The sequence below is a fragment of the Pholis gunnellus genome, assembly GCF_910591455.1.
Source record: "Pholis gunnellus genome assembly, chromosome: 3".
In the NCBI taxonomy this organism is placed as follows: Eukaryota; Metazoa; Chordata; class Actinopteri; order Perciformes; family Pholidae; genus Pholis; species Pholis gunnellus.
Window position 1 is genome coordinate 11,984,112 of NC_136529.1, and position 110,445 is coordinate 12,094,556.

Consider the following 110,445-nt stretch of genomic DNA (forward strand, 5'->3'; position numbering starts at 1 on the left):
TCTCCTGAAGTCTTATTGGTCCACAAATCAAACGTGACTCGATTCAGTTTCCCAGAGCAGGGAGGCCGTGTTCACCAGCTTCGCCACCACCCTGAACCGTTGGTTAAGTCCCACACCCAAGTTTCAGGGTTCAGGTGTGTTAGGTCCGTGGTCCAGTCAAGTCTGGTCTGCACTAATAATCAGTCTGTGAGATCAGGCGGTTAAAAACACCCTCAAAATGCTCTGACACGTGTTTCATCCAGCCACCTTTCAAATATACAGCGGTCCTGTGGTCCAGGGAATCTATCTGTGTTACCAAGCTTTCATTTTCCATTGAGTTCAGTTGGATCCTCTTTTAGACAATTTTTTTTTATGGAATTTATGTTTTACTAATTTATACAAATGTATTCATACCTGGGCCAAAAAACAGGAACAAAACTTTTGGTCAAAACAGGTAAACCAATTAAATACAATCGAAACAAAACCAACAGAGAACAAGCCAGTTAAGGAAACTCAAATCAAACATTTACTTCCACAGATCCCTTGCTTACCTACCACTCAACGTAGTTTTGTTTTAGTATAAAACATACTCTTTATAAACAAACAATACACAATCTGCTCCAGCTACTGTACAGTTTTCAGTTTTTAAAAGGCGACTGAGGACCAAATCCCGTCTTAAGATAAAGTGAACTGTCCATCATCGTCACACTGATGCCAAAGAAATAGTCACATACATCTCAAGGGAGCGGCTGGTCCTGGATCGTGTCAAAAGTCAACTATTAGTGCTACACAAATGTCTCATAACCACTATTCTTTAAATTGTTTTCTTATTTTTGTACATTTCAGTGAAAACGTCAAAGCGGAGGATTATGGGGGGAGGGGGCGCTCCGGTCCGAACCAGAGAGGGGGGGCCAATCAGTGGTGTTACCTGTGCCCGTTCACGACTGACTGGATTATATGATTTTCCAGAGTGCGTGTGAATGGCACAGCTTGTGTACATTTTAATCTCGTAACAGAGAGCGTTGGAATGCTTGTAGTTTATTCGTAGATGGAGAAGGAGGAATGTTTTGAAGGAATGCTTGTTTAGTCTGAGAGTGGAAACCAACTGAAGGAGAATTTACAAAATTAGCTAATTACTCTATAAAACAGAAATACTGGCTAGTAATGGGAAGGGTCACTGTGAATTAGCGTTGACATTATTTTGTGTGATTTAATCTGCTGTTAAAGTCACACAGGGTTCCCTGGCAGATGGGATTTGGGAGGAGTGGAGGGGGGGGGGGGGAAATTGAGCTAGCCCTCCTTGGCAAGGTCCATATTTCTAAACAAAATACATTAATTTCCCCAATCCTGTTTTTGCAAACAATGCCCCCCTCCCCATGGACCACGGCTAAGGATGGGATGGAGGTTAGAAGGGGAAAGCTATTGGCCGCCAAAACGCTGCTTTAATTCCCTGCAGAATCCATCCAGCCAGACTTCCCACAGAGTGGCCAAGTTCTTTAGGAATGTCAAGATGAATATGAAAGTGGGAAGGTCAAATCGCTCACGAACATTAGAGCTCAGGGAACAGGCAGAGGAACAGCAGCTTGGAAAACAATCATCTTCTCTTTGTGTGACTGTGCCGACTCGCAAAACATGCACAAGCAACAGACACTCACTCCCAAATCGTCTCAGTCATCCACACTGTGTTTTACACACCAACATCTAACAGAGAAAAGAGATACGAATGGAATCAAAGAACAACATAAATCACATTAACCATAATCATATAACAGCAACAATAATCTTAACAATATCAAAATGGAACAAGAATAAGAGTCGTTCAAATGATATTGGCTTTGTTAACTACTATGAACAGCAAGGTCAAAGTACATGTTGTTGATGGCTGTAAATGTTTGCTGGACTGCAGTCATGACAAACAGGAACAAGAGCCAAGGCGGCCGACCATCCTCTGGCGTTCTTGGGTGCTGTCTGGCCTTCTGAGCAAAACAAAACAGGGTTTGGGGCTGAGGAAGGTGTTTGAGGAGCAGCCAGAGACCCACAGAGATTTAGAAGAGAGGGTGCAGAGCCGCCTGGTGGTTGACAATGGCGTGAAAAGTTTAGTTCAATTCCCCAAAGTGTCTTCTCACACCCGCAAGCGTCACTTTCTCTGACACACTGCGAGGCTAAGTGTCTGTGCGCCGATGTCATGGTTGGGCTGCAGAGCAAGCAGCAGAGAGGCGAGCTGGAGTTGGAGTCCAGACTTGATGGAGCATGGAGAAGGGTGGCAGAGGGCGAAGGAGGGTGGTGCAGGGCGCAGGGGGGGGGCTTTAATAGGCCTGTCCCGTCTCCACCTGTAGCAGTCCCAGCACGGCCGAGTGGTCTCCAAGTTTCATCCTCCTCTGGGTGGACAAGCTCACGTTCTTAGCCAGGTAGTCGACAGCAGCTGCACGGAGACAAACAGGCAAAAACAAAAACCTCATGTCAGACAGGTGGTAGATTCCTGAGACATATGTCCCATTCACTCTCATTTCAATCCTCCGATTAAGGCTGAAATAAGTTGTGGCAGAAGCGAGTGAGTCAAAGGAAAAACAATTCGCAGAGTGAGAGTGAAAGATAAAAAACCCTTCCCCTGTCCCTTGTCTGAGGTTGGCACGCTGCTGGCACGGAGCATGTGCATCCTGGTAAAAGTCTCCATGCTGTCACTCAGGCGGGTCCCTGTGTGTGTTCTGTGTGCCAGTCTTCATTACACTTGGCATCTCTGATTTCATGCCCTCCACACTCCACATGGCCGATCATTTTCATCCTCAGACAGCAGCTCTCTCCTCTCTCCTCCATTCATTACCCATCTACTGTGCTCAATCACCATCTTAATTAACCTCACATCAGCTCACATCCGCACTGCCATCAGTTTCTTGCTCGCTGACAGAACACTGGTACGCACACACACACAGCATTGGTACGCGCTCACGTGCGCACACAACAACACGAACAACATAAAAAACAAAAAAAGATGCACAATGCAGCAGATCACTACTTGAAGCTGCATATAAATACAAACAAATGTCGGCTAGCTGGCGCTGGCTGGCTTGTTGGGGAAGTGTGCTTCATTTTACCTCTTATGAATGGCTGTGACAGCATCAGTCAATTATGCTAATCTAATAAAGCAAACTCTTTCCTGCCCTGAGGGTGTGTGTGCATGTGTGTGTGTGTGATGGAGAAGAGAGAAAGAGGGAGAGAGGTGGGCAAGAGGACACTGTGGCCCCTGAGGGTGTGCCGTTCTTTGAAGTAGCCCTCTCCTCTTTCCCATCCAAGTGGAGTGGGGTGTGACTAAGGCAGCTCTCTAGGAGGATGGTGGTGGTGGTGGTGTTGGTGGTGGGTTGAGGGGGGGTCTTTATCAAGAGCACGTGTCTGCCTCCACCAACCAAGGTGCAAAGGTCATGAGGCTCTCTTGCCTGGGAGTTGGGCATCACTTCATAGGCTTTCTGAATTCAGTTAACTCAAGAGGAGGATGTAAAGGAACGACTCGTTCGGACATAACAAGACAAAAGCGCAACAACTCAAGCTAAACACAAACATACAGTATATAAATGCAGGGTTTACTCACTCTGGCCATACTGGCTGTACTGGTAGCCTGCAGTGACGGGGTCCACGCTGTAGCCGGTGGTGCTGTAAGTGGGGGGGCAGTATGACTGAGAGGAAGCCAGACTGTCCTTGATGGTGTCAGAGCGCTGGCTGCAGCTGGCTGAGATGGGGTTGGAGCTCTCCAGGCTGCCGTGCAGGGGGGAAATGGAAAAGTCGTGCTGGGGCTGGGAGGATACGGCACCGGGGTTACTCAGGATACTCATCACCTGGAGGGGAAGGGGGAACGGAGGATGTTAAAATTTGGAAAATTGAGGATCAAAGCATTGACGGAGTTGAGGGAAAGTACTTTTTTCTGCAAATATAGTGCCATCCTAGCACTTCACGGTAAAGATGCCAATAGAAATACACCATTTCAACTTTGAAATGGGGAAAGGAAAAAACTTCCCCATTTTTTTTTAAAGAGCAGGGGGAAGGATACAAGGAGAGTGATGAGGTTAAAAAAAGGAGAAAGGGAACAAGAGAGACTGTTTCCATTAGCTGGCACTGCCAGTAAGTGTTCTGCTGTGGGACAGAAGGGTCCCAGGGTGATAATAGACCCACCATCCGTGCCAGACAGCCCCTGTCCCGGAGCCTGAGGCCTGAGCCCGAGCCTACAGCACAACAAGCACCAAGGGAGTCCCTAATCCCTCGCCCCTAGCCTACCCATCTCATGAATAGTAATGGAGTTGGAACTGGTAAATGATCCCCTCAGATCCCCACACAAAGTAGCCTCCACAAACCTTACTGAGGGGCCCGCTGATACTGCAGGTTGAGGCTCGCTTGAATATCACAGTGTGTATATTATTCATAGTGTATAAAAGCTTCCAATTCAATATTCTAGATTAATGTAATAGCATGTGACATTCGTCAGAAGAAGGTCTCAAAATATGTTAAAATGGAAGAGATTACTTCTAGTGCTCCCTCAGTCTGAAGCACAGCGGCCCAGAACACTGTGAAGAATTTAGTTTTCTTATGCTGCGAGTTTCTTTAAGTGAAAAAGGAAAGTGGAGTATGTGTGTGGGAGGGGGTGGTAAAAAAGGGAATTGTCCCACACATGCTTCCCTCCTATAGCATGGAAGCCTTCCCTTCAACATCAGGTTCATGTTGAGTTTTGCTATGCTGCACTGGCCTTTGGCCCCTCGGCTGCTAAACCAATTAGCCCATCATGGAGGTGGTTACACAGGGGTGATACACACACAGACATATGTTTGCATGCATGCACACATGAATGGACACATGCGTGCATGCACACATACGCTGCAAACATATAGAGACAATGCAGGGCCAAGGCGCAAATGTCCACAAAGTCCACAAATGATGCACTAAGTCAGGAATATCCCACAGAGGGAAAATTAACAATATTCTGCAAATGAATCATATCTTCAGGAAAGGCCTCCCAGGAAATACGAAGCACTCGAAGCACATCAGAAACATAAAAGCTGGTTAGTCATTTCCACATGTTAATTCTATCAGTATGGAAACCCCCACCCTTTGTCCCCTCCACATCTGTGGTCCGCGGACAAAGCATGTGACATGTATCCATAAGAGGGAGATTCATGGCTCTCTTCATGCTGGACACATGTGATGCTTCCTCCCATATGGAGCCGAGCTGAAGAGAGGAGTATGTGTCCTGATGCGTTGTGATGGCTGAGAGTGAAGAGGGGGGGGAGAGCTTGTGAGGGTCCTGAGAGAGACAGCTGGAGGGCATGAGTCCATTTTAGTCATTGGTTAATTGAAGCTTGATTACATCGCTTCTTCGTGAAATAGAATAGCCAACAATTGGGCCGAATATTATTCATGCTCATGAAAGTTCTTCAAAAGAAAATGACTTCTTATCACTGACATTGTAGCAGCTCTGCTATTTTAGCGAATTAGGAAGGGTCGACCACTTTAGAGTCTAACAAGTGTTGTCATCTGTGAGGACGCCGCTATCCTTCAGTCGTCCTTCGGCCAAAGACGATTCTGTCTAAATTATTTGAGTTTTGCAAGTGGGGAGAAGGTAAGCTCTTCTGGAGTCATCAGGTTCTCATTAGCTGTGTGTCAGTTACATTTTGTGTTCACACCACTGTAACAAAAATGAATGCTGTTTAAACATTGTCATCTCAATCTGATGGAGGCACTGATAGAGATGAATTTAGTGCCATGCTTGAATGTGTTGTGTCTTTTTCACATCTTCAGTATTTTATGTTTTTCATAGCTCAATTTAAATAACATGGCTTTGCTACTTTGGTGTCCCCATAAAGTTCTCTCATTTCACGTTCAGGGGTTGAATGATGCTTAGTCAAATAACTCGTAAAAAAACATTTGCAGCCAGATACCTGCACATTTTTCTTTCACTCCATGCTATGTAAAACAAGACTTTATAGATATTAAATTGTGGCACAAAGTGTAGGATTCCTGCTGGCAAACTCATAGCCAGTGAATTTATTCACAGAGAGGAATAAAAAGCTTTTTGTAAGATGTGTATATATATAACTTGCACACAGCTTGGTAGATATGAATGGAATGTGGTTTTTGGATTGACATGGTTATTGTCAATGCAATATTTGATGGAGTTTCACTGAGTGGGGTCTGGTGCACCAGGATGTCACTCAAGTGTTAAATTACACCTCTCAGTATATACACAGGTGCATTAAACAAGACTTGTGGAGTTTGAATTAATGCAAACTATTTTTACAGCCCTATTATTTTCCTAACATAGTCTTTACACTCTTTTAGAGAAGACTTTCTCACTGCTTCTCTCTCCCTTCCACCCTCCCACCGTCCCTCCCTCTCCTCTTCACTCCTCTTCTCTCCCCCCACCTCCCTCTCTTTTTCTTGCATACAGCGTCCTCAGCAGCCCAGAGTTCGTTTGTTGTTTGACGTTGTGTGAGTGCTGGTTTGGGAGATAATGTGAGCCAGGACCTAGTTTAAAGGACAATGCTCCAGGGCCTTCCCTGCCTCTCTCACCCCCCTCCCCTCACCCTCTCCTTTTTCCGCTCCCTCTCTACAGATAGATTACTTTATAAATAATAATAAAAAAGTAATTAATTCTCTCAACTTCTGAGCCCTCCAGCCTGTGGCGAAGTGAATGGGGGAGTGTAAATTGATACAATGTGCATCCTTTCAGATAAATAAATAGCGCACTTGAAACACAAAAAGAGGCCCTTTCATACCTCCCTAATTTCTTCAACAGTAAAATTACATTTTTTTTTGTCTGTGTGAATGTTTGACGAGATGTTCTTTGTTGGATTTCTTTCCAGAATAAAACAATATGACAGAGACAGAGCTGAGAGAATGTTACAAGGACAAAAAAGTAAAAACAAAAAGAAGGGGGAAAAGTCTGCAAAGAAATAGAGTGCAGATGTGCTGCAACACATTTCTTTCATTAAAAGTTGTTGTTGTAATTGCATTTTGACAATTTAGTTCTAATATCTCTAACAATATTTAAATAAGGAGCATTTATGTTGTTTTGTAGTTGGGGAGTATGAACTTAAATAGCTTCAAAATTGTGAGTCAGAAAAAATATATTTTAACTCTTAGTTCTCGTTCAAGCACCTGACGATAATAAGTGGGCACATGAACTCTTGTGTTGGACTAAAACAACAAAAATTCACAAATGTGAAAAAGGAAACGGAGCAGTGAAAATATGATAGCCTATAGAAAGAGGGCGAGAGGGGCAGAAGAAGGGAGAGAAAGTGATACAGAGTGAGTGAGAGGAAAGTGGAGGCTTTGGGAAGTACAAAGACTCCTGTAGGACTGCGCTGGCCTGAGGGCTAGCCTGCCTGGAGAGCTGATAGGAGCCCCTTCTGTTCCATTCCAGGCGCCAGCTCCAACACACCCCACTCCACAAATACTCTTAATCTGCGCAAGACTGGATTAGTTCCTCTGTCACCGATAGCACCCTGTTCTGCCCGAATCGAAATGCCCCCAAGATGTACCTTTAAGTTAGGCAGAGGTCACCGGGGCAGACAGAGAAAAATGAGCACTCCAAATGTCTGTAAGTTATCTGGGCGGTGCAGAATAGCATCTTGCACCTTAGCAGATCTGCCTGGCTGATACTCGCTTCAGCAGAGAGTGATTAAAGACAGTGATGACACTGAATTTCAGATCAATATTTGAAGGCCAGTCCTGAGGGTGTGATTACAGGACGAGAATATACTGTTTAATTCTGACATAAAGATCCAGTGTCTGACTTTGAGAACTGCCAAAATGTTGAACATAGACATAATAAAAAAGAAAAAGAAAAGAAAAAATATGTATACATATAAATATGGTATATGCAGAAAAAAAAATCCAGATATTTTCTTTAATAACATTGCAAAATAAAACTTAAATTATCATTGGATCAAATCCTCTTCTAAAAAAAATCGGAATCAAACATCTAATAACCTGAAACAAAACAGAGATGAAAGAATAAATAACAGATGAAAATATCAGGGACCCCAAAGTCATTCGACTCCTGCTCCCACAGCGTCCCACCCTTCCCCCATCCCTCACATGAGAGGGCCGGCCCAGCGGGCAGTAAGGCCCCTCATCTGAGCAGACAAAATGACTATTTAAAAATAACAGTGATTGCATAAATTGAATTAAAGCGTTTTGGTCACGGTGGAGGTGGCGCGAGGGGTGGCGTGGGGCCGCAGCAGACAGCCGGGATGGTGGCAGGCAGCAGATGACGAGCTCTGGCCTGCATGCCACTGCGTTAATTGGCCGCGGCACATTAATAAAAACTGAAAAGTGTCTTCCACCAGCGCCATAGGATGAAGAGACAGAATGAGAGGTAGAATGGGAGGAAGGGTGAAGGGTGCTGGAGGGAGAGAAATGAGCCTTTGAAGAATGTGGTCTGTATGGGGGAGGAGGTGGGGGGTTGCTAATTGTGTTCAATTAATTGGCTGATTGGCACTGACAGAATCTGGGCACTGACAAGTCAGGCACAGATGAGGACGATTAGTGGGCACTGTAACAAGCTGTCACTCCTCACAACATGTTAGCCATCCTGCGCCTGTGTCCCTTCTCCCCGTGAAGCTGTTCATGCATACAAAGGCAGCTAAAACAAGTGGAAAAGGGATATTTATTTTAAGGGTTGTCCATACCTCCTCTTTCTCTCTCCTTGCAAATTTTCATTAAGCTAAATCCTCTCCAGCCCACTTTAGCGCATGTTAGTTTTAGTGTTGAAGAAAGCACAGCTGCTAAAGCTGAAGGAAGGTCCCCCTCCCTCTTAAACATCCCACAGTTTAAGCCATAAACTTGGCCCCCGCGCTAACCAGAGGTTAATATGCCGTCTATTGGACTGCAATTGGAGAACGTGTGGGGAGCAATCCTCTATTCTCTGCTAGTGATATGCTTGAGTAACTATGGGATGGATTCAGCCACTGGGAACAAGAGAGGCCCCTTCAAAGCGCGCACACACACACACACACACACACACACACACACACACACACACACACAGGCAGACTTCAACTCTCCGCACCTTGCACCAACGCCTCTTTTAAATTAAACGGCAGATTTTCTGATTCCAGGAGAGTGGTTTCAGCGAGGCAGGGTCTGTGTGTGTGTGTGTGTGTGTGTGTGTGTGTGTGAGGGAGCAGCTCCAGAAGGAAAGCGAGGCGGATCGAGGGAGAGAAGGAGAAAAAAAGGGGAGGAAGATGAGGAGGAGGGTGGGGGTTGTTTGCTAAAAACCGCAGGGGCCAGGTCTAGCGAAAAATGTCAGGTCAAATTGTTCTTGACAGTGTTAATATCTGCACCTCATAGCCATAATTACATGTAAATAAATAGTGAAATAGCTCTCAGCTGGAGACTGAGTGTGGAGAGCTGCTGCATGAGACAACCAGCTGAGGACCCAACCTCCTCCCACATTCTCATCATATTGTGAGGAGGAAAATAGGAGGAGAGAGAAAGAGACACGAGCAATGAACCATGCTGGCAATAGATACTTGTATTTCAAGCCGTTTTTTTAAAAGGCTAAGCAAACTGTGAGTGTTAGATCAACTTTGCAAAAGGATCACAAGCAACGCAAAGTCCGCAGCGGAGCAGGGACAAGGAAAACCAATGAGGGACATGCAGGAGGAGACAGGGGGGAAGGAAGGACAGAATGAGAAAACGTGAGAGAGAGAGAAGAAGTCAGAGAGAGTATTAATCACAGCTCACGCACCTGTCAGAGTGGCATCTGGAACTAAGAGGAACCACATGCAGATAGACAACAACCCGAGACCTCCGGCTAGCAGGACAGGTTCACAGTGAACCAGCCCTCCATCTTCCCCAGCCGTCCCATAACCCCCTGCACCCTGACCCCTGACCCCAGAGATATGGTCTCACCCAGCCTATGCCCCACAGACACTTCACCTGCCCAGCAGCCTGCTGTCACAGCTCTTTATTATTAATAATATTCGTATTATTTCAGTACAAGTCACCTTCAAATTGTGTATGTATGAGACTGGGAATTGCCGCAGATGAGCATGTGACACAGTGCATGTCCGTGTATAATAGGGATTTTAGATAGGATCGATGTCTGCGCCTATACTTTAATAAAGGCAGTATCACTCTCCACCTTATAGGCATTTCAACTGCGTAGGACACACAGCATGTGAATCAGTCTCAGTCAATTTCCTCCTTAAATCCCCATCTTCTAGGATTTACTGAAATTCATATTGGCTGCCTCTGCAAGATAAATGTAAATCACATTCCCTTATATTTACTATTTATCAGGATGCAGCAGCTCACTTTCAGCAGGAAATATCTCTCACCCGCACACAAACACCCTTGCATTTAAATAGCATTTTTATTGTCCGCCATAGCCTTTCATCTGGGCGTAGGGAGAAGAGCTGCCTCTCCAGGGGAGAGAGTTGGAGCAAGAGAGGAAGGTGGGGAGAGAGAGAGAAAGAGCAAAGCACTATTGGCAAGGCATCATGGGATGACAAAAAGCCAAATGGAGGGAAGGAAGGTTGGTAGGTGAAAAATAGATTATGAATACATAAAGCTCCAACTGAAAATATTTTGGAATGGAAAAGAAAATGGCTTCACTTGGTGCTCGGGAGCCGTTAGAGATGTGGGGAGCAACAAATGGCTCAGGTATACCGACGGCTGGAAGCCTGCAGTATTGTCAGCTGCTAGCAAATGAGACCTGCGTGTAAAGCCGCAGCTATGCGCTGCTCATGGTTCTTTGGTTCTGTAAAGTGTCATGAAGCGTTGAGTTTAGAATGAGAACCTCATTCCAATGGTTCAGTCATACTTCTTAAAAACTATACAGTCCGTGCAGATATAAGTCTCTTCAAGCTGCAGAAACAAACCAAGACACAGAAGACGAAGAGCCAACGCAACACGACGACGACTGCGATGTGTGCAGAGGTGCATTTCTGGTGTCACAGACACAGAATCTTTCCTCAGAGTTCAAAAGTGTTGCAAAACAACAGCAAACACTAATAATCTGTGCAGAAACAGTATAGCCAGTGGATATGATTTACAGTCCCTGGATTTTCTTGGCAGCTGCCAACAGCAGGTCTCTTTTTTCTGAAAGCCTCTTACATCTTTTTTTATACTTGCCAAATTGAAACAGTATTTGTTTTAATGGGAGTTCTAATTAACCAGTATGTATTCCCCCTCTTGCTCTGCGAGTGGCTGAGCTATGAATGCAGGCTATGTGCTCATCCCCTTTGATTTGTTGTCAGTGGAGCCTGCCAGCTGACACAGTGCCCGGTGAGAGGCTTAATGCCCAAGTTTTAATAATGTGGGGGACTACATGAATCTCCCCCTCTCATTGGTATTCAGGTGCAGAATGTCTTGTTAGAAGTCAGGGAGGGAGGCGGAATGAAGCCAGAGCTCCAGATTGTTCCGTATATTTTCCCCTCTCGTTTTTTTTTTTTTTTTTGGCAACGGCGGAGCTTGCTTCTTAAAAATAATTCATCCCGTTTTTAAAAGAAGCGTCTGCGCTAGCTAATGGAAGAGCAGCAGCACAGTTTGGAGTCTCCCCTGGCTTATCTCTCTCAGACAGTTGTGGGGAGTCGCTGGTGAGCATGGTGTCAGCGTGCGTGGTACGGTGCAGCGCCGCGCGGGCAGGCAGGCCTGGGGACACAGATCAAAGGGAGGCAGGGGTGAGAGCCGCTCTGCCTCTGATCCCGTGTGAGTGTGTGTGTGTGTGTGTGGAGGCCCGGCCCACTCACACAGCCCAAAGGCCCTCCTCAGATACACACATACATCCTTGTCATTCCAAAACACACAACACTTTCATAAAACTGCTAAACAGAAAAAAAAAAGTTTCTCACAAAACTTTGCAAACTTGCTTGATTAAAACAGAAATAAAATCTCTATCTATCTTACCTTTGACTTCCCACTCTCCTGATCACTTCTCCCTAGCATTTTGAATATCATCACACAACATTCAGTAGTGCATTTCCTGCTTTTACTCTGCAATAGAAATGCTTTTAGCTCTTATTATTCCCTGATGTCATTACTTCTAGAAATGTCTCTGAGGAGTGAAACCCAAGCTCTGCCACTGAGCTCCTCTTGCATCGCTTCAGCTCTCCAGTCCGTGCAGTTGTTTCCTTTCCTCTCCCAGCAGGTGTCCCTGTCATGCAATAATGAGGAATTCAGCACAAACGTCTCCCCACATATAAAATGCCCATGAACCACTGCTTCAAAGAAGCATTTCAGAAGTATCTAAAAGGCTCTTTAGAGTTTCACATTACCAGGGTTTGTCGAACGTATACAATATTCTTAATAGATGACTGTGTGTTGGCTGTCAAAGCATGCCCTCTTCAATTATAGGAAGACTGCCTGTCCTGTTGTTTTTCAGTCAACAAATGCAAAATTCAAATTTGAAGCATCATGGTGGCCATTTGAGGTCGAGACAAAGGCCTATTTCAAGTGGAATATTAAAAATGAAAAATACCACACAGAAAAAGCAGACGTGAGCTTAAATCTGTAGGTAACAACAGATAGAAAAATACTGGCATGCCTGTCCCCTGTGCCCTTGCCTTTTCCTTCTAGCCAACCCCTGCTGTGCCGCTAAACGAAACAAGACCAACAACAAAACACACTTCTGGTTTCATACCTTTTGCCCAGCCATGCACAGCTTCACTCTCACCCCTAATATATTGCTCCCTCAACCAGCCAAACACGTTGTATATCCCACAATGACAGCAACCAGTTTGAGTGCGGACGGCTTTTCCACCGCCTGTAATGGGAAAATGTGTGCTGTCGGGATAGGTTATGGGATTGGGATGGACGCGAGCTCCTGTCGGGATCGCTGAACGTTGCAGGATTCCATTACAGACTTGGCACCACGCCACCGCAGCCCATTTACTGGGAATCAGAGAATTTTTGTCAATCTTTACAGCAACCGCTAGGCCATCAATGCCAGACACTTGAAGAAATAGCTTGCACATACCATTGCACAAGCATATCTCATGCAAACAGATGCTCTCTCTAACTTACAATATCAAATTCTCAATTCCATCTCGATAGAGACTTTCTTTGTGTTGCTTTTTTCCATTAGAGGAAAGTGAAAACAGGAAACTCGCTGTAAGTTACAGAAAATCAACTGTGAAGTGTCGCACGTGTGTCAATAATTTTCCAAAGTTGAAACTGATTTTTTCATTGATTGAAATTTGTTTAAATGCAAAGACAAAACAAGGTCCGACATGGACAAGGTAAACTTTGTGTTGATTTTGTGATTTTCTTTTTAATGTGCTGTGGACAGCTGCATGTTTGTGAAGAGAGAGAGGGAAAGAGAGGGAAAGAGAGAGAGAGAGAGAGAGAGAGAGAGAGAGAGAGAGAGAGATGGGGGCTTCCCAGCCCAGCAGGACACTGCACCACAAAGTGAACTCTGATTCTGCTGTCAGTGGGAACATTCGTCTCCATGCTGAGAGACTGATAGGAATGCCACACAGCATTCCGCATGCATTCAATACATTTCAATTTTGCGCCGTGCAAACATCCCATCAAAACATCTACACCACATGCATTTGAAAAAAAGAAAATAAAATCCACAATTTAAGTTCTAAATAAATACCTGAATTAAAAAACAGGTAAAATGCATTTCAGGTGTTTTTTTTAAACACACTTGATAGAGTAATTGAATAGTGAAAATCCATGCTGTACAGCTGCCCAAAGGCTGCTGTCCTAATCCTCACTATGACAGGAAATGTTTAATATCCCAACACATTCTTGAATGCCTGGGAAGAGAGTGAGAGAAAGCAACACTGCACCCCATGCCAGTATTAGAGAGAGCCATTAATGAAAAAAAAAAAAACGACTCCATGTTCCTGGTGTTTTTCTGCAGGTTTGCAGTGAGAGCATTAGCAGTTAAAGCCCCTGTGCCACGATTAACAATCAAACACGCTGTGAGCCTCCATGTTATCCTCCGTTGCTCTAGCAGGAGAGAAAATCTCTTTTTTGTCACAAAATCCTTAATTCTTTCTTCTCTGAAGAAAGAGGGTAATACCAAGAATGTTTCCAATCTGCTTTGAGAAATATTTGAAGAAGAAAAAAAAAAACTCCCAATAAAACACGTGTGAACGACGGGGTAATTGTGGACAAATGCGGCATTGAAATTCATTTTCAACTCCTTACACACCATTTCAATCTTATTTTCTGCCTGTTAACCACATCTTGTTGGTGAGAGTGGGCAAGACTGGCCGGTATTGATGGGTAATTGTGTATAATTCAATCCGTACACACGATTTGCATCAATACAAATCATTTTTCATTCTGTGCTACTTAAAGCTCAACCCTCACCATGGAGTCGGATTTAAACGCTCATTAATTGAGGTGTCCAAAGAGGTTAACATGTTAAATCCAGCGCTTTTCAGAAGAGAGGAAGGAAACAAACCTGCACATACTGTGTCACACATTAAGATGGCACAGAGGAGATTGTGTAAAGAAGATATTTGGGGGGGTTAAACTGCAATTAGGAAACCCAGAAACCTTGGTAGCCTGGGTAATATTCTTTATCATTACAGGAAAAGCACAAGAGCATGCATGTGAAGTACTACTAGAAAACCTCACAAGAAGAAAGCGCATCGCTTCTGACACTCTGAACATAGAGCTGCCATGGAAATCATGCAGTAAAGAGATGAAGAAAATCGGGAGTCTTCCAGCTGCAGACAATTACGTGAAGAAGATTATGGGTCTACATTTATAAGCTTTAGCTAATTATTTCATCTGCATGTGTTCTCACTGCGCTGCACAAGGATTTAGATGTCCCAGGAAAGTCGAAATCACTGTTTGGAGCAGCTTGAGTACTTGCGGTACTATCAAGATGAATTTTAATTTGTTGATGTTAATCCAATTGTTTTACAAATGTAGCAATTTAGAGTAGCTAAAATAAATCCAGGGCTTTGGAAGGCGAACATAAAAGCCCACACTGGCAGTTATTTTGCTGAACATGCTGTTTCTGAATTTTAATTTCAGTCAAATACAATTAAATATTGTGATTAGCGAGAGGAGGAGGAGGGTGGTAGACTGATGGATGTGAATTCTACCGATTTGTGGGAACATTATATAAACTGGTAACCTCTGTGGAGGTGAAACTTGTTGGACTGACCTGTGGGGAGAGCCCGTTGCCGACAGCGTTCATGTGGTTGCTGGATGCTGAGGGGCTCATGAAAGTATCGGAGTAGCTGGAAAAGCCGTGGCGATTGGACGAGAGACCATATGCAGAGCTTCCGTCACTCAGGCCTCCCTGGTGCATGGAGGATGGAGGCAGGGGTTGGGGTCTGTGCAATGTGCTGCCCTCTGACATCAAGAAGAACAACACAAACGGGTAAGAGAGAATCGAGGGAAACACACATTTAAACTGAAGCTAAGCAAGAATCCTCAAATAGCAGCCTCAAAGTGGAAGGTCACTAAGTCATAAGGCACACATTAAGTGTCCTTCTTCAAAATTGATTGCCAATGAGAAATGTCTCTTTATGCAAAGGCTTTATTAGGTGAGGGCTCATTTCTGTTTCACTGTGACAAAGATGTGATTGTAAACATAACTACTTGCTGCATGGTTGTTATAAGCTGCACATGGTTCAGATATAATTTATAATGTTATTCACATGAACATAAAATATAGATGGCATACCACTAATACATAGGACTAATGTAATCTTTACCAAAATTAGATTAAACTCAAAGTACAGAACATACTGTTTCTTTCCGGTCGGACATATTCTGTGCTCTTACCCTGCGATAGCGTGGTGCCGGGGTAGCTGGACTCTTGTAGCTGGTATGTTGGTAAACTTGGCATCCCTGTGGGCGGGAATCCTCCAGGAAGCAGGTGGTTGAAGGCCGCTAGCTGATTGGCCCCGGCCTGTTTACGCCACCGAGCGCGCCTGTTGCTAAACCACACCTGAGAAGAGGAACACACACACAACTTTAAATGAAAGCACAGCAAAAATGAATGTTGAGCTCCTGCAGGTTACAAGTTGTTTTTGTTTCATTTTCCATTCACTCAAACTCTGTTTATGTGTGTGCTGTGAGCATTTGATTGCGGTAGACTCTCAGTAGAGTCTGCTGGCTCCTGCCACCTGTGATTAATCTGCCAGTTAGTGTGAGTGCTGGTGCTGGTGGTAGTTGAGAGAGTCCCTGTGGGAGCTGCCATTGAGGCTCGGTGGTCCATCCCTGTTGTTCTTAAGTGGCTGAAGCTGTGATCTGTGTAAACAGGCTGCCCTAAGCCCCCTTCAGAGGGGAGAAGTCATTTAAAGGTCAGAGGTAGGCTACTAGCCTCCAAATCACACACCTCAAGTACGTCTGTGAAGCAAGTGATGTTTTGAGAGAGGCCATTACTTATCTGGAGACACAGCGAAACAATAACTGCTTTGCTGTTTTAATGTGGTTGTTTTTAAAGCTTTAAAAGTCAGTTTAAAGAGAAAGAAACTGTTTTAAACTTTAGAGTCAAGACACAGTGTTCTAAGGCTGCAAATAGCAAAACGCTCACAAAACGAGCAGGACCAAAGCGCAGACACACAATGTCAATTCCCTGAATGAAAAGGGGGAAAAATAGGACTCTTTTGAACCGCAAAGATTTACACATTTTAAAAAGGCTTCTGCTTCAACAAAACATGAATATAATCAGGCCCTTTTGAAAAGAGCCAGCAACCTGTTCCATTTAACCAAGACAAGGCCCGGGCTTCACTGTGTGCTAAGGGTTGAAGGACATTGATCTATGCCTCGCACAGGCAATTCATCAGAGTTTAATACACTGTCAGCGCAGTTCATCGACTGTTGTGTTTCAAACGGCCCGGGCTATTGTGAGAGCACATGAAAGAGGGGGACAAAAGCCCCTCCATACGCCACGGAGAACAGTGGACACAAAGAGGGGGCGTCCCTTTTAAACAGGTCTTAAAGAGGGCCACTTTCAAGGGGACTTACACAGCGACATACTCACTGCTTTTTGGGGACTGCCTCTTTTTGTACACACAAACATACATATAAACTCGTATAGGCCTACAAGGGATCTCAGCCCAACGGAGATCTTAATTTGAATGTGGTTCTTTTCTCACACAGTCACTGCCTCTACAAAGACCAGATGTTTGGGGTTTTTTGCCTTTACTTCGGTTTTGTCTTGAGCGCTCACTAGAAAGAAAATGCAACAGGCGATGACTGAGTACCAACCCCAAACACGCAACGGGAAAACCAACAGGAAATCTTTATCTCGGGCCTGATAGCTTGTAAAGATCCCGTTTGAATCCCTCAATCAGCTATTCCAAAACAATTGTGGTGAGTGGCTCCACTGAAATGTGTGCTATTGGGATGTAGTGGAGCGTAGTCCAAGGTCTGAACTAAGCTCCTACTGGGCCAGACAAACAGCTGCCTGGCCTAGCGGAGGGGGGCACGGGGGGCACACCCCTTTCTTCCACACACTCCCCATCACCCCACCCCGCAGTGCCACTTCACCTCCGACCTCATCCACTCACCCCACCCCTCTTTTATGTTCATTTTAACTTCCTTCCCCCGTTGTCATCCAAGCTTAGGAAGGAGGTGTTCCATCACGGCAGACACAAAACACTTAAACGTTGAATTCCGCTCTTTGCTTTTGCCACTTTCCTTTTGTCAGTGTTGCATTTTCAGTTCTTTCTCCAACTCCGAACTCTATTGTTTCCAGTGCATACGTGGAATTATCTGCAGTCGCTCCGCCGCAATGTGAGACGTTTCTTTTAAAAAAAACTATTTCTCTAACATATATCATCCCATGGTTTTTAACACTGTAGTTTATATGTAAAAAAAAAAAAATCAATTGTAATTACAAAGCTGCAATTATCTTTCTAACACACAAAGATTTTGGTTTTAGTTACACTCTATGTCTTGTACTTCAAGTCACTGTGGATTTGTCAATACGTATCAAACCAATAACCTGATCTTACCTAAACCCTGACCAAGTGCTGTGAGTGGCTAAGCATAACCATAAAGAAGTTCTTTCAAGCAGATACTGTGGGGACGATAAATTAAATAAGTTGTCCGTAAACATTTGGCTCAACATTTGGTGTTTGCTGTTTGAAATTAGTAAACTATAAATATCACTTCAAGAGGACATGGTTGACGATCACAATCCCTACAGCTGCCAGAAAAAGTAACGTAGAGGAAAGTCAATGAACGGTGCCCTCGTAATGTATTGTTATTTACAGTATTCTTAGGCAATGAATAGGCTTGCTTCAACGTTGACACATAAAATGTACTTAAACAATCTATTCTATCTAACTATCTATCGTTAGGGAGCACAAAAGCCGGGTGCAGTGCGTCCACTTTAACATATGGGCATGCCCCGCTGACTGGGTGGACGCTTGTCGAGCTCTCAGCACAGACTTGGATAAACATGTACACAACTGGCGATCCACAGTGTCCATACGCTATCACACACATGCATACATTACGTACACACATTCGCGCGCGCATAGACTAACCCACAGCCTGAAGCTAAGGATTTGAGGCTGTGCTCTGGAACCTGATCACAAAGTCACCTTGGACCACAGATTCTCCTCTGCTCTCCCCAATCCGGTTTAATTCTCTGCAGTACAGAGAGCTGCAGCCCTCCTCCATGTCTCCCCTATCTACCTACAAGTGTGCCGCCGAATTCATGTGGCTCACTTCTGTTTCCTTTTCACGGACTAAAAGGTTTCCCCGCATCCAGTGCACTTGGATACGTCTGCACTGTATCTCTGAATGGTTATGGGAAAGTTTTCGGAGGCAGGGAGGATGGAGGAACAGTAACCCATCTTACAGAAGTCAAGCTTAGCCCTGCTTTGTGAGACAAAAGAGGAAGGCTTGGAGGAAGGACATAGTTGGAGGAGGGTGAAGGTTGCTGTAGAGCACAACTAGAAGAGAGTCTAGTTCCAAACCTCAAACAAAACACATTCAGTTTTTGTCCCTAGCTTGGTGGCATGCATCGCTTCATGTGCCTTTAATCTCTCATTCACTCTCCGCCGACAGAATCGAAGCGATAAAGTGGCATTTTGCATATTCTTATCGCCGATCAGCGATAATGTGCACTCACAAACACTGTAAACGTGTGACACTGCACTGCAGTAAAAATCTCTCTCTGTTGTTTCTCTTAAATAGGATCACTCATATTTCAGAATTCCCCGTTCAGACAATCCTCCATGAATTATTTTGTCAAAGACGAGCACTGAATGTGTGACGCCTTTCAGGAGCCAATTTGTAACATTCGGTAGATGAATACCAAGAGCCGAGATAATGACAAAACAAAATGTGCTGCTGACTTCATATCCACAAAAACACAGAGGGGTGATGCAACCAGCCTCAACATACAAATCCTCTTCTGTCTCATACCACGCAATACCCCCCTCCTCCTCCTCCTCTCTGCTTCCCCTCTTCTTTCCCCTCTCTCTCTCTTTCTCTCTCTCTCGCTCTCTGATTCCCTCCCTGCTTGCCTTCCAGACTGGCACTATGCTAATTAAAGTAGCTAGGAGTGTGAATTTGAGAGGAGAGTGGGATTAGCTTGATAAGTATCAGGAGTACAGAAGCACTGTACCAAAGTCATTTAAATTCTAATAATAAGAAACTGTTAGAACATTCACACTGATGCATTGCAACAATTTCTGCCCTACAATCTACACAAATCCTATTTATTCCTTTATGAAACATAAACCCATACTGGCGGGAATACAGTTGCCTGTTGGGTTTGGTTGTCACCACTCAGCTCCATTGTAATTTTCTCTCTTGCCGCTGGTACTCTACTGGTATTATAACAATCAAGAAACTGTGTAGTACCTCCTGATACCTCCCGATGGGATTATCTTCACACTAGCTGTTTTGAAAACTTGAGTTGGAATTTGCCTATACTGGTCTTTCACATAAAGCTATGAAGACCGGTGCGCAGTCTTCATATCGGTCTTTTCCCTCTGCTCATTCCATTGCATCAACAGGCCGGCACCAGCCATAGATAAAGGGAGAAACTTTTTACCAAATTGATTTGCATGCTTCGTAAAATGCAATGCTTATACCTTATTAGATTCCACTAAGTATAATAGCTACATGCAGAATGTTTATTGGTAATGAAAGAGGATCTATGTGACAGATTCGGTAAAGCGAGCCGGGGGCGGCATGCTGAGATGATGAGCCTCGGCCGAGTCTCAGGAGTCATTCTCTTAAAAACTTCAGTCTAAATAGAGAAGAATGTAATTTGCTTCATCTGAGAGCGCTGATTTACAGCGGCCTGCAGCCTATTGCCTGCTTCCCCTCCCCTCAGTGATACCCTCACCTGGTCCACCCTGCAGAGGAAACAGACACAAATGATGCCCTCTTCTCTAATAGCTCGTGGAATGAGCTTTGCCGCTTGCTCCGGTTAAAACTGAGAGGTTATCAGATGGAAAGTGGCAGCTCACACTGCATCAGCGGAGCACATACTGAAGGTGGACTTGGCAGTATCCCCTCTCACTGAGACAGCCTGGAACTAATTGCTGAAAGATACGGATCATATCCCACAATTTGTCCGTTGGGGTGATAAAACCATTGCAGGGCTCATGGTGGTGAAGGAGGGCTGGTAGCTCTGCTGAAAGGGGCAGCGGGGCTGATAAAGATGGATGGTGAAAGGGTCTTAAAATGGCAGGCGAGGGCAGACACGAGGGAGTTAGCTCTGTTTATGAGTTTAGGTTGTGAGTCAGCGCTAAGCCAAACACTCATCACTTCCAGAAGAATCTAGCAGGTTAATTTGGAACACAGCTTGGCGTTTTAGTGCCAGTGCAGCCGTGTTTGACTCACAAGTACAGTTTACCTCCGAATCCAACCTGAAAACAATTGCTCCGCACATTATCACCATGTTTAATGACAAATGGGTAACAGTAAACCATGACCGCGGACACTGATTCAAGTTAAAATATGAGACTGTGGGAGCACTGACACCCCCCCCCCCCCGCCTATTCTTTCTCTCTCAGCCCCAAACACCAGTTTGTCTGCGAACAACATCTGGAAGATGCGTCACTGCAGCTGTGCTGGAGAAGCTTTGCTCTCAGGCCAAAGGGTCTCCTCTCTCCTGCCGTATGATGGGCCTTTTGGGTACCTATGTAAAAGACCAGCTGGTGGACATTTTCAGAACGCTGTGATGCAAACAACACCAATAATAAATCTTTCCAGATCTAGATAAACTTTATTATCTAATTCTCCATGAAACATTTTAGCTGTTAATGTTTGTCATTGAAAATCTGTTAAAAAACTTAAACAACAGTTATTCCTTTGAGATATATTTGGGAAAATGCTACGAGAAAACTATATAGGCATTATTTATTTTGGCTATTTCTTCGTAACCTTCTCAGAAAATTAAGTTTGATTTGACCTTTTGAGACGTTCAAAGCCTTTAAAAATTAGATTATGAGGAAAACAGCATTAACAAATTATAGCCATGACTCAAATTCCTTAGATTTTCACATGACATCATTTAAGTCTATTATCTAACAGCAAACACACAGCAGTCACTCTGTCTTCTTTCTTTCTCTTACTTTCATGTTTAGATATTTTAGTTAGGCTCCAGAAATACACAGGTGCTAATACAAGAATGGATTTTGTTTTGAAACCTGAGGTGTTACTGTCCTCCATGCTGACTTTGAATAACACCAGATTGATGCATTTGTACATGGCTTTTACTATGAGCTTTAAAAATTATGAATTAATGTAACAAATCAAAGGATTGTTGGTATTTTCTAGATACATGTTATCAGAATATACAGCATTAGAGTAGATTTTTTAAATGGAAATTATTGATGCTTTCACTTCTTCCACCTCTTGTCCACATATACTCTAACACTCCAAAATAAAAACTAATATATTGCCATATAACAGCCATGAGATAAATTTCTCCTCCCTTGAGTGAGGCATTAAACACTCAGACATTTTGGACATCCTTGCGTGTTGGGTTTTTAAGACGGACAAAGACATGTGTGGAATTAGTTACCCCAACTGCATGTTTGTAGTGGGATGAACAGTTAGCATGCGGTGAGGAGTTTGGGGGGTTCAGAGGGAGTGTGAACGACTGTGGTAAGAGGAGAGGGTGCCCCAGACCTTTTTTTTTTACTAGCGGCTGATTGATTAATGTTGTTGTCGGGGCATTGGGTCCCTGGAGAGGATGAGGAACCCTCTGTGATATGTGGAGGGTTTTACAAGCAGCGGCAAGCTTGAAAGTGATGGGATGAGATCCTGGCCAAAGGCCGAAATGAGAAATCCATCAGGAATGCATTCCCTTTCTCTCCTCTCCTCTTTTTTTCCTCCCTCTCTCCGTCTTTGGAAGAACAGCTGCTGCTATAACTCTACTGTACATATCTTCCTTCAATCATACATGCAACTGCAGGGCACTCAGGCTGCCAGACAGGTTCATGTATCTGAGGTGGGAAGATTGGGAGTATTTATCTGAAACATCTTGAACATGAAGGCTAATGATAAGTAGCAAACTCCCTTACAAGTACAGCACTATGTGGTAAGAAGGACAACTTCTTCCTGACAAATGAGTAATCCAGTGCTGAAAGAAGGGCAATATTCCTACGTTTTCAGAACATAAGACATTATGCTTTTGGCCGTACGTTTAGGGAAATTATGGTATTTACTGTTCAGGCGGCACAGATCTTTGTGAGGCCCGCACAAGGTGAAACATAATGTGAGCTACATTTTCTTCAGGAGTCTCTGAGCGACTACAGCTCATTGATGTTGGCAGGTGGAGTTTTTAAAGTAAGCATATGTGTTTAAGCACTGGATCACCCGAAAAACGAAAAAAAAAAACACATTTCCTCAATTACCTTTAGGCATGCAGAGATCTTCGGTTTTATTTGCCCAGGTTGTGAGATTTACGTCTCTGAAATTTCAGTCTCCGCCCAATGATACAATGATGATGAATCAAATTACGTCTAAGGTAAGTTGTTAGCAGTCTAACGTCTTTGTTATTTAGGATGATTAGCATGGTTTTCAATGGGATTTTCTAACAAAGAAATAGTCCCCATAAAAAGGGTTTACAGTTTGTTCTTTGGTTATCCAGAGTAAAAGGGACATTTATTATGTTGCTGTTAATATCTTGACAGGCAAATTCATGCATTTGCATTGGTTGAAAGCAGAAATCTCAGAGACAAATTAAACTCAACCCTTCTGCATAGGTACAACCATATGTATGTATATATTTAAATAATCTGGGTGAAACGAAATGCAGGCAAACTGCAGCACAATGCTTGGTCTCACTGGTTCTGTCACTCGTACCTGTACTCTGGCCTCTGTGAGTTTTGTCCTCTGGGCCAGCTCCTCTCTGGTGTAGATATCGGGGTAATGTGTCCTTTCAAAAGCCTTCTCCAGCTCCTCCAGCTGCTCAGCGGTGAAGGTGGTGCGACTGCGTCTCTGCTTCCTCTTCAGAGGCAAGTCGGGCTCTGAATCTACATCCGAACCTTCGTCTGTGCGGTTACCTGAGTTGAAAAGAAAAAGACAATGGACCATCTGTGTGATCATGTAATGAAGTCAAGTAAAGGAGTGTTTTGTGTTAATCAACTGAGGGGTTGTTTGTAGAAAATAGCATCAAATCTGAGCTGCAACTGATCAAGAAAGGACTCTAACAGCATTATCTGCATTTTGGAGCCTCTTTTGTTGCTCCAGAGAGCGAGACTGGCAACACAGAGGATTCAAGTGACAGCAACTCCTCTCTGAATATACAACTAGGAGAATATTATCTTAATCTGTGGATATTTATTTAATATAGAAGAGGCCCTGATACACAATCCTGCCTCTGTGAGAGGCCCCAGAGGCGGTGAAGGCAGAGGGCTGAGGGGGAGCGGGGGTGTCGGTGGGTAGAGGGGTTAATCTGCACAGGCCACCTTGCTGCTCCTCACCCTGCTTTTCTCTCTCATTGGCCCAGGGCACACTACTCATACACAGCTCAGCCAAAGTGTATAAAATAGAACACAATATCACACCAAAACCATTCAGTCCCATGTGTTTCCATCTGCTGTCATTAAATGAATTAGAACATATTTTACATTACTTTTTAGGCATTCAACTAAGCTGAATTTTTGCTCGAGGAATATAGATACAGCACAAAGCTGTACAATCCGGGCCGACAGGGAAATTTCTGACAGCAAATACGCATTACCATTGCACATTACCATTATAACTGAATTTAGAAAATTGCATCATTTTCACCTCCTCTGCATGTCTATTCAAACTACATGGCCCTTTTCATTTCATGTCATAAAATTCATATTTTCATAATTTCCTCATTGAGACATTGACAAGGCGGCGTGATGTGCCAGTGTTGCTCCAGGCCTAGTTGGATTGCATCATGCACAGTCCAGAAAGTGTGGGAGAGGGAAAATAAAGGCAGATATTGAAGAAGAGGGTGTATGAAGAGATTTCTGCTTCTGACAGAGGCCCTTCACTATTCAACTCGAATGAAAACTATAATGCTCACCTGAATGTCTTGCCCGAGTGAGTCCCTACCACCTAACTCATTGTTTTACAGCTTCGATCTCTGTTTATAGCTCACTCCATTCAAATCTTTCAACATAAGTGGACAAAAGAATACTCAAACCTAGCCTCCAAATAACAACTGTGAGAACAAAAGAGCAACAGAGCTGGCGGAGTCTCAAGGCCAGCTCCAGAGTTTAATTAAACAAGGAATTATGGGATTATATGGAGACTATCATTACAGGCCACTCTATGAGTCGTCTACGAACATTTTTGTCCCCCTGAGCTCATGCTCAATGATTCTCTGCGGATTACATGTGGCTGCAGGACATGAGGCCGCATTCATTAAATCAATTCTTCAGTCTTATCCTTTTTAATAAAGATTGATTCTTGAAGCACAGGCTCACTCCGCTGCAGAACACCCTTGAACATACAAAGTTGAATATGTACATACACCACATATCCCTTTGTTGGTTTTCATGAGGATGCGTATATCCATTTGCCCGGTAACTTGGCATGACGACACTTGAGACCAGCCCAGCAGTCTGCAGATCACTTTCCAAAGTCACCTCTGTGTCCTACGGGAAGACGTGGGGGCCAGAGTAGACACATACTCAAGGGGCTCTGAGGAAGACACGAAAGTCCTCTCCTCCTCAAATTATTTTCTTTTCCTCCCCTTTGTTTGAGGCGCTTTCACAGACTTTATTTTGCAAGTAAACTGCTGCGGCAATCTGTGTCACATTTAGCATGCTATCAGGCTAATGACTGATAAACCTCAGCAGACAATAGGTTGTACTGCTGCTCTCCATTAAGCCCTATGAGCCAACACATCTGCTCTTGTACATGATCCAGAAGCACAAGGTCAACAGCCCTGTTGGTAATGAGCAAGGGAAAATGGAAAATGGCACACGCTGCACGGGGCCAACTGGGATTGGGGTTGGATGTAAAACTCATCTATATGCCGACTACATTTGGCGAACAGACAACAGAAAATACGTTAAGACACATGGCTGCTTTCCATGTTGGTGTAAGAAAGAGCCTGACACTGATTTCTAGTTTACAATCAGTGGTGTTTCTGTAGTCCGACCAAAGCGAAGATGACTTACAAACTGGCTGGAATACATGTCCGAAATAAAGAGAGAAAACAACCTTTTTTTTTCACCAACAAAAGCACTTTAAAATCTTAATCTTTTTCTCCTCACAGATGTGCTAATGTTAACAATCACAGACAAAATAGGACTCAGGGAACAAAATCCCTGCAGGGCTGTCGAGGTCAATTCATTAATGGTCTGCTCGGCACAAAAAGGTACATTCTGATTAGACCTTCCTATAATACGACGGTGGTAATTCCATTCACAGGTTCATGGGATATTGATAAACCACTCATGCCTTGTCTCATTACTTATCATCCAATTACAATCTAATTATGTGCCATCCAGTGGGCATGATTACCGCCGTGTACTCTCCTCCAGGGGCCCTCTGAGATGTTTCCCTAATATTGATTTAAAACTGTGCCTATTATAAATAGGAATTAATCAGGTTTACACATTGCTTTCGCTAGGTAAGTGCTCGATTAAGATTTTAAATAACACTGGGTATGGTTTGAGTAAAAGCTACCTTAACTTAAATTGTAATGAATGTCATGACATGTGGTAGCGGTGGTTTCAATACAGGAAATTGTTTAAAAGATTAAATTGAAGACGATCAATCTCTGAACTATAATAAGACTGTTTTGCATGTGATTGACAAAACATTAAAAAGGCGTTGTTAGCCACATGCAGCATTAAAGGCATGTTGTGATCGAGGCAATATTGTACCGGAAAACAAATAATGGATGCACATTGGATGAAAACTAACAATCAATGTAATTGCAGTGAGATTCTCAATTCAAAATTCAGAGCAGCAGAGGGATTGCCTCCAACGGCTCTCAACATGGCGACAGCTGAGCCGGCGGCTATCAGATAACAGTGCTAACAGTGCAAATAGAGCCAACAGTGCTGGCGGAGCTAACGGTGTTTATCTGAGGGGGGACCGGAGGATGAGTGTTACGCTTCCGTGACGGTTGACGCCATTATCAGCGGTAACTGCCGTATATGCGCAGTGCAGAGTGGTGGCCATTAGCTAGCCAGTGGGGCACAACAGAGAGACTCACATGCACTAAAAGGCATCCGGCAAAGCACAAAACACACACAAAGAGGGAGAGTGATTTCATTCACTGCTCAGTTATTCCACAAAACCTTTACATGGCAAATAGTGATGCTATATCAATGCTCTGAATTTCGAACTGAGAACCTTTAACTGTTTCAATTAATGTGTTTGATTCCACACTAGAAATAATCTCTAAAGACAACCACCAACTTTTGTGACTTTGCTCTAATAATGCTTTAATTCTGACCAGACCTTTGGAAGGACTTGTGGTGCTAGCTATTAGTTTTAAAGTAACTATGAGGTTTAAAGACTGCTCTCTCCCCTGATGCTCCTCTGCTGACCCCACAGACAGACTCCTTAGACTACCGGCAGATGGGATCCTCATCATCACCCTGTTTCCTCAAAACCCCTCCCCTCCTCTTATCGACCCCCTTCCCAGCTCCTTCTCTTCTTCTCCCTCCAACCCCTCGGACTCCTTAAGCCCTCCACCTTTACCCCCGCAGCGCTGAGGTAATGCTGATTAAACACACAGCTGTCCTTTCAATAGCGGCAATTAGCCAAGTGATCTGTAAGGTTACAGATTTATGATACATAACAAGAGCAATAAACGTCTCTACCAGGCTGTTGAACAATGTTGACGAAATAGTTGCATCTGATTCTTAGAGAAAGATAAATGATTCTTGAGTAAATGTTCATCATGAAGCATTACGGTCAGTGGGAGCAAAAATCTATGATTTTCTAAAATTGTGTCAGTATGAATTATACCAAGAAAAAAAGTTTAAAAGGTAAATAAGCTTTATTCTGAAAATGAGTAAACTAAAAACTAAAACGAGAAAATGGAGAAATATCTACAGGCTACTTCGACTCAGATGTGAAGGGCTTTTAATGACGGGAAAAAACAGCAAAGTCCATCATGAAAACAAACAAAAATCCAAAATGATGACATACTTTTTGCAAATGTAGACGATGAAATAAAAATAAATGACTCCTTTTATATGCAACTAAAATGTAGTAATAATCAAACATCGTAGGTTTCTCTGTTAGAAACATGTTGAAGAACATGTCTTTGAAAGGAGTCCGGTGTTTTTATCCCTCATCTCTGACTCACCTGTGAGCAGTATTAGCCTACAGTTAAGTAGTGCTCATCCTAGTCAGACTGTCTCTGATATCATAACCCATGGCCTCAATATCAGCCATACCTTTGCAAACTATCCAAGACAGAGGGACAAAAACAGACAGGGCTTTGGCAGTGCAGCATTAGCTCATAATGGCTCATTTTGAAAAGCATATTAGTTCCAGCATAATTACAATCAGGCCTCACGCTCTGTGTTTTGCAGGCATTCACAGGACCAGCCTCTGAGCACCGAGTCACACCAGTTGACTGTGACTGACAGCAGATTTAGTATAAAATGGTGTTTTTCCTCCCTCTTTTTTTCCCACAGGACAAAAATAACACCGCGTCTTTTCTCCCTATTTATGTTGACTTGTTTATTTTGTGCCTACCTTTTGTCGTAGTTGATACTGCAATTATACTTTTTGTCAGTCAGAGGGGGTGAATATCAAAAGGCCTAATTATGCAAACAGGCCTGTGATAAGAGGCATCTGCCTGAGATGGGATCTGCTATCTCTGACATGCATCTGTCTCTGTGCTGTCTTTGCTGCTCGAGGCCTGCATATAAACAGCCCTGCCTGTCCCCAGGACTGCATGCGATTCAACCACCAACACTGGAGTGGAGGGATGTTTCGGGGGCGGGGGGGATCACGCAGCAACATCAAATAACTAACAACTTCCCAATTTGCATTTTTCCGAGAATGGTGCGGCATCTCCGCTTAATGCACTTCCCTGTTCATCCCAAAGGGCTTGCCAAGTTAAAGGAGGCATGTGATTCAAGGCATTTACCGAAGGATGTATCTGAGATAGGAACCTTATGTGAATACAAGATAGACGACGGCGATAACCAGAATGGTTTAAAGACAAATTCTCTATGAATAATCTTCTCCTGTAGTTATCTCCTTGCGAGTGAAAAACAAAAACAAAACTCTAAAAGTGAGCGTAGCCTCTGCATAATCAGAATTTATTCATATATTAGATTAAAATATTCAGATCAACATACCGAACAATTTGTAAAAAGACTGCATACGTTGCAAAATCACGTTAACTGTTTACTTAGTAACATGCCAAAATGCACCATCAATTTCCTCTGGTTGTCAGTGACCTTCTCTGGGCCGTAATTTGACATTTAGCTGAAATTGAATTTGGATGAGATGTGTAACTTTACATGAGGATATTAAAAATCCACCGTCTATCGGAAATAAAATCATTCTCAGCTCACCTTTATGGACAGATGTCATTGGATTCAGCTTTGTCTCATGCCTATCATGTCAATTACCAGTTCATAGCTGGTGGCCGAGGGCCAAGGGCACCCAAAATCTATTTCAAGTGTTAAGAGAAGGACACGTGAGAAAGGAAAGCAGAAGTGAACAAGAGCTCTAAAGTTTAGTGCAACTTCAAGTCTGTAGCTACAAAAAGAAAACAGACTAAAAAACTACCTGATGAAAATAGAAACGGCCGCCTTGTTTTTGCCACCAAATGCACAGCCTCTCATTGCCGATGTCAGTTTTGGACTCTTTTACGTCGACATTCCTCAGGAATTCCTCTGTCTCTCGGACAAAATCTCATTCTTTAGAAAAGGAATAGGGCGCCGTTGAAAAAGAGGAGAAAAAGGCAAGGGAGGAAGAAAGATGGGAGGCTCTATAATCTTTGGCTCTCACAACAAACAATTAGCCCCCTTTTCTCTGTTTGAGGTGGGGAGAAAGTGGGAGAGAGGAGGGAGGGTGGGGGAGACGCAAGAGAAAGCAGAGGAGACAGAGAGGGAGAAGCAGCGAGAGCGATGCTCTTTTATGGCTCTTGTCATATGGATGAAGGCGCGGCGCGTCCATGAGAGCGCACGCTCACCTTCAACAACAGGGCGTCCACTGGGCCTCCCGGCCTTTTCAGCCCAGAGAGACAAGCTCCTCGGGGGGCCATTAGAGCATGAATAGGGGCCTGACAGCCCTGTGCAGCTCCGCAGGGCATCCATAAACGCTGACATATTGACTCCCCATGCCTCTGTGCTGCCTGAGTGTGAAAGCGTGAAGGGCGGGATTTTTTATTTTATTTAATATACAACTGACTAAAACTAGAATACTAAACAATATAATTGCTTGTTTTTAACTCTAAGATATACTTTAAGGCAAATACTGTTGCTTCTAGAGTGCTGTCTAGGTTCTTTTTTATTTCTAATACATAAATTATTGTTTTGAAAGACTTGCACACAAAAAAAATGCACTTCTAATGTTGCAAATATGTTTATTTTCATCATTCACATAATGCAAAATCCAAAATTTTTCAATTTACTTGCTAACTTATCATATCATTTCGTACTAGGACATAACAAAGCAGAATTAGAAAGGATCTAACAGAGCCACACGACCCATAAAGACTCCAGAGGACACAACACATGAACCTTGTTAGGAAGACTGTGCCACCCCTCACTTCCCTCTCACTAAGACTGAGCTTTGCACCAGGTTTCCTCTTCTGTCAAGCAGAATGTCACCACTTGAGCAAGAGTCTTCGCTAATTGAGGTCACAGCGAAAGTAATGAAATTAACAGAGAGCACAAGAAAGTAAAGAAGGAGCCCGTGGGGGTCTCTGCCAAATGGCACTGGAGCCAGAGCCTCGGTCCCCCAGCAAAAAGCTCTAAAAACCTACGCAGGAAATCAAACAGTAACGTCTCAGGGCTATGAGCCGAGGTCTCCTGCAGGAACAAATCATTTTCTCAACAAAGCCAAAGACAGATTACTGGGCACAGTATAGGAATGCACAGCGGACATTTTTATGTGCCCAAGGGAAGTTTCCTAATTTTCTGGATAAGGCTGGGTAGCAAATATTGTGGAAAAGTTTGTGCGACACCAAGGACACTAGTAGGGGGAAAAAGAGTTGTGCAGAATGATGGAAACTTTAATAAAAAAGCGATACTTTACTTGATTGTTTTTAGCACTATTATGGCTATTACTATATACAGATTTATACGTCTGAGTATTAATTTATTCCTGTGCAAAATAAAAACAGCATAGCAGGTTTTGAAACCTCAGAAAGAAATGGCTTCATAATCTTTTATACGAGCTGAAATTATTTAACATATCTTGAAAAATACTATTTTACTCCACAGTGGACTGCCATTCAGTGAATTACAAGTGAACAAAGTGTTTCCTTTATATTCAACAATTTAATGAATATTTCCTCTAAAGAGCTTTTTTTCCTGGGCACAGTGAAGCATTACAGTGCTTGGCATTAATTTCTGAGATCCCTCCATATTGAGGGGTTGTAATGTGGCACAGTAGCAAAGCTTTTTATACTGAGACTACATGTTCCCCAAGGAGAGAATGACTGACGATGCAGAAATAAGCCCATTAGTTGAAAATAGCGGACAACATTTGAAGTTGTTATTTTGTCGGCAAGGACAGGAGCTCCACCCCACTGTTTGGACAACCCCTTACACATTTAACTTGGTGGGAAAAAACACATTTCTGATTTGCAACACTTAGGGAACATGTTTATTGTCTTTGTGGTTGTGAAAAAAACCATGCACAATTAAAACAAATGAATATTTCAGTGGTGAAGCTGATCAAGAGCATAAAATGTGAAATGTTCTGGCCCTAAGTAGCATAGGCTAATGGCGATTTTTAAACTAGCAGACCATGGTCAATGTTTCTCATTCATCACTGAGGGAGCGCACGGGCGCAGTGTGCTAAACGTAATTACTGTTGCACATTATGTGGGCTATTCCTGTATTGTAATAAAATTAGCCAGAAATGCCTTTTGTCTTTTCTAATGCAGCTCCATGGTAACCAGTGGATGGTCATAATGCAACACACTGTCCCCGATCTGTGCCAGCTGTCAGAGTTTGACAACCTTAGGTGGCAAGGCGAATTGGAGGAAACTACATTTCTTTCAATAAATGATGTGGCTCTGACCTGCTCATCCATTGCACAATTTAGCATGGACATAATAAAGCTTGAGATGTACTGTATACTCATTTGTGTGATCCTTCAGCTTTATTGTTTGGCAGAGTAACAATGGTTTAATCACCAAGACAAAGATCTATTCCTGCCAAAGGTCCCGCTTATTATTACCATGTTCATCTTAACATTTTTACTAAGATTACCCGAGACAGGCAGGAAATTCAATTACACTATGTAGTTTATTCTATATTATTCAAGCTAAAGAGAAAAAATCTTAAGAGTGGGATTTAACATAAAATTTGAATGTTACATTTAACCAAAATAGATTTTTGTAATGAAAGGGCTGCAACACTACAGGGCTGCAACACTACGTTTTTAGTGCAATGATCGATCATCATAATTTATATTTTAAAACTACAAAAGGGAAACAAAACTATCTTAAATGTGAACCTATATTGTAGGATATGTTGGGAAAAATTACAGTTCAAAAACCTCTCACAGGGTTTAAAAAGCATGCTATCAAACTTAACACAGAATAAAGACTGTTAAATCCAATTGAGTCAAATACAAGATGGTACAGATTTATCAGCAGAGAGATTATATTTGGATGAAACCAAAGAGGCAACTGCACATCAATACTTGTCTCCTCACCGATATGGCCTACATAAATATACTGACGAATTACTGGTGGATCTTTCACAAATTAACAGGCCTTTGTCATTGTTTGGCATTATCTGACAGCCGGCAACAACATTTTGTTGTTTGGTAGATAACTTATTAGACAAAATGAGGATGATTTATGGAATTACATGGTTAATTAGATACTGCTTGAAGCTGAAATTACTCTGTAAACTGTCTGTCCCCTTCGGCAATTCACCTAGTCGAGACAAAAACAACATTGCATTTAAAAGTCTGATCAGTCTATGTTTGGGGCTTCTTCTCTGCCATGAATGCTCAAAATCATTTTATTGCTCGTTGACATTGTTATTGGTGCTATCTGACAACATGCCCCATTGTCTGTAGAGGTCATGAGGTCAGTTAATTACGTTTGTTTATTGCAGCAAAATGATGGCAGCTCGTCTAATGATGCGAGTAGAACAACTGCACCAGGAGGTTTGTTTTAGTGGATGTTACTTGAACTGAACTGGGTTTTTTTTTCTTCTTCTAGCAGAAGGAAGGACGCTAAGAGCACATCTCAAAGCAATTAAATGAGATTTCTGTCCGATATTATAGGTTTTTCCATTAAAACCTTTGAAAATAATCTCCCCTGCGGAGAACACTTGTCTCTCCTCGTGGCATGGCTGGGAATCAGCAGTGAGAGATAAATAAATGGCCTTTAAAAAAACATTGGCCCTCTTGTCAAGACACATATCCACTCGAGAGCAGCGACAGTCCACATGTCAACTCGTTCTCTTCCCATTTCCTCTGGTCCCTTTGCTAAGACACTCCTGTCTAATGAAGTAGAGGGACTGCAATCCCACAGGGCTAAGCAGAGCTCTGTCAGCCCTGAGTGTTGTTTTCCCACCGGGCAGCCCAGTCATCGTCCACTGTCGAAGGTAATACTCACCAATCAGGATTCATTACAACACCAAATCTATGAATGAACTGCCCACTGCAAGCGAAATCCGCAACTAACACACGACTGCCCGGGAGAAGAAATAGGCCTCCCAGGGACCCCCCTGCAGACTAAATTGGATTGCCAATACGGCCCACAGACGTTTGAGAAGTCGAGAAAAACAATGGAGCAGAAAATAAATACTCCAAAGCCACAATGATGACTCCACTTGGTAAACTAACACAGTATTGATCGTCTTCTTTTTTTTTTCTTTTTTTTTTGTTTAGAAAAGCCTCATCCCTGCTAATAGCTGTCTGAGAGTGTAATCTCTCCCTTGTCCTCCCCCTCCTCTCCTCGCCCTCCACATTCCCTATTATGTGGCTCCTTTCAGCGCGCCTCAAATAGTTTAGGTTCAGTGTCGCACTGGGGTACGGGGCATGGGACTGGGGACCAATTGTTTGCTAATGTTGACACCTGCCAGAGCAGGCTTGGTCTATTTGGGGCCCGCCAAGCTGCAAACTGGATGCTCCCCCTCTTTAGCAAGATTAAGTGTGGGTTGCTGGGGTCACAAATCACTGGACTCCCTCTGATGTTGTGAGGCACAGAGCCAGAGACTGAGAGGACTAAAAGAGAAAGCTGGAGAGGGAGGGACAAAGGAGGGAAGAGGGATAAAGAGTGACAGTCTATTGTTTACTGAAAAGGAGGGGAATAATGTATCTCCTTGAGTGCGCGTAACCAGCGCGCCCCATTAAAAAAAAACATATCAACAGTGAATCCACGTCGCCAAAGCACACAACCGCTTTCTGCCTTGCTTTCTGATTCCTTACGGGCGAATAAATGATCAGGAATAGTTGAAAGTGTCTTGTTTGAAATTCAGCACAGCAACAGGGAAGACCAATTGTCACACTCTGCTCTTGGTCTCAACATAACAGCCAGCGTGATTTCCACACCCAAAATATAATGTTAGTAGTAGGGGAAAATAGGATGCAAGGTATTAAAACATCTGCTTTTATGTTGATTCACAGACTTTCTTTGGCTTGCGTTTCACCAAATATGACGCTGATAAAAAGGACCTCGGTTCTTCAAGAATAAATAAACATGAGGACATATACTCTGTTTCTATATACTATAGTTTCCTCAGAGAAAAGAATAAGAAAGTGCTTGTTTACCCAAACATATACACATGTCTTCTTTTAACTTTTTTAAGCACACATAAAGTCTAAAGCCCAAGGGAGAACCAGCGTGGCCATGACAGACAGCGCCCAGCTCCTCCTCCTCCCCCTTCCTTTGCAGATGTACATTAATGCAAAAAGAAGCAGAGATCTGAGCTGCAGCAGAAGCACCCTCTCTCCATTTGAAACTGCTGCTGTCCAGCCGGATCGTGTCAGTTTGAAGGCCCCTATTGAAAAGTATTCATGCATCTGCCTTTGAGGCACAATAGCAGCTAGTTTATAAACTGTCTGCCCAGGCACCCAAAGGCTTTAGTTCTTATTGTTTTCAGCCCTTAATAAACTTTTTGGAGGAGTTCATCAACTTGCCTGAATAGCCTATGCAGCAAGTCTCAAGACAGAAAATAACAGAAGGGCCTTTTCTCCTCCCTCTTCTTTCTCTCGTCCTTTTCTAGTGGCTGTTCATCCAACAATGGTGAGAGTAGGCTGTCAGACATCACAGGACTTTTTTTGTACCAATACAAGAAAAAAAGGTTTCAATAAAAAGAGAATGCGGCCTCTTAAAATGGGAATCTAAGACAATTCTATTTTCGCATTTGCACAGGAGGTGTATCTAAGTCAAGCAGTTAAAGTTAAAACGTTGTTTCCGAAATTTAAATGTGTATAGAACATAAATATCTAGCAGAAATTGAAAATTAAGCATATTTAGATTTGGATTTCAAATGCCCGCGTTTTCATTTATTTATCAAGATTCTGTTGAAGGGGGAAAAACAGAGCAAATGAATGATATTATTTTTCTCTTCTGTGTCTATAAATTCAAAGATTGCCTGACACCTGTTTGACAGGCAGAAATGATGGAATGCAATAAAATGTAATTTTGGGTGTAAGCCATTAATCCACTGTTATACCTTTAAACTCTGTGGAAAAAAAATTAGCCAAACTTAAAAGTCTTTAATAGATGTCTGCTATAATTAATTTCATACCTAATTAAAGCAGGCTACAGTCCATGCAGGCTGGCCTGTTTAGCCTGCTGGATGGCCATAATTGAAGTAATAGCGGAAAAGAAGGCCTGCTTAGAAAATAAGACCCCGCAGCGGTCCAATTCAACAACATCACCATCCAACCACGCTGTTCACCCCCCCTCCACCTCCACCATCTGACCCAAAAAGGCCTTATTGGCTGCCCCGGACCAACCACCTACTGTTTCCCACCGATGCACTCGGTGCGTTTTAACACCCTAATTAGATGTGACAAGTTCAACGAGCTGGTTTCAGAGGAGGAAAAGCCGGTCAGGTTATGATTTCCGAGTCAGACTCACAGGGGAATCTGTGGACAGCTGATTCCTGTCAGCCTCATTCATCTTCTTCCAGCCAATTAAACATCACTGCTAACAAAGCGGTGGCAATTTGGGGAATACATTTAACGCCTCAAGTGGAAATGTAAATGTTTTAGGCGATGTCAGTAGGCTGGTAACACTAACATGATGATAATAACAATAAAATGGTAACATAAAAAAGTAATAATAATGATCATAATAACAACAGGCTGTTATATTTACATTGTAATTGAGTCTGTATGAGTGTAAAGTGTAAAATATCTGATGTTAGAGTAGTTGATATTTGTCACAAATATAATAGGGCAATATATAACATAATAGGGTGATATATAAAACAATAGGGTCAAATATAGAATTATAGGATAATGTATGAAATAATTTGTTAATATACAAAATAATGGGGTAATATATAGACAACTTTTCCCAAATAATCAACTGTCAACAATAAAATACTTCCTAAAATGTATGCATTTTATGTTTATAAAATATTTCAACATAATCTCCCCTTATATTACCACACAAGGAATGTACCTCTCGAAACACTATGAATTCAGAATAAACTTATAATAAACTTATTTTTTAATGAAATTATCCATTTAAGATCCCCCATATTTCTAAGATGACTTATCCCAAGAACAAATCATATATATGGCAAAATTGAAGACACAATTATGCTACCTAAGAGTACAAGGTTCTGTTACTAATACCTCCACCTGTTGACATGAATGTGTGATGCATGTGAGGAGGCTGTGTGTGCCTGTGTGTGTGTGTGTCAGTGAGAAGGAGAGAGAGAGAGAGAGAGAGAGAGAGAGAGAGAGAGTAAAACTTAGGCAAAGGAAAAAAAAGCCAAGATATGTTGGACTACAGCTCTGCAGGCAGGATCCCGGAGCCCCGTAGTGAAAATTGGCGGAATAAAACACAGACAGAAATGAGAGTCGCGCCCTACTGTTGTGACAGGATACCTGGAGGGCAACGCTTCCCCTTTAATTTGTCTCGTATGGTTTGAGACCCCCAACCAGACATTCAATCCTCAGAGTGTTCGTAAGCCTACTGAGTTTAATTCTCGATGGTGAAATTATATGCTATAATTAAATATTGTATCATTAAAAAAATGCTCATTGGCATAGAGGCATCTTATCAACTTGGTCTTCCTCGTCTTCGTCCTTGTTATCACATTAACAGTAACAACATCTAAAATGGGCCTATCAGCATTTGTAGGGGGAAATTGCAGGCTAAACAAAGGGCACCTATGGGTTTACAGCTTATATGCTGATATTTTAGAGCAGGAAATGTTAACCTTGAAATGCTACTATCTGCGCTTAACAATGTGTGATCATAACCCCATAAATGAGGGGAGAAATTGAATCCTTTTAAGTTATTAAGCAGGAAAGGATTATAAACTCCTCTTTATAAATGAGCTAGAAATCCCCATGTCTTCCTCTGTACACTTTTAAATTTCCCACAAGAAGCTGGAGAGGAAAGATTGCCCCTTTTCAAGAGCCCCACAAGAGATGGAAAAACCATTTTTGTGCCCAGATAGGGAGTCGTCCCACATGGTAAGCGCCACTTTAATTAATAGACAGCCTTGAGAGGTATCACTGTCAGCCTGGATAATGGTGGCAGATCCTGTGTTTGTGCTTCCATGAATATTTCTGATGTGATCAAAGTCAAATGCCAGCACAGAATGAATTTAAGCCTACTCCATTTTTTTTTATTTAGCCTAATGCAGCCGACACTTAAAGCTCCTGACACTGAAACGTCTCTGCAGTGTGGTGGTAGGCCTACAAGCTTAAACTGCACTCTTTCAAATTGATGCATTACTCATTACTCATAAGCAATGGGTTTCGTGTTATTATGTTGCACGCTTTGCTCATGTTACCTTGCTGGAACCAATAGCCTAATTTGTTACACTGGTAGTAGCTCTTCACCACAAAATATAGTGATATGTCATTAACAACAAATTATACCACCGTTTGTGAAAGAAAAAAAGAAATATGCTGAATAAAAAAATGTCACCATTTCTCGTGGAATTGTTGATATTTTTGTGTTAAACCTTCTCAAACCTTAATGGATGGAGAAAAAAATATATAACATATTGTAAAAACTACGATTTTAGCCCAATTTGTTACACTAATTTCTACTGACTGCAGTTAGCTCACAAACAAATAACTAACTTCAAATCAAAATAGCTAATGTGCCCACTACTTATCCAATTTTGTTATTATTTCAAGTATTATTGAGCAGCATATGGTCCAAGAGACATGCCATCCTGTCACTGTTTACAATCATAAGAGAAAGACTACAAATAGCCTAACTGTCATCTATGCCAACTAAACATCACCTGAACCACGGAAAACATACAGAAACTTCTCCTTTGAATGCAGAGATGCAACGAAAATCTTGAGAAATAAAATATTTAGGCAATTTGTGTCTGGAAACAAATATGTTTTGTAGAGAACAAACAGCACTTAGATTATTAATATTATTAATATTATTATTATCATCCGTAATGTCGCGTCTTTCCACTGCTGCCCCCTCTATAAGAAGAAATGTAGGCCTACCGATGTAAATTCCAGTGAAATGTGGCTTGAGTGGCTGCGGGGACAGGGGAGGTTAATCCGAGTTTAATGCAGTGAAGCACAGCGCAGGGTCTGGGCTATGATGGGTATGTTATCTCTGCCCAACATTTGGGTCTCCCTCAATTTCCACCCAGCCAAATAGCTGCGAGAAAGTGCAGATGGAGTCACTCTCAATGCCTGAGGAAAAAACGTTATTAATAGCTAAATAACTTCCCCATACTTTCACTGAATCTCTCTCACACACTGTTCCAGATGGATTTGTTTGAAGTGGTCTCTCGCTTCATTCCCCTGTCCTTCTCATTCAGCACGGCTTTAGACCCGAAATATAGCTACATTATATTACCATACACTTAGAGACTGCGTGTGCGTGCGCGAACGTGTGTGTGCGTGTGTTGGTGCGTGCGTGGTGGTGACGTGAGAGCGTGGAGGCGGCAGCTTTTGACACTTTTTAATCACTATAGGCCGTGTTTATCGTTAATAACAGCAAGACATATTAATGTTGAGTTTCTTTGTAGTGTTGTTCTGTAGTTAGTTGCAGTTACCTGTGTGTGGAGGATAAACCGATTTTTTTTTTTTTTTTTTTTTTGCGTAATTGTTTGACGAATCACGTAAATTAACACATATTTATCTTACAGGTATCACACTGAAAGATAAATTGATTTTTTTTGTTCACCATTTTATTTGAAACAAAATGTAAGTCGTGATTTACGCTTCAGATGCATTCAATTACATTTCGTCACCTCCTTTTAGCCAGTCCTAACCTGGATCTTTGGTCTGTCTGACTTCCTCGCACCTCTCTGCTGCTCTGTCACTTTCCTTCCCTGATGCTCGGAAATAATCCCACCTGACATCTGTTTAATTAGATTGAGGACCCCAGGTAATCCTGCGATTTGCTGAAGTGTCCATCGCCTGTCTGCGCCTCATCTGACGGTCAGGTTGGTTGCGTTAGTGTGGCAGATGGACGCCGGACAGCTGATTCACCGTTTTTTTCTGATCGGTGTGGCGCTAAACAAAAGGATGTCCAAGTTTGCACAGATGTAGCGCAACCTTTCCACGATATCTGGCGCGTGATTTAACTTTGGCACCGAATTTAATAGTCGTACATGACAATTAACGTGAGCACTAACTTATTTCGGCACAAAAGGAACGGTGAGTGGACCGAGATCTCCGCTCGGTGATGACAAACGATCAACAATTATCATAACAAAAAGGTCCAATATAGCAGTGTGACAAGGTCGAACTATTTTCGGAGCATATACGCTGAGCTTTGGTTGGTTTAACTTCCGTTACATGTTTCTGAGGAATAACAGCTGACTCCAAGCAACAAAATAAAATGTACAATATTGTAAAATGCTTAGCAGTTTGAATACACGTTAAATAAAGCTAGATTAGAGCTGGGATAAATCCGTGATGTAACCCCTGAGAAAATCAAATACACAGGCCTAATAAACAAATAGATAAATAAATAAAGTCTTAAAATCTGGATAAGTAAACGAAAAAAAAAAATCTCATGAATTTTGTGCCCTGGGCGAGCCACTGTGAGCTCCGCTCAGAGATGAAAGTGAAAAGAAATAAAAGGCTCTGTTTAATCTGCTTTAAAACCCCTCTCCACATAAGGGCTGTGCTTCAAACTCGGAGAGTGAGGGGCTGATTGGGGATAAATACATTTCTTACCATGCCTGCGAGCTATTACACCCGGCACGAACACAGCCACCTATTCAGCAACCATCGTTTCCAGTGCTTACTCTAATAAGTATTAACATTATTAAATGCCATCCGGATGCCGGTAGTCTAAACTGCTTTACGCAGAGGATGCGTCTCTTTTTATAGCAACGTAATTGAGTCCCAATTTAAAACATAAGAAGCGCTAAGAAAAAAAAAATAGACGCTGGGACATTATGTGGATATTTTTGCACCAACAGTAGACAGTCAATAACAATGCAATGATAAAGTAGTTAACACTTTGCAAGTCAAATCACATCACTCAGAAAACATGTGTTCATTGTTACGCGACAGAGTTGTGCGTAACGAGCAGACTCTCCAAAAAAAATGTGGTAATTTATAGCCAAAAGGTTTTACAAACCATCTATATGGACACTTGAAACATTTGCAATAAAATTGTGTCATTCTTCTCGTAACATTAATGCGTGGTGTGACAGAAAAAAAGAGACCGTTTTCACGCTATCAACTGATTCTTCTCCAAAGGGCCATTATATAAAATTACAAAACTATCTACCAGCGGGGCGTACTGAATAATTCATCTCCTTTTATGTCTCTCCTTGCCCTTTGTCCAAAGTTTTCTCTATTTTTTTACCCGATTTTTGAATGAGAATGGACGGGTCCAAACTCTCCTTTTCGCTGCCCTGCTTTCCAGGATTTGCTTTTGTACCTCGGACTCTTCACTTTAGAAACGCGTCAATAGAGGGGAGGTTTTGGTCGTGAAGTTCATCTTCAAGTTTGAAAATGTTTTGGCAGTGTCTTTTTGAGGGAAAATTAGGCTTTTGTGGACTCTTATCTAAACCCCATTCAGCCAACATTTATAACGTTTGGAAGCTGTGCATTTTTCACTCCATAACAATAAAACAAACAGTGAAACACTGAACATAATGTGACAATAAAATATGACGTTCATCTTTCAAAATTTCAAACAACTCTACTCTTATTTAAAAACTTAGAATACGAAACATGTCACATTATCTAATTTAAATTATAATTCCTTCTAATGTCCCCCGGGTGTTATTTCTCACGTGTAATACTTTATTTAATCTTAAAAAATATATAAAACATGCTACAAATACATTGTATGCCACAGGAGATACCAATACATTTAAGGTTAATATAAACTTGTAAATATTAATATACATAAATATTAAACACTCACAGCCAATACCTGCGTCAAAGCTTTATTTTCCCCTCCTTGCATCATTACTAATAGATCAAATAATAATATGAACATTGATTTCCACTTTAACTGACAAGTGGTGAAATGTCAGTGAACTGACATCGATTGTGATTGGGTCAACTGTCAGCTGTCATTTAGAGGTCGTTAAATGACTGAATGAATGAGGAGGAATTCGCTACACAAATTAATTTTCAGTAGTTAAATACCTTCTGCCAAGACTCTCATAAATAATTGAGTGAATGAACAACTGCTGGCTCGGAGTTAAAAGCAGGAATAAATTCTGCGTTTAGCTGCAGCTCGGATGTGGGGCAATTTCCCAAGAGGACGTAAAGTAGGAAGTCTAGTTAGAACATTTGCTCCCTGCTTACAAGGCTGCAATTTATCCTAAATAATAATAATAATAATAATAATAATAACAATAATTTGTTATTTCAGACATATACAAAAGGGCCATATAATTTAACTTACATTTATCACCGAGGATGCCATCGATGCTATGCTTTGTTTTCTTTTCTCCATCTTCATCCTTCTTATCACAGTCATCCTCGTCATCTTTTTTGCCAAATCGGGCCCTCAATACGCGGCTGATGGAGCTCACTAATGGCAACACAAAGGTAAATGGGTGATTAGCTCTAAAACCCCTAAAAGAACCATTGTAATCCTATCATACATTTTTTTAGGATACCATACAAAAAAAGCACAGAAAAAAAGTTTTACATGAAGAAGCTGCGTTGAAAAAAAGGTCTATATTAAAGGAAAAATTACACTATAAATACAATAATGAAAATTATCTGTTGAGCACCAAAGCAGGGAGATTTTTTTTCTGGGTCACGTAGCTGTATGTGTGCTTCCTGCTACACTGAAACATGTTATTATCAGTAACTGGGGCTTAAAACATGTTGGATTCAAAGTGATGTTCAGAAGTGATGCTGCAGTGCTCGCTCGTAATAAGAAAAAAAAAGTGCAGCTTACCAGATGAAGCCTCACCTGAAGGAACTGTGCTTCTGTCGCACACCCCGTCCTTCAGCAGCTTATCCCGGATCTCCCAGCTGAACATACCGGGGTTTTCTCTCTTGTACTCCTCGATACGCTTCTCCACGTCAGGAGTTGCCACCTGCTTTAGGTTTGAAATTATGTAAAGGGAGGAAATGGGCAAACAAAGGAAGACATTTCACTTTTAATTGAGAGGCATTTTTAAAGATAAAGAAAACTGTGATCCCAAAATTTAGGCTGCTGAAAATAAAAGTAAAAACTATAAAATATGTATCCTTTTTTTAGTGGGAATATTATGAAGCCAAATGATAATATGCAACCATTAAAAGGTCTGAACGGCACTATAAACAAAATAAAATATAAAAAAATACTGTAATGGAAATAATATTAGCATTATTTAGTATTGAATAAATACAGTATTGTATAATCAAGCAATACTGAGCACCTTAGACAACAATTAGTATCATGGGAATTAGCTTCTCGGTGCTTTTTAATTCATTAAAATATGTAGCAAGAACAAAATATCAGCTACAACGTTTGTTATGACCAGTACTGAAGAAAGTATGTTACAGGTGGGCTGAAATGTAAAAGTAATTTATTATCATTATCATTATCATTAATATACAGCCAAAGAAAATCCCAAAAGAGGAGATTTACTCTTTTTTTCTCGTGTTGTGCCCTCTATCATAATCATTGTAATAAACACAAGATCACTCAGGTGTCGTGCACCTCGCGACCCACAGACCCGTTCATGGATCCCACTCACCCTGGGCTTGCTGCCTCCTATGGCTCCCGGACGGATCGAGCCGGTCTCTTGGTATCGGCAGAGGATCTTGGAGACACAACCGTGAGAAACTCGCAGTTGTCGCGAGATTACGCAGGGTCGGATGCCGTGGTGGGCCATCTCCACTATCTTGTGTCGGATGTGATTTGGCAGGGGCCTCCCGTTGATGAACACACCGCCAAGCTGGTTCACCCTACCCTGGCCCAGAGGGGTGGATACTGCGCCACAATAAACAATAAAAGTCTCAGAAACAACATAAACAACAGCAACACATCCTGTCCTCTGACTAAATGTTCACTTCAATATTGGCTGTGTGAAGCGAAATGTGCTTGAGTTATAGTCAAATAGTGGCGTGTTTGCTATGTTGCTGACTTTTAATGGGACGCAGTTTACGCACATTATCATATTATATATTTTCAAGAGAGCCTCGTGCCAAATTCATCCAGCGTCAGTCTGGCTGACAGCATGTATCCGAGGCCACTTCAGGATCCAATTTCACATTCAAGAGACACTAAAGAGGGTGACACTTCCCACCTTGATTATTCCTAGTCATGCTGTACAAATATTGATGTGATCCTTTGAGTCATCTCTTTGCTGTGTGTATTATTGCCATTTCCAGCAGCAGGACACTTGAACAAATCCCGCAGCTCGAGTAACTTGCGAGCTACGTGGTTTTTGTACATTTCAGTCCAGAGCACTTGAGCACGAACTGGGTGTAATGGGGAAACTGTTTCCATAAATGCATGCAAATACGAAGTGATCTTTTTTCCGCCCATATGTTCAGACGACTTGAGTGTGGGCATCGAAGTTAAAAAAAATTACCAATTAGATTGCTTTTGTGTGTGTGTGTGTGTGTGTGTGTGTGTGTGTGTGTGTGTGTGTGTGTGTGTGTGTGTCTGTAACAATTGAAGCTGGACTAAAATAAATGTCGCTTTAATGTCCCCCAAAAAAACAAATCAAAAAAGGCTGCTTATCCTGTCATCTAAAGTATTATGAAGATACATTTCTGTCAGGTAGGCTTCAATTATTTTGGTCCAAAGAATAATTTTAAATAAAACATTTTCTGGACTTATTATTTGTAATACAATCAACCCATCATTTAAAAGTCAAAGCATTAAAAACATGAAACAAATACACAAATAAAAAAATTTAAAACCGTAATTAATACCAGCATTTTGGGCAGATTATGTATAATAAGAAGGAATTACTGAGAGTATATATCTGTCTAAATACAAATAAATTAAAATGTAGTTACAAACAAATAAAGACGGAACACATAAATTCCTAGAAAATATCATCTGGCTGAATCAAAACACACGAGTATGAGGCATTTTAAAATGCTGTGGGTTATTTTCAAAGCACGAGTTGATGCTTTCCCTGCAAATATAATTCCCTTTTGATTCAGGTTGTTAACTTTAATCATCACTGACTGGAGGTCGGATTTGTTCACCCACCTTTTTATTTCCCAGCATGTCGCCAGTTACGCACTGCGCCGTGTGTGACTATCAGAGTGAAGTGCTGATGAGTTTTGTCACACAGCACAAATTCAAACATCAGACACACGTTGACATTTATCTTACCTTCCAGGGGGAAGCCGGTTCGAGGGTAGTTCTGGCCTGGCGCAGGGCGCATCATCCGAGGCATCGTTCCTGGTAGTGTAGCCATCATGCTACCTTCACAACAAAACGGACTCCAGTCCAAGTTATAAAGCGGAATGTCTTCAAAATTATCAATATGATGCCTGGTCTGCTGTCAAATCCCAATCCCAGGCAAACAATCTGGACAAGCCCTTCTTCCACCGGGGAAAAATGATGCTCTCCTCTGGTGCGATGAACGTGCCAAATATATATTAAAAAAGATAACAGCTGCTGCAAATAAATTAACAACCTCTTCAAACTGGGAAGTCTGCAAAATGGAGCTCTTAAAGTTGTGTATGTGAGTTGGAGAAAATGCACTGTTATTCTTTTCCCTTGGTGTAGTTTGGGTTCAGTGTAATGCCTGCTGGCTGGTGGGAAGTAGTTTAAGTGGCCAACTTTCGTGCATGTCGTAGGAGGAGACAGCCGAGCGCTCCCATAGGCTCCCTGGCCTTTCTTTTATGGATGAAAGCGAGTGGGTTTAGCCAGGAGCCGACCGACCAATCAGAGCAACACATTCCACTTTTAATTCACTGCTGCCTCCTTGACTCCATACACCAAAAGGCAGTTCAAAATGTTATTATGTCTAAATGTTATTCTAAAGCCTGTCTTTTCAAAATGTGTCTGCTTCCCTGACATTCAGCTGTTCGAAGCTGTGGAATATTAATGCTTTTAAATGGTGATATTTCGATTCCCTTTCTCTTTCTTTCTTTCTTTTCTTGTTATAGACGAAACTCGAGCAATTGAACAATATATTGCATAAAAACGACTTCTATAGCATTACATTTAAACTGTATTATTTTGTTCGAACACAATTGCAATTTCTGTATTGCCTGCTGATTAAGAATTACATTTCGAATAAAATACCATAATCAGATAAATATATTATTAATTGAATCAATTGACCAAAATCATTGTATTATTGATACAACTTGACAAGTTATCCCTCCATACATGCACCGGTAAATATACGCAGAGCTTCATGAGAATAAAAATCCCGGCCCAAGATACTTGAGTCAGGAGTTGATGTGCTTCCTGAACGGACAAAGGCTGCGCACAAGCAGCGCTGGCGAAGGTTAGACTAAAAGATGCTTTTGGCTTGTTAACCTTTCAATTAAGTAAATGTGCGCAGCATGAACGTGTAAATCGCTCCTATAGCCGTTGTGGTAATTACAACATTTGGATCGACCCGCTATTGATGACAACAGGTTGACTTGCCCTCAAGTACGAACAAGAGTAATTGCTTAAAGGTAATTGTTAAAAACAAATAATACGCCACCATTAAACACGAATAAAAAGAGCACATATGGCAAAAAAAGAAAAGGTGCATGTGTCAACTCTGTGGGCCCACCGTGCATATACAATTGTGTGACAATTGCCGTGGAAAACACTCCTGGTGGAAGGCAATTTCACAAATAATTTTAGCAACAATTAGGGAGTGTGGAGGGGTGAAATGGCGATTTCACATGCAGATGTGCCGGTGGGAAGGATCTGGTACCCTGCCGAATAGCTATGACCCTCACTCTCCCGCTTTGGTTTGCTTCACATGGGACAGAGAAGCACAAAGAGAGCGCCTCACCCTCCTGGGAAGGCGCAAAGAGCACTGGATTAAGTCAAGCATCAATCAAGCGAAATCCAGACAATAGCACATTTCTCTTATGGAAAACACGTTATTTTACAAATATGTCTCTGTTTCTCTGAGGCTACAACAGGTATTTTCTTTTAAATCACACAGACACGCAAATAAAGCTAATAACCCGAGCTAATATCAGGTCTGGCCTCTGTTATCCTAATCATTATTACCCTGTTATTCATTTGTTATGCAGCTGTTGATGATTACACCCAAAAGAAAAGAGTGTGCAGTGTGCAGAGAAACGTTGGATCATTTACATGATTATGAAATTAAATATGAAAGAATATGATGTATTTTAGTTTGTATAATACTTTCACAAACATAAAGACAGCTGTAAGACTGAAATATGTAAACAACAGTTAATCTTGCAATCTAATGTTTTTGTTTGTTTTTAGGTATTTTAAGAATTTTGGTCCACAGTATACTGTGCTGTTTCAATTACAGGAACACCTCTACAACAACCCTAAAAATGAAAACAACTTTAGAGCTGAAAAAGACATACAAGCTCACCAAATGCAACATTTATTGCAACGCTTGAATTGCACTTCATTGTCAATTGTTCTTGATGTAACACCATGTTCAAGGTAATTTTCAATGAGGCCAGATGATGTAAAATGATGACGCCTCCTCAAATTCATAATAACTTCAGCTTGCAGTAAACTCAATCCAGAAGTGTTAAATAGAACAATTACAGCCACGTCGTCAAACGTTTTGAGCCAGTTTTACTTTCATTAGAACTCCAGGAAGAAAAAACTGAGAGCTAAAAAATGCAGCATTAACAGTTGATTTTAATCTTTCAAAGGCCAGTTGGTTTATATTTTCAGAGTTATTTTAGTATGTTGGTTTGTTTATTAACATTGTTGTGGCACCATGTCCACTAGTGGGCGACTACTGTTCCACTTTTTAAATCAGTTGATTTATTTGGAGAAAATCCACATTGGGCACCTTTATGTGATCTGTGTACTGCTCCAGTTTCGGAATTCCTAATGTTTGTGCGAATAAATTAATGTTTTTATATTATTTGACCAGAAGTGGCATCTGCATCCCACTCGTCCTCGTCACACCCTAAACTCCATTTATCCTGGTTGTTTCTGCAGGGTTCGGCTCAGCGTCTGGCTCATATAAGTAACTGTCATTTAAGTTTGCTTTCAGCTGCAGCAGACAGAAAAACACTTCCTCTCTCTCATGATACTGTCTCCAATCTTATCTTGATCAGCACCGCTCTTCAAACACTTTCCTACATAGCCTCTCATTATTTGTGTTATGGCAATTACCAAAGTTTCTTTTTTGCTTGTAGGTGAACACTTTCCCCCCATCTCCTATCTACATTTATTTTCTCTATACACAACGTTTAGCTATTCACATTGAGGAGCACAAAGAGAAAACACCTTTGATGAGAGGCATCGCCAATTTAGGCTTTATCTTTGTCTGAGCCGAACAAAGGCGAGAAGCACAAGCATTAAGTGTATACAAACATTATTTTGCACTGTATTTAAATTGTGCTTTAATCTTCCAGTAAGTGAGAGGGGAGTGTTGAATGCAACCAAACAACACTTTTTGTCTTTAGTGAATGCTGTGCAGAATATCTTTAGATTATGTGTTGTTTTATTTCTGCAGTACAACAGATATTATGACAGCAAATTCACCTTCTGAAAGATGTCGGTCAGAGAAGATATTCCTCTGTTCATGCATTGTCTGCGTACTGTTAATAAAATGAAAAAAAGAATAACCTTTTTTATTTTCAAATTTGGGCCCCATTTAAATGGGAGAAAATAGACCGTGAAAACACAATGTTTAACATCCTGTTTTTATTATACACAACTTAGTTCTTAAAAAAAAAGAAAACAGTAAACATTCAGACAAATAGTCTCCTGCTGTCTTATGATCCCTGCTGGCCTGAAGTATAAACAAATAAAAGAAATTTATGAATTTAATTCAATAGTTTCCTGAAGCATTTTCCATTTTGTGGGCATATTAATGCTTAAGGCAAGTTCTGTTTTTAAAAATAGTCTTATATCTGTACTCGACACATGATTCATTAGCAACTTTTCCTATGATGGCAGGCCTTGACTGACTGTGTCGACTTTGAAATTGTTGCATGTGAGATCTGCCTGCGTGTAACAACACCCTGGTCCATGTGATAAACTGCCACCCAAAGATTTCAAGGAGGAAGTTTCTGAGTGCATTAAGCCCAAAAAAATAGTGAACAATCGTTTTTCCATCATCTTCCATCCATTCATAGTTTACCTCCACTGACATTTCAGAGAGTTTCTTTCTTCTTCAACAGCGACAAGATCTGCACTTCCACCACAGCCTTGTTAACTTGTTGAAACTTTTTCACATCTGCTCAGAATGATCTAAATGTGTAATCACTTCCTTATGGGAAATATTTTATCACGATAGAGAGAGAGAGAGAGCGTATAAAATGCTCTCTGAGGAGGAGACTGGCTAAAAGCTTACTTTGGGTTGTAACTTTAACTAAAGAAAGCTGATTTGAGATAATCATCTCATTATGTGTGGCACAGGGAGGAGTGCTGAACAGGCATGTAGGGTCTGACAAGGTGTTGTTTGGTTAATAAGGAGAGCAAGGAGCATTCCTCACACTCATTTGGAACAAGTTAGCCAACGTGTGAACCTTGCTTGAACTCCCACAGTCTCCTCCTTGCTGGCTTTATACAGAACATATATAAAAAACACAAAATAAAGACAGCAAGGCGAGGCAGTTAGGAAAATGTAATACTTTTTCCAAAAGAACAACAGACAACCCCGTTTCTTACAACAATCCAGCACTACAGTCCCTTTTTGAATCCTGATGCTCTGAGGACCGAATGGATAGTAACCGAAAAAAAAGATCTGTTATACAAAATTATCTGTTTCTTTCTTCTCTTTTTCCTTTGCTAAACAATGAAAATGTCTACCTCTTCAGGCCTCAAAAGTCCTTAAAATGAAAGAGAAGCTCCAGTTGTTTGGTTGATCTTTGGTTGGTCACAAGTAGACATTGTTGAATTTAGAGTCAAAAAGCCTGAGAGCTTCTTCTGTACAAGACATCCCACGAAGACCTTACTCTTTCCTACATCACCGCATACTCTATTCACACACAGCGTGCGGTAGAGGAGTGGGAAAACAACATATGTTATGTTGTCTCTGTGAGTCTGGCGTCTGAGTTATGACTCACAGAGACATCCATAACTCAACCAGTGATCAAACACAGCCAAAGGCCACTTAGAGAGGGCAGCTTTCTCTGGATTTCCAAGGAGATCAGAGGTATCAGAGCGAGGACAAACGGGACATGGAAAATACCAAATGATGTGGTAAAAATTAGAAGAAAAAACACTCATATCAGACAAATCTGAGAGAAAAAAAGAAAATGAATGTTGCCTCCTTGTTGCAACACCATCAGATTGGCTCTGCAGAGAGAAACAACTCTGTGGAAAGAAGCGAGGTGTGCGGGTGACATCACACAAACAGGCAGACTCAGCTGGAAGGGTGCAGGTGGGTGCAGGGGTGGCAGCAGCGGGCTGGGGGTTGACATCCTGTCACTGTTCATTATAGTGTGAATTCAGTGTACCCTCAACAGCACCCTCACTTGGCACAAGCAGAACAAACTGGGGATGCAACACTGGAGATAGAGGTCCGGAGGAAAGAATGAAGACAATGGAGACGGTGGACAATTCACTGCACAAAGACAGGCAATCTGAGGTCTTCGAAGAAGAGCTATCTCCCTATTTGAAGCCAGGAAGTAACAGGGAAACAAATCAGTACAAAATACAAGGCACATGACAAAGCCACGATGATGGCTGTTGTCTCCTCAGCGTCTCAGGAGGTGCAAAAGCGCCCCTTTATCCTCCTTAAACAATGCGTTAAGAGACATGTTGTCTGCATATCCCGAGGCTCTTATCACCACACAGCAGAGCTCACCTGTCCTCTTCTGTTCAACACAACAGAAAACCATTAAAGCACCTATTTCTGTTTCACTGTCACAAGATATCACACTTTCACTTCAACACCAGTTTGTTAAACGTTTGTGTGTGTGAGGACGGCACTGGTCGTGAGAGTTTAACGCGATGCCTGCTTCTCTGAGTTGTGCGTAAACAAGGTGCCATGTCAAAGCCAACCGCTGATCTCGTGGCTTTGATGATTCGCCTCCGACCGGCACAAACGCATTCAGATAATGCAACATTTTAAATGGTGTATAACTTGTCATGGCCGCCTACGATGTCCCTAAGATAAGACACCTTTTGGTTTAGTGTCAGTTTCATAAGAGAGGGGCATCATTACAGCTACACAAGGAGTAATCTCTGCATTGCTACTGGGTCTTCAATAAACAGGTTACACTTACACCTAAATGTGAAAGATCACAGATGAACAGATTTCCCTGAAGCATGTATGAACATGACTGAGACTAAATCAGCGAACGAGTATTTTGGAAGAATTTGTCCCCGTTGATATTTGTCACTTTGCTCAAAATCCCTTCAAAGGTTTGACTATACAACCACAAGCGTTTTTCTATTAATTGGTAGGTTTTTTTAAATTGGTCAAAGGAAAACAAAATCTTCTTTTAAGTTTGTCAAACCTGTTTGTGTTCTGTCCAGTAAACTGAACATAAGGAAAATGAAGTACGGCTGCTTTACCGTTCTGCCTGCAGTAACAGGAAACACAGATTATTTACAATGTAAAAATATACATTTTCTAAAACTCCTTTTAATGCTGTAACAACACTGAACACAGAGTACAAAACCTTTAGAGAGTTTGCCTGTAAAGGAATACTGTGGGTTGCTGGCATCATTTCATTACAGTGGCCAGTGTTACAATCCATTTTACAGGACCAAGAATGCTCTGTGTGCATGTTGGACTTGTGTGAGTGTGTGTCTGTGTGTGAGTGTGTGTCTGTGTGTGTGTGTGTGTGTGTGTGTGTGTGTGTGGCATGTGATAGGACCAAAATTCTTGGATATCACGCTCTGATGTGCATGCCAAATCCACTTGTCCTCTCACACAACCTACCAGTGTGGCTCTGCCGTTTCAGCTCTGCCAGCTGAGGCCTGGGGAGAGCAGCAGCACAGGAAGCAGGTCACGAACCCTTATAGCAGAAGTCACAAAATGATGTGCTTACTGAATTTGACCAAAATATGACTTTTAACAGGCTATAGTTACCCAGTATGTAAACTCTTACTGTTTGTTTGTTGTCTTAGAAGGAGATTTGTATTGCTTCTTATATGTGTGTTGTCATATTTATTGGATTATATCTTGTTATTTTCTTTTATGGAGCCTCCCAGCGAAAGCATTTCACACGATTGTACTTGTATAATCGGAGTGACAATAAAGATCTGGAATCCTGAATCTCACCGGGTGTTAATCGTTTCATAATGTCAATTGTGATTCTAGTGGCTTTTCAAAAGAATCTATTATCAAATTGTATTATCATTTCTAAACAGAGGTTCACAGTGTTTTGTTTTTTTTAAAACCCAGATCGTATTATATATAACTAAATGACTTTTGCAAACTGATGAATGCATAGCTGAGATGTCAGTGCATTTTACTCCGCTGAGCAGAAATTGATTAACTAAAGAGACATTGACAGTGATGGAAGAAGTATTCAGATCCTTTACTTAAGTCAAAATAGTAGTACCACAATGTAAAAGTCCTGCAGTCAAAATGTAGTCCAGAAGTATGATCAGCAAAATAAAAAAGCAAATTTACAAATTTCGTAGATGCATAGACATGTAAGAAGCATTTTACTGCTGCTCGAGATGAAGGTAATTGTTAGTACTTTGTAGACTGGTAGTTTAATCTGTAACAATTTTTCATATTTGATATACTGATCGCATGATATGTATGTGAATCTGCATCCGCAATGTAGCTGTCAAATAAATGTAGAGATGTAAAAAGCTTTCCCTCAGAAAAGTAGTGCAGTCGAAATAGTAGGAAATGGAAATCCTTGAGGTATAAGCACCTCTAAACTACACACATTCCACCATTTTACTGTGGCATTAATTACACTTGCCTCAGCTCTCTCTTTGTCTTTGATTGAGTGCAATATGCAACTGTTAAATGGGCAATTGTTTGGAGCTTTAAAATGTAATTTTCTAAAGGGGGAGCTCACATTATAATCAGACCGACATGTTTGTTCTTCAAGTACAAACATGGAGACAAATATTTGCTTTTTATTAGGCCACATTTTTTTGTGCACATTTTCCTGTTTCTGGTGCTGAAGAAGATATAAAGTCATTAAAACATAATTGAAAGTGCAGTTTACAACCCAATTTCAATGAGTTGATCACGATTATCCTGTGAACTTCCTGTTTCTGAAATGTTATCCTGGTCTTTGAAGACTTACATGATATCCCATCAGACCGTGTTTAAGCCCTACAAGAGTTGGTTCATTTCTCAAAGCTAAAGCTGTTGAAGAGGTTGTGTTGTACAAGATGGAAATAATGGAAAACAGCATTTTACACCTATTCTTCTCAAATGTTTGAAAATGGAACATTTGGTAAATTAATGCAGTTACTACATAATTAGTGACAAATAAAAGCTGGTCAAAGTAACAGTATTACTTAGTGTGTGTTAGTATTTAACACATTTGTCTCATGAAATAGGTTGTGTATCACCCACAACACTCCCTACTTTGTTGACCGAGGCAACCAACCACATGCCTCTCAATTCCAAAGAACACAGAACATTTCTGCTTTAATCAGTGGCTGCAATAGTAGAGACATCTTCGATAAAAAAAAGGAACAGAAAAAGAAAAAGTCTCTTTGTTAATGAAGATAAAAGTAATGCCTCCATTTTGCATGCTATCACAATTAGTCTCACCACAACCCTCTGAAAGATCCTTCCAGAGAAGGAAGATCACTTGACCACCCATCTGTGACCAAATCCTGTCTTTCCATTAGGTGCTCTCCGTAACCATAACGTCTATCTCTGCTCACGCTGGACACAGATGCTTAAAAAAGCACGGGGCATCACAAAGAGCTCACAGACAAGAAGTCACACGGCTCCTGTGATTGAAAAGATCCATTATTATGACAAACTGAGCTGAAGAATCTTATGCATATGCTATTCCTTTCAAAAACTAAACGTAAAACAACAAACGTTGATTTTCCTTCGATGTAAATGAGCAGTTTGGCCAGCTGTTTTACTGATAATCTACCACATAAAATGTATTATTTGGTGCAGAAATGGTGGTCAAGTAGCATGAAATGGTTTTGGGCGTTCAGTTGGGGTGATTCAGTGGTTAACACAGGGATTTAGGTTTGATCCCTATTGGTTTTTGGTGGTATTTCAATGTTCCAAAGGCAAGAAATAAAAATTTACTTTTGCTGTGACTTTCACCTCTTGCCCAGGTCAGAGACATTTCTCATGGCCTCTTGTGTTGTGATCTGGCTCCTGATCAATTATTGAACCTAGTGTTTGCATGTACTCCCTAGTGTTCATGTGAGTTTCTTTGGGGTACTCCAATAGTTTCATTGAACCTTTCAAAGGCATGCAAGGGAATGAGATAGTCAACATTGCTTAAACTGTACAAATGCATGTCTTCACAACATCCGGATGCATGTTCTGTCCGATGAGTCTTTTATGGAAATCTTCTATTTTCTTAATTTCATCTCTCGATAACGATATCACAATATAATATGTTTTATGGCAATTCGACAAATAAAGTCTTTATGAAATACACACATGACAAAGCCTATTTTGTATACTCCTGTTTCAATTAAATATTTGGCAAATGAAAAGTATACTGACTAACAACAGTTTCATGGTAAATTATAGAGGGAAAAATGTAATTTATCGACATAATTGTGTATCACGGTACCTCAATATATGATTTAATCACGATTTAATTGAAAAACAATAAATTATGATATTGAATTATCATCCGGTCATGTCTTTTTCTTATTCTTCTTTCAAAACACAACAAAAGATAGACGGACATCTTTCCAGACGCTACCCACGCCAACATACATACAGGCATGTAAAAAGTTACTGCTCACCGCCAAGAAATAGTCCATCACTGTCAATTGTTTTCAACTTTGGTTTATGTTGGGATTGTACAAACTAAATATCATTTTCATTAGTGAGCTGTAGAGGTGCTGGTAGGCGGATTCTGTTGCCTTCGTAGAGCGCAAGCTAGCTAGCTAGCTAGCTAGCTCTTTCCCCCTGTTTTCAATCTGTGTGCAAAGCTAGCAGCTGATGGCTGTAGCTTAATATATAATGGACAGATATGAGTACAAAAAATGATCATCTGACTCCCCACCAAAAAATGAATAAATGTCTTTCCCAAAATGTCAAAGTATTCCTTTAATTCCTGTGTGTGAAGTGTGAACTTCAATCTGAAACACAATTCAGATTTATGCAGCTTCTGGGGTGTGAGGCGCAGTTCTGAATATAAAAATATGTACCTTGAACTAACCATAGCTGACACAAGTCTGACCAAAGTTCTGCACCAACATTTACACTTCGCTCTTATTATTTGAACACATTTCTCAAAAGGCACCCTTTCAAGCAGATCATATAATTCTTTGCAGTTTTGGAAATAACTGCCGAAAGTGATTCAAAGCGATTTTCTGATTCTAAACTTGACCTGGTATATATGTAATATACAGTATGTGGAGGTTTGGGACCATATAACAAACCCATGGCCTCACATCAATTTAAAATGTTACTTTAATTCAGCTTACAAGAAGTAGTAAGAGTTAAATGCATGATGTAAGATCAAGCGTAGTGTTCAGAAGACATTAGTAGTATTGTCTTCTTCTTCCACATAATCAAATTAAACTAAGACATCTTTAACTACAATGTCTGGGGGAGCCTCAACCTTTAAAGAAGACTCATCCTGCTTTTTCCAAGTAAAATATCTGGTCATCTGAGCGTCTCTAACTGAACTGTCACAGATGATTAGAGGAGGAACAACTCGTCTTGGTATCCCAAAGAGCATGGGGTCCTCACGAGAGACTGAGCCACAACTAGAATCAATGTCACCGTTCAGATAATCACGCATTGCCGATTCACCATGTAAGATGAATTTTGTTTGCTTCCTAACTGTGTAAAGCCTCTATTCATTTTCAGATTGTTCCACAGAAAAAACGTGGTCAACTCAATAATGACGCTTTCCTCTTAAAATCTCAGCCCTGGTTGTTGAGAACCAAGTGTTTCATGTTATGTTGTTCATCTTGTTGCTGAAATTATTTCTGTGTGAAACCAAACTGACAACATTTTCAAATCTTTTCAAACTCGCATCCTTGTTTTTCTTTATAGTTAGACAAGTGTGTGAGAGTTTGGGTAGTGTGAGACGTAGATCAATTATACTAGTTTTAGACATTGTATACTTCTCATTCTGGCATTTTGTTTTCAGGATTTGTCATGTTTCCCTTCAAATATAGTCAAAATAATCAGCAAGAACATCCTAGCTACAGAGTTCTGTATTATTAGTTCATAAATAGAGAGAGATTTAACTTGATATGTTAGTTAGACTACATTACAGAAGAAATGGCAACGTATGAAGTAGCAACCTTGTATTCTTTACTAAAAAAGTTAAAAAAATGTGACGTAATTGGAGTTAAATCAATTAAATGAAAAGTGTTTTATAAATATTCTAAGTAATGCCTCTTTTATCTGTTTGTAAGTCATAACTGGCCTTATTTATGAGGAGTCACGCAGGGACAGAAGGATATTTTCAGAATTACAAACGAGGGCCCATCTCTTTTGTGTGTCTTCTGTGACCTCTCCTTGCAGAAAACCATGTGTTTGTCACACACACACAGAAAAACAAGCTTTACACAACAGGAGTGTGAAATCACCATGTTCCAAGACTGGGGGGGGGGTATTTGTGCTCCCAGTGGGCAGAAATCTCTGTGCACTCAGACGACATCAGGCAAAGCAATGACCCCTGAATTCATGATCGCTCTCAGGAAACAAGTGTTTCATCTCTGCCGGGGTCAACAGGGGAAACTGATTTGAAACTCAATGCGTTACTGATGTAAGACACACAATACATGTAGAACAGAAATTATAGAAAAGAGAATGTGAAAGAATACCTGTCTGACAGCACAGTTATAACCAAAGAGCTTATACAATGTACTGAAGTGATTTTACATTACTTTAGCATTCTCGCTGTTTACTACAACACTTACATACATCAAAGGTAATATTGTATAAATAGTCTATACTCGACTGCATTTATCTGGCAGCTGTAGATTTGACATACAAAACTAAATCTGTTCATAAAATATGACATAAATTAAACTACCCATCAGTAGGTCTACCTCAACCAGCTAAAATATTTGAATACTGCTTAATATACCAATACTAATACTAATAATACTAATAATACAATAATATGATGTAGTAACAGCCGTATATAATAGCACTATAACACTCGAAATTCTGTGTAATGCGTAGACCTACTTTTACTTTTGGATACTTCAAGTATAATTTGACCAATAAAACTTGTCATGTAATTCTACTTAAACTTTTAAATGCAGGACCTAACTTGTAATATATTATATTGTGCTATTACTACTTTTACTCAAGAATCTGAGTATTTTTACCACCCATGACTAAAAGTTAATTATAAAATCACAACATAAAAACTTGAATGTAATGACCATGTGTGATGGGATATTTTGATTAAGTTATTTTTTAAGTTGAGGGATATTTTCAAGGCTGACATAAATTCTTCAAAATAGTTTTAATGTGTCCGAAAATATTTCACTCTGACGCATAAACGTTCACAACATAAACTTTAACAGTAGGCTGCAAAGTATTGCAAGCCAGGCCTTTAGTTTGCTGCGGTACAGTGGGGAGCAGTACAACAGCGCCATCTTGCGTCACGATGATGCAGTAACGCATGATGTAGCTACGTCACTTCCTGTTTAAACATGGCCGCGTACTGACAAATGTCACATTTCTCCTGCTGCTGTAAACATACAGTTATTAAGGTTGATTATATCACCTGTCCAGCAAAAAGGAAAAGGCGACAACTGGGGAAGATTTCGCTTCACTCGGTCCAGTACCTGCAGAGGTATTTTGCTCATTTTTTGCTCGTTTTTGAGCCGCACGTGACATTAGTCCTCAAACAGCCCTTTAGAAGTCAGCCGTTAGCAACAGCTACATAGCTATTCTGTTGTTTATTAATGATGCGTTCAGGGTTATCACAGGATAATTAACACGTAACACGATGAGACTCACTGGTGGCGTTGTTAAGAAAGACACTTTAATATGAAACGGACTTTTTTTTCTATTTTCCATTATATCAGTTTATCTGCAATTTCTAACTTAAGATGTTTTGTGTTCACATTTGTTTTGACTTGTTTGACATGCATGAAGTTGTAGTAAATGTGTTCTCTCGCTCACATTGGGTCACTGCTCTCGTTTGTTAGGTTTGTAGTATCTTGTGAACCCATGTGGGCTGGGTACCTCTTGGTGCATGACGTTTTAAAAAATAAATGATTTACCTATACTACTAATACACACTTTGGTTTAATGTTGACTTTTGTGTTGCAGGATAATCGAGCCAACACCATGGTTCATTTATGTGAGTATACGATGTGAACACAACGGGCACATCCTGACTGTTTTGAGGTTTCTGTCTTTGTAGCAGCAAGGACCGGGACATATAACATTTAGAGTTTGTGTAGTCACACGTTTCTCATGTATTTTGTAAGAGTTATCACGTTTAGCATAAGCAGCCGGGACAGCTTCCTCACTTAACTATTGCTGCTCCGTCAGCAGTGAACAGAATTAGCTTGTTGTATATAAAGTGTATCAATATGTAACCCTACAGCTAACAATTCTCCCCCATTACAGATTGATCAGTCGATGAACACTTAATCTGTGAATAGTGAAAACTGCCCATCACAAGAGGACATGTCTTCAAATGTCTTGTTTTATCAAAACACAATGATGTGCAATCAGAAATAATAGAAAACTCTTTAAGAAGCAAGAATATTTGCAATGTTTGCTTGATTATCCAAGTGTAATGGTTAATCGATTCAATTATAGATTCATTTTCTGTCAGTCGATGATTCAACTAACTGATTTGCCACGATATAGTCTATAATGTACATATACATTCAGTTTCCAATTTACTAGGTTCATCCAGTGAAAGCGAATGTGGTTTCCAGATGTGTTGATTTAACTCTGTGGTCGTTTTACAAGAGGCAGTTTCAGGTGCTTTTGTTTTTACTTATATTGTTGTATAGTGAAGAAAGAGATGCTTACATTTTTTCCACCCCATTCACATCAATAAGGGTAGACAAAATAATAGAACCTCTCTTAAACAGTGTTAACAAAAACGAAACAATATAAAAGTAGGATCTAGACTGCATCAGTCGCAGTAGTAGTTAGTACACATTAAACCGGCAACAGAGTGTTTGAGTTTCACCGTTATAGAGCAAATGTCAAAAAGTATTTTACAATAATAGAGAAAAAGCAACGGACACAATACAAGATAATACATAAAATACAAATAAAGAACACACAAAACAAAAGCAAGACGTGAACGTTTCACTACTGCTCCTCCCGTCACTTAGGATTGTAAAAGCAAGAGGTCAGTCTGTGGTTTCATTTCATATGAACTATGCTTAACTGGAAATTACTTAAACAAGACGGTCAAAATCTCTGAAGTTACAGCCTTTGGTGAAGAATGCATCATCCACATTAACAATGACAAGAAACTCATTTCCTTTTCCCTTTAGCAATGCTTACTGTGCTTATTTCCTTCTGCAGCATCACTCCTGCTTAAGAAGTACCATGGAGGATACGTTGTCATCCGATTGGCTCTCGCAGGCCACAAACAAGCAAATAGACCTTTTTATCGGGTCGTGGCAGCTTACAACAAAAGGGCAAGAGATGGTAAATACTTAGAGCAGCTGGGATCCTACGACCCCCTCCCCAACATCTACAATGAGAAACTTGTCAGCTTCAACTTCGACCGAATCAAGTACTGGATCGGCTGTGGCGCACACCCTACAATGCCAGTGGCCAAACTTCTAGGTGTGTATTCACGACATGAGCATGTCCTTTTAAGGTGGATCAACATTGCTGTTTTCTGCCTGTCCAGATAACTGTGCTGCTCATAGTGATTTGTTTATTAATGAGGGCCATCCATAACTTTTAAGAGCACCGAAACCTTTCGTTTTTATCTAGAGCTTCACTTCTCCGTGTTGACCATTCTTTGAAATCTTGTTTTCTATATGATCTGCTACCATAAATGATGACGACTGTCTAGTATTATTATGTGTTCTCACTGGGCCCTAAAGCACCTCATCCATGCCCTCTCGTTTAAAGGATTGTACAGATACAGATTACATGTGCTTTTACGGTCACAACAAGCAAGTAAAACATTAGGTATTATTCGGTTCTCCAGAAATTGGCAACGAGGAATTCAAATTAAAAGAGATGCATCAGCTCCAAAATAGTTTGACATCTACTAGACAACACGTTCATGCAATAACTAGTTGGAAGAGCTTGTAGTGAAAGATATTCACTGCCCCTCTCCCCTATCTCTTTCTGCAGGGTTGGCAGGATTTTTCCCACTGCACCCAATGACGATAACAGAGGCAGAGCGTCAGAGAGCGCAAACAGAGCTGATAGCAACAGCAACAGAAGAAGGTCTGCAGGAGGGACAGAAGGAGGCTTAAGTGTGAGAATTAAAGCCGGGGACTGTGTGTGTGTGACTGTCCAGGTCAAAAGGATGTCACAGTTATTTGGAGGGAACTGATGTATTTGTTTTCTAACTTGTTTGGTGAACTGCTTGAAACTATGTCAGATATGGCATATTGTAGTTCTAGTTGCTCGAGCAGCAGCTGGACAATTCTTATTGAAACTGATTCTTGATAAAATGCAATAGTTTCAGGTTATGTTAATGAGTGGAGTGCCATGAGAGACTGTTGTGTGTATTTACTGTTTTATTTGACATAAATAAAATATTTAAATATTATTCCATTTGGCTGAGGTTAACACGCAGATTTTTGACATTTGAAAGTTCTGCAGAAACAAACAAAACTTAAAATAGTCATTCATTTCTTTAAGGACTGCGGTGTAAAGGTCAGTTTGATTCTTTAACATGTTGGAGTACCGAGCATTCCCAAATACAACTGTAACTATAAAGCAGCAGGGTATTGCTGAAAAATGTTGGTCATAAGTCAATACATATGATTGTTTTTTATAGAATTTTAAAAACAACTCAAAGTTTACTTTGAACCTGACTCATGGAGGGTGTTTTCATCTTTCATTCTTTTGTCTGTTTTCTTCCTTTTGAAATTAATAAATAACTAATAGTCCGTAGCCTATGCCAACATATGTATCACCTGGCTTTGTTTCTGCGTCTCAGTGCCTGGGACAGTCCTGAAATGACCCACATACCCTCTACACAAAACAAACGGCACTAGCCTTCTGACAATGACTCAAAACAATTCATGTTGATGCATAATGAATAACTTGAGATTACAATATCTTATTTTATGGGTTATTTGGAAATGTTGGGGGGTAATGCATAGCTTAATTAAAAGACAAAAATGCTGCATTCAAATAGGGATTTGAACATCAATGACCATGGCAATGGTTGAAGCATTTTGGTGGGCCTTTGTTATGTCAAACACAAGAATAGAGGGAAATCAGAAGTGAGTGGGTTTGCTGATGTGATTATTGGCAAGCTTTACAGCACTTAGTTTCTTATAGGCTCAATAGAAAATGCTCCCGTAGCACCCGTATGCTGACCTGCGTGTTATTGAAAACTTACTGTTAACTATTACATGACTTCTGTTAGTTAATAATATTGTTGAATCATTATGCAGTTAATCATGTTTTTACTGCTTCATGGGAAACAGCCTAATGCCGTTTCTTTTCTCAGAGTGAATATTTACAGACCATATTCAGTTACCTTCGGTCATGCTGTAAGCTCTACCTTGTATTGAAGACCACTAAAACGAAAAACAAATCATACACACAATAAATAATCAATTTCAGTATATATTTGACCCTTTATAATGGAAAAAGCAATGGTAATATCATTTTGATATCTCGAAAACATGATTACCCCGTACTCAACTGTGTGGTTAACAACCTTAAAGCAGCAAATGTCTTCATCATCAACGGGTCATATTGTAGAAATAAGGTTGCAGACAGCACTATGTGCATGTTATCTTTTGTCAATACAACGAAAGCAAACACATTGTTTGTTTATATACTTTATTGTTTTGGCTCTGTTCACAAAAAGCTCTCAAATGAGCTCTGTGGACAGGTCATTTAATGAAGTACTACAAACAGTTTAAACTTGCATGCTTATATTTTGAACAGGTCCATATGTCAAACCACAAGTATGGCTCGCGTCAATCAGGTCATTATTAAAAGACTAATTTGAGTCAAGACACACTTGACAACGCTAGGTGACATTTCAAAGTCCTGCAGAAACAAACAAAAGTTAAAATAGTCATTAATTTCTTTAAGGACTGTGGTGTAAAGGTTAGTTTGATTCGTTAACATGTAATGTAACTAACTATAAAGCAGCAGGATATTGCTGAAAAATGTTGGTCATAAGTCAATACATATGATTGTTTTTTTATTTTATTTTAAAAAAGGTCCCAAAGTCTTTCGGCTCTTTTTTGAAATGATTGCATTATTATTATTATTTGACATAGTGAGCAGGAAGTAATCTGTTTCTTTGCCTAGGGAGGGCACTGCATCAGTAACAACCTCAGTTTACAAGTTAATCATTGATAACATAGAGTATAATTGATAATAATAGAAAAAATTTGATATGGCATACGACTACCAACAGGATCAGACTTAAGTGACAATCTGCAGACGTTTATAAGGGGAGATTAAGTCTAGTGCAAGACTGAAAATGTCATAAGTCAATTATTCTGCTTCATTATACTGTATACATGTGTATGGGGTGAAAGACATTGCAGCAGTTGTAATATTTCAACTTTACATCTTTTGGATGATTATTTGAATGGCCTGGAAAATGATAAAGTGGATTAATTTGGGATCCTGTAATTGGAGGAGGCGTTCTCTTATAATCCTTACTTTTGTGGTCATTGTGCTCATGGCATTTTGGGTGTTCTTAACACAAACAAGAGGTAAGTCTGATTTATCTTATTCTTTGCATGACCAGGTGAGCCTATATACCTATCAATTTACTGAAGATGTATTTTTAATATACAATTTTTCACACTGATATCATTTGAGAGAATGTATGTATCGTGCCATGACATTTTGACATGATTCATTTTAGTCCTACAATTAATGTAGAAAGTGCAAACTCTGTCCATGCTGTTAACATGCACACTAAGCATCCCACACAATACTTTTTTTGTTTTTTTGGAACATTAAATGTTCACAAAAGATGGGACTGAATTTGGTGATTCGTTTAGTAGTTTTTTTATATTTAAAAGTCACCTGGAGTAATGTTTTGTGGGTGCAGTTTAGGTAGCTTATTCACAAACCTATATAACATCTAAATCACCTTTTATATTACCTGCAAAGGGCAGATTTATATCTATATGTTTTTATATACAATTTCAGTACATTTTTTACAACTATGCATCATCTCAGGATTGGACATTTTTTCATAGGCACAACCTAAATTCCATAAAAGCAATAGAGTGCACGCAAGAGGAAAATAACTGGTACTGACTGTAGATTTACTGGCATATTCAGTTAATAATTGAAGAAACATAATAGTGTAAGAAAACAAACATTACACTACAGCCTTTCGATATTTGCACGGGACAATGTAACCTATTGAGTATTGGAGGACGTGATATCCATTTTAAAAGACCTTAGTAAGTCTCATATCAAAGTCTAGAAGCCAGCCTCTGTACTACTGAAGATAACAATGCTAACAACAAAAAAAACTAACTCAAGAAGATATGATTTGAAAAAAAATTGGGAATTGTTCCAAGTAAACATTGTTGAAAGAATGAAAAGATAGACTAAAGTGCTAAATTAATTTTAACTTAAGTTTTGACTGAACTTTAATGGCGATGCCAGATGTTGTGATGTGCAATGAGAAATACATTCATAATGCACAAATATTGTCTTGTTTAACAGATGATCAAAATGCAAAACAATACAAAACGGATGAAAAATGGAAGAAACAACAGAAAGTGGATAACCATAAAGGAAAGAATCTGTCAAACAAAAACATGTCAGAGGTCTTGCAAAAAAGACCATTTAATAACAAAAAAACCCCACAGTATATGACTCGTTCACTAGAATCAGAGCCAAGCATAAATAACACAACCTCAACTGTGACTACCACAAAATCAGTGACTCCTGATTCTCCAAAAATGTCCATATCTCGAACAACAAAACAAGTTACAACAAAGGAAGGTGCACCATCACTCGCGACAGAGCAACAATATACAATCAGTACAACTATGTTGCAGACGGGGACAACAAATTCAACAGTGTCAACATCAACACTCACCTCAAATGGAAGAAGCAGCACTACCAACACTGATCATTCCACAACAACAATCAATCCCACTGCAAATACAGAGGTATCAGCAAGTTCAATGTCTACATCCCCCCTACTGACTAAAGACTTCACTCAATCATCAACTGATCAAAAACCAAAAACAACACCAGCAGGTACCAGCACAACTCTGCACCCATTGATTAGCCCAGGAACATCTACAACAATGGTGCCTTCATCGACGGAGACACAAGATACAACCAGTACGACTGTGAAGCCAACGGGGAAAACAGATTCAACGGAGTCAACATCAACACTCACCTCAAATGGAAGAAGCAGCACTACCAACACACATCATTCCTCAACAACAATCAATCCCACAACAAATACAGAGGTATCAGTAAGTTCAAGGTCTACATCCCCCCTACTGACTAGTGACTTCACTCAAACATCAACTGAACCAAAAACTGAAACAAAACCAGCAGGTACCAGCACAACTCTGCACCCATTGATTAGCAGAGGAACATCTACAACAATGATGCCTTCGTCGCCAGAGGAACAATTTACAACCATTGAGTCTCTAAGGCCAACAGGAAAAACAGATTCAACATCGACACTCACCTCAAATGGAAGAAGCAGCACTACCAACACTGATCATTCCTCAACAACAATCACTCCCACCACAAATACAGAGGTATCAGTAAGTTCAATGTCTACATCCCCCCTACTGACTAAAGACTTCACTCAATCATCAACTGAACAAAAAGCTGAAACAACACCAGCAGGTACCAGCACAACTCTGCACCCATTGATTAGCCGAGGAACATCTACAATAATGATGCCTTCGTCGCCAGAGGAACAATTTACAACGATTTGGACTCTAAGGCCAACAGGAAAAACAGATTCAACATCGACACTCACCTCAAATGGAAGAAGCAGCACTACCAACACTGATCATTCCTCAACAACAATCACTCCCACCACAAATACAGAGGTATCAGTAAGTTCAATGTCTACATCCCCCCTACTGACTAAAGACTTCACTCAATCATCAACTGATCAAAAACCAAAAACAACACCAGCAGGTACCAGCAAAACTCTGCACCCATTGATTAGCCCAGGAACATCTACAACAATGATGCCTTCATCGACGGAGACACAATATACAACAGGTACGAATGTGAGGCCAAGGGGAAAAACAGGTTCAACAGAGTCAACATCAACACTTACCTCAAATGGAAGAAGCAGCACTACCAACACTGATCATTCCTCAACAACAATCACTCCCACCACAAATACAGAGGTATCAGTAAGTTCAATGTCTACATCCCCCCTACTGACTAAAGACTTCACTCAATCATCAACTGATCAAAAAACAAAAACAACACCAGCAGGTACCAGCACAACTCTGCGCCCATTGATTAGCCCAGGAACATCTACAACAATGGTGCCTTCATCGATGGAGACACAAGATACAACCAGTACGACTGTGAAGCAAACGGGGAAAACAGATTCAACGGAGTCAACATCAACACTCACCTCAAATGGAAGAGGCAGCACTACCAATACTGATCATTCCACAACAACAATCAATCCCACTGCAAATACAGAGGTATCAGCAAGTTCAATGTCTACATCCCCCCTACTGACTAGTGACTTCACTCAAACATCAACTGAACAAAAAGCTGAAACAACACCAGCAGGTACCAGCACAACTCTGCATCTATTGATTAGCCCAGGAACATCTACAACAATGATGCCTTCATCGACGGAGACACAAGATACAACCGGCACAACTATGAGGCCAACGGGAAAAACAGGTTCAACAGAGTCAACATCAACACTCACCTCAAATGGAAGAGGCAGCACAACCAACACTGATCATTCCACAACAACAATCAATCCCACCACAAATACAGAGGTATCAGCAAGTTCAATGTCTACATCCCCCCTACTGACTAAAGACTTCACTCAAACATCAACTGAACAAAAAGCTGAAACAACACCAGCAGGTACCAGCACAACTCTGCACCCATTGATTAGCCGAGGAACATCTACAACAATGATGCCTTCATCGCCAGAGCAACAATTTACAACCATTATTCCAATTCTCAGGCCAACAGGGAAAAAAGATTTAACAGAGACAACATCGACGCTCACCTCAAATGGAAGAAGCTGCACTACCAACGCTGATCATTCCTCAACAACAATCAATCCCACCACAAATACAGAGGTATCAGCAAGTTCAATGTCTACATCCCCCCTACTGACTAAAGACTTCACTCAATCATCAACTGATCAAAAACCTGAAACAACACCAGCAGGTACCAGCACAAGTCTGCACCCATTGATTAGCCCAGGAACATCTACAACAATGATGCCTTCATCGACGGAGACACAATATACAACCGGTACGAATGTGAGGCCAATGGAAAAAACAGGTTCAACAGAGTCAACATCAACACTTACCTCAAATGGAATAAGCAGCACTACCAACACTGATCATTCCACAACAACAATCAATCCCACCACAAATACAGAGGTATCAGCAAGTTCAATGTCTACATCCCCCCTACTGACTACTGACTTCACTCAAACATCAACTGGACAAAGTTCTGAAACAACACCAGCAGGTACAGGCACAACTCGGCATCCATTGACTAGCCCTGCAACATCTAAAACAATGGTGCCTTCATCGACGGAGACACAATATACAACCAGTACGACTTTGTTGCAGACAGGGGCATCGTCTTCAACAGTATCAACCTCAATTATCACCTCAAATGGAGGAAGAAGAACTACGAACACTGATCATTCCAAAACAACAACCAATTCCAAAACAATTAATGATGTATCAATGATTTCAATGTCTACAGCCCACCTACTGACTACTGACTTCACTCAAACATCAACTGAACCAAAAACTGAAACAAAACCAGCAGGTACCAGCACAACTCTGCACCCATTGATTAGCCCAGGAACATCTACAACAATGATGCCTCCATCGACGGAGACACAAGATACAACCGGCACAACTATGAGACCAACGGGAAAAACAGGTTCAACAGAGTCAACAACAACACTCACCTCAAATGGAAGAGGCAGCACAACAAACACTGATCATTCCACAACAACAATCAATCCCACCACAAATACAGAGGTTTCAGCAAGTTCAATGTCTACATCCCCCCTACTGACTAAAGACTTCACTCAAACATCAACTGAACAAAAAGCTGAAACAACACCAGCAGGTACCAGCACAACTCTGCACCCATTGATTAGCCGAGGAACATCTACAACAATGATGCCTTCATCGCCAGAGCAACAATTTACAACCATTATTCCAACTCTCAGGCCAACAGGGAAAAAAGATTTAACAGAGTCAACATCGACGCTCACCTCAAATGGAAGAAGCTGCACTACCAACACTGATCATTCCACAACAACAATCAATCCCACCACAAATACAGAGGTATCAGCAAGTTCAATGTCTACATCCCCCCTAATGACTAAAGACTTCACTCAAACATCAACTGAACAAAAACCTGAATCAACACCAGCAGGTACCAAAACAACTCTGCACCCATTGATTAGCCCAGGAACATCTACAACAATGGTGCCTTCATCGACGGAGACACAATATACCAAAGGTACGACTGTGAGGCCAATGGGAAAAACAGGTTCAACAGAGTCAACATTAACACTTACCTCAAATGGAAGAAGCAGCACTACCAACACTGATCGATCCACAACAACAAACAATCCCACCACAAATACAGAGGTATCAGCAAGTTCAATGTCTACATCCCCCCTACTGACTACTGACTTCACTCAAACATCAACTGGACAAAGTTCTGAAACAACACCAGCAGGTACCAGCACAACTCTGCACCCATTGATTAGCCGAGGAACATCTACAACAATGATGCCTTCGTCGCCAGAGGAACAATTTACAACCATTGAGACTCTAAGGCCAACAGGAAAAACAGATTCAACATCGACACTCACCTCAAATGGAAGAAGCAGCACTACCAACACTGATCATTCCTCAACAACAATCACTCCCACCACAAATACAGAGGTATCAGTAAGTTCAATGTCTACATCCCCCCTACTGACTAAAGACTTCACTCAATCATCAACTGAACAAAAACCTGAAACAACACCAGCAGGTACCAGCACAACTCTGCACCCATTGATTAGCCGAGGAACATCTACAACAATGATGCCTTCATCGCCAGAGCAACAATTTACAACCATTATTCCAACTCTAAGGCCAACAGGGAAAAAAGATTTAACAGAGTCAACATCGACACTCACCTCAAATGGAAGAAGCAGCACTACCAACGCTGATCATTCCACAACAACAATCAATCCTACCACAAATACAGAGGTATCAGTAAGTTCAATGTCTACATCCCCCCAACTGACTAAAGACTTCACTCAATCATCAACTGAACAAAAACCTGAATCAACACCAGCAGGTACCAGCACAACTCTGCACCCATTGATTAGCCCAGGAACATCTACAACAATGATGCCTTCATCGACGGAGGCACAATATACAACCGGTACGAATGTGAGGCCAATGGAAAAAACAGGTTCAACAGAGTCAACATCAACACTTACCTCAAATGGAATAAGCAGCACTACCAACACTGATCATTCCACAACAACAATCAATCCCACCACAAATACAGAGGTATCAGCAAGTTCAATGTCTACATCCCCCCTACTGACTACTGACTTCACTCAAACATCAACTGGACAAAGTTCTGAAACAACACCAGCAGGTACCAGCACAACTCTGCACCAATTGATTAGCCCAGGAACATCTACAACAATGGTGCCTTCATCGACGGAGACACAAGATACAACCGGTACGACTGTGAGGCCAAGTGGAAAAACAGGTTCAACAGAGTCGACATCAACACTCACCTCAAATGGAAGAGGCAGCACTACCAACACTGATCATTCCTCAACAACAATCAATCCCACAACAAATACAGAGGTATCAGTCAGTTCAAGGTCTACATCCCCCCTACTGACTAGTGACTTCACTAAAAAATCAACTAAACAAAAACCTCAAAAAACACCAGCAGGTACCAGCACAACTCTGCACCCATTGATTAGCCCAGGAACATCTACAACAATGGTGACTTCATCGACGGAGACACAATATACAACCAGTATGACTTTGTTGCAGACAGGGGCATCATCTTCAACAGTGTCAACCTCAATTATCACCTCAAATGGAGGAAGAAGAACTACGAACACTAATCGTTCCACAACAACAACCAATTCCAAAACAATTAATGATGTATCAATGATTTCAATGTCTACATCCCCCCTACTGACTACTGACTTCACTCAAACATCAACTGGACAAAGTTCTGAAACAACACCAGCAGGTACAGGCACAACTCGGCACCCATTGATTAGCCCAGTTATATCTACAACAATGGTGCCTTCATCGACTGAGACACAAGATACAACCGAAACAACTATGAGGCCAACGGCAAAAACAGATTCAACGGAGTCCACATCAACACTCACCTCAAATGGAAGAAGCAGCACTACCAACACTCATCATTCCTCAACAACAATCAATCCCACAACAAATAAAGAGGTATCAGTAAGTTCAAGGTCTACATCCCCCCTACTGACTAGTGACTTCACTAAAAAATCAACTGAACGAAAACCTGAAACAACACCAGCAGGTACCAGCACAACTCTGCACCCATTGATTAGCCGAGGAACATCTACAACAATGGTGCCTTCATCGATGGAGACACAAGATACAACCGGTACGAATTTGAGGCCAATGGAAAAAACAGGTTCAACAGAGTCGACATCAACACTCACCTCAAATGGAAGAGGCAGCACTACCAACACTGATCATTCCACAACAACAATCAATCCCACCACAAATACAGAGGTATCAGCAAGTTCAATGTCTACATCCCCCCTACTGACTACTGACTTCACTCAAACATCAACTGAACCAAAAACTGAAACAAAACCAGCAGGTACCAGCACAACTCTGCACCCATTGATTAGCAGAGGAACATCTACAACAATGGTGCCTTCGTCGCCAGAGAAACAATTTACAACTCCTCAGTGTGAGGACTGTCACTGTATCAGGGGTTCCTGTAAGTTCAACCAGACACTTGGAAGATGTCACTGCCAATGTCCAGCGTCTTTCTCCGGAGACATATGTTCCTTTGGAATTAATGGCATCCCTGCACGTGTCGGTGAGGTTAATCATAGTCAATTATAGTTCTTTAAAACACTCTTTAGATTTCAGAAAATAATGAATGCAGCTAAATTATAGGATTTCAGGTGTATGTCAACATTAAATGTGCATTGGTATTTCTTACCACAGTTTTGTAAATTCTATTATGGTTTTGCAATTTCAATTTTATGGGTGTCACCCTCTTTTGCAGATACCGGAGCAATACCAACTCGAAAAGCAAATCTTACTTTGGAAATCGTCAACATACATTTTTTGCCAGCTTTTAATAATCTAAGCTCACCTCAATCATTAGAATTCATCACAACATTAGAACGGGAGGTATATCTTTTTTTTAAAATATGATAGTAGTCTTCTATATTTATTCGTATTTATTCATGTCTTATACCTTATTACTTATTTAATAGACAATCATTGCAGTATCTGATACTATATAAAGATATTCTGTTTATCATTTATGTTTTGCTCTCTGCTGTTTTTTATAATAATAATAATCACAGAATTGTATTTATAGCTTCACCGTGCTATAATGACATCAGTTCTGTGTTGCAGCTTGAAGCCTTATGCAAAGAAGCAGATCCAAAAACCTTTAAAAAAGTACAAGTCATCAAATTAACGTAAGTTTTTCATAAACTTTACTTTTACAATTATTTTAATTACTCTTTAATCAAGCACAAGCTGTTTTCTTTTGGTAATATATTTCTATTTTTCTTCTGTAGACAAGGAAGTGTTGTTGCAGAGAGCGTGGTGGAGTACATCTATCCAAACAATGAAACTCAAATCCAGTTTGTCAACACTCAGCTTGATGGTGTGTTGATAGATATCTTGAATAAAAAAAGTAATCTCAATAAGATTTCTCAGGCCTTTAACAATTCAGAAGTGCAGTTAAATGGTCTCACCTTTCAGACACCTGAGATTACAAGTAAGTGTACTCTGTCAGTTCTAAACATTTTACTTATTGCTGCTTTGCACAGTCACTGTTTTGTTATTTAATGCATGTCATCATTTCTATATTTGCATTATGATACTTGTACAAAATGATAAATACAGATTTGTTTATCAATCAGATATCACAGATCTGGAGCATTATGTAAACTGCTCACAGTTTGCTTATTATACTGCTGACATTGTAAATGGTCAATGGCAGTGTGCTGGACCTTGCAAAACAAACCCTGACTACTGTCATCAACATGGAGAATGTCAAAATGACATTCAGAAAGGGCCGACATGTAGGTAAGCAAAAAGCTCTGTGTTCATCTTATCTAAGAGCAAGATGTTTAAATATGTCTTTCATTTTAGCTCATAATGTTAATCTTATTAATATAATTCACTCGTGTGACCCTTCAATCCAGGTGCTACAAGTCTAGCCTTGAGCAATTTTATGGCCCACAGTGTGACCTCTTCCTTTGGGGTCCAGGTTTCTACGGCGCACTGTTTGGATCATTGACAGCAGCACTCTTGCTCTTGATTATCATTGTCATTGCTGTCACCCGTAAAAAGAAACATATGAGCATTTGGTGAGTTATGATGCCTAAAATGCATTTTCCTTTACAGTAATATGCAAATTAAGTTATCTGTAAATGTAAAGTTACAAACATTGCCATGTGAAACTAATGAAACTGTCTCTCTATAATAGGAAAATAGACAACCCCTATAACAGAAGACTGTCTGCTTTTGAGGAAGATTTCTTTGACTTCTCTGTTACAGGTGCATCCTGATCTCTTTTTTTAGTAATCACTGATTTTTGGGGATTTTTTTAATTTCAACGATTTCACAGTGTCAATAACATCAATTATTTTCCCCAGGAGATCACAATTTGTGATTTGCAGCCTCTTCCACATCAATCAAGTTTGACAACCAAATGCAGGTATTGTTGTATATCTTGTGTACTATTCTAAATCCCATACAGTACTATGGAAATATTCTGGCGTACAAGGACAGATAAATGATTGTAGTTAAAATGTTGATTTTAAAATGTGGTCATTCTTGTGTCTTTCCAGGTCACAACAAAACGTCCAGAGGTTTGGCACATCAACCCATGAAGGCTACAGACCGCAACTTTCTGTTTTAATTACAATAGCTTTCCATGCTTACGGATCGGTATAAGCAAACAAGTTTATATTTAACTTGATATTCTATACTAGTGATTTGTTGTTGTGATTTTTATGATTGTATTTATATTAATTGTAGTTTACTGTTGCCTCTTGTGCCCATATATAAAAATGAACATGTCACTGTAGATTCCAGTTAATTCACACCACACTACATCAAATTGTTTTTGCCAGGATTTGTTTTAGCGTTTTAAATGTTGATTTGTTGTCAATGAGCAATACTGCCGTGAAATATTGAGAAACAAAAGGTAAAAATGTAACATTTAATAAATACTTAATCTTCCTGAAACTTGTTGTTGGGGTTGTTTCAGCACTATTGTCTTTATGTTTGCTTGTTGGCATCCATCAGAGTCAGTACAATATCTTGTCACTAGATGGCAGACACACATTCATTTTAATGATGTTTTGCCTTTGCAATATGTGAATAGAGAGGCACAGAAATAGAGCGAGTTTAATACATGCATGATCTATAAAACAAATGAGAGTGATGTGAAAATGTGTCATTGTTTACTCAACCTCAGCAGTGACCATCACTGTCCTGTTGTAGAATTGGGACTCAGCACTCTCATCATCAGGTAATAATAGCTTTACAGACCGATCTTACTAGTTATGATAATGATTGGTAAGATTTTTTTTAACTGTGCAACTGCACCTCGAAATACTAGTGCACATCTGCACTGCTGGTCCCCAACAGCAATATACTGATTGTCTTTCAATCGGAGTCAGTGATGGCTGTTTGTGTCCACCTAGTGGTTGACTCATAGGAGACACTTGGAACCAATTTCAGTAACAAGCAGCACTTCAGTCGGAATATTCACAACTCTGTCCACCACTCACAGCAAATGATAGGAAAATTTACATTAAATCAATGCACACAGATTTTTCAGATTATCTGGCTGCATGTTTTTTTGTTTGTTTTGGAGAGTGGGATGGTAATCAGAATACCCAGGGGAAAAGCTACCATATAATTCAACTTCTCTTGAACATTTGACAAATTGCTCTCGCTATAACTAAAGTATATTTATATATAACAGATATGAGTGAGCACAACAAGTAATATTCCAAGAATAGCACCTTGGATTCACTATCAACATTTTATTTATAATATACAGGTCAGCTTTCCCAGCTCAGATTCTCATTCTTTGTTAGATATTATCCTGTGACACTGCCACAAAAGCCTGCTGTTAACTACCCCTTTCACTCACAATGAAGAGCGAAAATGGGCATAATTTTAAGAGGAAGAAGTTTCTAAAAATAACATATAGTTGAATGTAGAAAAACATTGCAGATGTTTTATAGATGGATTAGAAATGCCATGTAGTTTGAATTGTCTTAAACATGGAAGAGTATGTTGTTGAGTAGGCCTATTTCAGAACAAAAATATAAATGTATCCTCATGCAGAATAAGCTATTTTGATCATTAAAGGTTTTATGTTATTGATCGTGAATTTGCCTCTATATAGCTCGGATTTACAGTACGGTTGCATTTAACTAATTCATATTTAACTTTTTTTGTTGTATGTATATAACAATAGCTGCTTGATACTCAATTTCAATTTTTGCATCACCTCAACTAATTCAAGTCACTGAATTTGCCCTCTTGGTTATGTTTGTGGTGTTGGTGCCTTTTGGAGAATGTTTCATATAATAACAGGATATCTGTAATGTCTTTGTTTAGCCGAAACGTGTGTAAACCCTGGAATAACCCTGATGCATAGTCGTGCTAGCACTTTTACTACTTCCTGCTACCAACACTAACAAGAAGTCATTGCAAAAGTTGAGGATAGTATAGCATTCAATCTTATACTCTACGACTCACTGAACCAGACAGTGAAGAACAGAAAAAATAAACTTCACTTGTTCCAGCCATAACCATAAATTATGTCATTATTTTTCCAGGGCATGTCAACACTGCTTATGGCTACGGCTACACCAATGTCTTTGGGTCATTTTAAGTCTGTACTTAATTATTTGCACTCTGTCTTACTTGAGCATCGAACAGCCTCCTCAGCCTTTTATGTAAAACCTGGTCTATGTCTCTATCTGGTGGATGAATAGTGGTACTGTTTTATAATAAAAGCATTGATCATCAATACGAGCATGAGGTCAAATAGACCGATGTGTTATGGTTTTCTTTGAATGGCAACGTTTATATAACATGTGTAGAGATCTGATTGATTGTTTTCCTGAATCAAGGCCAAAAAACTGCTGGATTTAGATTGAATTAATACCTACAGGGACATGTAACGTGTTTTACCTGAAAACGTTTCAAATCTCACCCACTCTAAAAGTGTACAGTTTTGTCCATCTTCATTGTAATATACCCAGTAACATATGCTGATGCTGACACCTGCGAACATCTCGCAAGTGTTACCTTTATTATGATACCAATAGACCTTGCCGTTGCAGAGACACACTGGGGCCTGAGCCAGGGGCCACCCAGCATACCTCTTTGTTTATGGCAGAATTTTATGTCATTTTCTTTGCCCGCTCAAATTTTGATTGTATATCTGTATCTATTTCTGCAGCAGTGCAGACATGTGTTAAGAGCCAGTCACAGAAAACCTGCATGCTCTCTTCCACTCAGACACCTGCAGACTAATCAGCAGAGGACATGAGGCATAATTACTGTCATCATTTTTATCCTGAAAAATGTGTTGCACTTGTCCATCCATCAGCAGCGCCATTCAATGACTTCTATTTAATCAACTGAAAATATTGTAAAAAAATAGATGAGACGCTACAAGTGGAAGTTAAGTCCTATATGCTCGATCCCTGAATTGAGCCCATGTAAGGGTCAAAATCCAATGATATATTTAAGTAAAAGATTCAAGTTGTGTTGACTAAAGCAAGCTCAGTCAGGAAATAAAAAGGTTTAAGAAGACAGAATCAGCCATAGAAACAGTTTGAGGGACAAAGTGACTTAATTTCACAAAGAATTGTAATGATCCCGTATAGCTTTTTTTGCCAAGTTTGATAAAAAAGTAATTACAATTGTGAAAGTGGAGCCTAAACATGTCTGAGCTCTGACCACAACAATCCCTTTTAGTGCCACTGCAGTGCAATGATGCGTTTTACTCAGAAGCTAATCACAAACCACATATGGATTAATTCTTGCACACAACAGACATTCAAAATGAGCAGCCTGTCTTTAGTCGCTATGGTCACTACCCATGCCGTCGCCCAGCAGCTCCCCTAAAAGTAAACCAGGTGAAAGGTTTGGCCTGGATAGTTCAAACTACTGCCTTTTATTTGACTAAGACGATAGCGCTAAATCAATTGCTATCAAAAAAAAAAAAAAACACAAACCTACAGAAATGGTCACTGCTTTGCTGAGAGGTTATGGTGGACATTGTAATTACAGCTTATTTAGTCATTACTTGACCTCTAATGCTGTGTGTTTCACTGTGGTTTGGGCTCCATGCCCAACCACATGGACTTGAGTCAAGAGTAAAACACTTGCAACATTGTTAGGAAACCTGTGGGCGAAAAGCTGGCTGCCACAGAGCATCTAAGCAGTCATGCAGGAGGAGACCGTGTTCTAACCAGGAAGAGGAAGGCAATACACTGTTCACCTGTCAGTCGACCATTGTAAGTCACTCTTCTTTCTCTGGATAGAGGCCAGTCACAAAAAGGTACAGCATGAGGGTGTGTGGGTGATAAAACAGGCCAAACAGCTGAGTTGAGAGTTTAGACTCGACAGATTCAAGAAACAGGTTTATAAATAAGTCATTTTATTTTGCTTTCTTTTTAAAGAATATACGCATCAACTATTCACAACAAATGGAATTGTTAAATACTGTACACAGCATACTGTACTCTCCCAGTGCATGTCTTCACCACAGCAGAGAAGTTATTTCATGATAAACTAGTCTTCATTCAGTTTTATTATTTCTAATAAGACACATGAATACCTTAAGATTAAATAGTATCAGTGTATGATGTAAACATTTTTTCAGACATTTAAGTCAAAAGCAACATTGTGTTGGCAAGGTTGTGTGAGCAGGCGGGAGAGAGAAAGTATATTTCAATGACCGTTTGACCTTAGCAGTTATCTGTTTCCCAAACTGAACACCGTGTTCGATACCAAGGGTTACTTCAATACATGTGCTACATTTACTATATCATCCTGATGCTTCTTGAACAATCTACAACAATAAAAATCATATATTTTCTAGGCTGCCAGCAGCCAAAGTCTCTCAGACCACACCCACTGCAATCATGTAAGGCAGGAATGCATGAGCAGAACAGGAAAGTCTGTGTCAGGTAGGTAAACCCTGCACTGTCTTTGTAATGCACGTCTGTATTAACAGGTTAGCCTAACATCTCTGTGATCTAAGATCCGCGTGATCTAAAATCTCTATTTAAGGATATCCGGTTAGAATTGCCTTTGTGTTACTCTTAAGTGAAGTGTACTTGAATTAAAAACTGTTTATCAGGTAACATACAGAGCTGGTTACCTCGTCTTTTGTAGATTACAATTTTAAATGTTTTCTTTATTAATGGGGAGTATGTGAAATATAGGATTATATCAAAGGGAGGTAGTACTTGAGGCAAATTAGTTCCAAGCAATTGCTCACAGCTTGACCAAAAAACAAGAATAAGCTCCTCCAAGTGTTTGATGGAATTTCAGTGAGCATCGCATTCACTTAATGTTCAACAGGCCAATTTCTGTGCAACAAAACAGACCTGGACACTGAAAGAAAGCAATCACTTTTTAAGAGGGCTGTTCTCAAAAGCAGGCGCTGCAAATAAACAGAGCACAGTAACATGGTTGATAGTTTCTACCAATCGTAGAAAGTCATTTGTATAAAGTCTCACCGGAACACTTTTCCAACTGATGCTCACATGCACGTATGCACAAACATGTCCACGCACTCACACTCACACACACACACACACACACACACACTCTCATCAACAGACAACTACACCACATAAGCTGCACTGACACTCCAATGGAAACACGCGTAGCTACCAGTAATGTACCCACCTCTGAGTACAAAATGTACCATGTGGGAAACATTCATTTACACAGATATAGTGGCCTGAGTAAGACTGCAACTTCATCAAGGCGGGGAAACCACATCAGTGTTGATGTACAATAGCAAACAGAAAAGAGATTTGTGTGCTAATATCCTTCATTTTGTTAAAAAGTAATTGGCCTTGTATTGAGACTTCATATATTAAGTGATTCATGGTGACGTTACTGACCTCTGTCCCCTACAAAGGCAGCGTCAATGCATCTCACAAAACATCCTCAACCTTCAAGACACAGAAAAACACTGAACCGCATGAGGTTCAAGGCCAGCTTGTACCCTCTGACTGTACCACAACATCAGCAAAAACCGCACAATATTGAATGTCATAAAAAAAAAAGAAAAAAAAAAAAGTAAGCTCTACAATGTGGAATTTTCCCACAATCTATTGTCAGAGATACAGTTTTTACATCAAGTATCTCAGCCGTGATAGCTACTTAACATTACCAGTAACTGAATACAGTGCACACATACCATGTGTGTTCAGAATACATAGGGGGTTAAAAAAATAAAAAGTTAAAGCAGCAGTTTGAGGGTTGTTAGCGTCCGGTTTCACCATTTTTTTCAAGTGGCTTTTGCTCATGTACAGTCCTCTGCTACTTCCACTTAAACTTTTCAAACTAAATCCACATGTGCTTTCCTCCTGGTGTGACAGTCCCACTCCGAGCCTGATACATCTGTATTGCGAGCTGCAGGGCTTTCCATGACCCGAAGAAATCTCTCTACACAAGGTGAGTCCACGAAAGCGGGCCGCTGAGGCAGGAGATAGTAATGTGTGGTGCTGGCCTTCTTGCCGTTCTCCATATCAGGGAGGATGCAGGGGGAGCCCTCACTGTTCTGTCTCTGTAAACCACGACAGCTTACGTATTTAGGATCTGGTGCAAAGCTTTGAGTTGGGGGCATCACCCCATTAATGTATGTTGGGAGGCTCTTGGGGCTGGGAGTGCGGGAGCTGCTTCTAGACAAAGGTTCCCTTGGTGGCACCTTGGGTGGTTTGTCCTCATCGCTGTAAGCCCCAGACGAGACCTCTGCTGACCAGCGGCGGTAGTCTCCTGTCTTGATTGTTCGTGGAGGGATAGGGGGTGGTACCTCGGCCTTATCCATACTTTGGGTGTGCCGTTTCTGGCATGTGAGGCGCAGCAGTGAGGGCTTGTTAAAGGATCCAGCTGGGCCAGAGTGCGAGCGTCGCAGTCTCCTCTGAGCTTTGTCCTGCTGTCTCTGATAGACCGCTGGCTCCGGCGGTTCCTGTCGCTGCAGCTCATACTGTTCCCGCACTTCCTGTGGAGGATGTGCCTGATGCTGCTGCTGCTGCTGCTGCTGCTGCTGCTTGGGCTGCCTCTGGCTCTGCGGTCCTAATGGGCCGTCGTAGTAAGCATAGTTAATTTGCCCACAGTCCCTGAAGCTCCTTCGACTGGGGACTCCATATCGAAAGGGAGACGATTTGGGACACTGATCTGACACAAGGCAGCGGCTGTCGTCCGAACTTGTGAAAAATTCTACCTCTTTGTCCATAGCCTGCTCAGGGGAGATGTCCGTTTGTGGAGGGATGGGGGGCAGAGGCTTGGAGCATCTGTCTGGCGTCTGTGGTGGACTGCTGCACTCGTACACCGAGAGCCTCTGGAATGAGGGGACCACCTGGTCGTCATCAGCAGGACTTGGGGTGGATGGTTCGGCATTGCAGAACAAGGAGAGATGGGAGGGCCGGGATTTCTTTGGAGGTAATCTCTGTGAACTGGGACTGTGTTTCTGTCCTGTCAAGAGAGGAAAAGGAACATTACATTAATGACGCAGTATCAACTTATAAAGGTTGGTTAACGACAGGAATGCATGAGCAGAGTCTAGTGTGTATGTAGCAGATGATTCAAAGCAACAGCACATCCAAAGCAGCATGTGTGTATTTCAGAAGACCTGCACTGTGCAGATGACAGATCATGCACTTACTTTCATAATTTAGAGACGGTGGAGGTGGCCCTTTATGATGAGCACGAGAGCTGTGATCCGAGTGTGCAGTGTTCATACTGAAGTAGAAGCTGTTTAAAAAGGAAGAAAAGAAACATTTGTACCAGTTTAGATAAAAAGGACCTAACCTATCATCATTATTTACAATAAATCTCAGACTGACCTGAATCATAAAAGTGCAGCACGTCATGCAGATTTTCAAAAAACATCCATCCTAAGACTCTTCCCCTAAGGGCCTGTTAGTCTTGGCACCTGAACACTCACTTGTCCAGCTCATGGTGATAGCTCCAGGAGGGTTTGGATCCAGCCATGCTGTGACAGTAGCTGCCCCTCAGGAAGGGGTTTTCTATGGGAAAAGAAATCTCCTGGGCAGTCAGGCCCACTGTGGACATGCTCCAGGCACACTCGGGTCGCATCAAAGTCAGGAAACACTCAGATCACCCGGCTGGCTGCCCCTGCTTCTGGTGTACCTGTAACACAGCCAAGATACAGCCATGAATGACAGTGAAAGGGGGGTGAACGCAAAAGCAGATGAAGAGGAAACAGAACATGGGTTAGCGCATTGAAAAATACTCTTTGTAAGCAGAGCCCACATCCTCTACTGAAGCTAAAGGAGAAATACAGTCATGATATTGGAACAGAGAGCAAATGACCCAAATCTACCCATTTCTGCTGCCCACCAAACCAAATATTTAGTCACGGCCTTGTGCTTTGTTTCCCACTAAAAAGACTAGACTATAATCTTCTGTGACAGAGGAATGATTAAAGCTCACTTTGGCAAGATTATAGGACTCTTATGTCACAACACACCAAGAGGACAGAGCACTCGGTCAACAACTTTCTGGTCAGTATTGTACAAAGAAAGCGGAAAAGTAGTCGATAGACCAAAATAACGAAGAAGGATCTTGACGCAAGAATGTCGGTATAATGCGCAGATTGTGTTTTTTTTCTACTTTATTTATAAAACTGGCCTGAAGTAGTTTTGCGTGACAATAATTGGTGCCTTATATTGATAAACAAATGCAGTTGTTATTTTTCACCAGGTCACTGAATGATCTTTACATTTCAAATACAGTGCTATATTCAACAAGCCTAAATTTCAACAATACTCAATCTTATGTGTGAACCCATAAACCAACTTTCAGACTTCTATTTGTACAGACTGTTCCACCTCTTAATACGTTTACAGTTTATTTTAAACTTGACTGTGCCGTGCTCCAGTGCTGCAATCTCGCTTGTCCTGACCAGCAGAGGAAAGGGCTCCTCCAGTTACCAGAGATATACCTGATGTTGCAAGAACTCCTCAAGTCAAATGACCTGAATGTTCGAGTCATGTCAAGTATGTGTCAGGGCTGAGTAAACAATGTGTACAATATTCGGGGGGGGGGGGGGGACCTGGCAGGATTTTTATATTTCTGGGGTCAGCGATACATTGTATGTAAAATCTAAACTAATATTTTTACCTCGCACTGGATTAACCTGTTCAGTATGTCACAATCCCTGGAGACATGAGTTTAGAAGGTGTTATATCAAAGTATGCAGAGCCTTCACGTTTCCAAGCGAGTGTATCACGGGTAGCTGTGGGCGTCTTTGTTTGTCTTTGACTTCAGCACCCTATCAGAAGTCCTATTTTTCAGAATGCAGCAAAACAGGTGCATCCGTCAGCCTGGTGGTCATCTCTTCTGGAGACCACAAATGAGGTGCGTGCACACCCAGTGACACGCTGTCCTCCTTATACTGTTGATGACTGAGAAGAACACGGCCCCCCTCCTTCCTGGTCTCCTATGAGCCATATTTACGTGCTGCACTGACAACTGGTGAGAAACAAGGCTCTAAAACAACAGGAAGTCTGGGGCACCAACATGAGCCAAACTGCCCACCAAGGCATGCAATCCCTATGCCCAGGGTCGTCGATTCGGTTTGGCGGGGATGGGAAGCAACATGATCCCCGATAATGAACCCCGGGGGCTTGTGCTTCCTCTTGCAACAGGTGCAAAGACAGTTCATCCTGGCAGTTAACCACAGCAGAATTTACAGGCAACGGGATAAAACAAATGACGTGCCATGCAGAGCATTGAGGGAATTTACTTTCAGTCACTTAATTGAGATCATTTGGCCAGAGAATGCGAGTCTTTATGTGGTCAAGTCTGGCCTTTCTGTTGATACAATAGGTGGACAGGCTCAATGAGAGTGTGAAGATAACATAGGGCCCATGGGTGCTGGAAAAAAAGAGGTCTAAATGGGGTTAGCAGTGACATCAGGAGATAGCTTGCCTTTGATTCAGGATTGCAGTAGTCACACAGATCTTGAAAGAAAGAGTTCACACCCCGCTCATGACACCCCTGCAGCGGTTTCCGAGCAACCATACCCGCTCTACCTGTGCGGCAAGCAAACAGCGCGCACACCCCCTCACTTTACCGGATTGAGATAATAATGGTTAAAAGCCCTGTAGCAAGCAGGTGACTCACACCACAAGTCAGCTATCTGGCAAGGACAGGTAGCTGATGATGATATACAGAGTGGTTTGTTATTTCCCTTTAGTGGAAGCGGAAAAGATTTAAAAATATACAGATATTGTTGACTACATAAAAACGCAAACAGTTATAGGTTTGCAATCGACTTAAAGTTATGTAAGGGATCAAACATTTTATATCCATCATAAAAAACAGACACGGTGTCTATATATATATATATATATATATATATATATATATATATATATTCAGTGAAAGTTGTAAAATGTGTTCCCAATTTGTAGCTCATTTTTCTAAGAACTTTTTAAATTCCTCGAAATGTCGGCTTGAAGACAAGTCGCTCCTCTGACTGGCTTAGAAATAAAACACACAAATAAACAAACAAACTTATAACAATACACACGAATAAGCCTATAACCTCAATGTTGCATCAATCAGAGGTGTCTGTCGCGCTGGCACCAACATACAAAACAATAGACACGGGCTCCTACTTACAGCAGCCAACACCAGACATTTCAAACCTCTTTCTGAACTCACCTAAATAACTTCGCGGTTTTCCTCCGCCGACTCGCTCCTAGACTCCTCTTTGGTGTAAAATAGCTCCTCGGTTTCTTTGGTTTCTTTGAGTCTGTAATCGTCTGATTGCACCAGAGACAGCACGCCAGCGAATAGGTGGCGCTCCGGCTGCACTGTAACACTTTTATATAAGTCTAGTATTGTAGTGAGCGATGTCTTATAAGCTCCACCACACGAGAGACGCGCTGGCTCCGCCCGGAACACTTGCCCTTAAAGGCGCAGTCTTCATTTTCAACACGTCTCCCTGCAGCGTACGTGCGGCAGTACAGGCTGAGTGTAGCCTATATGGGACATATACGCAGGTCTAATTTAAGCATTAAGTTAACTTGATGTGATCAAAGTCTGCTTTTAACCTTAGAGGACGGAGCATGTGTGAACACAAGGATACAATCAGCTGACAAAGTTGGGGACATGCAGGATACAGTAAACAACTCAACAATTAGACATGCAGCTGCTCTGTCAACTGGCTACAGCTCGATGGGGATTGGTTGATGCAGTGGAGTGATGTTTATTCATAATTGTATACTCTGCTTTGCAGCAGTATAAAGTGATAATTATAAGGTGCCACATCATCCTGGTAGTTTAGCCTTTAAAAAACGTTTCATGTCTTGACCTATATTGTACTTCAAATGTGTCTCCTGTGTGGTTTAATAAAGAGCAAGCATACAGTCAAACGACAAACTTCATGGATCTGCAGGGAGACAGAGGCAGTAATGGGGATGGCTCCAGGGCAGAAACACAGACAACGGGAAAAGCAACACAGCCAGAAACACTGTTATCTGCACAGCTGATAGCTGAATGGAGCCCAGATTGTTTAGCAGCTCGCTTATCAGATCCAGATTCAGATTATTTTGGCTGGACCTGTTTACCTGGCATGATGTTCACTTAAACCCAATGTAATTAGATAACCCAGGCTACACGGTTGATGTAATCAGAATTTTCTTTGTTTTATGTTTCGGCTAATATGTGAATAATCTTGCATGTGCCATCCCTCAGTCGCACACCCTCTATTTTCAGTCACTTAGCCTACTTAGATCTTAAGTGGTGTTGTATTAACTATGTCATTATAATCTAACCGAGCTATACAAACCCAACACTGACATGCACGCTAACCAAACACAGCGATACAATGGCTACAAGCAACTCATATGTTGAATCAATAGTGGCAGAAAGCAGAGGTGTGTGCAGAGAGAGAACAGAGTGTTCTTGTGCCTGAGTTCGTAAATCCTTTACAGCTTGGGCACAAGGGCCCCTCAAACCCAAAAGGCTTATCATGACATATTTGGCCTACTGCTAATCCCCCTTTATAATTTCAGGCACATTTTTGGGATTCCCTTGGCCAGTTGACAAGCCGAGGAAGGGGTTTTTGCTAGGTGATAAGTTTGTGCGTGGATGTGAATAATATGAGCATCAGAGTTTTGTAAATGATTTACACGTTTGATGTGATGGATGGTGCAGGAAATACTCACCTATGGTGATACATTTTGTGAGAAAAATGAAATGTAATCAAATCCAGTTCAATAAAGCATCTGCTTGTGTTTATTTCTGGTTTACATCTCTGAATCTGTCGGTAAAACTCTTTCCATGTTTCACCAAACAGGGATAAATAGGCTTCACAGTCTCTACTCCCACTTCAGCCCCCCCCTCCCTTCCCCTCCCGTCCCCTCCCTGCTTGTGAGCCACATCGTGATGTCATCACTCACAGGAAGTTCCTTATAAAGTTAGTCAGGGAGGGGGAAAAAATAAAAAAGCCTGGGAGGGAGATAAGCACCCACTGCTAGAAGCAGCTCTGATGAGAGTTTGAGATGGCAGATGAAAGAAATCATGCCAAAGTGGATGTCCTTCTCAGGAAAAGTGACACTGCCCTTCCTCTGGTTCTGCTTCATGACTCATGCTGAAATTTATCCACCATATCCAGCATCCTCCAACCCTCGAAAAAGTTACACCTTCAGCTCGTCTCACATTCAGCTGCACTTGGAGCAGAAAGGAATTTCCCTTTGTGGCTCACACTCCAGAACAATTGTATACTTACGGAGTGACGCTTCAGTCCCTCAGCTTATTAGGAATCCCTCACCAACAGGAAGGGAAGAGTTTAGATAGAAATGAAAAGAACAGCAACAGCGTATTATCAGTGTAAATGATTTATTGACTATGGAGGTCACTGCATTGATTGCTTCTGCAGAGGTAATTAAATTACATGCATAATTAGCCTACGTCCAAAGTTCAAGCTGATATAAACACAGCAGCAGAAGGGTCAGTGTTGTAGTGAGGTGACGTCAAGCCTGTGAGTCTGTCAACGATTTCAGTGAATAGGTGGTACACTTGCTATCCCTCTGTTAAATTGAAAGGTTATTGTAGGCAAAGTCTTCAACTTCCTCCCTTTAGACATGAGAATCGTGGCCGATGTTGACACCTTTAAAAATCACCCTATGTTAAAATCTAGGGTGAAGTAGAAATCTGCATAAGGCCTATTATATACATACCTCAGTGGTATTGATCAAGTCACACTATTCCTTTGGAAGCCCATTTTCAAAGCTTTTGGGAAAATAATCACATTCACTTCCATTATATTTACCTTGTGGCAGAAATGATGTCTCAAAACTATGACAAATAAAGTTAAAAGTATGTGCACAGCTGAGGAAGTAAGGGAAATATGGATTTTTGTCATAGTTGGGGTGAACTGATTAGCCCTTACTTATTTTGATGTATTTGTTGATTGTACAAATAATTTGTGACTCTTGACAAGTGCTAACAAATAAACTGTTATAAGCACCAACAATGTCAATCACTTCTAATATACCCACAGGGAAATACACCAATAATTCATTGATAGGTTTTGCTTTTTGGTTCTACATGAATATATACCCACCTTCGGTGAGCTTTGCTTCTAGCCTGTGAAGTCTAGGGCAATTCTGTTGAGACTTAGCATTACACATCGCCGTATATTAGTTCTGGATCGTGGTTTCGTCTGGCAGACCCACACACACTTGGCTCTTGCCGTGGAAACAATACACAAATCCCCAGGCAACGGACTGTCATCTCTCTCCACTATGTAAATACGACCATATTAAAGCACTTCGACTTAGTAACCATACCGAACTCCTGAGAATCCTGCAGCTGCTTCAGTTATTAATCACTTCCTGTATTGGTACAAAGACTTCTGGGAAATGGAGGGTAAATTAAGAGTAAATCGCCTCACACACAGGTATTTTCAGTTCTGGAGAGTAACATAATCAAAAGCAGCAACGGCGAGTCATCATTGCATCACTCCTCGACATTGTTTTGTTGAGTGGTTCAAGTGCCGCCACAGCCTGCTGTTAGTAATGGGTGGAGCGAGCCACACCGCCTCCTTGATGATGACAGGGTGTGTTTAGTCTCCATGACCCGAGGATCATTTCAGACATAGACCGGGGGAGTTATTGGCGAGCTCATCCTATGAGTGAGGCTGAATCAAAGTCATGTTAGTGATTATGATGGCTGAATATAAGCAATGCCAACATACTGTACCAGTTCTTCTTTTTTGAATTACGGACAGTAGTAAAAAGAATGGGAACATACACTCACAGTCACACATAATCCCCGGCACAGACACCCACACAAAAGCTCTCATTTGTGTCTGGTGTTCGGGGAAAAGCTGTGAAAACGACAGCTGTGGCGTGATGGAGAACGTCACGCTGGTTCTCCAGCTGCTGGTTCAGAGCCAACTCTGCTCACAGGCTGCACCACCGGAGCCCTACAGGATTGACTGACACAGATGGAAACCGGCTCCTTTCCGGGCCTCACAGCTAATGTTCAGTGCACAGAACATCAGCTATCTTTTGCCTACATTTTCATTTACTGTGCTGGATGCATTACTGAATCCTAAAGGGTCTAGTGAAGAGCCTGTTTCCCGCAATGTAATGCCTGTATTGCATTTCAAACGTCCAAAACAGGAGTTTCTGGTATTTGATCGATGAGTATCCCAGGTTTCCGTTGTTTTTGATGTCAGCCTGCAGAGGAGAAGGTTTAGGTTTTGCTTAATGTAGCAATCTATTAATCTTAGGTAACAACTGATTGCTGGGGGAATTTGCTCTTCCCCTGATTTCCTGGCTCAGCCTCGCTCATGGGGGATATTAGAAACTCAGCACACAGCAGGACCCAAGGCCTCCGGGTCCACTGATAGAGATTTCAGATGTTGTCCACCAAGAAGATCACCAGGCTTGCCCTCAAAAGGGGACACTTCTAATGCAGAAAGGTATAAATCAGTAGCCACAGGGCTAGGAATGCGTTGCTCTCTTGGTGCACTAAGAGGACAGAAAAACACATGTGATGAAGCATACAGTCCACAGATGAGCTACAGTCAGTGAACTGAACGAGTCCCGTTTCCCCATTTGTGTGTGTGTCGGTGTGTGTGTATGAATACTGTCATGCGGTAGGGCCTGATGACAGGCACTGAGTCATACAGGGCAGAGTATCCGCTTTGTTGGAGCGCCTTTTGTTCCATTCACACATGGATTTAGGGCCCCTGATGAAGTCAGCCAGACTACCTGATCTGACGCTGGGCAGGAGCCACATTAATTCCACACAACAGAAACGCTCTGGATCACCGCTCACACAAGCCTCTTAACGAGCAAGCCTACTGGATCAGGAGAATGCAGATGAGGTCTAGCTCCAATTTTCCATCCCTTATGAGCAGATTGGCTGTGCAGACGCATATGTTTGGGGCAAAATGTGGCGCTTCAAGGGAGAACCATGCGTGGGCGGAAATGCAGTCCTGTCCTCAACTAAATTTTCAGGGTACGAGGACTATTACCGCCTTGGAGTTTCACAGTGGAAGCTAATGATTAATTAAACTGTCATCTAATTAGCACCACAACATCATTAATGCAAAGTCACACTAACCCATGGTGTTATTTCGGAGAACACTGAATTCTGGGTAGTCTGCATCAATGTGTTTATTAAAGGTTCCTCAGAGGTATTCATGCATACTATACAGAACTATTCCTTTTCATTGTTTTAATGTTTCACGTTAAAATAAACAATATACAAAAAAGGTGAAAGAAAAAACCTAAGTATATTCAAGGATTCAAGCATATTCAAGGTTTTATTTACACAAACGATACGTAGTGAAATTCAGGGTGGAATACCCTTATGGCTGAGCTAAAAACAAACAAGAATGCAATGAATACCAATAATTAAAATAAGAATTAGAAAAAGGAAACAGGATGAAAACAGTAAAGTACAGCAATTACAATAGAATAATTGGAATGGATGAATATTGGCTGAGTGTGTAGGTGGGTTGTGCAAGTTTTCAGTTTATTAATACGTAAAATTGTATGCAATTGTAAGGCAAACTTCATAAATTTGTACGCTGGGCTGAAAATATACAAATGTTAAGAGTAATACACATGTGGAGAAACATAACAAATGCAGATGCTTCTATACAGGGCAGGAAGGGTCACTGGGAGATTTGATTCGTATTAAAACAATGTTAAATTACAAAATGCTATGGCCTCAGCAATCTCCAGACCTCAACCCAGCTGAACACTCAGTATTTACATCTTCATATTGTATCATATTTACTGTACTTACTCCTAAAACAATAGTAAAACGCTAAATATTTTACACCATGGTACTGCCAAGACAAACCCGAAGGCAAAATAGAAGCTTCAAAGGAGCCACCTTCACTGCTTTGTAAATTTAGCTGGGTGGAAAGAACATTCAAAGTCAAGTTTAAATAAGGACTATAATTATCTTGGAGCCAGCAGATTATTCACAGCTCAGCAAAGAAATAATGAATTATCACTGCTGTACACCCTATTTTTAAATCAGGAAACAATTGACGCTGATGTTTCTTGAAGTCGAATTACTTGTGGGCAACAGAGTAATTGTGATTTAGCTTCTCAAACATAGTTCATGCTTTGTTCTGTAGGTCTACTGTGTGTTCAGTGAACTAACCGTTTCTAAAACAGTGGAGTCACTAAGACGGACCGCTTCTGTTTGAAGAGGCGATGAAATGTAGAATTAACTGTTGTTATGCCTTGTAAATTTACCATAAATCTCAATTTATCCTTGCCTTCTTTTAGCCTTCTGGCAAACTCTGCTGACACTCTCCTCCCCGCACCGCTGTGGTCCCCAGCAGGAAGTAAATCAGCCAGGGAGCCGCCCCAGACCAAACACTACAAGGGCCTCTGGAGCCTGAAGGCGTGTGGGAGGTGTGCACCGAGCTCACGGGGCACAATGTGCTTGTTACTTCCTCGTCAAGTGAAAAGACAGACTTTGCTGTATACACAGACGTGCAAGTAAACTCATATTGACTCGTGAAAAAGATCTGTGCACATATAGAAGCTTGCACATACTTGAGTTTACACACAGACAGATGTACAGACAGGCGCGCACATGTACATGCTTAAGGCAAACATTTTCATTTTCAGAACACTTTGAGAGCGGTAGTCTATACTTAACATCCTCTAGCCACAAATCTCCCTCTGAAACTATATTTACTGCAAAGCCCCCTCACATAATTACTCCTTCATTTGGAGCCTTCCCTGATTACCCTTTACTGACAAGCATTGTGAGATATCCACTACACAGGGAAAGAGTGTCATTTTACACTTCTCTAAGAGATATCACACTCATATACGTGCGCTTCTGACCTCATACTGCCTTTGTTGAAGGACTGGCTTTAAATAGGGGCTCATGTCGAAGTGGTTAAGACACATTGTGACACTGTGCTTGCGTTAAAGAGCCTTTCATGTTATCTCTCGTACACCGAACCAGGCCCCGAACGTGTCCGTCTTCAGGAGACATTTTCAAAAGAATTAAAGATAGGAACGATTTCTCTAGTTTTACAAAAATAAAACACGTTTTGTACAGCATTACCAATACTACTCTCTCAGAACATAGAGAAAGTATTGTAAATAAACAGCTCATGTTAGGTTTCCACTGTGAATCTTTAGGGAAATTAACCATATAATACATCGGACAATAGAAAACATTGCTCTTTGAATTAATCCGGCCTGATAATTAGCCTTTATTAGAATGCTGCCATAATAACCTGGAATAAATCTGCCCTGAATACACTTGAGCACAAAGCCTCAGATGAAAGTGTGGGTATTTTTCCATGAGCATGTGTGTCTGTGACATCTGAGACATCAGTATCTGTGTCCTTCATTTGGAGGCGACTATAGCCGGCCATCCAATTACCAATCCTGTTTCCTTGACAAAGGATAAGCTTGACTATCCTGACTACCGATGATAGTCTTGACACATCTGCTCCTCCTTTGATTATTTAATCATATCCATTTCCGTAACCCTTATCGTCAGACAGGATGAGGAGCCTAATGTTTACATTAGTCCCACCACAAACAAGCATATGAATGTGTTTTCCCACGGATTGAGCCTCTCAGGCCACCATCGTGTCATAAACGAGAGAGAGAGAGAGTGTGTGTCAATCACAGTGTGATAGACAGACCAGACAGACGAGGAGGAGGCCTGCTTTGAATGTTTACTCAGATTATCGTGCAAACTGAAAGTAAGCATCTTGAAATGCAGCAGACGTCGCCAAGAGAACACAATGGCAGTTTGTCACGTTGAAGGGTTTCAGAAAAAAACAATGATGGCAAAAGCAGTCACACCTACTTGGCCACGACGAGAGTAAGAGAGTAGAGTTACAGTTACTTTGTTTGTATTTTCGGCAAATGAACGCGATGGTATATTATAAAGTCCTGTTGTTTATATTGAATAACATGCTGCTACACAGTGAGTGCTTTGAGCTTATCCGGCACACCTGCAATCTTTTTTGAAGTGAGCTTGCAAAGTGTTCGCATCAGGACGCACTAATTAACTTCATGCTCATTAAAATGCTGAAAGTAGCTCCTTTGAAATACTGTCTGGAATGCTGCAAACACCACGAAAATGATATCTTTCGGAAAAAGTCTTTTCAGATTAAGAACAAACTATTTCGAAATGTCTGATCTCTGTGTGGTGAGAAAGCATGATGAAAGTCAGGATGTCAAGGTGTTTTTACATTAAAGTCCACAGATGAAGGGCTATCGGCAGCTCTGCAAATTGTTTCCTATTTGTAATGGAGAGGGGAAGCAGGGAGGCTCTAACACATTCTCTCAAACTGTGCCCAGCTCTAACTAGTGGATGCATACCAAACTCAGGCCAGATAAGATTGTAAGTCATTGAAAGAGGTCCAAAACACCCAGCTCTTCCCTCCCCTGTTCCAACAGCTCCTTTCAGGGATATCTCTACTTGAACCTCTATCAGGGCAGGAAGCACCCAGCCGACAACAACAGCTCTGCTTCCTCTGGCTTTTCCCCTGACCTAGGAAACTAAGCTAATGGGAATGGGCGTCCTTGAAAATGAAATATGATGAGTTTGTGTTTATGAGCGTTCACATGCGCATGCAGTATGTCCACATGCACCTTGTGTCATTGCGAGCGTAAGAGTGGGACATACAGCGCCAGCACGGGAGGAACAGCAGAGCTCAGAGCAAAGGCAGCACTTCATGGGAGTATGTCAGCATGTTGTTGGCACTCTGTGTGAGAAGAAGCAGACGCGTCCCTAAATGTGTTTTCCTAGTCCCCGGTTGCCTGTTACTCAGAAGAACAGTAGACACACAGGGGAAGAATGGATTTTTTAATGGGACAGACTTCGGTCTGATGGACTTGCTGGCCTGCACCGAACACCTTACTTATACAAGAGCACCACTCCCTGCTGTCTTCTGGCCTTTTGTGTTTGCATAGGCATGTGTCTATGTGACGTAATACAGATCCCTCATGTCATGTGACATGGCTAAAGCTCGGCAAACAGAGCTGTGTCATGTTGTTCCAAAGCCAGTGTAGTATTGGTGATATTTACACCTTCAATCAGATCTTAGTCAGGAACTGAAGAGAGCATTTCTGAGGATAAACATTCCTACAAATCGACTTGATGATTCACATGGAAAAGAAGGGGTTTAAGAGGGAAGGGTGTGAGGGAGTTTAAGAAAGATGGGTCAGAGAGTAGTCACAGGAGAGAAGCCACCCACACTCACCGCAGAGGCCTGACTCATGCGGTTTGGTTGGCACACGGCTCTGGGACAGGGACATTACACTGGGTCTCCTCTGCAGGATGTGCTGCCTGGCCCCTGAGACGGAGCAGAGCGGAGCATCCAAACCACTGACAGCAGCTTTCACGACCGGAGCCACAGCGACCAGCGACTGATTAGAGCGGACACACAATTATCTAAATCATGACATACAACCGTGCAGAGAGCACACAATGTCAGAGCTTGTAGTCATGCACGCCATGTCACACAGTAAGGGTGTGTAGCATGCTTCAGCAGTGAATAACTGAGCTCTGCAACACTTTATACTTCTGTTTGTCAGATCACTTCTTTTCTACATCGAAAAGACCATAATTTGTTTGTTTTGTGCTCTGTTTGAACAGTAGTCATATACACTGTTGACAACAGACTGTTTGACACATTGTGCTTGTTATTGCTCTTTTTCTGCAATCTCTAATCAGCTCTAACAGGGTCAATCATTTCTGTGTGGTGGTCAGAGAAAATGAGACAAACTCTCTTCCTGGAAGAGATATCGCTTTCCTTCACATGCCAAAGTAAGACATTCGAGAGGACTTTATGCAAATGAGCTGTGGCGCAATCTCCTTTCTGAGAGTATTTATTGTTCCTGTCCCATGTTAGCTATCAACGTGAGTTGTTATGATCGTATATAACACCTGATGTTTTGTTTTAAGACCTGGCCTCTCTTTCCTGTTTTCATGTGTCCCGAGTCACTTTGTGAACACTCTGTTTCTCTCCGGCTTGTGTAGCCAAGCTGATAAAACCCTCCCTCCTATGGACACTTAGATAAGAGCCTGTGATTACGACATCTAGAATGGTTAGTGTGCACTCTTACTGGGGCACACACACACATGTGATGTGTACAAATCTGTTCTTACCAGCTCTCCCAGGGCTCCAGGGTGTTTTCTGATTGGATGTGTTGAAATCTTCTCGTTCTACGGAAGCCACACAGTGACACAAAATGTAATACTTTCCTGGATTGCACGCTGTGTATGACTCGATTACTCAACAGGGGCCACGTTGTGTTTGTCTCCATTATATTGAATTAAGAGCAGGTGCCAGCTCTAGGCCAGATGCAGAAAACTAAAGTCAGATGAACAACTGGACGAGCACCGTACAGCACTGGAGGGTAAGAGGTATTATTTGGATTTTAAACACCTGTGTGAAAATGTTCAAAGACTGTCCATCTTAAACAGATTATTGAATTAGCGTCTCCAAGTTGTCACGACCTGTCATTGTTCCGAGCCACAATGTTACCAAAAGTCTGGGAAAAGTTAAACAGTTAGGAGCCAGCTCATCTCGGAGTACAATCAGCTGCTAGTTGGAGAGACCTCAGTGTGCTCTGGATCCAAGCATGCTGGCATGTTGGAATAATGTTGTGGCAAACCAATGTGTTTACAGAGCTGCCCATTGTGGTAAACACAGGTTAAAAAAGATCAGGCAGATTTTAAACTCCCACCACCCACACTGTCTCATAAAGGCAGGACGTGGTTGAAAGTACAGCTTGAACTGGGCGCAGACCTCTGCTGCATTTTGTGTGGCTGACTGATTTGAGTCTAGTGTTTCATACACATTCAAAACCCACACATTGTTTGTTTTACTTGTTGCCCTAGCGATAGAGGCATCTCTCAATAGTTGACCTGAATAGATGCCATGGTGTTAGCGCCGGGCACAGCTTGATTTGCTTTGCTTCTGCTAAACGTATGAGAATAGAAATGGATCAGACTATAGTCTATCAATCCCTGCAAATAAATTACACTGGGCTTGCTTGCTTTCGGTAGCAAAGTATACAGTCTCTTTCAGCTGCTGATATACTCTTACAGTGCTGCTGTCCATAAAGCTTTGTCTTAAATAAGACCTTTCCAATAGGAACATTTCAAAATAACATGGTCACTTTCAGGGCTGAATGTATGATTGGTAGCTCTACTCGGGGTGAAGGAAGGCCGGAGTCTGTTTCTGGAGTGACAGTGATGAAGAGCGACTAAAACAGATCATCCTGGGCCAGATGGGGAGGTGTGGGGGCTGCACGCCGTTTGTTTCTGGATCAACACCCTGTTCCTTTCCTGCTCTGTTAGCTATTTGATAGGCAGAGGGTTATATTACCTCGGTCTGATTGCTTTACAGCCCATTGGCACCAGACCGTCTGCCTCAGGTAGGATCTGCACCTGTGTGCTCAGCAAGACTGATAGGGTACACACACAAAACTACACACAGGTCTGGAGACAGCCTCCTAAGACTTTAAAAGCTGACTGTCTCCTGAGTCAGAGTAGTCAGGTACTTTATGAGCAAGTGTTAAGTGGGGAATCAGATGAAACCATTTTGTCGCACACTGGAACAGTGAATTTGATACGACTGTGCCGACAATATGAACATAAATGTGCTTAGCAACAAAGTATGAAGTTACAGAGCCTTCTATTAGTTCCACATACCTTTAAAAAGGAATCAGCTGAAACTAACTTACAAAATAATGACAGAAATTCAAATACGTTGGTTGCATGAGCAAGAAATCAAACGTATTCAAAGAAAGATTCTTGCAGAGGGCTCTTATGTTTGTCAGATAATGGTGGGGCAACACTGAGGGTTTGTCATCTGTGACTGGTTGGACCTGATCTGTCACTTGTATCTCTGTCCTCCCTCTGAGCACAAGGGGTGGGGTTTACCCCTGGCCTTTCTGTGCAGAAGAGTAAAGGAAAAAAGATTTACAGAAAAAAAAGATTCACACTGTCTATAATGTTGAGCATTTTCTGTTTTGAAAAACATAGTGTCTCTTCACTTTCCCAAAGTAAATGGGTCAAAAATATTTTCTTTAAACAAATAAGATTAAGTGAAAACGTGCAGATTGTGTAAGTAGTAAAAGTATTTACTAGTATTTTTGTGTAAGTAGTAAAGGTATTTAACTAAAACGATGATGTGGCCACTAACGTTTTATATCAACAGACATCTGAGAAAGGAAGGCTGCATGTTGCTGCGATGCTCTGACAATAAAGTGGTTTGTAACAAGTGTCACATATATTTCTAGCAGCTGTGGTACACTTCTATCTTCACCATCTTTGATGCATGACTTGGATCCCCACTGCATGCACTCACTGAAGCAGAGAGAAAAAACACGTCAGCATATTGAGCAACCATTTGGCACGGAGATCGTTGTGTGGCAGACAATGCAAGTAAATGTGTGCAGAAACAAATGCGAAACTTGCATTTGGTAATCTGAACGTGCATACACGTGCATCGCTGAGTCCACCCACATGTAGGATTTATTTCTTTTGCTGGAATACTTTACATTTTATTTTATACAGAGAGATTTGTAGATTGAAGTACTATCGAGTAAGTCAAACTTGGCCTCTCTCTGTTCTAAGCATGTATTTAAAGAAAAAGAAAAAAACTTGAAAGTCAAACAGGAAAGTCAGGATTTATGAAAGTAGAAAAATGTGTTGCTGTAAGGTTTTAACCCAGTGTTGTACAGGCAAAATGTACCGATCTCAAAGCTAGCACCTCCCTTTCTTGTTACCCACCATCACCCACCTCCTAACCTCTGGACATGTGTTTCCATCCCCTGTGGATCTGTGCATATACATGTGCACTTCAGGCTCTCAGTGTGTCATATGGCTACAGTTTACAAACAGAGTCAGTCTCCCGTTACCGGACACCGGAGCTATTCTAGCCTCCTCTTCCGATGCACACCATCCTAGTGTCCGGTCTCCATGTGGAAGTCTGCAAGCCAAGGTCACCGGGTCACATTCCTCCAGCTCTTTGGCATTCTGCCCCAGGGTTCAAGTAGTGTGGAAGTGTGTGCGTGCGCATGTGTGTTTGTGTGGCGTGTGTGCATGGATTGTTTGTCTTTCATGCCACAAACTGCATTCTGTTCGAGGAGAGGCATTGCAAGAGAGTTCTGCACTGGTGACAGATAGAGGGGCACACACACACACACACACAGGTTGTATTTGAAATATAGAGCTTTAAAAGGACATGTTATACGGGAGTGTGATTAATGTGGCTGTCTCCATACATACTTTCAACAGTCCTGGTTGGCTGCGAAGGCGACTGCTATGAGAAACTGCTGTTTGCTCGGGGGTGGACACTGATCCGTCAGGATCAATTGCAAATAGACATATTTTAAGTCTATCTGGTTGATTTAGACTCTGTGTACTTGACACTTGAGCACACCAGCGGAAGTGAAGAGAGTCAGTAGAGCACTATAGTGTGAGAAATTCAACACAGTTTGGCATTTAAAAAAACCCAGCCACAGAGATCCCCCAGAGGCAGAGGCTATCGAAATAAACATGATTTCTTTTCATATATAGTGCAGGAATACTGCATATAGTTAACCAGCATCAGAGATAATTTGATGATTATTCTTTTGCTTAAATTAGCAACAGAATTAGATCTTTTATGTAAATAAAAGTGTTAATACTACACTATAAAAAGCTCCATTCAAATAACAGCCCAGCATTAATGAAAGAACAACCTAATATCAACAAATCAGCAGAAGAATCGAATGAATCAATAGCAATGCATCACATTTTATAAAACCGTCACATGTCCTGCATGTCAAATCTTACAGTAATCTGTTGAGTTACAGTAACAACAGCTGCTACATAAATGCAGTGGAGCAAATGTATATTGCATTTAAAGTATAAAGAAGCAGGCAGTAGAAATACTCATTTAAAGTCTCTCTAAAGTGTACTTCAATACAGTACTTGAGTAAGTGTTATAGTTACATACATTACACCACTGGCTACAACCTTTTGTATCCATGTCCAGAAACAAATCATGCCAAATTGCATGCAAATCCAACAAATTTCCCCAACAGCAAAACTTTAACTGGATACACAGAAAGCATCAGAAATTATACTTGTCTGAACCCAGTGAGGGAGAGGAGGCCCAGGTAATCGCAAGATGACCTGTCCTGGTCTTGTTTTCTGCCCTGGCCATCATCTGGAAAGGGAGGAGCAATCTGATGAGCCCACAGAGGACGAGACACACACACACACAGCAGATCTCTGTCTGTCTGGAGAGGGTGTGACATGGAGCGTGGGAGGCCAAAAAACTGACATGAGACATGTCTGATTGCTGCAGACAGACAAAATACAAACAGCACTGTGAGGGTTCTGTTGGATGTTGGATTTTAGTACAAACATGTGCAGGTTTTAAGTTTTGCCTAACAGTCAAGCTTTGACGTTGTGTTTAAAAGTTGAATGAAAATGAAAACATGCTCACGTGTTAATTTGGCTTGTTGAAATAATGTGACCATATTGACACACAAGTTAGCATGCCAGCCAGCATTAAGCATGTTTTCCATGTTAGCATCATTTAACATGCTAGTGTACCGTAATAACATTAGCATATTAGCGTGCCATGTTACCATTCATTTTTAAGAAGAGCTGAGGCTGAGAGGAATTTGGACAAGTGGAAACTCAGACCTGTTGGTGGCGCTAGACTAAAAGTTGCCAGTCACGGGCAATATAGGTCACTAAGATTGTACCTTCACAGTCTGAATCAAATCATCTCTCCACTTGTGTATTATGTCTCTTTAGCATGCTTCCTATAAGACAGCATGCCGAAAATTGTCTAGCAAGTAGCGCATTTTATATGGCATTGCATTGCATTTTTTCAGTGGAAGGGCACCCTAGAGGGCACTTCATCATGTTTTCTTACACATTGGGCCACTGTAGGACATGTTATCATGTTTTTAAATACTATAGGGGCATCCAAGACGGCACCTTTGCAGCGTGAGAACTTGAGTCCGCCAGTAATTGTAATTAATTCTCTCTTTCTTACTTTGATTTTTTAAAAGTGCTGAGCGGTTGAGCTCATTGCACTGGTCTCTGATCAGTTATAGATCAGTGACCATTATCAGCCTATGAATGAAGACAACATTTCTGATAGAAACTTTAAAGCTGAAATACTATTTTGTACCCTTTAGGCCTATCATATTACTCTCCCGTTAAACCTATAAAATGACTCAAATTAAATAAAAAACATCAGACATGTTTTATCTACCATAGCACAGTAAAGCCTGAACCCAAACATAGCCATACCCCAGAGCTTCCTGGAGTTCTGTTCCCTGAAATTCCAAGAGTGCTGCCGGAAATCCAACATGAGGCAACAGGCCGCCCCCTTGAAAGGGTCGCAGAGTGTGAATAAGTCCACAGAGCGAACATGGTCGTGGCTGACAGACGGACTGAGTCAGCGCCGCATTCCAGTGGAGTCAACCATCCACTTTACCCTCACAACACACACTCCTCCACACACGCACACACACACACACAAATCTCCTCTTTACAGTTTTTCTCTTGCTCACACACATACTGTACACTAAAGGTGTACCCGATTTATACCATCCACTTTACCCTAAAAAAAACGTTCCCCTTTGCACTGATCCATACCTCACATATCACGTCTGTCTCGCTCATCTGCACATACACAATGTTTGCCCAGTGCACATCGTTCTTTTCATAACGGTCTCAATCTTGTTGCTGCCAACCAAATGTAAACATATGCAGTTTGAGATCGTTTAGATATGAAGAGTAGCTCCTCCCTTCTCCTGTTTTGTCCACTCAACTCTCTCTCAATCTCTATATCTCTCTCTCTTTCTCACACACACACACACACACACACTCTCTCTCTCTCTGCTAAAGCGAGGTCTGGTGGTGAGCAATAGCTGGTGGGTCAGACTGTGCTCTCCCCCACACACTGACCAACACCAGCCATACAGCAGTATGCACCTGGTTTAAATTGATATAAATGCATCTCTCTGTGGATTTCACAGTCAGTACAGTATATCCCACGCAGCTGCGAATGGATGTCTAGATGCCGCCCCGAGTCTTTTGCTCATAGACTAATCCTCTGCCACATCAATCCAGTGAGTCCTACTTTACAGCAAAAGTACAGTGGCAATAGTAATTTGCAGCATAGAAGGTACAAATTGATGTAGAGAGAAATGTTGTATAGTGTGTCAGTAAACACCTAATAAGAATTATAATAGTTGAATTATTTAATACATGCTACTTTAAAATAAATGAAAGATCTAATATAGATCAAACAGAGTCTGTCTCATTGTTCTCTCTCTCTCTCTTCCGTCAGTGTGGAACAGTGCAGGCTGTTCTGCCGCGCCGTGAAGGTGTGTGATTAACTCTGTGTGAGTCAGATGCAGGTGTTTTGCAATTTAAGGGAGGCCTTTAACACCACCCCCTTCCCCAGGTTTCTCAGGTAGTTATGAGGCAGCCTGCATCTTCACACGCAAGCCTGCTGTCAGTAAGGAGGAGCGTGCAGGTTGTCATTCATCACACTGGAGACAGTCGGAGGGTCTGCAGCTGGGGTGTCTGTGTTTACACGTTGACAGATTTAGACCAGGCTTGGATACAACTGATCTCTCCCTTGGGAGGCAAGTTGATATCAGACACAGGTAGAGTTTGCACTTACTTAAGGATAACAAACACTGATAATGATTGTATTAAGCACCATAAAAGAGACAGAGTTAAATCTGGATGTTCAGATTAGATACACACACACACACACACACACACACACACACACACACACACACACACACCCCGAGGATCTAAAAACACATTAGGACATTCTTCCTTTTAGGTTCAGGGAGTTTTCAACAAAGTTGGGGGTCTTCAGTCCAACCCAGAGCCCAGCCCTATATCACAGTACTAGCCTGTCATCATAAGGGCTATAACCAATGTATGATAATGGTGATGAATGGTATTGTCACTTGCGTGGAGTAATGCAATGTGGATTTTCCTGTAAGGTCACCAGAGTGACGCAAAGCCTGTGTCTCAAGAGCACAAACTCAGTCATCTATCCAAATAAAATGCAATATAGCTGGTGCTGTACGCACTTTCACATGTCTATCACCTTTTGTTCAGAACATATTGTGCCAAACCTGGGATACATGACAAGCTGCAGCCCTGTTCACCAGCTTTTCAGCTTGTGTCGATGACCTGAAATCCTCGTGGTTCAGTGGTTCAGAACCTGCCCAGATAAGACTGACATGTTTCTGAGTTTTACTGATCTCTACATGGGTTTCCTCTCCACTTTTCTTTCCTCATATCATATTAACTCATACTGATCTGTATCGCATCTACAACACCATGTCAAGTTCATACAATGAATAACAAGCTTGCATTTATGAAGGATACATTTACGTATGAAAGCAGTTATTCCCAAAGACTGGGTCGGGATCCACACGTGGGTCGCAGGAGATTTCATTAAGGTCGCCAAATAAATTTGAAGAATATTTTATATAGTCTTTTATTTCACATTTGTATTTGCAGTAGACCTTTAAGTCACATGAGGGAGCCTGAATGTTCGTATTGTTTTGATAATTGCAGCCTACCTATAACATTAAATCTAAAATGATAGTTTGTTTAACTGATGAGAGGAAATGAAAACAATGAGATAGCCTGTTAACTCTCTCTGTGTTAACTGTGTCTGTATTTGATCTCATTTATAAAGCATTCGACTGGTGCATATTTTTCCGATAAGACATGCAAAAAACAAACTTGTGATTTATCCCTTCTTATGGCTGATTTACCTATAAAAGTTAATATAAGGTGATAGCGAAATGGCTGTAAAATTGGTCAGGAATGTTTCTTTCACGCACAAACTCTCGTGATTTATAGATTAGTGGATCCCCAGAAAAAAACTTTGTGAAACTGTATTAAAGCGTTAACTGTCTATCAATGCATGAAGAAATCATTTCTTAAGAGATGGATGACCAAATTCACAGTCCTCATTCGGTGTAAAAATGCATGTTCAGCAGTTTTTGTTGTTTTATTATAGCTCAGCTAGCAAACAGTCCTGAGTAATTTCTCACACAAAATACTTTAGGCTGTATGATTGTTTTAAGGCAGACTATTGATATCACACATTTGCCTCAAAGGGCTTTACAATCGCTACAACATACCACATCCTCTGTCCTTGGACAGTTGCATCGGATAAGGAACCCCTAAAAACCAACTGCACACTATCTGTCCAGCAACAGACAGAAGGCAAACAAAGCTAGCAACTAGCTGGTGAACATTGTGGAGCGTTTAGCAGCTTAGGAACCAGATATTTCCCTCAGGAGTCGGTGGAGAGCAAAGAGCTGATTGGGCCGTGAATTGAGGACCTATATAGGTGGACAGAAACAGGAGTCCAAATGAATGCTAATGTTGCTCTGTATTTGCTTGATGTGTAATAGGCAACTGTTTGCAAACAACTTCGCTATATAAAGGTGATAATATGTCAGTGTCTTGTTACAGCTTAAATAGACTCCAGCTTGATTAATGTTCCAATGGCAAAATAAGGTCATTTAAAGGAGTTCAGAATAGAGGCCCATATGCTTTAATACAGCTAATACAGCACTTGAAAACCTTCCTCCTTCCTGAAATAATAAATGTGTTAATTTTCTTTTTACCTATTTCCCTTTTTTCATCCCCCTCTGTCTCCCGTTTCTCCCTCCTTCCTCTCACCCACGCGGCTGCCCTTGGGCTGGCGGCACTAAAAATAATTGAAATAGTGATACACTGTCAAGCAGCCTTAATGAGCAGCTGGAAACTGCAGAGGTGGTGCCTTCATCTGCAACTCATCAGTGACTGCTGGAAAATTTGGGCCAGTGATAACAGTAATGTGAAGGCTGCTCTAGTTAAGTGATGTTCAGGGTCATGAGCGTTGCCAGTGTTTCCATTACATCTAACAAAAGAGGCTGGCAGAAATCTAAATGATCTTTCTTTTTATAATTTGGAGAGAAATAAGCAACAGCAACACTTTACACACTATCAGCTGTGTGCAGATTTAAGCTCTTATTAATGTATTAATGTACTACAACTCCTTCTGTGGATACACAAAAGTGACGGCTGCTGCATAAACAGATAATGAATGACAATTTAGTAGAACACAGTAATATAAAATATGACTTCAGGAGATATTATAGGCTGGTTGTTGACAAATAATTAAAGTTTAAAGCAGAGTGTTACCCATGTAAGGTATTGGAAGGCATATTCATCTTGCCACATTTAAAACTAATGAAATCGCCGCCAAAAAGTACGAAATGATTTATTCTCATTTCTTCAGGTGCTTTGTATGATTTCAGAGATGATGGTACACTTTTTTAAAAGATATAAAATAGCAAAATTGACCTAAAAGATTGAAAACAAGAGTCATTTACAAAGATAATGCAGCTGGAAGCACAAGCCGAACCTCACCTACTTAGCAAAGATGCTTTAAATGTTTGTGGTGGTAAACGTGAAAAAGACTATGACTGGAAACAGAGTCAGGTCCCCTGACTGAGCATGTGGCTGCCCAGGGCAGCTCCTAACCTGCAAGACAGACACCCCGAGGGTCGGACTGTGGCAGCTGGCTTGCTTCTAAAAACAGGAACAGGCAACCTACCCTCCGTTCCTCACCTCCTCCTCTATTCTTCACAGCAGATGCTGATCCTGTCTGTCTTCAGGAGGAAGCAATTATTGAGTCAGAGGGAAAGACGCGCCTCCTTTTAATAAACCCACATCAAATCATCCATTGACTGACAACTGTATGACTCACGCGTTGGACGGAAGTGAAAAGCTTCAACAATGACAAATAGAAAAATGAATTATAGGTCTTAATAGAAGCAGAGTCATGCAGTGAAGACAGAGCTTCAGGCACCAGACATCCCACACTTTCATTTCTTGCCTCATGAACAGCATCTCAATACTCCACTCGAGCGGTGCGACTTGGCTCCAGTCTCTCTCTCTCTGTGTGTCAGGCTGTATGACTCGTATCCTCTGTCCTCTTACATAAAGTTGACCTGGTAAAATTCCACAGCGCTCACTTTGCTCCCTGCTCCTCTAACTTACAAGTGCTTCAACCTGTAGCGACAACAATTTCCTATACTGTTCAGATCCAGCTGCCCACTCATAGGATGTTTTTCCAGCTACTCACAAACAGGCCACCTCACTTTAAATGGGGCTTGACGGAGGAGAGGCTTCACCTTTACGAGAGTTCATCATCTGAAAACACTGTGTGTCATTGTTTGAAGTGGTTTTCTCACTCTCAAGAGTCTTCTGAAGCTACTCATGCTCATGTGAACTGGGGACGCTTTGGCCGCCACTGATCTTAAAGACATTAAACAGCACTTTTATCTAAAGGGAATAGGAAACTAAATACATGACTTAACTAAAATTGGCTAAACGTGCACACAGTGAACATCAGATGCTAATATGGCTGTAATTTGTTTATCACACTTTTTTTTCAGGGTGCTGTGCAAACTTTTACGAAGTTTAAAGGTGATTTGTGCGCAGCTGTAATTAACAAAAATGATAATGTCTGACTGACTTCTCGGGTCGGAGAAAACAGTTGAATGCACAAAATTGACATAACATTGAATTTCAAAATGAAAATGTAATGAAAATGCCCATTAACTCTTTTAGATCACACCCCAGTCATATTGTGCACCTATTTAATACAATACAAATAATATATTTCTTCATGTTTTTATAACAAAATCCAATCATTGCTTTTCCAAAATATACTAAATGTCAGGTGTGATTACATAAACTAGTACTGACCAATTTCAACCAATAATATGACATCCATCCATCCATCATTCTGCAACTTTAGCAACGAGGGAATTCTAATCCCTCCCACTTTTTAGCCATCCAATCAAATGCAAAGGATTTGATTTAAATCCCCCACTGTACACCGCTCAACTATTCCGTTTCACTGGGGAATATGTCACATTATAGGAGCTAAATAGGCTCTGACTTCTGTTTCACTTGGCAAACATGTAAGCACAGCTTATTTACACATCCAGCAGTTAAGTAGAAATATTTAAATATTAATTTGGAGTCTCTTTAACCCTCCTGTTATGTTGCGGGTCAAATTGACCCGTTTCAAAGTTTGAAAATCTAGAAAAAATATTTACAATTTTTTTTTCTGTATGAAACTTCTTCTGCTTGCCTTAATTAGGGTAATCTACGTGAAAAAAAATAAATAAAAAATATCATGTATTTGCAACCCCCCCCTGCAGGTTTATATAACAGAGATGATGTTCGGGGTCAATTTGACCCGGCAGTGAAGTGGAGGCTATAAGGGATCAGAGGGGTCAAGTTTAGACCATTTCTTTCTTTGAAAATGTGAGACAAAGTATCTATTACTCCTCCCAACATGTTTCACCCCATTTCACACACACACACACACACACACACACACACACACACACACACACACACACACACACACACACACACACACACACACACACACACACACACACCTCGTTCATTGTGTTGATATCTTGTTCATTTTTGTAAATGTGTGTTTCTTAACACTATAAATAAACATAAATACAGTTTACTTTCAATACAAATCCTTATGACTCATTTGGCTTGATTTTGAGTGAGCGGGTCAATATGACCCTGAACAGCAGAGGTGTCTCTTCTCCATTTATCTACATCACCCCATGAAAAAAAGAAAGTTTCAAAATGTAAAAAAAATTTAGAAGAAAATACATGTTATGGTAGACTAATGCAATTTACATCTAGGTTTTTCCAATGTACCTAAAAAATTGTTTTAACATGTATTTTTCATTAAAAAGAGTGAGTTACCCTCATTGAACTATGATCTATGGAGGGGGGAATAACTCCATTCCACTAAAAACTGATTGAATTGTTGGTAAGGGTGTTGGTGATGAGGTACAAACTATATTTATTAGGATTTTTTGGTTTCTGACAACTTTTGGATGATTAAACCTGCACCGGGTCATATTGACCCGCGAACATCATGGCTGTACCTAAAAAACGAACATAACAGGAGGGTTAAGCTCTGATTTTGTTCTCCACCAACTCCTGGCTCTTTAGCTGCTAAGTGCTGCACTATGTTCACCAGCTTGTTGCTAATTTTGTCTATCTGCTGTTTGACGCTGGACAGGCGTACATACATGTATGGCATACAATAGGCTTTTAGAACTTTTTCACTGAAAAGAGGTGAGAATGAGCCAGGACAGTAAAGTTGTGTACCGAACAGCTAAACAATGAGCGGAAACTTTATGTAAAGCTCCATGAAGCTAAGGGGGAGCTGCAGATTCAAGTAAGAATAATCTGTATGTTCACTATGGGCACATAGTTTCACATTGTCATGTTATTTGATACAATGCTATGATCGAAAATTATCATCAGTATCAGTCTTACTCTAACCCCGTTGCACTACCTTGTCTTATCATTTCTTAATCGCTGTGCAGATTCAATTTCATTTCTACTTTAGAAAATGTCTCAAATCACCATTTCCTGCAGGTAAAAACTGCAGCAGGAGAGAAGACGAACTCAGAGATCACAGATAACTCGCCTGATGAGTCACAGACCGAAGGATGACAGATGAGACCTATCAGTTCACTTTGGGATGTAACACGACACCACCACAGGAGAGTTCACTCACACACTCACACACACACACACACACACACACGCACAGTCAAACATGACTGATAAAAAGTCAGATAGTAAGAGCTTTCTGCAGCATTACTCATGTCCATTTTAAATCCAGTGGAACATCAATAAAATGGATCAGTTACACACATTCTGGCTGATGCAATTCACAACATTTATTCTTTCTTCTGTTAAGCACTCATCTTAAGAATTATATCTGAATATGTTTGTGTACTATGATCACAATGATGTTCCTTAACAGATGATTAAATATCTCCAACAATGTGCATTGTATGCGCAAGATAACAACTGAGCATATTGTACATTCAACTTTGTGCAGGTCTGGCATTGGTTGTACAATACACACTGTCGTTCTCTTTGGTCCATAATGTCAACAGACTTTACACAGCTGTGACAATCTGGACTTCTAAACACTGTGCGTTTGCTCAAACTGAAAGATAACCGAATCAATCGTTACACTGATGTCAAAATTTCAAGGTCCTCTGTCATTCTATCGCTCACCCCCCCCCCCCCCCCCCCCCCCCCACTCCAGCTTTCTGCCGAAACAGTCTGAATAAATCATGCAACATTTCCAACACTTAAAATAGTAACTCGACTTTTTGCGTGACAACTGTGTGCAAGTCAGCTGTTTGCCAATCCCTTTTCATGTCATTTCATAATGCAGCACAAGCCTCCAGAACAAGGTGACACACTTTTTTCTCATACATTTCCAACAGCTTCAAGCCTGTGAGCTGCTGCTATCAGTCATTCACTGCTGTGTAAGTAGAAGAGCAGACTGACAGAGATGAAGCCAAACACTCTTGTCCCCGATGTGAACTGTAAATGGTTTTTAGAGCCGCAGGTTAGTCAACCCAGAGTGCAAACATCAATGTTCCAGTCCTTGGACAGTGCCAACACAGTTCTAGGAATCGGGTTAATTTGTAGGCACTTTTTGTTGAATTTTAGTTAAGTTTTCTCTCTGCTGTGTACAGTAAAATGTTGTAGCCATGGATAAACCTCCACAGAGTGATACGTTTAAGCACTTGTGGATATGAAACAAAGCAACTACATAAAACAATGCACAATAATGTATCCCAATGTTTATATATCCCTGCACATGTGAATGTATGTACAAATACAAGTTGCAACACACTTGTGAGCAACACACACACACACACACACACACACACACACACACACACACACACACACACACACACACACACACACACACACACACACACACACGCTCACAGGCTGAAGACACGAAGTAGAACAAGTTTTACTGCTGGAAGGAGGGAGGATGAATCCTTTATTTAACCCTTCATGGTGCAGTAAAAACACCTTCATACTGCAAGTGTTCAAGCTGTGATAAGAAGCACAAGTGTTTCTGCATGAAGTAGTAAACTGAGGAATGTTGCACCACCACAGCTGGTTCAACCCTGACCAGCCGCCCCCCATCGTTGTTCAACAGAATCTCGTCGTTCCCACATTTCCTCCAGCATCATTGCCATAAAGCTGATCAAGACAGATGTCCGGCAGCACAGCTTAGCTCTCTGCTCTCTGGCTGCACGGCTGTCCTCACTCTGCACGGAGAGGCTGGCTAATAATTTGTCAGCCCCTGTGGGGTATGAGGCCAGCATGTCAACAACGGGCCCAGTGTTTCTCAGGCCAGCGATGGAGATTAGAGAGCGGGGTTTATCCGGCCACTGTGCAGGCAAAGGGGGGGGGAGTAGTGGGAGGGAAGGAGGGTGAAAGGAAGCAAGGGAGAGAGGGTGGTATTCCTGGGTCTCTCTCAGGGAGGGAATCTAGCTCAGTGTTTTGCAACAGTCACAGCCATTTGGGACTGACAGAGGGGGCACTGGTGGCATATTATGTTTGCCAGCTACATTACATAACACATGTACAAAGTACCCATACGTGCACGAGTATCCATTTCTTCATATCGCACATGGTGCTCCCTTGATGCAAAGAACGTCTGTAATTTCTCGATCTGAGAGGTGTTGTGCAACAATGTTCCCTTCTTTGCAGGTCATAGGGGCTAACCAACGGAACTCTACTGACAAACAGGCTTACAGCACAAAACATGTGTCTTCAGACTCATGATTGACCCAAAACATAGCAGTACCAAGAAAATAATTTCAGCCTTAACGCAGGTTGACTCCCCTCCATTATCAGTTGTTCAAACAGCCCTTTGCTACACAAAGTACCTGCTGCCCACACAGCTACAAGAGGCTCCACCTTCACCTCCATCACAAGCAACACAATATGTCTCGTTCTGCTCCTTATAACGTAAATATTCCTCATCTTTATGTGCAAGTAAAGTGCCAGATTTCAACAGCCCTAAAAGACAGACAATATAAGTCCAGGGGGTGGAGATAATATGATACACACACATGACACCTAGTGGTTGAGCTATATAAATGTACACGCTCGGGGAGTGGAGGACTTATCATGAGCTTAACAATATCAAGGCAACCAGAGGACTAAATGTAAGTGTGAACCCCTTTTGAGAGGATCAGGTCATCCAAGTTATGGAAAGACTTTTTTCACAAAAGAATTTCTCACTTTCAATTCAATTCAATTTATTTTGTATAGCCCAAAATCACAAATTTGCCTCAGAGAGCTTTACAATCTGTACACATGGGACATCCTCTGTCCTGGGACCCTCACATTGGTACAGGAACCCCCCCCCCCCCCCAAAAAAAACCTTTAACAGGGAGAAAAAATGGAAGAAACCTTTGGGAGAGCAACAGAGGAGGGACCCTCTCCCAGGATGGACAGAAGTGCAATAGATGGCATGTGTACAGAATGAACAACACAACAGAGTTACAACACATTAAATACATATGACAGAAATTATTCATATAATGAGAGTAGTAAACATAATAGTGATGGAAAAATTACGACCACTAATAATAACAGCAGAAGTGGATATAGTAGAATAACAATGATAACAAAAGCAGTATCGGCAACAGCAAGCAATGCGACTATACTAATAAAGATAGTGGCAGTGGGTGTCAGGCAGGAGGGTCCAGATATAACCACGATCCACGTAAACCTGTGAGGCGAGAAAGCACAAAGACTCCGGGGAAGAAGCAAAGTTAGGAATGTGCACTAATGGGACATGAATTCATACAGAAGGAGAGAGAGAAGAGGAGAGAGGAGCTCAGTGTACACTTGCTCAGTGTAAACTTTTACACTTTTACACTAGAGCTGCATCATTTAATCAATTAATCTACAGCTATAGATAATTGATAATCATTTCAGCCATTATTCAAGCCAAACCTCCACAAATTTGATGGATACAGTTTCACACAAATGTGAGACTTTGCTGCTTCTTCTTGACCTAAAGTGACTTCAGACAGCGTTGGTTAGGGCTGAAGCTTACAAGATTGTAAATGAAAAACAATCTGGAGGTGTGGAGTTAGAAAGAAGTGCGATTAGAGCGGTTTAGAGGCTAGTGGCCTATATGTGGATTATCCAAACTAGCTGGGACATTGCATCTGAAAAATAGGTTGCTTTTGCAATTTTTCAATGCTGATGCATCATAAACAAAATTCCATTGTATTGTGATTGAAGCAGAAATCAATATCCAACCAAAATCAAAAACCAGAGACGTATAATAACAAAACTATTTGCATGTCATTTTTTTAAATGACCCTGTCATTTGAGTGTTTAACAAGCTTTCATCCTACATTCACCAGCTCTAAACCACAACATTATTACCATGCATTTACTGTTCAACCCAGAGTGAGCTTACTTATATGACCATCAAGTGGCAATAATGATAGTGATTGTCCATGTACCAGTTATTTTCTATTAAGCGAGAACATATTTAATAACCTTGAAACAAAACAGATGGGTATGTTTGCATGTGGGTGACGCTGGCGCAAACCATCAATGAAAGTTTCTGTAGCTACGACACACAACAAGGCAAAAGGTGAATTCATGCTTGAGAAAGAAACCTGCCTCAACCAAAACAAGATGTTAATCTAAATCCACCGTCTGCAAACAAGAACAGAACAGAAACACTGAGCCAACACAAGATCCAGTCAGAGACTTGTAAGCACTTTGTTTCTGCAAATAATGTCATTAACATTATTCACATAGAGGATTGAACCTTGCATTCCCAGCTTGCTGTATAAGAACAATCTGTAGGTGGAACAAGTAGACAGGCTGTACTGAAAACATTGAGTGTCATCACCGGTCTTCTTACATCAAGATGACTCACAAGATAGGCAACAGAATACCTCCTTTCTGTCCCTGAACAAACCCTTCCTGTAACTGATAAGTCTTTGAAGCAGTCTGGTTCACCTCAAAAGATAAATGCACATGAGACAAATGATAATGCAAGTACAGAAAAGTTGCAATCACGTATAATTACAAGAACCTGCAGCAGTGCACACTAAAAGGTTTGTTGAGATGAATGTATTTTGGTATATGCAAAACTATTTGGGGGAAACTTTATATTGTGATGTGCCATGAAATCTAATGCAAAATGCCAATGAGCAAAAAATATGTTTTAAAATGTCAATCAAATAATTAGGACAAAAGACAAACACAACCACACTTTGAAAGCAATGTAAAGAACAAAAATAGACATCATGAGAGTCAATTGCACTGTACAGTGAAATCATTAATGAATGTCAACTAAAACTGGAAGTGGTTGTAACATTAAGGTGTGCATGGTAATTGCTTTGCACCGAGGCTTGCTCTGCCCGGTTTGACAACTAATTCTTGACCTATTAATCAAATGAGAATCTTGTGTTGACGTGTGATTGAGAACAATACTTTTGCCCGTGTGAGGCAGATAAACAAAACACTTCCTGAATTGACTCCGTTTGGGACTTTGTATGAAAGTGAGTATGCTAAAATCAAAGAGAAGTGCTCAGGAACAAAATCCAAGTCTTCCTTGTATAATACAATGAGGAAGTCTACCTTTTGTTTCCATTTTTACTTTCTGCATCCATCATTCTGTCAGTTAATCTGTCATTGTGCTCCAATTAATTAATTACTGTAACATTTCTAGCCTGTGACATATGCCATTAACTTAATTTCACCATTTTCCTTCCTTATTGAAGTCTTACTTGAGTGATGTAATAGACGACACGATTATTCTCATATTCAGCGTTTGTATGAGACAGTGCAGCATAGTTCACAGTGCAGATTTAAAAGGTTCTTACTGTACAAAAGGGTGTGTATTTCATGTAAAATCAGAAGAAACAAAGCCCCGACACTCTTGTGTCGTGGTAAAAATAGGAATGTCCTATAGCTAGAAGCTATTATCACACAAAAAAATACCCTTTATCTGTGAGTGCCAGTGCTTTGTTTCCTCTGCCCTTGGTAGTCAGGAGAGCCTAATTATAATCTAGGGGAACATTTCTGGAAAAGATGATTTTGGCATTTATTTTATAACTCAAGTATCTCACATTTGTTTTTATTTCACCACTTTAATTGTTGTCCGACGACACATGTTAAAACAAGTTATGTGGTTTTCAAAGTTCTGTGAAGAACAGCTTTGAAACAAGTAGCCTGGACCTGTAACAGCAGAGAAATATTACGACTTGTTCAATATGTTGTTGTCAAGAGCCTTTTAAAAGAGTGTTATCTCTACTGTAGGTGTATGCAAATGTCTTGGGAGGAAATATGCCAATGTCCTTGTATGGCTGAGAAACATTCAGTGTTGCGTGCAAATGTGCATTCAAAAGCAACACTGAGGTGAATGCAAAACATGAACACAAAAAAGTAAAAACATTTCATGCAAATGAACTTAATAGACATCGTATGAAGAGCTTTAACAGTATTGAGCTTGATACTTTTTGCTGGTTATCTTAACGGCACACTGTTTGCAGTGACTGAGTTTATGTAGTATACATTTTCCCTAAGATGACATGATAAACCACCCACTAAAAGTAACATTTGCAAAGTGATAAATGTGAGGTTTTGCTGTGATAACAACTCAGGGTGAGAAGGTAAAAACGCATTTACTGCGCTTATCTCCA

General features: G+C 41.1%; 3 protein-coding genes across 5 annotated transcripts; 1 reads left to right on the plus strand and 2 right to left on the minus strand.

The window, feature by feature from the left end:
- Positions 1-2,285: 2,285 nt before the first annotated feature.
- Positions 2,286-44,605, minus strand: pax7a (paired box 7a; the record flags this gene model as incomplete). 2 transcript variants are annotated; one of them, XM_079186089.1, is made up of 9 exons in its annotated part: positions 44,477-44,605; positions 42,879-43,114; positions 42,107-42,236; positions 41,588-41,716; positions 23,233-23,432; positions 15,727-15,892; positions 15,101-15,291; positions 3,563-3,806; positions 2,286-2,401 (listed from the first exon to the last, which is right to left on the minus strand). In XM_079186089.1, the coding sequence occupies exons 1-9, from the start codon at positions 44,562-44,564 to the stop codon at positions 2,286-2,288; spliced, it is 1,500 nt and encodes a 499-aa protein (XP_079042215.1). In that variant the 5' UTR covers positions 44,565-44,605. The 2 variants fall into 2 exon arrangements, with proteins under 2 accessions (XP_079042215.1, XP_079042214.1); XM_079186088.1 differs by having other exon boundaries at positions 42,092-42,236.
- A 12,438-nt stretch (positions 44,606-57,043) lies between these two features.
- Positions 57,044-60,446, plus strand: mrps16 (mitochondrial ribosomal protein S16). The gene is made up of 4 exons (XM_079157161.1): positions 57,044-57,180; positions 57,663-57,693; positions 58,887-59,153; positions 59,676-60,446. The coding sequence occupies exons 2-4, from the start codon at positions 57,681-57,683 to the stop codon at positions 59,798-59,800; spliced, it is 405 nt and encodes a 134-aa protein (XP_079013287.1). The 5' UTR covers positions 57,044-57,180; positions 57,663-57,680; the 3' UTR covers positions 59,801-60,446.
- Positions 60,447-76,993: 16,547 nt separating this feature from the next.
- errfi1a (ERBB receptor feedback inhibitor 1a) lies at positions 76,994-82,095 on the minus strand. Of its 2 annotated transcripts, XM_079183815.1 has the most exons (4): positions 81,956-82,095; positions 79,209-79,414; positions 78,927-79,015; positions 76,994-78,736 (listed from the first exon to the last, which is right to left on the minus strand). In XM_079183815.1, the coding sequence occupies exons 2-4, from the start codon at positions 79,358-79,360 to the stop codon at positions 77,601-77,603; spliced, it is 1,377 nt and encodes a 458-aa protein (XP_079039941.1). In that variant the 5' UTR covers positions 79,361-79,414; positions 81,956-82,095; the 3' UTR covers positions 76,994-77,600. The 2 variants fall into 2 exon arrangements, with proteins under 2 accessions (XP_079039941.1, XP_079039942.1); XM_079183816.1 differs by lacking the exon at positions 81,956-82,095 and having other exon boundaries at positions 79,108-79,222.
- Positions 82,096-110,445: the final 28,350 nt, after the last annotated feature.

Excerpts from the sequence above, each read along its gene's own strand:
- mrps16 (XM_079157161.1), top strand. Across the intron at positions 59,154-59,675 it reads GCCAGTGGCCAAACTTCTAG|GGTTGGCAGGATTTTTCCCA; the intron begins GTGTGTATTCAC and ends CTCTTTCTGCAG.
- errfi1a (XM_079183815.1), bottom strand. The coding sequence starts at position 79,360 with ATGCGACCCGAGTGTGCCTGGAGCATGTCCACAGTGGGCCTGACTGCC. Across the intron at positions 79,016-79,208 it reads TATCACCATGAGCTGGACAA|CTTCTACTTCAGTATGAACA; the intron begins GTGAGTGTTCAG and ends CTTTTTAAACAG. Across the intron at positions 78,737-78,926 it reads ACCGTCTCTAAATTATGAAA|GACAGAAACACAGTCCCAGT; the intron begins GTAAGTGCATGA and ends CTCTCTTGACAG.